At 50.7% G+C, this 144,179-nt stretch overlaps 2 protein-coding genes and 1 long non-coding RNA gene across 3 annotated transcripts in view; 1 reads left to right on the top strand and 2 right to left on the bottom strand.

Moving 5' to 3' along the window:
- The window catches only part of LOC100272553 (UDP-glucuronic acid decarboxylase 4), a 3,918-nt gene extending 3,750 nt beyond the window's left edge, over positions 1-168 (bottom strand). Inside the window, exon 1 of the mRNA NM_001147020.2 lies at positions 1-168. This exon is cut by the window's left edge and continues 518 nt beyond it. Coding sequence (NP_001140492.2) covers positions 1-91 — 91 coding nt within the window. The 5' untranslated portion in view covers positions 92-168.
- A 343-nt stretch (positions 169-511) lies between these two features.
- LOC103635520 (uncharacterized) lies at positions 512-1,546 on the top strand. Its single transcript, XM_008657951.4, has 3 exons — positions 512-818; positions 893-1,085; positions 1,170-1,546. Exons 1-3 carry the CDS (start codon positions 706-708, stop codon positions 1,464-1,466), a joined length of 603 nt encoding a protein of 200 aa, XP_008656173.2. The 5' UTR covers positions 512-705; the 3' UTR covers positions 1,467-1,546.
- Positions 1,547-1,676: 130 nt separating this feature from the next.
- LOC109941586 (uncharacterized) lies at positions 1,677-3,409 on the bottom strand. The gene is made up of 3 exons (XR_002264244.3): positions 3,323-3,409; positions 2,079-3,246; positions 1,677-2,012 (listed from the first exon to the last, which is right to left on the bottom strand). It is a non-coding gene; the product is annotated as an uncharacterized lncRNA (long non-coding RNA).
- Positions 3,410-144,179: the final 140,770 nt, after the last annotated feature.

Genomic DNA, 144,179 nt, shown 5'->3' on the forward strand with positions numbered 1-144,179 from the left:
GCGGCTTAGACGGCTTCGGGGAGTAGCCCCCGGCGCCGGCGCTGGCGGCCGTGAACGCCCCGCCGCCGCGGTAGGTGAGCTCGGACGCCATCTCCGTCGTGAATCTAGGGGGGAGGCGGGAGGGCCCTCGGCGAAACTCCCAGCGAGGGACCTGGACGCGATTCGGACAGGTCTCGCGGGGGTGGCAGCGGCAGCGGCTGGAGCAGAGAGGTATTTATGGGCGGGGGAGCGGTGGCTCGCCGGGGGAGAGATGCGGGGTCGTGGCCCTTGGATGCGGGGTGGACGGCGGGGGATCGAGTTTTCTGTGGCGCGGTGGGGGCGGGCTGGCCGAGCTCCCTGGACAGGAGTGTGATCTGGTGCGCATGGGCGGCCGCCGGGACAGGTGTGCGACCCGGAGGAGGCCGGGGGTGGGTGGCCAGTGGCCAGTTGGCCACTGCCCACGGGCTCCAACTTTTTTGCAATTTGGCCCTTTTCGGGTTTTTTTCCCACATTTATGCCTCTGGCAGTTTCATTTCAAAAAATGGACCCTTAGCTCGGCGCCGTCATCATTGGCGCCGAGCATGTGTGTGCCGGCGCCAATACTATTGGCGCTTATACGTCAGACGCCGGTGTGATCTGGATTGACGTGGCACGTACCTCGGCGCCATAGATCTTGGCGCCGAGGTAGGCGCCCGGTCAACGACGCCTACCTCGGCGCCAAGATCTATGGCGCCGAGGTACGTTCCTATAAATAGTACCCTACGTCTGGCTTGTTGCTGTGCTCATTTCAATTCTTCTAAACTAGAGATGTCTAGGCGTGGTAAATATGCTAAACAAAGGTAAGTTTTGGATTTGCCTCTTATTTTGTGAGTCTATTATATTTCTGATTGTTATAGAGTTTATGGAAATTTAGGAAGGGTCCTTTGACCGGAACTGCCTTCGACCCGCTGCCTTTGCCAAGTGGTGTTCCAGTGCCTATGTGTTTTTGTGGTGATCCTTGTAAGGTCGATAAGTCTGAAGATCATGACACCTATCGACAGAGGTATTGGATGTGTGCTAACTTTGCATTTGAGCCAACTGTTGTTCAACGTCGGATGAATTTAATGGTGAGAATAGTCTTGTAATATGTTTACATTTGTGAATGTTTTTGTAAATGTTTTTTTGCGTACTAATAATTGCACATTTTGTAGACTCCTCCACCGCTATGTGATTTTGAGCAGTGGATTGACACCGAAATATCAGAGAAAGATAAGAAGTGGCTGGAGAATCTTCAAAAGTGGGATGCAGAGGACAAAGAGAGGATGAAAAAAAGACGAGAGGAGCTTGCTGCCGAGCAACAACGTGAAGACGAAGAGAAAATGAGGCGTGTTGCTGAATGCAGGGAAGATAAGGAGAAGAAGCTTGAGCGTGCACGTCGTGCAAAGGAAGCAATGGAGGAGAACCCTGATGCATTTCGCAAAGGCAAATGGCCCCGTTGTACTCAGTAGTATTGGTGTTTTATTTGAAGTTATGTAATAATGAACTTATTATTCGGTAATATGTATTGTCGAACAATGATATTTCGTAATGAATTACCTTCAAATTGATGAAAAATTACATAAATACATAATTGATGAAAAGTAGATTTAAAGCAATTCTTGAAGGCGACTTGAAGCAATTGAAATAGATAACCAACACGCTAAAAGCAATTGATACATAAGAGTTTTCTAGTAGTGCTCCCACATTCCAAATTGAGTTGAGCCTTCCCCATAGTATCCTCCCATTGTTGGTGTCTGCTGTGGGTGCGGTGGAGACGACGGAGGACCAACATTCTTGTTGTGACAAGGGCAGCAACAATATGGATCTGGGCATACTTGCACCTGTGAAGCACCACCATTGTTTGTGTCTCTTTCTTCCTCATCATTTTTGTTGCTTACTTCTCTCTCTAGATCAAATATCCTATTCTGTAGGTAGGATATGTATTCCGCATGAGGAAAAATTGGACGAGGATCTACCCAACGAGTGAACCCACAATTCTCCTTGACCAATGAATGCTGCATAAATGTTTATAGTTAGTTCCACCATGTATTTAGAAAAAAGGACTAGAAATTAATTTGTACATATGCATAAGGACATCTGAAGAAACGCCGGCCTCCATCAATTCCACCCTCAACGAACATCTGCACCAAGCAATCCTCGCCATGCATGCACTTCGGCCAATCTTCTCTCCTATTATCGTAGGACCTAAGTCTAACCTCTTTGTTGAAATCTTTTTTACTTTGAACTGGAAAGTTAAAAACCGCCTCTTCAAAAAAATCTGGACCAAGAGGGCCATCAAAAGACATTGGAGTTAACTTCCCTCCATCCTTTCGTCTCTCATTTACCGCACCCTTGCCCCTAGAAGACCCTGAAGCCATTCTATTGCACAATGAAGCAAATGTACAAAGGATCGTGTATATATAGGCTAAAGGATAGATAGTGTAATAGATTATAAACATCAGATATGTACAAAAACTCTGAAAAGGCTATGTTCTAGTTCTGAAAAGGCTACATGTCCTACGCTATGTTCTTTTTCTGAAAAGGCTATATATACAATCCTGAAAAGGCTATTTTTACACTCTGAAAAGGCTATATAAGCACTCCTGAAAAGGCTACGAAATGGATCTGAAAAGTATAGATGCTAGTCCTAAAATTAATGCTTCTGAAAAGGCTATGTAATAGTTATGTAAAGGCTACATGACATAACCAACAATTTCACAAAATTTCGGCAGAGTTTTCTCTGTTTTTTGTCAATCCAAGACATACTCATAGATAAGCATAACATACAAGTGCATACAATTGTAAACAATTCCAAGCAAGCTCATAAAAGTCTAAACAAGTTCATTACAAGTCCATAGAATTCATACAAGTCCATTAAAATGTCATACAAGCCCGTAGAGGCCAAATGAGTCCATTACAAGTCTATATAATTCATACGTTACATAACAAGTCCATAGAGTCCAAACCAATTCAACGTCTCCTAGTCTTACCCTTGCCTAAAGCGTCGGTGCCTGGAGTGTAACGTTGTGGAGAGCGGTGTCGCCTACGATCCTGTGGTTGTAATGGCTGTGTCGAAGGAGCCCCCTCAAGCTGTGAAGGTCCTATCTCGTCGTGATCGTAGTCGAAGCCAGCACCAAGACCTGTGGAGGGCGTTGCTGTGTCGGTACACGATGGTACATGGACGTCATGTGCAACAGTAGTCCTGCAGCCACAGCGAGCAGCAGCTCCACGTAGGCGCCTAGATAAACGCTGCATGCCAAAGACATATTAGTTTACAACATATTCATAACACGCTAAAGGCTATAAACGATGCATGTGGGCTTACCTGCAAGAAGCTGCGCATGCTGCTGTCGCCCGTAGTCAAAAGTTGGCGATCAATGTCCTCTACCGACCGTCGCAATGTGTTACCCTGTACAACACAATTTGCCTGGGTGCGCCACAAGTACATGACAAGTCATTAAGGACAACCACATGCTTCCTCGACTCTTGTGACTCGCCGTCAGAAGTAGTACCAGCTTGAAGGAATACCTCATATGTCCCTGACTGTAAGTCAAAACAATCAACAGTGTGTGTGTTTGCCCTTTCCTTTGCCTTCTCTAGAAAGGTCTTAGGCTTTGGAGCCCATCTCTCTCCCTCATTCTGCAATCCAACTGCGTGGGTGTGTCTATCATTGAACCATGCCACAAGCTTGTAAAAGGTAAATGTCACTATAGCAGTGACCGGCATACCACGTATGCCCAACAATAATTTGTTGAATGACTCGGCCATGTTACTACACTGGAACTCATATCTCCATCCACCTAAGTCGTGAGCTCTCGTCCACTTCTCCAAATCCGGCATCAATCCATTCAACCAATCTCTACCTTCGGCATTTGTTGCGACTTTGAGCTTTTCTAACTTTTCTCTAAAGAACTTGTCTTCCAGCTGTCGACATGTCTCCTGGAAAAGCTCAAAGTTATCCTTGACACCATCCTTACGCAGAAGATTCTCAGCAAGGTGTCGAGTACACCACCTGTGATGCAAAGGAGGGTACCCATCGATCTGCTCACGGACCGCGTTGAGTATTCCCTGGTGCCGATCTGATATTACACCAACTTCCCGTCCTGGGCCAACCACATGTATCCGGACCAGTCGCAGGAACCAGCCCCAACTGTCTTTGTTCTCTTTCTCTACCAGAGCAAATGCTAGGGGAACTAGCTTGTTGTTTGCATCAACGGATATGGCAATTAGAAGAGTGCCCTGGTACTTGCCGAGAAGAAACGTGCCGTCAATTGAAAAGACAGGACGACAATGCCGGAAGGCATCCACACACTGGGGAAAGCACCAGAACGCACGGAAGAATATCTGTCTCCCATCAATCCATGCATTTGGTTTAGGGATGTACTCATAATGCATGCCTGGATTGACCGCCTTCATTGCATTTAAAAGAACAGGTAGCTGCTCGTACCCAGACTCCCAGTCCCCATATATCATCTTCCACGCACACTGCTTAGCCCTCCAAGCTTTACCATATGTTATCTTGTACCCATCAAACACATTCTCCACGATCCTCATGATTGTCCTAACCTTCATATTTGGTTCCGACTGCAGTATTCCCATAAGTCGCTTCCCAATGAGGGTTGATGTCAATTGGCGATGTTTCATCGTTAACTCATGTTCAGCACATGTGTGTGGCCCCACTACTTTTGTTATCTTCCACTTTGCGGTGATCTTTTGTATCCTAGCACAAACCCTCCATGAACAGTTATCCTTGTCGCATACAACCGTGTAACGACGTTTCTCGTACGAATGAAGTACTCTATACGGCCTCTTACGTAAGACTGCATAATGCTGCAACCACCTCTTCAAGGCAGTTAGGTCCTTGAAGACCCTACCCTTTTCAATCATCATGCTAGGACCGGCCTCAGGAGCGTCAAGCAGCTCATCATCCCTGCCCTCTGCATTTGCCTGATGAGAAAGACTAAGATCGCTGAACTCATGCACTCTAGGATCCCGACCGTCTGGAAAAACACGTTGCAACATCTCAATGTCACTCTCTGTGAGTTCACCAACCGGGTGATCATCATCTGAATCGGCAGCCATAGCAAAGTCATATGGCTCCTCTTCATTCCTAAACTCAGGACTGTTGGAGGCAATAAAACCATCACCGAAGCAGCCACGTGCCTCAGTCTGAGGATCAACCACAAGAGTAGGAGTCTCTCCTGCAACATGTACAAGATGATCAGTCCCACGTCAAATGGAATGAGCAAAGTGCTCATGGTCCAAAATGAAGATGTAATGCCAATAAGACTTACTGCAATTGGTTTGTGCCAAAGGGATACACGCAGCTAAATCTGTCTGCAGACCATCTCCTGGCTGACTTAATGGGATCAAATTGGGGCCAGATTGAGCATCAGGAACAGTTGGCACGTCATCGATAGCACGATCAAAATCTTCAGGGGGACGGTCTACTACAACCGGACGCACCACAACCTCCATGAGTTGCAAATGGGTCTTCATAGCCGAAGTAATATAATTATCCCAATCCAGTTGACAATCAATTGGGATGACTCGTCTTATGACATTTGGTGGATGACCGATATTAAGCACTCCGTCAACCGCAATGTCATCAGCTTGATGGAAACCTAACTTTTGTTTAGCCTTTGTAAACACATCTCTCAAGGAGGGTCTACCATCGAATAGTACCGGCACGTGTCGCATGTCAATGAACTTGGCATTTCCATACGGATCTTGTTCCACATTGCCTCCATGATACAAGCTCAAAAAATTGTCCATCTATTTGAAACACCAATTAAACATTCAATATAAACTGTGGATGGTTATTACCTAACCACAAACCACTAATTTGTACCTAAATAAGTACAAATATAACCACCACCCACTAATATACTAACCACATTATAAAATACTCATATATAATAATTGCAAATTTTGACAGCACCTCCCCTGCACGGGTAGGATAAAAAACATGCACATTTGACTCACATTCATAATATTCAATCAAATTAGCATTTATCACATTATAAAATACTCATATATAATAATTGCAAATTTTGACAGCACCTCCCCTGCACGGGGAGGATAAAAAACATGCACATTTGACTCACATTCATAATATTCAATCAAATTAGCATTTATCACAATAACTAACATTCATCACATTCAAAAAACCACAAATTATAGCAAAACAATTTAACATAATTAACACAAAATGCTTGCACAATAAACAAAAACCATATAAAATTTACCTAAACGGTCGGGGATGAACGTCGACGACGCGGGCGAGGAGCGAGCGCGACCGAGGAGCGCGCCCGGAACGGGTCGACGGCCGTGCGGCGGCGGTGGGAGGCGTCCGGCCGTGTCGGGGCGGCGGCGCGGTCAGGGCTGGCGGGGCTTCTGGGGGGCGGGCGTGGCGGGGCTGCCGGGGGGCGGGCGTGGCGTGTCCGGGCGGCGCCGGTCGGGGGAGGAGCGGCGCCGGGCGGGGCGGCGGGGGCGCTTGCGGGGCGGTGGCGTGCGGGTGTGGGCGTGGCGGCCGGTGACGGGGAGGAGCGGCGCCGGCCGGGTGTGGGCGTGGCGTCGCCGGCCGGGGAGGAGCGGCGCCGACCGGGTGCGGGCGGGGCGTCGCCGGCCGGGGAGGAGCGGCGCCGGGCGGGGACGGGCTTGGCGTCGCCGGCCGGTGGAGGAGCGGCGCCGGCCGGGGGCGGGCGGGGCGGCGGCGGCCGGTGACGGGCGGGGCGGCGCCGGCCGGTGGTGGAGCGCCGCCGGGGAGTAGCGCGGGCCGGGGAAGGAGCAGCGCCGGCGCGGGGTCTGTGCGGCGGCGGTGAGTTCAATTTTTTTTGCACAGAAGGTCGACAGAGGTTGAATACAGGGGGTCGGCGCCAAGATCTATGGCGCCGACCCCCCGGACACGTGTTGAGCCGCCGACACGGGGGTCGGCGCCGTAGATCTTGGCGCCGACCCCCTGACACGTCACTGCCAGCCAACCGCCACGTCTGACGTATAAGCGCCAATAGTATTGGCGCCGGCACATGGAAGCTCGGCGCCAATGATGACGGCGCCGAGATAAGGGTCCATTTTTTGAAATGAAACTGTCAGGGGCGTATTTGTGGGAAAAAAACCCGAAAAGGGCCAATTTGCAAAAAAGTTGGTCGTCGGCAGCTAGCCTCGTTGTTGGACATGGGCTGACGGTTCCTACGGGCTGGCAGGTGGTATCTGGTTAATTAAAAACTCGAAGTGCAAATGGGAACAACTATGGTGATACCATGACAGTAATACACGGTGGTTTGTTCGGTCGTCTCTCAATCTATATAGGCTGAGTAGAATTATATGGATTTAAATTTTAAATAATTAATTTTTTTATTTTGATAATCTCATCAAATATGTATAGAATGGAAATAACCGAACAAGGTCGTAAATGAAAGGAGGGGTATGTTACGACGATACACCAATCATACTTGATACATAGTGAGTATGACATCAACAAGGTGACTCAAAATAGTACCAAAAATTAAAATACCACATCATTTTAAGTGCTTAGGGCACTAAAAACAAATAGCGGTCTAGCAGTTATGCTCTAAATCATGTATTTTAGGTAGTAAATTACATTATTAGAAAAGAAAATATTGAGAATGATGTAGAAAATAAAGATAGTGAACTGATCTAGGTGTGGTATATTTGATCACTTTATGGTATGTCCTATATTTTTTTGATAAAAAATTGTAAAATAGGACACTATTTTAGCTATTTTGTTTTTTTATGAGTTCCACCAACTATTTAAGATATGTCATTGATTTAGGACATTGTTGAAGTGCTTTTAATGTTCGTGTGTTACGATGACACACCAATCATACTTAATAGTATAATACAATTGTGCAACGATTGAACGGCACGTGAGGGTCCCATGGCAAACCAATGTGATAGACTTCTCATAAAAAATAAATTTAAAATTAAAGTGGACAATTTCCAAAAAAATAATTACACATATGACCCATATATCATATATTAAACTACAAATACTGCACTTTATCTTAGCCAAAAGGTCAAAAAAAGAATTGTTGGGGGCTTCGTCCTCTGAAGATTCTCAAAAACATAATTTAATAATGCTTTCCAAGTATGGTTTATGGACAGGTATCTTCGGATTCATGGTAAAAGCGTACACGATGAGGAGCATGATCGTGACGAAGCTTGCCGTCGCTCCGAAGTTGTACACAAGAAAGCTTCGGCTAAATCGCAGAAAAAGGGAACCGACTTAAAAGGGAAAAGTCTATTCAATCCTCATAGATTTTTCTATAAGCCAATAGTAAATGTAAGGTGCATGATTGTAATTTCTCATGGGCTGTGTCCTGTGCCTCTAAATAGATGAACAGTACCCCGTACTGTTCACGCTGACTTGTATTCGCTCGTGCGCTACACTTGTAATCTTTTGCCTTTTATCAAGCCGAAGGTACTTTTTGTAATTCAATATTGTTCTTATCTTTCCATGATCACATAATGAAGGATGAATAATATGATATAATTATTTGTGTTATTTTTCATATGTCATATGTTTCTTCTTCTATTTTAACATTCACTGTAATCATGAAGGTGTGACCTTCATGACCTTCGTTTGAAGATCATTATATTCTAAAGGAAATAATGCTTTGAAGGACGAAGAACTTTAACCTTTAACATTTTATATTGTCTTGTTCTTAATTCATAGCATTTGAGAATAAGTCCCCAACAGGTATGAACTAAAAAGGACATCTATCTTTTTTATAGCTCGTTCAGTCGTTCGTCCTTCTTAAGCTAGTAATGTGGTACTATCTAAGAGCGTTATGCTACGTGTGGCTTTGTATTATGTTAGACTTAGAGTGTTTTCTCATGTCCCATCGAGAAGTAATAATCCATGTCACTTGACAACACACGATGATGGTAGAACCGAAACCGGTCCTTTATAAGAGTAGAGAGTATAGAAGTAGTATTTGGAAATTTTTTAAAAGAAACTATACTAAAAAATCAGAGAAACTTGCTTTATAATGATAGTTATAATAATAGAGATAGATATTTGCGAGTGACCGGATGTACTTATTACGAAATCAATAGCATTATTTACTATATTATAAGCCAAATCAAGACGTTATCGGTTATAAATATCAAATAGATGGTTTGAATGCAGATTCGTATTCGAATATCTACCAGATCTTAACAGTAATATATCTATAAGCTTATAGATAGTTCGTAGAACAAAATTATTATATATGTAAAGATTTTAAATATAGTTACATAAAACATATAGATAATGATAACTTATAAGATATCATATACATATAATAAATATTGCAATAATTAAATATATAAAAAATTGATAGAGTTGTAGGTAATTATTTATCAATAGTGTCGGGGACCATAATTATAGGTACCCCCAAGACTCCTAATCTCAGCTGGTAACCTCCATCAGCACAAAGCTCCAAAGGCCTGATGGGTGCGATTAAGTCAAAGCTCGGTCCACTCAAGGGACATGATCTCGCCTCGCCCGAGCCCAGCCTCGGCCAAGGGCAGTCGACCCCGGAGGATTTACGTCTCGCCCGAGGGCCCCCTCAAGCAACGGACACGCCTTCGGCTCGTCCGAGGCCCGGTCTTCGCCAAGAAGCAACCTCGGCCAAATCGCCAAGACGACCGACCATATCGCAGGAGCATTTAATGTAAAGATGGTCTGACACCTTATCCTGACGCGCGCCCTTTAGTCGACAGAGTCGAAGTGACCGCAGTCACTTCGCCGCTCCACTGACCGGCCTGACAAGAGGACAGCGCCGCCTGCGCCGCTCCGACTGCTGTGCCACTCGACAGAGTGAGGCTGACAGCAGCCAAGTCTAGCCTCGGGCGCCATAGGAAGCTCCGCCTCGCCCGACCCCAGGGCTCGGACTCGGCTTCGACCCCGGAAGACGACGAACTCCGCCTCGCCCGACCACAGGGCTCGGACTCGGCCTCGGCCCCAGAAGACGACGAACTCCGCCTCGCCCGACCCCAGGGCTCGGACCCAGCCCTGGCCTCAGCCGACGGTCTCCGCCTCGCCCGACCCAGGGGCTCGGACTCGACCTCGACCTTGGAAGACAGACTCGACCTCGACCTCGGAGGAGCCTCCGCCTCGCCCAACCTAGGGCTCGGACCGACCACGCCACAGGAGGGGCCATCATTACCCTACCCCCTAGCTAGCTCTGGCTACAGGGGACAAGACCGGCGTCCTATCTGGCTCGCCTCGGTAAAACAAGTAATGATGGCGCCCCGCGTGCTCTATGACGACGGCGGCTCTCAGCCCCCTTACGGAAGCAAGGAGACGTCAGCAAGGACTCGACAGCCCCGACGGCTGTCCTTCCGCAAGGCTCCAGCGCTCCTCCGACTGCCACGACATTACACGAACAGGGTGCCAAAACCTCTCCGGCTGCCACGACGGCATGTACTTAGGGCACTAGCTCCTCTCTGCTAGACACGTTAGCACACTTCTACATCTCCCATTGTACACCTGGACCCTCTCCTTACGCCTATAAAAGGAAGGTCCAGGGCCCTCTTACAGAGGGTTGGCCGCGCGGGGAGGACGGGACGGCGCGCACGTAAGCCTCTCGCTCCCTCCCACGCGGACGCTTGTAACCCCCTACTGCAAGCGCACCCGACCTGGGCGCGGGACAAACACGAAGGCCGTGGGTTTCCCCTTTTACGCCTGTCTCCCTCTGGCTTTCCCCCCTTCGCGCTCCGTCTCGCGCCGACCCATCTGGGCTGGGGCACGCGGCGACAATTTACTCGTCGGTCCAGGGACCCCTAGGGGTCGAAACGCCGACAGTTGGCGCGCCAGGTAGGGGCCTGTTGCGTGTTGACGAACAGCTTCCCGTCAAGCTCGATATGGGTAGTCTCCAGCAACCTTTCTAGCCCGGGACGGTGCTCCGTTTCGGGAGTCTTGAGTTCATGTCCCTCGACGGCAGCTACGACATGATACTCATTCCCCCGCCGCGCGACAGCGATAATGGCGACCGACAACCCGCCCGCCGAAGGCGGAACCGACGACGTCTTCCCCACGTGGCGGAAGAACAACATTCGGGTTTGTCCCGTCGCCTCCCCCGCCGACGGAGGAGGAGGCGGGGCAACCAAGGCCAAGCAGGAGGCGGCACCTCGTCGGCTGTCGAGCGAGTCGACGGCGTCGGCGCCCCAATGGGGGACACGTCGGGCATCGACTTCGCGTCTGAGACGAAGACGAGCGCTGTTTCCCCGCAACACGCCAACTCCAAGCGGACGGACGACGCCAGCACGCTCGCAAAGGACTTGCTGGGCGTCACCCTCGTACCTGAGACGACGGTGCAGTCTGCCCCTGACGTGACTTCGTCACCGCCCGTCGACCAAGAGGTGCCGACCGATTCCCATCTCGTGCCTTTTGGATTCAGCCTCGACCCACCAAGCGACTTCGCTTCGGTGGACGCTTTCACAGAGGCGAGTCCAAACCCTCCGGGGTACGGTATGCGATCACCCTGGGACCGGCTGACAGCCGTCTCGACCTATGGGCCCTCGGGTTCCGAGGAAGATGACGAGCCCGACTTTTGTTGGGATTTCTCCGGACTTGGTAACCCCAGTGCCATGCGGGACTTCATGACCGCATGCAACTACTGCCTCTCCGATTGTTCCGACGGTAGCCGCAGCTTCGGCGACGAGGACTGCGGCCCAAGTCATGAATGTTTCCACGTCGATCTAGGGGGTCCCGGCGAAAGCAACAATCTTGGTATACCGGAGAACGGTGATCCCCCTAGGCCTGCGCCTCGCGTTGACATCCTTCGGGAGCTAGCTGTGGTCCCAGTCCCTGCGGGGGGTCAGGACTCACAGCTCGAGCAAATCCGTGAGATGCAGGCCAGGCTCGACGAGGGAGCAGGAACACTTGAGCCGTTCTGCTGGGACATCGGGCAGGAATGGGCAGGCCAACCTCCGGCCGGAGAAGCGCGTCATCTACCCCAGGGCATCCAGCACCGCATCGTCGACGATGTCAGGGCAAGGCCGCCACCGGCTTCAGTGGGGTCGGCCAGAACCTGGCTGCAGCGGCAATACTTCTTCGCGCGGTGCCGGAGCCATCAACCACCGAGGGGCGGCGTATCCAGGGAGAGCTCAAGAATCTCCTGGAGGATGTCGCGGTCCGACGGGCTGAAAGCTCTGCCTCCCGAAGGCAGGGGTACCCCTCGGAACATCACGTCGCGACTTCCCGATTCATACGGGAAGCCTCGGTCCACACCGGGCGCACGCGCAACATAGCGCCTGCGGCCCCGGGTCGCCTCGGCAACGAGCACCATCACCACAACCGTCGAGCCCACCTCAACGAGAAGGTGCGCTGAGGCTACCACCCCAGGCGTGGGGGACGCTACGACAGCGGGGAAGATCGGAGTCCCTCGCCCGAACCACCCGGTCCGCAGGCTTTCAGCCGGGCTATACGACGGGCGCGCGTTCCCGACCCGGTTCCGAACCCCGACTACTATCACAAAGTACTCGGGGGAGAAGAGGCCGGAACTGTGGCTCGCGGACTACCGGCTGGCCTGCCACCTGGGTGGAACGGACGATGACAACCTCATCATCCGCAACCTCCCCCTGTTCCTCTCCGACACCGCTCGAGCCTAGCTGGAGCACCTGCCTCCGGGGCAGATCTCCAACTGGGATGACCTGGTCCAACCCTTCGCCGGCAACTTCCAGGGCACGTACGTGCGCCCTAGGAACTCCTGGGATCTCCGAAGCTGCCGCCAGCAGCCGGGAGAGTCTCTCCGGGACTACATCCGACGATTCTCGAAGCAGCGCACCGAGCTGCCCAACGTCACCGACTCGGATGTCATCGGCACGTTCCTCGCCGGCACCACCTGCCGCGACCTGTTGAGCAAGCTGGGTCGCAAGACCCCCACCAGGGCGAGCGAGCTGATGGACATCGCCACCAAGTTCGCCTCTGGCCAGGAGGCGGTTGAGGCCATCTTCCGGAAGGATAAGCAGCCCCAGGGCCGCCAGCCGGAAGATGTCCCCGAGGTGTCCACTCAGCGCGGCACCAAGAAGAAAGGCAAGAAGAAGTCGCACGCGAAACGCGACGCCGCCGACGCGGACCTTGTCGCCACCGCTGAGTACAAGAACCCTCGGAAACCTCCCGGAGGCGCCAATCTCTTTGACAAGATGCTCAAGGAGCCGTGCCCCTATCATCAGGGGCCCGTCAAGCACACCCTTGAGGAGTGCTCCATGCTTCGGTGCCACTTTCACAAGGCTGGGCCACCTGCGGAGGGTGGCAGGGCCCGCGACGACGATAAGGAGGATCACAAGGCAGGAGAGTTCCCCGAGGTCCACGACTGCTTCATGATCTACGGTGGGCGAGTGGCGAACGCCTTGGCTCGGCACCGCAAGCAAGAGCGTCGGGAGGTCTGCTCGGTAAAGGTGGCGGCGCCAGTCTACCTAGACTGGTCCGACAAGCCTATCACCTTCGACCAGGGTGACCACCCCGACCGCGTGCCGAGCCTAGGGAAATACCCGCTCGTTGTCGACCCCGTCATCGGCAACGTCAGGCTCACCAAGGTCCTCATGGACGGAGGCAGCAGCCTCAACATCATCTACGCCGAGACCCTCGGGCTCCTGTGGATCGATCTGTCCTCGGTCCGGGCAGGCGCGGCGCCTTTCCACGGGATCATCCCTGGGAAACGCGTCCAGCCCCTCGGACAACTCGATCTACCCGTCTGCTTCGGGACTCCCTCCAACTTCTGAAGGGAAACCCTCACGTTCGAGGTGGTCGGGTTCCGAGGAACCTACCACGCAGTGTTGGGGAGGCCATGCTATGCCAAGTTCATGGCCGTCCCCAACTACACCTACCTCAAGCTCAAGATGTCGAGCCCCAACGGGGTCATCACCGTCGGCCCCACGTATCGACACGCGTACGAATGCGACGTGGAGTGCGTGGAGTACACCAAGGCCCTCACCGAATCCGAGGCCTTCATCGCCGACCAGGAGAGCCTCTCCAAGGAGGCGCCAGATGTGAAGCGCCATGCCGGCAACTTCGAGCCAGCGGAGACGGTCAAATCTGTCCCTCTCGATCCCAGCAACGACACCTCCAAGCAGATCCGGATCGGCTCCGAGCTCGATCCCAAATAGGAAGTAGTGCTCGTCGACTTTCTCCGCGCAAACGCCGACGTTTTCGCGTGGAGTCCCTCGGACATGCCCGACATACCGAGGGATGTCGCCGAGCACTCGCTGGATATCCGAGCTGGAGCCCGACCCGTGAAGCAGCCTCTGCGCCGATTCGACGAAGAAAAGCGCAGAGCCATAGGCGAGGAGATCCACAAGCTAATGGCGGCAGGGTTCATCAAAGAGGTATTCCATCCCGAATGGCTTGCCAACCCTGTGCTTGTGAGAAAGAAAGGAGGGGAATGGCGGATGTGTGTAGACTACACTGGTCTAAACAAAGCATGTCCAAAAGTTCCCTACCCTCTGCCTTGCATCGATCAAATCGTGGATTCCTCTGCTGGGTGCGAAACCCTGTCTTTCCTCGATGCCTACTCAAGGTATCACCAAATCAGGATGAAAGAGTCCGACCAGCTCGTGACTTCTTTCATCACACCTTTCGGCATGTACTGCTATGTTACCATGCCGTTTGGTTTGAGGAATGCGGGTGCGACATACCAAAGGTGCATGAACCACGTGTTCGGCGAACACATTGGTCGAACAGTCGAGGCCTACGTCGATGACATCGTAGTCAAGACGAGGAAAGCCTCTAACCTCCTTTCTGACCTTGAAACGACATTCCGGTGTCTCAAGGCGAAAGGCGTAAAGCTCAATCCCGAGAAGTGCGTCTTCGGGGTCCCCCGAGGCATGCTCTTGGGGTTCATCGTCTCCGAGCGGGGCATTGCGGCCATCATCAACATGGGGCCCATCAAGGACTTGAAAGGCGTACAGAGGGTCACGGGATGCCTTGTGGCTCTGAGCCGTTTCATCTCGCGCCTCGGCGAAAGAGGCCTGCCTCTGTACCGCCTCTTAAGAAAGGCCGAGTGCTTCACTTGGACCCCTGAGGCCGAGGAAGCCCTCGGGAACTTGAAAGCGCTCCTCACGAACGCGCCCATCTTGGTGCCCCCCGCTGCCGGAGAAGCCCTCTTGATCTACGTCGCCGCTACCACTCAGGTGGTCAGCGCCGCGATCGTGGTTGAGAGACGAGAAGAGGGGCATGCATTGCCCGTCCAGAGGCCAGTCTACTTCATCAGTGAGGTACTGTCCGAGACCAAGATCCGCTACCCACAAATTCAGAAGCTGCTGTACGCGGTGATTGAAAGGGAATTAGGCTTACACCTAGTTCCTAAATAATTTTGGTGGTTGAATTGCCCAACACAAATCTTTGGACTAACTAGTTTGCTCTAGTGTATAAGTTATACAGGTGTCAAAGGTTCACACTTAGCCAATAAAAAGACCAAGTGTTGGGTTCAACAAAAATACAAAGGAGCAACCGAAGGCTCCTCTGGTCTGGCGCACCGGACTGTCCGGTGTGCCACCGGACATGTCCGGTGCACCAGAGGACTCAGGTTTCAAACTCGTCACCTTCGGGAATTTCCAGAGGCACTCGCGCTATAATTCACCGGACTGTCCGGTGTGCACCGGACATGTTCGGTGCTCCATGGAAGGACGGCCTCAGGAACTCGCCAGCCTCGGGTTTTCACTCCAGCCGCTCCGCTATAATTCACCGGACTGTCCGGTGTGCACCGGACTGTCCGGTGCATCTGCGGAGCAACGGCTACTTCAGGCGCCAACGGCTACCTGCAGCGCATTAATTGCGCGCCAGCGCGCGCAGAGGTCAGGCACGCCCATGCTGGCGCACCGGACACTCTACAGTACATGTCCGGTGCGCCATCGAACAGACAGCCCAGCCAACGGTCATGTTTGGTGGTTGGGACTATAAATACCCCAACCACCCCACCATTCATTGCATCCAAGTTCTCTACTTCCCAACTACTACAAGAGCTCTAGCATTCAATTCTAGACACACCAAAGAGATCAAATCCTCTCCATATTCCACACAACGCCCTAGTGACTAGAGAGAGAGATTTGCTTGTGTTCTTTCGAGCTCTTGCGCTTGGATTGCTTTCTTCTTTCTTGATTCTTTCTTGTGATCAAACACTCACTTGTAATTGAGGCAAGAGGCACCAATTGTGTGGTGGCCCTTGCGGGAAGTTTGATCCCCAAGTAATTTGAGAAGAGAAGCTCACTCGGTCCGAGGGACCGATTGAGAGAGGGAAGGGTTGAAAGAGACCCGGCCTTTGTGGCCTCCTCAACGGGGAGTAGGTTTGCAAGAACCGAACCTCGGTAAAACAAATCCGCGTGTCACACTCTTCATTTGCTTGCGATTTGTTTTTGCTCCCTCTCTCGCGGACTCGTTTATATTTCTAACGCTAACCCGGCTTGTAGTTGTGATTATTTTGAGAATTTCAGTTTCGCCCTATTCACCCCCCCCTCTAGGCGACTTTCAATTGGTATCAGAACTCGGTGCTTCATTAGAGCCTAACCGCTCGAAGTGATGTCGGGAGATCACGCCAAGAAGGAGATGGAGACCGGCGAAAAGCCCACTACAAGCCACGGGAGCACTTCATCGGAAGAGTCCCGCACCAAGAGGAAGGAGAAGAAGAAGAGCTCCTCCAACAAAAGGAAGGAGAAGAAATCTTCTTCGCACCACAAAGAGAAGAAGGAGAGATCTTCCTCCCACAAGCCACATCGGAGAGGGGACAAGCACAAAAGGATGAGGAAAGTGGTCTACTACGAGACCGACACTTCATCAACATCGACCTCCGACTCCGATGCGCCCTCCGTAACTTCTAAACGCCAAGAGCGTAAGAAGTTTAGTAAGATCCCCCTACATTACCCTCGCATTTCTAAAAATGCACCTTTACTTTCCGTCCCATTAGGCAAACCACCAACTTTTGATGGTGAAGATTATGCTAGGTGGAGTGATTTAATGCGATTTCATCTAACCTCACTCCACAAAAGTATATGGGATGTTGTTGAGTTTGGTGCACAGGTACCATCCGTAGGGGATAAAGACTATGATGAGGATGAGGTGGCCCAAATCGAGCACTTCAACTCTCAAGCGACAACAATACTCCTCGCCTCTTTAAGTAGAGAGGAGTATTACAAAGTTCAAGGGTTGAAGAGCGCCAAGGAGGTTTGGGATGTGCTCAAAACCGCGCACGAAGGAGATGAGCTCACCAAGATCACCAAGCGGGAAACGATCGAGGGGGAGCTCGGTCGGTTCCGGCTTCGCAAAGGGGAAGAGCCACAACACATGTACAACCGGCTCAAGACTTTGGTGAACCAAGTGCGCAACCTCGGAAGCGTCAAGTGGGACGACCACGAAATGGTTAAGGTTATTCTAAGATCTCTCATTTTCCTTAACCCCACTCAAGTTCAATTAATTCGTGGTAATCCTAGATATACTAAAATGACCCCCGAGGAAGTTATCGGGAATTTTGTAAGTTTTGAGTGCATGATCGAAGGCTCAAGGAAGATCAACGAGCTTGATGATCCATCCACATCCGAAGCTCAACCCGTCGCATTCAAGGCGACGGAGGAGAAGAAGGAGGAGGCTACACCAAGTCGACAACCTATAGACGCCTCCAAGCTCGACAATGAGGAAATGGCGCTCGTCATCAAGAGCTTCCGCCAAATCCTCAAACAAAGGAGGGGGAAAGACTACAAGCCCCGCTCCAAAAAGGTTTGCTACAAATGTGGTAAGCCCGGTCATTTTATTGCCAAATGTCCTATATCAAGTGACAGTGACCGAGGCGACGACAAGAAGGGGAGAAGAAAGGAGAAAAAGAAGTACTACAAGAAGAAGGGCGGCGATGCCCATGTTTGTCGGGAGTGGGATTCCGACGAAAGCTCAAGCGACTCCTCCGACGACGAGGACGCCGCCAACATCGCCGTCACCAAGGGACTTCTCTTCCCCAACGTCGGCCACAAGTGCCTCATGGCAAAGGACGGCAAACGGAAGAAGGTTAAATCTAACTCCTCCACTAAAGATGAGTCTTCTAGTGATGATAATAATAGTGATGAGGAGGACAATTTGCGTGTTCTCTTTGCCAATCTTAACATGGAGCAAAAAGAAAAACTAAATGAATTTATTAGTGCTATTCATGAAAAGGATGACCTTTTGGACTCCCAAGAGGATTGTCTAATTAAAGAAAACAAGAAACATGTTAAGGTTAAAAAGGCTTATGCTCTAGAAGTAGAAAAATGTGAAAAATTATCTAGTGAGCTAAGCACTTGCCGTGAGATGATTGACAACCTTAGGAATGAAAATGCTAGTTTAAATGCTAAGGTTGATTCTCATGTTTGCATTGTTTCAACTTTCAATCCTAAAAATAATAATGATGATTTGCTTGCTAGGATTGAAGAATTGAATATTTCTCTTGCTAGCCTTAGAGTAGAAAATGATAATTTGATTGCTAAGGCTAAAGATTATGATGTTTGCAAAGTTACAGTTTCCGATCTTAGAGATAAAAATGATATTCTTCATGCTAAGATTGTTGAACTTAATTCTTGCAAACCCTCTACATCTATTGTTGAGCATGTATCTATTTGTACTAGATGTAGAGATGTTGATGTTAATGTTATTCATGATCATATGGCTTTAATTAAACAACAAAATGATCATATAGCAAAACTAGATGCTAAAATTGCCGAGCACAACTTAGAAAATGAGAAATTTAAATTTGCTCGTAGCATGCTCTATAATGGGAGACGCCCTGGCATCAAGGATGGCATTGGCTTCCAAAAGGGAGACAATGTCAAACTTAGTGCCCCTCCAAAGAACTTATCCAACTTTGTTAAGGGCAAGGCTCCCATGCCTCAGGATAACGAGGGTTACATTTTGTACCCTGCCGGCTATCCTGAGAGCAAAATTAGGAGAACTCATTCTAGGAAGTCTCACTCTGGCCCTAACCATGCTTTTATGTATAAGGGTGAGACATCTAGCTCTAGGCAACCAACCCGTGCCAAGTTGCCTAGAAAGAAAACTCCTAATGCATCAAATGATCATGCTATTTCATTTAAAACTTTTGATGCTTCTTATGTGCTTACTAGCAAATCTGGCAAGGTAGTTGCCAAATTTGTTGGGGGCAAACACAAGGGGTCAAAAACTTGTGTTTGGGTACCCAAAGTTCTTGTGTCTAATGCCAAAGGACCCAAAACCGTTTGGGTACCTAAAGTCAAGAACTAAAGTTGTTTTGTAGGTTTATGCATCCGGGGGCTCAAGTTGGATACTCGACAGCGGGTGCACAAACCACATGACAGGGGAGAAGAAGATGTTCTCCTCATATGAGAAAAACCAAGATCCCCAAAGAGCGATCACATTCGGGGATGGAAATCAAGGTTTGGTCAAAGGTTTGGGTAAAATTGCTATTTCACCTGACCATTCCATTTCCAATGTTTTTCTTGTTGATTCATTAGATTACAATTTGCTTTCCGTTTCTCAATTATGTCAAATGGGCTACAACTGTCTATTCACTGATGTAGGTGTCACTGTCTTTAGAAGAAGTGATGATTCAATAGCATTTAAGGGAATGTTAGAGGGTCAGCTATACTTGGTAGATTTTGATAGAGCTGAACTCGACACCTGCTTAATTGCTAAGACTAACATGGGTTGGCTCTGGCACCGCCGACTAGCCCATGTTGGGATGAAGAATCTTCATAAGCTTCTAAAGGGAGAACATATTTTAGGATTAACAAATGTTCATTTTGAGAAAGACAGGATTTGTAGCGCATGCCAAGCTGGGAAGCAAGTTGGAACTCAACATCCACACAAGAACATCATGACGACCGACATGCCGCTTGAACTACTCCACATGGATCTATTCGGCCCGATTGCTTACATAAGCATCGGCGGGAGTAAGTATTGTCTTGTAATAGTGGATGATTATTCTCGCTTCACTTGGGTGTTCTTTTTGCAGGAAAAATCTCAAACCCAAGAAACCTTAAAGGGATTCTTGAGACGGGCTCAAAATGAGTTCGGCTTAAGGATCAAGAAAATTAGAAGCGACAACGGGACGGAGTTCAAGAACTCTCAAATTGAAGGCTTCCTTGAGGAGGAGGGCATCAAGCATGAGTTCTCTTCTCCCTACACTCCACAACAAAATGGTGTAGTGGAGAGGAAGAATCGAACTCTATTGGACATGGCAAGAACCATGCTTGATGAGTACAAGACTTCGGATCGGTTTTGGGCCGAGGCGATCAACACCGCTTGCTACGCCATCAACCGGTTGTATCTACACCGAATCCTCAAGAAGACATCCTATGAACTCCTAACCGGTAAAAAGCCAAATATTTCATATTTTAGAGTTTTTGGTAGCAAATGCTTTATTCTTGTTAAGAGAGGTAGAAAATCTAAATTTGCTCCTAAAACTGTAGAAGGCTTTTTACTAGGATATGACTCAGACACAAGGGCATATAGAGTCTTTAACAAGTCCACTAGACTAGTTGAAGTCTCTTGTGACGTTGTGTTTGATGAGACTAACGGCTCTCAAGTAGAGCAAGTTGATCTTGATGAGATAGGTGAAGAACAGGCTCCATGCATAGCACTAAGGAACATGTCCATTGGGGATGTGTGTCCTAAGGAATCCGAAGAGCCTCCACATGCACAAGATCAACCATCCTCCTCCACGCAAGCATCTCCACCAACACAAGTTGAGGATGAGACTCAAGATGTTGAACAAAAAGACCAAGAAAATGAGCCACCTCAAGATGACGGCAATGATCAAGGGGGAGATGCAAATGATGAAGACAAGGAGGATGAAGAACCAAGACCGCCACACCCAAGAGTCCACCAAGCAATCCAACGAGATCACCCCGTCGATACCATCCTCGACGACATTCATAAGGGGGTAACTACTAGATCTCGTGTTGCACATTTTTGTGAGCATTACTCGTTTGTTTCCTCTATTGAGCCAAACAGGGTAGAGGAAGCACTCCAAGATTCGGACTGGGTGGTGGCAATGCAAGAGGAGCTCAACAATTTCACTAGGAATGAGGTATGGCACTTGGTTCCACGTCCTAACCAAAATGTTGTAGGAACCAAATGGGTCTTCCACAACAAGCAAGACGAGCATGGTGTGGTGACAAGGAACAAAGCACAACTTGTGGCCAAGGGATACTCCCAAGTCGAAGGTTTGGATTTCGGTGAAACCTATGCACCCGTAGCTAGGCTTGAGTCAATTCGCATATTATTAGCCTATGCTACTTACCATGGCTTTAAGCTTTATCAAATGGACGTGAAAAGTGCCTTCCTCAATGGACCAATCAAGGAAGAGGTCTATGTTGAGCAACCTCCCGGCTTTGAAGACAGTAAGTATCCTAACCATGTCTATAAGCTCTCTAAGGCGCTTTATGGGCTCAAGCAAGCCCCAAGAGCATGGTATGAATGCCTTAGAGATTTTCTTATTGCCAATGGGTTCAAAGTCGGAAAGGCCGATCCTACACTCTTTACAAAAACTCTTAAAAATGACTTGTTTGTATGCCAAATTTATGTTGATGATATTATATTTGGGTCTACTAACGAGTCTACATGTGAAGAGTTTAGTAGGATTATGACACAGAAATTCGAGATGTCTATGATGGGGGAGTTGAAGTATTTCTTAGGATTCCAAGTGAAGCAACTCCAAGAGGGCACCTTCATTAGCCAAACCAAATACACTCAAGACATTCTAAACAAGTTTGGGATGAAGGATGCCAAGCCCATCAAGACACCCATGGGAACCAATGGGCATCTCGACCTCGACACGGGAGGTAAGTCCGTAGATCAAAAGGTATACCGGTCGATGATAGGTTCCTTACTCTATTTATGTGCTTCTCGACCGGACATTATGCTTTCCGTTTGCATGTGTGCAAGATTCCAATCCGACCCTAAGGAATCCCACCTTACGGCCGTAAAACGAATCTTGAGATATTTGGCTTATACTCCTAAGTTTGGGCTTTGGTACCCTCGGGGATCCACATTTGATTTGATTGGTTATTCGGATGCCGATTGGACGGGGTGTAAGATTAACAGGAAGAGCACATGAGGGACTTGCCAGTTCTTGGGGAGATCCTTGGTGTCTTGGGCTTCAAAGAAGCAAAATTCGGTCGCTCTTTCAACCGCTGAAGCCGAGTACATTGCCGCAGGTCATTGTTGCGCGCAATTGCTTTGGATGAGGCAAACCCTGCGGGACTACGGTTACAAATTAACCAAAGTCCCTTTGCTATGTGATAATGAGAGTGCAATTAAAATGGCCGACAATCCCGTCGAGCATAGCCGCACTAAGCACATAGCCATTCGGTATCATTTTCTTAGGGATCACCAACAAAAGGGGGATATCGAGATTTCATACATTAACACTAAAGATCAATTAGCCGATATCTTTACCAAGCCTCTTGATGAACAAACTTTTACCAAACTTAGGCATGAGCTCAATATTCTTGATTCTAGAAATTTCTTTTGCTAGTTTGCACACATAGCACACAAGTATACCTTTGATCATATCTCTTTTGTATATGCTATGACTAATGTGTTTTCAAGAGCATTTCAAACCAAGTCATAGGTATATTGAAAAGGAATTGGAGTCTTCGGCGAAGACAAAGGCTTCCACTCCACTCCACTACTCTTCCTTCGTCGTCACTCCGAGCATCTCTCCAACTTTGGTATACTCTTCATTCATTTATTTTATGACCAAAGGAGGAGAAAATACTTCGAAGGGCTCTAATAATTCCGTTTTTGGCGATTCATGCCAAAGGGGGAGAGAGTATGAGCCCAAAGCAAAAGGACCGCACCACCACCAATTTCAAAAACTTAGTGTTTTCCAAGAGTATTTATCAATTGGTATCCTATTGTGTTCAAAAGGGGGAGAAAGTAGTATTTAAAAATGATATATCAAAACCCTCTTGAACACTAAGAGGAGGATCTCCTTTAGGGGGAGTTTTTTTTGTTTAAGTCAAAGGAAAAGCATTTGAAACAGGGGGAGAAAATTTCAAATCTTGAAAATGCTTTGCAAAATCCTATTCATTTACCTTTGACCATTTGCAAAAGAACTTTGAAAAGGATTTACAAAATGTTTGCAAAAACAAAACATGTGGTGCAAGCGTGGTCCAAAATGTTAAATAAGAAAGAAACAATCCATGCATATCTTGTAAGTAGTCATATTGGCTCAATTCCAAGCAACCTTTACACTTACATTATGCAAACTAGTTCAATTATGCACCTCTATATTTGCTTTGGTTTGTGTTGGCATCAATCACCAAAAAGGGGGAGATTGAAAGGGAATTAGGCTTACACCTAGTTCCTAAATAATTTTGGTGGTTGAATTGCCCAACACAAATCTTTGGACTAACTAGTTTGCTCTAGTGTATAAGTTATACAGGTGTCAAAGGTTCACACTTAGCCAATAAAAAGACCAAGTGTTGGGTTCAACAAAAATACAAAGGAGCAACCGAAGGCTCCTCTGGTCTGGCGCACCGGACTGTCCGGTGTGCCACCGGACATGTCCGGTGCACCAGAGGACTCAGGTTTCAAACTCGTCACCTTCGGGAATTTCCAGAGGCACTCGCGCTATAATTCACCGGACTGTCCGGTGTGCACCGGACATGTCCGGTGCTCCATGGAAGGACGGCCTCAGGAACTCGCCAGCCTCGGGTTTTCACTCCAGCCGCTCCGCTATAATTCACCAGACTGTCCGGTGTGCACCGGACTGTCCGGTGCATCTGCGGAGCAACGGCTACTTCAGGCGCCAACGGCTACCTGCAGCGCATTAATTGCGCGCCAGCGCGCGCAGAGGTCAGGCACGCCCATGCTAGCGCACCGGACACTCTACAGTACATGTCCGGTGCGCCATCGAACAGACAGCCCAGCCAACGGTCATGTTTGGTGGTTGGGACTATAAATACCCCAACCACCCCACCATTCATTGCATCCAAGTTCTCTACTTCCCAACTACTACAAGAGCTCTAGCATTCAATTCTAGACACACCAAAGAGATCAAATCCTCTCCATATTCCACACAACGCCCTAGTGACTAGAGAGAGAGATTTGCTTGTGTTCTTTCGAGCTCTTGCGCTTGGATTGCTTTCTTCTTTCTTGATTCTTTCTTGTGATCAAACACTCACTTGTAATTGAGGCAAGAGGCACCAATTGTGTGGTGGCCCTTGCGGGAAGTTTGATCCCCAAGTAATTTGAGAAGAGAAGCTCACTCGGTCCGAGGGACCGATTGAGAGAGGGAAGGGTTGAAAGAGACCCGGCCTTTGTGGCCTCCTCAACGGGGAGTAGGTTTGCAAGAACCGAACCTCGGTAAAACAAATCCGCGTGTCACACTCTTCATTTGCTTGCGATTTGTTTTTGCTCCCTCTCTCACGGACTCGTTTATATTTCTAACGCTAACCCGACTTGTAGTTGTGATTATTTTGAGAATTTCAGTTTCGCCCTATTCACCCCCCCTCTAGGCGACTTTCAGTGATCCTGATGCGGCGGAAGTTACGACACTTCTTCGAGTCTCATCCGGTAACTATGGTGTCATCCTTCCCCCTGGGGGAGATCATCCAGTGCCGAGAAGCCTCGGGTAGGATTGCAAAGTGGGCAGTGGAAATCATGGGCGGGACAATCTTGTTCGCCCCTCGGAAGGCCATCAAGTCCCAAGTCTTGGCAGACTTTGTGGCTGAATGGGTCGATACCCAGCTCCCAACAGCTCTGATCCAACCGGAACTCTGGACCATGTTTTTCGACGGGTCACTGATGAAGACAGGGGCAGGCGCGGGCCTGCTCTTCATCTCGCCCCTCGGGAAGCACCTACACTACGTATGCCTCGGGATCTCGCCTCCATTTTCCAGCGTCCAACAATGTGGCCGAGTACGAGGCTCTGGTCAACGGGTTGTGCATTGCCATCGAGCTAGGGGTCCGACACCTCGACGCTCGCGGTGACTCGCAGCTCGTCATTGACCAAGTCATGAAGAACTCCCACTGCCGCGACCCGAAGATGGAAGCCTACTGCGATGAGGTTCGGCGCCTGGAGGACAAGTTCTATGGGCTCGAGCTCGACCACATCACCCGACGGTACAACGAGACTGCAGACGAGCTGGCTAAGATAGCCTCAGGGCGAACAACGGTTCCCCCAGACGTCTTCTCCCGAGACCTGCATCAACCCTCCGTAAAGACCGACGACGCGCCCGAGCCCGAGAAGGCCTCGGCTCAGCCCGAGGCACCCTCGGCTCGGCCCAAGGCACCCTCGGCCCCCGAGGGTGAGGCACTGCGCGTCGAGGAGGAGCGGAGCGGGGTCACGCCTAATCGAAACTGGCAGACCCCGTACCTGCAATATCTCCACCGAGGAGAGCTACCCCTCGACCGAGCGGAAGCTCAGCGGTTTGCGCGACGCGCCAAGTCGTTCGTCTTGCTGGGGGACGGGAAGGAGCTCTACCACCGCAGCCCCTCAGGCATCCTCCAGTGATGCATATCCATCGCCGAAGGCCAGGAGCTCTTACAAGAAATACACTCGGGGGCTTGCGGTCATCACACAGCGCCTCGAGCCCTTGTTGGAAATGCCTTCCGACAAGGTTTCTACTGGCCGACCGCGGTGGCCGACGCCACTAGAATTGTCCGCACCTGCCAAGGGTGTCAGTTCTATGCGAGGCAGACACACTTGCCCGCTCAGGCCCTGCAGACGATACCCATCACCTGGCCGTTTGCTGTGTGGGGGCTAGACCTCGTCGGCCCCTTGCAGAAGGCACCCGGGGGCTACATGCACCTGCTGGTCGCCATCGACAAATTCTCCAAGTGGATCGAGGTCCGACCCCTAAACAACATCAGGTCCGAACAGGTGGTGGCGTTCTTCACCAACATCATCCATCGCTTTGGGGTCCCAAACTCCATCATCACCGACAACGGCACCCAGTTCACCGGCAGAAAGTTCCTGGACTTCTGCGAGGATCACCACATCCGGGTGGACTGGGCCGCCGTGGCTCACCCCATGACGAATGGGCAAATAGAGCGTGCCAACGGCATGATTCTGCAAGGGCTCAAGTCGCGGATCTACAACGACCTCAACAAGTTCGGCAAGCGATGGATGAAGGAGCTCCCCTCGGTGGTCTGGAGTCTAAGGACAACGCCGAGCCGAGCCACGGGCTTCACACCGTTCTTTCTAGTCTATGGGGCCGAGGCCATCTTGCCCACAGACTTAGAATATGGTTCCCCGAGGACGAGGGCCTACGACGACCAAAGCAATCGAGCTAACCGAGAAGACTCATTGGACCACCTGGAAGAGGCTCGGGACATGGCCTTACTACACTCGGTGCGGTACCAGCAGTCCCTGCGACGCTACCACGCCCGAGGGGTTCGGTCCCGAGACCTCCAGGTGGGCGACTTGGTGCTTCGGCTGCGGCAAGACGTCTGAGGGCGACACAAGCTCACGCCTCCCTGGGAAGGGTCGTTCGTCATCGCCAAGGTTCTGAAGCCCGTGACGTACAAGCTGGCCAACAGTCAAGGCGAGGTCTACAGCAACGCCTGGAACATCCGACAGCTACGTCACTTCTACCCTTAAGATGCTTTCAAGTCGTTCGTACACCTCGTTCACACACAAAGCCTAACCATCAAGGAAGGGTCAGCCTTGCCTCGGCAAAGCTCGACCCTCCCTCGGGGGCTAGAAGGGGAACCCCCCCCCCCCCCCCCCCCCGCGTCAAAATTTTCCTCGGAAAAGATCTTTTCTGCCAGAACGTCTTTCGTGCTTTTCGACTACTTCGAAAGTGGGATCCTGAAAACGACGGAGTACACGTAAGCAGCCAAGGCTGACCGAGCCGAGGAACTCCTACGCCTCCGGGATACGGATACCTCACTCGTCACCTTCTGCGATAAGTAACTCACGCTCGGATAAGTGATTCCGCGGACCGAACAAGTCTTCACGCTCGAAAACTCTTCTGCCGAAACGATTTTTCAGGCCTTCTCGACTATATCGATAGCAGAATCCTACGGACGAGTAAGAGTACACGTAAGCGGTCAGGCCGACCGAGCCGAGGGACTCCTACACCTCCGGGATACGGATACCTCACTCATCACCTTCCGTGAAAAGTAACTCTCGCTCGGACAAACAATTCTATTACCGACAAATAAGTCCAGATACTCGAAACAAGAGGAAAAGAAACGCGGCTTTACAACACGACGACAGTATGTTTATGCCTCGGCGGCCGCAGAAAACATACGCACACTACAAGATAAACCGATCCTGCAGGCTCGGACCTCGACGGAGGGGGAGCGGCAGCACCCTCGGCGTCAACTACACCTTCGGCGAAGTCCGACCTAGCCTCGGACGGCAACACGGTTGGAGGATCTCCACTCCGAAGGGCGACATCAGCACCGCGCCCGGGCCATCGCCGCCAGGGTCTTCTCCAGGAATCCGACCCAAGCAGACGGCTCGGCCGGCCACCCCGAAGCCTCAGCCAGCTGTCCCCCGAGGACATCAGCCCGACTCGTGGCCTCGGCAACTCGACTCCGGCGTCGGTCCCGCCAGTGGACGGCCCGGCCAGGCTCCGGCCGACGAAGTCTTCTTTTCGAGCCAACTCTGCCTCTGTCCACACTGACACCGCTGCCTTCGGCTTCGGCTCATCGAAGAGCGGCCGAGGGATCATTTAACCAAGCAAGAGAAGCCTCGGGCGGCAAGGCCGACCGAGCCGAGGGACTCCTACGCCTCCGGGATACGGATACCTCACTCATCACCTTCGCACGAGGCAACTCACACTTGGTCAAGCGGTTCAGTTAGCCAACAGGCGAGTCCTAGTGCTCGAAATGAGGAAAAAACACGGCTCCGTGCCGAAAATACATACATGTTCAGGCCCTGACAGCCACAATGAACAAGACACCGGCACTCAAGGTGCCATTACAAACGGAACTCCGGTTCCGTTCCCGCGGGTATGAACAACCTCCACATCGAGGAGCCTGCGAGGCGACAAGCTTCGAGCGACCGAACAACAGCAGCGATGACCTCAGGGCGGATGCTTCTGCCATGAGGCCCACGCCCACGTCCCCACTCGAGGAGCGAGGACGAGCAGAAGGCCGTAGAGTTGAAGGTCAGTCCGCGGGCGGCACCGACTATCTCGTCGGCGGAGAAACCTCTTCCGGCTGCCGTGGCGGAAGGTGGCACCGGAAGCGGCGCCAAAGCCGCTCGGGCCGGAGAGCCGGACACGCGGCAGCTGCCAGCACCACGAACGGTGAACGCCCTTCCCCCCGATCGCTGAGGGAAGGAGCGGGCCGCTGCCCGCGCGGAGACCGACCCCAACTCGGCGCACTCCCCTCCCCAGCACTGATGATGAACATCCTTGAAGCTGAGGGAGGGGCAGAGGCCGCAGCCCGGCTTGCTTCTCCCCGCCCAGGAGCTGGTGGTCACCGCCTTGGGAGACCACCGGCGAGGGGATCCGGCCGGGCTACCTGATGAAAATCCTTGAAGCCGAACGATGGCTAAAAGGTACCAACTTCCGCGAAGTTGCGTTCCTCCAACGACAAGGCGGGAGGGCTGCGAGTGTTCCCCATCCGGGGGCTCGGAGGGTGGAAAGACGCGACGCATGAGGGGAGCGCAAAGACATGGTTGCCTTTCAAGGGGGTCACCCTCCTTTTAAAGGCAACTCTCCCCACTTGCGTCCTCAGCCATCGCAGGCTGAGTCTTCTCCAACACGCTCCAAGTTCCCCCCTACGACACGGGGGCTGGGTCCCACGCGTCATGCAAGCTGGCCCAGGGCAGAAGAAGCCAAACCGCCGCGCGCGGTGCGCGCAACTGTCCAGCGGTTACGAGCATTCCTCCACTTTCGCCCAGACCAGCGGGTGAAAGGGCGGACCGCCATGCAGGCGGCATGCAACCGCACCAAGTGGGCGCACCCTTTTGACTCCAACGCATCCAGCATGGGGGCCACAGGCCCACACGTCATGTAACCGACGCGCCAGTTGCTACGTGCAAGAAACTGCGCCGCCACTCGTGCCACTACCGTGCTTCCTCGACTGCGGAACCAGTACCGCGACTCGAGGCAACCCTACGTATGACCCAACAGTGCCAACCAGGCACGCCGGTCATGGGTCAGTCAGCCGCAGGAGAAGGCGCGACGGTCGATACGGCCAGAAATGGGCCGACAGTAATGGCGGTGGCAGGCGGGCGGAAGCAGCGGTCAAGTCGTCAGCCAAGCTCACGTCCCCTCCAGGGACAGCGAGAGAACCCTCTCCCACGGCGTGAAGACGGCGCGCCCATGTTCCGTTCCTCGAACGGCTCGCACACGCGCAACGGCCGCCCCGTGAACCACTCGTCCCGTCGCATTAACTCTGCGGCAGGACGGACGACACCTTTGGCGGGCGAAGCAGGCGACGCTTCGCTTCCGCCATAATGACCGTGTCAAAAAAGGTGCGCCACGTCATTCGATTTCGTATCCTTTTCCTCTTCCTCTTTCTCTCTCTTACAACAGGGACCGGGAAAGGGGATACCCCGAAAGGGATCCTTCTCCGCGAAGGAAACGGGCCCCGAGCCCCCCTACTGATCAGAGGTTCGAAGGCTGGCCCCTCGAAGGGGTTCAACAGCCACCTCAGAGCACTCGGGCTCCGCGCCCACTACTGGTCATAGGTTCGAAGGCCGGCCCCTCGGAAGGGTTCAACGGCCGCCTCAGGCCACTCGGGCTCCGCGCCCACTACTGATCAGAGGTTCGTAGGCTGGCCCTCGAAAGGGTTCGACAGCTGCCTCAGACGCAGAGCGAGGGATGACCCTGGGTACATTCGATACATAACCAAGGCTCGGGCTACGCTTCCGAGGTACCCTAGGACATTTCCGAGACCAACGGGAACAATTTTGTAACGGAATCCCATCAGAGGGAGGCATCGAGCCCTCAGACCTCGTCAAAAGGGAACCGGGTCCAGCAAATCACCCGCAGGTACTTTTGGAACGCGCCTCCGGGCCACTAGCCGACCCCTAACAAATGGGGCACGGGCGTCCACTCGGATTACCCGTTAGCAGCTCACTGGAGACACCATGTTTGGCGCCCTCCGAGGACAACATGGCGCTTTTCCCCCCCTCCTCCTTGCGGAAAGGCGATGCAGGGGCTTATGTAAAAAAGTCAAGTCTGTCCTTGACCGTCCTCTCGCTCCGTGCGGAGGCTCAGGGGCTGCTCTTGCAAACCCGGCTCCGGCCAAACCGTTGACAGCGTCAACATACCAGCCCGAGAACTTGGAACTCGACTGAGCACCCGGGCTACGGCCAGCTCGCATGAGGGAACAATCAGACCGGCCAAAGCATCACGAAACGCATTAAGACCTCGAAGGAGTCAAACCACTCCTCCGAGGCCTCGGGGGCTACACCCAGCGGGTGCGCTCGCGCGCACCCACCATAACAAAACGCAACCGAGAAAGGCCGGTCCCCTTGCAAAAAAGTGCGACAAAAGCCTCCAAGCGAGTATTAACACTCCCTTCGAGGCTCGGGGGCTACTGTCGGGGACCCTAATTAGGGGTACCCCCAAGACTCCTAATCTCAGCTGGTAACCCCCATTAGCACAAAGCTGCAAAGGCCTGATGTGTGCGATTAAGTCAAGGCTCGGTCCACTCAAGGGACACGATCTCGCCTCGCCCGAGCCCAGCCTCGGACAAGGGCAGCCGACCCCGGAGGATTTACGTCTCGCCCGAGGGCCCCCTCAAGCAACGGACACGCCTTCGGCTCGCCCGAGGCCCGGTCTTCGCCAAGAAGCAACCTCGGCCAAATCGCCACGACGACCGACCGTATCGCAGGAGCATTTAATGCAAAGATGGCCTGACACCTTATCCTGACGTGCGCCCTTCAGTCGATAGAGCCGAAGTGACCGCAGTCACTTCGCCGCTCCACTGACCGGCCTGACAAGAGGACAGCGCCGCCTGCGTCGCTCCGACTGCTGTGCCACTCAATAGAGTGAGACTGACAGCAGCCAAGTCCGGCCTCGGGCGCCATAGGAAGCTTCGCCTCGCCCGACCCCAGGGCTCGGACTCGGCTTCGGCCCCGGAAGACGACGAACTCCGCCTCGCCCGACCGCAGGGCTCGGACTCGGACTCGGCCCCGGAAGACGACGAACTCCGCCTCGCCCGACCCTAGGGCTCGGACTCGGCCTCGGCCCCGGAAGACGACGAACTCCGCCTCGCCTGACCCCAGGGCTCGGACCCAGCCCTGGCCTCAGCCGACGGTCTCCGCCTCGCCCGACCCAGGGGCTCGGACTCGACCTCGACCTCGGAAGACAGACTCGACCTCGACCTCGGAGGAGCCTCCGCCTCGCTCAACCTAGGGCTCGGACCGACCACGCCACAGGAGGGGCCATCATTACCCTACCCCTAGCTAGCTCTGGCTACGGGGGACAAGACCGGCGTCCTATCTGGATCGCCCCGGTAAAACAAGTAATGATGGCGCCCCGCGTGCTCCATGACGACGGCGGCTCTCAGCCCCCTTACGGAAGCAAGGAGACGTCAGCAAGGACTCGACAGCCCCGACGGCTGTCCTTCCGCAAGGCTCCAGCGCTCCTCCGACGGCCACGACAATACACGAACAGGGTGCCAAAACCTCTCCGGCTGCCACGACGGCATGTACTTAGGGCACTAGCTCCTCTCTGCTAGACACGTTAGCACACTGCTACATCTCCCATTGTACACCTGGACCCTCTCCTTACGCCTATAAAAGGAAGGTACAGGGCCCTCTTACAGAGGTTTGGCCGCGCGGGGAGGACGGGACGGCGCGCGCGTAAGCCTCTCGCTCCCTCCCACGCGGACGCTTGTAACCCCCTACTGCAAGCGCACCCGACCTGGGCGCGGGACAAACACGAAGGCCGCGGGTTTCCCCTTTTACGCCTGTCTCCCTCTGGCTTTCCCCCCTTCGCGCTCTGTCTCGCGCCGACCCATCTGGGCTGGGGCACGCGGCAACAATTTACTCGTCGGTCCAGGGACCCCCGGGGTCGAAACGCCGACAAATAGATATTTTAAAATAAATAAACACAATGTAATAAGCTTAAAATAATATGATTAGCCATATTAACATTAATTGAAATTAAGCTTTATATATCATTAGTAATAATAAAATCCATATACTATTATTAGCTATAGATGACTTTTAAATAGTTTAAACGATGCATATTATATTTTTTTGTTGTATTGAAATTGATATTGTTTATATTACTAGTTAGCCATAGAAATAAGTATTTAGATGCCTTTATGGGGGTAGTCTGTTATTAAATGATATGGATGAGATCGGAGATTTTTTAATTTTTTTAGTATGGATCTGAAAACGGATAGAAAAAATCTTAGAAAATAAATTGGGATACATTCGTTTGATATTCATTTAATATTCTTATCGGAACCTGATACTAATATTCATACTAACGTTCAAACACAAAAAAAAAATCAGATCTTTTGGATTTTCAATGTCCAGGTTATCGTAAGTAAAGAGAAAAAACTTGATGGATAAAGCGAGAGGTGTAGATTAAAGGCAGAGGTGTAGATTAAAGGCACGTTGATCCTTACCACCACACGAGTGATTTATAGAGGTCTCGACCGCAAACTGTGTAATACTTTGTCTTCTTTGTGTTGGTATACAAATTGACAATGAGATGAAGAAGATGATTACAAGCTTAAATATTAGCTGAGTATTTTGACCACCTAGCTTTCTCTTCCCTTATGGTTTTGTTCACGTCTATTTTTGCTCTCTATTTAATTATCTATTTGTTTTTTTTATAAAGCTTACATTTTATACGTAGCATTTCACTCCAACAAACTATCTATTTAGTTTGGATAGTCAGGTGGCTAGCCAAAGTTGGCTAGTGAGAGAGCCAATTTGGAGAGTCGGATAGCTTGGTGAGTCAGATAGCTAATCTGTTGAAGAGTTATTTTGCTATTAAGTAGCCACAGTTTGGTTTGACGAGTCATTTAGCTAGTCTCTTGGAGATGCTCTAAGTATTGAACCGCTAAATCTATCTGCTAAAGAATCATGAATCCCTATAATCCAAATCGCTCGACCCCATTTGTGTTGCTCTACTCCTTTGTTTTATAGCCGAAGAAATGAGAAAGTGGTACATGTCTATGAGCATTGGGCCTTGCCCGGCAGAGACTCAACTACCCCAGTGTATTATAGACTACGAGTCCTACGCAGCGCCACGCTTGAGTATATTATATCTTGTTGCAGTATTGGATATGTCTTATTATGATTGAATGTACTGGAGTCCATACCGTTAGGTACGACATAGTTGTAACTGGTGTAGCAGTTTATACTTTATAATACTTGTTGGTACGCTAACACATTCAAGCATGGTTAGAGGAACGATGTCACCTACCTAATTATGGTCTCGAGTATGCCTAATGCCTATCATGGCAATGATGTACCTTCTTGACCGTAATGTCATCTATCACATTTAATATGATGAACATGAGTCTTATCTAAACTGGTGATACCATGAGGTGGTTTGGAGTAGAGTCGCACATGATATTGGGGTCATACCTTTTAGGAAAGACCTACTCGAAGGTAGGTCTAGCCATATTTCTTAGTTTGTAGGTGCTTCCATACTTAGCCGAGTGAGGAGTCCGATTTAAATCATTTGAGTTGTTCTCTAAGTCAGTTTCATATTCATAAAAGCAACAAGTCCAAAAGAATTTTCCTCTCCCTCCTAATACTTCGATTTGATTGTCCCTCGCTATAACCTCTAACATGGTATCTAGTTTGTTTTAAAATTTGAATTTTTTATGTGTTGCTTACTCACTCCCCTCTATTCAACTACCAACATGACTATCTCTTTGCTTGATTCACACTTTTTGTGGCACTTGTGAGGCTTTGATCACTTGGGAGTGTTGCTCTAGTGTATTGGAGTTATTGCTTAGATTTTATGTATTGAATGGACTGGTTGGAGGTGTATTTATAGCCCCCAACCACCCAAATATTTGTTCGGGTCAAATCCCAAAATTTGCACTACCTGCGGGTGCATTAGACCTCCTACAGTACAGGTCTGGTGCACACCATACCTCTGCCACGCCTACTGCTTTAGTGATCGTTCTGACCTTGGTGTCAGGTGTCACGGGGCACTTGACGTAGCCATGTGTGCCATCACATCATCTAGCCATTGGAATCTAAAGCCAACCGTTGAAACCTAACGGGTCTGGTGCACACTAGAGTGGTCCAGTGCGCCAAGGACCTCTTTCTCCAAGAAATTGTATTCTCTGTGTATGTGGTCTGGTGCACAGTCCATTGCACACTGGACTAGTCTTGTGCGTGAAGCCTCTGCTGCCCAGATAAGTGTTCTCTACGTAATCACATCGGTGCACCATCGAACTAGTCCGGTGTGCCATAGACCAGCTGAACTTAAGCACTTTTGGGATTTTTTCCTTGACTAAGTTTAGATGCCTTCTGAAGCTCTTCTATGACTTAGACAAACATATCTAGAGTCTATCCAACTAGTCTAAACCATAGTTTCATATGATTTTTTGATCAATCCAACTCATTTCCTCATTCTAGCTCAAACTTAGCACCAAAAGACTAATTTTAACATCTGACCTTTCCAATCTCTCTTAGGTGCTCAATTATGTTTCTAAGGGCATTTAGAACTTATCCAAACATTTGAACTCCTCATATTTCACCTTTTCCAAGTTATGCCCTTTTTAGCTTAGTTTTGAGCTATTGGATACTTTGAATCCTTCAATTTCATTCTTATGAACCCACAACCATTACTTTAGCAAACTAGCTAGTATATAATTGAGAGCACCTAGAGGGGGTGAATAGGTCATCCTATAAAAACACAACTTCAAACCCAAACTTGGTTCAAATTAGGAGTTAGTGCAAAACTAAACCAAGTTTGGAGTGAGAAGAAGAGAGAAAGTTCTTTTCACTTGATTGCTCTTTCAAGATAAGAATTAAACGAAGAGTAATATAACAAGTGAATTTGGAGAACCTAGAAAGAGGAAGAAAAATCACAAAAAATAAACACACAAGACACAATGATTTTTCTCGTGGTTTGACGTAGCCTCAAATTCTTGCCCACTCCACGTTGTGGTGTCCCAATGGACAAGGGTTGCACTCAACCCCTCTCAAGAGATCCTATGATCAACTTGAGTGCCACATTCTTCCTTATATCAATATGGATCCCCTCGTAAGGAATCTCCACCATTTGACACAATAATCTTATCATGAACAATAAATAATACAACAATAATAATAAAGCATGATCATAATTCATATATAGCATTAATTCCAAAGCCAGGTAGAGCAATAGCAAGACTACCCAATAGTTCATTTGTCTGCAAGGTGTAGGGTAAACAAGCTATGGTAACCTATTAGGTCCCATCAAATTAAGCTAAGCATGTCACTGTGATTAATAGAACTTATTAGGTTAAAGAAAGTGATCAAGGGCACAACTTGCGTTATACTTGCGGTTCTAGGTACTTCCTATAAAAGTTGGGCTTCAGATTTCTCACGACCTCGCTTCTACACATAGCAATACATATAATCAAGCAATTAATGGATATGGTAATATTACACCAAAGATGGAAACAAACCACACATTAGTAATCTACACGTCGCTACGAGAGTGTAGGTTCAAGAATCACTAAAATCGGAGTTATGGTTAAAAAGATATGGTTTTCTCAAGTTTTAGGTGATTAAACAGTAAAACTATATTCTATGTTGTTTACTATAAATCATGTGAGAAGAATATTACAAATAATTAACTAATTCAACTTTAATCTATGTTATAACTTGTTTAAAGGTTATATTTTAGTCAGATTATAATTATAAACAGACTTACATTGATTGGAAAGGTTAATCCATAGGTTAAATAAATATCTAATTATAAAAATATGTGATATGATGATATGACAAGATAATGTTTATCAATGCGTAGTAAATATTTATATGAAGCTAACACAACTTGTACGTACTAAAACTGAGTTAAACTGAAGGAGATATACATTTTATAAGTTTCTAAGTAATTTTTTTACTATTTTTACACTATAAATGGTATCCAGGGTCTAAACTGTAAAGTCCTTATTTATATTTGCTTTACTACTGAAAATGGGTGGTGGACTGATTCATCAATTCTCGGGGGGGGGGGGGGGGGGGGCTCTTAACTCCGATCACGAATTAACGACCACGAATAAGATCCGAACCGGTACGTTGTGATAGCAATCAGATCTAGATCCAAGGGCTCACCACAGACAGGCGAACCGGTATGCCATGATTGAGTCGTAGTCGTCCATCTGCAAAACAATGGATCAGATATAACTGGTCCAAACTAGTAAGAGCCATCCAGTCCAGAACGCCCGTTCACAATCCTACGCCTGCGCTCCCATCTCCCCCTTCTGATGCCCAGTAGTGACAGCGCTGCCACACTGCACGGTGGAGCATGCCAACTGAAAGGGAAATTGGGTTAACCATTTTCTGTAATTAATTTTATTGGTTGATCGTCAACACAAACATATGGACTAACTAGTTTGTCTAGAATTCATGTATTACAGGTGCATAAGGTTCAATACAAACCAATAAAATATTCAAGTTAGGGACTCAATTTGAAACGGAGCAAAGAAAATGAGTGTGCTGAGAATTGGCGCACCGGACTGTCCGATGTGCCACCGGACAGTGTCCGGTGCACCAGGACCGTACAAGTGTCAACCAGCCACTCTTGGGAAAACGAAGGCGCGCTCCACTATAATTCACTGCACTGTCCGGTGTGCCAGCGGAGGAACGACTATCTGTGCGCAACGGTCGACTCTGACAGATGAACAGTGTCACGACAGAAGTCAGAGGAGGAAGTTAGAGAGGCACCGGACTGTTTGGTGTGGCACCGGAATGTCCGGTGTGGCACCGGAATGTTCGGTGTGGCACCGGACTGTCCGGTGCCGCAAGAGGACAAAGCTCCAACGGTCGACTCGGCTCCGAACCCTAACGGTTGGCTGACATGGCGGCGCACCGGACAGCGCACAATACCTGTCCGGTGCGCCTATCGCTAGCAGCCTTGGCCAACGGCTACAAGGTGGTTGGGGGCTATAAATACCCCCAACCACCACAACCTTTGGCATCCAAGTTTTTTAGAGATCACATTCAATACAAGAGCTAGTGCATTCACTCTAAGACATATTTCCAAAGATCAAACCCTCTCTGAGCCTAGAATTCAACTCAAACATTTAGTGACTTGTGAGAGAGTGTGTTCGTGTTCTTTTGCGCTCTTGTTTCTTGGATTGCCTTTCTTCTTTCTCATTCTTGTTCTCAAGTGACTTGTAATCAAAGCAAGAGACACCTAAGTGTGTGGTGGTCCTTGTGGGGTCTTAGTGACCCGATTGATTAAGGAGAAGGCTAACTCGGTCTAGGTGACCGTTTGAGAGAGGAAAGGATTGAAATAGACCCGGTCTTTGTGACCTCCTCAACGGGGACTAGGTTTTTTGGAACCGAACCTCGATAAAACAAATCACCATGTTCACTTGCCTTGATTCTTGGTTGATTTGTTTTCCCTCTCTTTCAGACTTGAATTTAATCCTAACGCTAACCCCCGACCTTAGTGCTTGCTTAAGTTTGTAAATTTTAGGTTTCGCCTATTCACCCCCTCCCTCTAGGCGACTTTCACCAACGACGAGCTCCGTACTCCATGGTGCCCTATTTTGCACGTGACTACACACAAAACGGATAGGAGAATATGATGGACTTGAGAGGCACTCCTTACCTCACGGGGTGGCGTTGTACCCCCTGGCTACGATAGATGGCGGCCCAACGGTGGAGGTGATGTGCCGATGAGCAATGGCCGATGGTACGACCGCTTTCGCGCCCGTAGTCCTCACCTCACGCCCTTGCTGTGCACCATACTTCCTCCATGATCGATCCCAGATGTTAGACTAGCTTCCTGGGCATGGATTGCAAGTGGTGGCTCTCCCCGCACCCGCTACTCCACTCTTCTCTTTGTTTTCTCCGGCAAGGATGCCCTCTGCACTTGATTTCTCACCATGATGGTAGGATTGGTTTGGGCACGAGGACTCAAGGCTCCATGGTTTTTATAACGGCGTGGAGGACCGAATCAGTGGGGCAGAGGGATCGCATCCCACGCGGACGATTCGTAACTGAATAAGGCCTTGTTCGTTTGTGCTGGATTGGTGGGTCGGATCGATTCCTAACCGGATTGCTTCTCTAATTTATATAAACTTTGATTAGCCGGAACGATTCCGGGTGCAATCCAACACAAACGAACAAGGCCTAACAGAATTCAGTTTGAAAGACAAATTGGAGTCTTGGTCCCACATATCAGTGAGGGCAAGGTAGTCCGGACGCGCGCGGCTGCTGACTGGTGTGCGGGCCTAACGTGTTAGCAAGTTATCCGAGAGTGCGGATGCGGCTGGAGTTTGTTGGCGTTGGCGGGGGCCCGCCCATCGGTGTCCGGTTCCAGTCGAGTTGGGTCCGCGCGGTAAAAGGGGTTTTGGGTCGGGTGACAAGGAAACGGGCTTGGCGGCTGGTGTGGCTCATACGGTTGGTGAAAGTCAGGGATCGGGCCGAACAAGGAGTAGATGGGCCAACAGAAGAGGTTTTGGCCTGAGCATGATTTTATTTTATTTTCTCTTTTTGTTTTCTATTTCTTGTCCTTATGTTTTCAAATTCTAGAGCCCAATATGATTTGATGCTAAAATTTCAAATTATATGCAACACCCAAAAATCCAACATGAGATGCATGAACGTATTTTTATTATTTTTAATTATTTATTCATTAACACTTCAGAATGAATAATCCATGAAAGAAATGATTAACTGAACTAAACCAATCAAAATATTCTTGTTATTCCTTTTCCTAGTTTTTATTTTTGGCTTAGAAGTTCAAATCTGAATTTGAATACTCAGACTTTTAATATTACCATTTAATTATTCTAGGAGAATCATTTCAAAAGCAAGAAGCTCCTATTAAAAGATAATTTAATCTAATTCTTTTGAAGACTTTTTCATAGATCCCAAAATAGAATTTTGAGATTTTACACAACAACATCGTCATTGAGGCCATGATAAAGGGGCTTCAGCTAGGTCCGTTATCGCAGTATTTTGCTAGAAAGCTACCCTAGACCTTGGACAAATTGTTGCAAAAGATGGATGAGTATATCAAAGTGGACAATGACTTTTGTCGACATCGACAAAAAAACCATGGGTACTTCAAAGCATCCAGAAGTTTTGGGAAGGACACGAGGCATGTCAGAATCATTCAGAACCCACAATAATTCGAAGAAAAACAACCTCAACCTCAAGGGTCAACTTATTCTTCCAATAGTCACATGCAAAATCCTAAGAACCTTTTCAAAGCATCATACTTTTGTTTGTTGTGGTGTTTTTGGTTTAGACTCTTTCTTCATCCTGCTAGACTAGAGAGCTTAATTTTTTTGATTTTGGGAAGTTCAACTCATTCACTTGGTTTTGGTTGGTCTGAGTGCTCTGCTATCTTTGTCATTCATCATAGAAAACATCCAACCACTTGTTGGCTCGTGGGTGAAGATTTGGGAGGCAAGTAAAAATTACCTTGCACGAAGATTTTTATTGGCTCCTATTCACCTTTCCTGTGGCCGCTTGTTTCATTCCTTCACGTTGGACCAAGTACAGATAGCTTCATTGCCAAAATTCCTCATCTTACACGAAGAAGCTAATGGTGGATAGTGGCCGGTCTTCTATGCCAATGCCCACTCAAGCGGTCAAGCCAAGCGTGCAAATTTGCTCATTGATGGCAAAATGTTACCCTAAAGACCCAATACACAAAAATGTTTCTGAAGCATTTTCTGATCTCATATATGGCTCATCGTCGGGCTAAAGGAGTTTGTTTCAAATGTGGTGATAAATTGATTCCTGCTCACAGGTGTCCAAAGGCATGTTCTCTTAATGCCATCAACGGTGAATTTGATTCTAGAGAAAGGACCTAATGATGATATGATCATCACAAGCTATTAGAGGCAATGAGTCAAACAAAATCATCAAACTTCTTGGTTATGTGGCCATGCACTAAGGAAGCTTATATGATGGTGGATTCTAGGAGCACTAATTCTTTTATCCATGATCAATTGGCAGCTTCTATTCATGGCAAGACCATATTGCCTCGTCCAATTCAAAGCAGGTTTGCTAATGGCAGTATTATTCTTTGCACTCATCAGTTGCCTCGTTGAGAATGGAGTATTCAAGGACTTCTACGGTGACCTAACTTAAATGTGTACATAGTTGTGAGTGGTTTACCGTGACAGAGAGGCAAATAACTAGCTTATAGGGACCACTTAGTCCTTTGCGTGAATCAAGGAGGGGGTAACACCAAGAGGACTAGTGGGGAGTGCTGACTCTCCAATATCTTAGAAAAACACTTATTTTACTTTGAATGTTTATATTTTGGGCAATTATATATGTGTATTTACATTACTAAAAATTGTCATGGTACTCTAGAATTGTAATTTAGTGTGTAAAACATTTGATCGACTGATGATAAAAATATTTCTAGGCACAAGGATGGAATCAGGCTTGCTAATAGGATTAGCACGTAAACAAAATTTAGAGAAGCTTAACATCTTGATCCCCTGTAGATAGTAATTAACAAATTTTCAAAATATACTCCATAGCAGTTTTCCACCCCATTATTAACTATGGAAGTTGCAGTAAATTTCATGGTCTTTCTGTAGCTATAATATCAGAACGAGACACAATCTTTAGTACCAAGCATCATTGTTCAAGAGATCAGTTCCACCGATTTTCATATGACCTCAGCTTATCATCCGAGTGTCTTGGTGACAGAATTTTGGTACACTAGCTCTTTTTATGCACTCTCAACAAGACACCTTTTGGTATACTCTATATGGCAGTGAACCTCGTCGGTTGGAACCGGCGGTATCCTCTGCAGTTGGAAATTGATGTTGGAACTGCAAGGTTTCTGATCAATAGATTACTACACTGGTAACAGCGCCGCAGTGCGGGCCCGGTCCACAAATCGCGGCACGTGCGCACGTGGACTTATTCCGGTTCGCGTAGGACGGGGCCCGGGGCTTTTTCTCCCGCTTCAATTCTTTGCGTTTGAAAAAAAAGGCGCTTTCTTTCCGTCAACGTTGGACTCCATCCTCTCCTCTCCTTCCTGAAAGCTGGATCCATCCACCGCAGCACCGCGTTGCCTCCTACCTCCCTGCACTGCACGCCTTCGCGGAAGCTGCTGCTGCTGCTGACAAAGCCCATTGGTGTTGTACGCTAGCTAACGACTGCTCTTTTGTCTTCCGTCCATCTCTCGTGCAGTACCAAATCAATACCATGCTCACGTAGTAGGACGGTAGGAGTCAACAATCTCTTTGCCTCGGTCCTCCCCTGCTCCGTTATTCTGTCCGTGTACGTACGTTGGATGGCTTCAGCAGCAGCTCATTTCCCCGCGCCTTGTCGTCTTTGGCGCAAGCAAGAGCAATGCCGCTGACCGACACGCCGTGCTGGTCTCTCCGGTCTGGACAAACAGCGCTGTGGTCTGCCTGGCCGCCTAGCAGCAAACAGTTATAAACACCCCCCCCCCCCCCCCCTTGTTGTCAATATAAAATCCACCCACATCATACTACTCAACTGTTGTTACTCTTTGCATGTGTGGTTTACTCCGCACCAGTTCTCTATATCTTCTATACCACTATATAATTCAACACCTCAAACAGTGTCAAACCCACCGAACTAACTCGCGTCCACGCTCGTAACATCCACTAAATCTACCAAATAAATTATACTCAGGCTTAATATACACATCAAAACCAACGGTTCAGATCGTTGGATAATCCATTTTCCGTATTTACCCAAACACAATAGACAATATTATTTGGATCATCATTCATCTCTCATCCCCCATCCTCCTCCTCCTCTCCCTAACCTTGTAGCCCCCCTCCTCTTTCATTCACTCGCGCCGTCGCCGCCGTCGACCTCTCCCCTCCTCGGGATCGTAGGGTTCACACGGGCTATATGTTAGCCATTCCCGAAATTCTACTTTTCCACCACCCTCTAAGAGACAGTTTGGACGATCACTTCATTTTGTAGGAATTGAAATTTACTAAACAGAGTAGGTTATTTGGTTTGGAATTCACTGTTCACTATAGCCGTTGCAGACGACCGTTGGCGTGGGTAGCCGTTGCTCCGCTTAGCACACCAGACAGTCCGGTGCTACACCGGACAGTCCGGTGAATTATAGCGGAGTGGCTCACAGAATTCCCGAAGGTGGCAAGTTTGGAGTTGATCTCCCTGGTGCACCGGACAGTCCGGTGCGCCAGACGAGGGCAGCCTTCGGTTGTCTTTTGCTCTTTTATTTGAACCCTTTTCTTGGTCTTTTTATTGGTTTGTTGTGAACCTTTGGCATCTGTAGAACTTATAATCTAGAGCGAACTAGTTAGTCCAATTATTTGTGTTGCGCAATTCAACCACCAAAATCATTTAGGAAAAGGTGTAAGCCTATTTCCCTTTCAATCTCCCCCTTTTTGGTGATTGATGCCAACACAAACCAAAGCAAATATATATAAGTGCAGAACTGAACTAGTTTGCATAATGTAAGTGCAAAGGTTACTTGGAATTAAACCAATATACATTTCATAAGATATGCATGGATGCTTTCTTCATATTTAACATTTTGGACCACGCTTGCACCACTTGTTTTATTTTTGGAAATTCTTTTCAAAGTCTTTTTGCAAATAGTCAAAGGTAAATGAATAAGATTTTGAGAAGCATTTTCAAGATTTGAAATTTTCTCCCCCTGTTTCAAATGCTTTTCCTTTGACTAAACAAAACTCCCCTCAATGAAATTCTCCTCTTAATGTTCAAGAGGGTTTTAGATATTAATTTTGAAAGGGGTTATACCAATTTGAAAATTCTATTAAAAATAAGATACCAATAGAAAAACCTTCATTTAATACAAATTTTAAAGACTACATTTTTGAAATTTGGTGGTGGTGCGGTCCTTTTGCTTAATACTTTCTCCCCCTTTGGCATGAATCGCCAAAAACGAATACTTGTGAGTGAAATATAAGCCCTTTTCAAACTTTCTCCCCCTTTGGTAAATAATATAAGAGTGAAGATTATACCAAATTGGAGAGCGGTGTGGAGCGACGGCGAAGGATGAATAATTCGATGGAGTGGAAGCCTTGTCTTCGCCGAAGACTCCATTTCCCTTTCAATCTATGACTTAGCATGAAATACACTTGAAAAACATATTAGTCATAGCAAATGAAAGAGATGATAAAGGTATATAAATGAGCTATGTGTGCAAAATGTCAATCAAAATTCCTAGAATCAAGAATATTGAGCTCATGCCTAAATTTGGTAAAAGTTTTCTCATCTAGTGGCTTGGTAAAGATATCGGCTAATTGTTCTTTGGTGTTAATATAAGCAATCTCGATATCCCCCCGCTGTTGGTGATCCCTCAAAAAGTGATACCGAATGGCTATGTGTTTAGTGCTGCTGTGCTCAACGGGATTATCCGCCATGCGGATTGCACTCTCATTATCACATAGGAGAGGAACTTTGGTTAATTTGTAACCATAGTCCCTAAGGGTTTGCCTCATCCAAAGCAATTGCGCGCAACAATGGCCTGCGGCAATATACTCGGCTTCGGCGGTAGAAAGAGCTACAGAATTTTGCTTCTTTGAAGCCCAAGACACCAGGGATCTCCCCAAGAACTAGCAAGTCCCTGATGTGCTCTTTCTATCAATTTTACTCTCTGCCCAATCAGCATCTGAATATACAATTAAGTCAAAAGTGGATCCCCTGGGGTACCAAAGACCAAACTTAGGAGTATACACTAAATATCTCAAGATTCGTTTCACGGCCCTAAGGTGAACTTCCTCAGGATCGGCTTGGAATCTTGCACACATGCATACAGAAAGCATAATATCTGGTCGAGATGCACATAAATAGAGTAAAGATCCTATCATCGATCGGTATACCTTTTGATCTACGGATTTACCTCCCGTGTCGAGGTCGAGATGCCCATTGGTTCCCATGGGTGTCTTGATGGGCTTGGCATCCTTCATCCCAAACTTGGTGAGTATGTCTTGAATGTACTTCGTTTGGCTAATGAAGGTGCCCTCTTGGAGTTGCTTCACTTGAAATCCTAAGAAATACTTCAACTCCCCCATCATTGACATCTCGAATTTTTTAACCATAATCCTACTAAACTCTTCACAAGTAGATTTGTTAGTAGACCCAAATATGATATCATCAACATAAATTTGGCATACAACAAATCATTTGTAATAGTTTTAGTAAAGAGAGTAGGATCGGCTTTTCCGACTTTGAAGCTATTAGCGATAAGAAAATCTCTTAGGCATTCATACCATGCTCTTGGGGCTTGCTTGAGCCCATAAAGCGCCTTAGAGAGCTTATACACATGGTTAGGGTACTCACTATCTTCAAAGCCGGGAGGTTGCTCAACATAGACCTCCTCCTTGATTGGTCCATTGAGGAAGGCACTCTTCACATCCATTTGATAAAGCTTGAAGCCATGGTAAGTAGCATAGGCAAGTAATATACGAATTGACTCAAGCCTAGCTACGGGTGCATAGGTTTCACCGAAATCCAAACCTTCGACTTGTGAATAACCCTTGGCCACAAGTCTGGCTTTGTTCCTTGTCACCACACCATGCTCATATTGTTTGTCGCGGAAGACCCACTTGGTTCCTACAACATTTTGGTTAGGACGTGGAACCAAATGCCATACCTCATTCCTCGTGAAGTTGTTGAGTTCCTCTTGCATCGCCAACACCCAATCTGAATCTCTTAATGCATCTTCCACCCTGTATGGCTCAATAGAAGACACAAAAGAGTAATGTTCACAAAAATGAGCAACACGAGATCGAGTGGTTACCCCCTTATGAATATCGCCGAGGATGGAGTTCACGGGGTGATCTCTTTGTATTGCTTGGTGGACTCTTGGGTGTGGCGGCCTTGGTCCATCATCATCTTCCTTGTCTTGATCATGGGCATCTCCCCCTTGATCATTGTCCCCTTCTTGAGGTGGCTCATCTTCTTGATCTTCGTTTTCATCCTCTTGAGCTTGATCCTCATCTTGAGTTGGTGGAGATGCTTGCATTGAGGAAGATGGTTGATCTTGTGCTTGTGGAGGCTCTTCGGATTCCTTAGGACACACATCCCTAATGGACATGTTCCTTAGCGCGACGCACGGAGCCTCTTCATCATCTAGCTCATCAAGATCAACTTGCTCTACTTGAGAGCCGTTAGTCTCATCAAACACAATGTCACAAGAAACTTCAACTAGTCCAGTGGACTTGTTAAAGACTCTATATGCCCTTGTGTTTGAATCATAACCAAGTGAAAAGCCTTCTACAACCTTAGGAGCAAATTTAGATTTTCTACCTCTTTTAATAAGAATAAAACATTTGCTACCAAAGACTCTAAAATATGAAACATTGGGCTTTTTACCGGTAAGGAGTTCATATGATGTCTTCTTGAGGATTCGGTGAAGGTAGAGACGGTTGATGGCGTAGCAAGCGGTGTTGATTGCTTCCGCCCAAAACCGGTCCGAAGTCTTGTACTCATCAAGCATGGTCCTCGCCATGTCAAGTAGAGTTCTATTCTTCCTCTCCACTACACCATTTTGTTGTGGCGTGTAGGGAGAAGAGAACCCATGCTTGATGCCCTCCTCCTCAAGGAAGCCTTCAATTTGTGAGTTCTTGAACTCCGTTCCGTTGTCGCTTCTAATCTTTTTTATCCTTAAGCCGAACTCATTTTGAGCCCGTCTCAAGAATCCCTTTAGGATCTCTTGGGTTTGTGATTTTTCCTGCAAAAAGAACACCCAAGTGAAGCGAGAATAATCATCCACAATAACTAGACAGTACTTACTCCCATCGATGCTTATGTAAGCTATCGGGACGAATAGGTCCATGTGGAGTAGCTCAAGCGGCCTGTCGGTTGTCATGATGTTCTTGTGTTGATGATGAACACCAACTTGCTTCCCTGCTTGACATGCGCTACAAACCCTGTCTTTCTAAAAATGAACATTTGTTAGTCCCAAAATGTGCTCTCCCTTTAGAATCTTATGAAGATTCTTCATCCCAACGTGGGCTAGTCGGCGATGCCAGAGCCAACCCATGTTAGTCTTAGCAATTAAGCAAGTGTCGAGTTCAGCTCTATTAAAATCTACTAAGTATAGCTGACCCTCTAACACTCCCTTAAATGCTACTAAATCATCACTTCTTCTAAAGACAGTAACACCTATATCTGTAAAAAGACAATTGTAGCCCATTTTACATAATTGAGAAACAGAAAGCAAGTTGTAATCTAAAGAATCTACAAGAAAAACATTGGAAATAGAATGGTCAGGTGATATAGCAATTTTACCAAGTCCTTTGACCAAACCTTGATTTCCATCCTCGAATGTGATAGCTCTTTGGGGATCATGGTTTTTCTCATAGGAGGAGAACATCCTTTTCTCCCCAGTCATGTGGTTTGTGCACCCGCTGTCAATTATCCAACTTGAGCCCCCGGATGCATAAACCTACAAAACAAATTTAGGCCTTGTTCTTAGGTACCCAAACGGTCTTGGGTCCTTTGACATTAGAAACAAGCACACAAGTGTTTGAACCCTTGTGTTTGCCCCCAACATATTTGGCAACTACTTTGCCTAATTTGTTAGTTAAAACATATGATGCATCAAAAGTCTTAAATGAAATGTTAGGTTCATTTGATGCAATAGGAGTTTTCTTTTTAGGCAATTTAGCATGGGTTGATTGCCTAGAACTAGATGCCTCACTCTTATACATAAAAGCATGATGGGAGCCAGAGTGAGACTTCCTAGAGTGAATTCTCCTCATTTTGTGCTCGGGATAATAGACAGGGTATAAAATGTAACCCTCGTTATCCTGAGCCATGGGAGCTTTGCCCTTAACAAAGTTGGACAATTTCTTGGGGGCATTAAGCTTGACATTGTCTCCCTTTTGGAAGCCAATGCCATCCTTAATGCCTGGGCGTCTCTCACTATAGAGCATGTTTCTAGCAAATTTGAATTTTTCATTTTCTAAGTCATGCTCATTGATCTTAGCACTAAGTTGAGCTATGTGATCATTTTGTTGTTTAATCAAAGCTAGGTGATCATGAATAGCATCAACATTAATGTCTCTACATCTAGTGCAAATAGTAACATGCTCAATGGTAGATGTAGAGGGTTTGCAAGTATTTAATTCAACAATCTTAGCATGTAAAATAGCATTCTCATCTCTAAGATTGGAAATGGAAACATTGCAAACATTTAAATCTTTAGCCTTAGCAATTAATTTTTCATTCTCAAAGGCTAGAGAGAGATGCATTCAATTTGTCAATCTTAGCAATTAAATTAGTATTATCATTCCTAAGGTTGACAAGAGAATCATCACTAACATTTAATTTCTCAACCTTAGCAATTAATTTATCATTTTCAAATCTAAGGTTGGAGATAGTGCCATGGCAAGTGCTTAGCTCACTAGTTAATTTTTCACATTTTTCTATCTCCTGAGCATAAGCATTTTTAACTTTAACATGCTTTTTATTCTCTTTAATAAGGAAGTCCTCTTGGCTATCCAAGAGTTCATCCTTCTCATGAATAACACTAATCAATTCATTCAATTTTTCTTTTTGTTGCATGTTTAAGTTGGCAAAAAAGGTAAGCAAATCATCCTCATCATCACTAGAGCTAGCCTCATCACTAGATGTTGTATATTTAGTGGAAGCTCTAGATTTTACCTTCTTCTTTTTGCCGTCCTTTGCCATGAGGCATTTGTGGCCGACGTTGGGGGAAGAGAAGACCCTTGTTGATGGCGATGTTTGCGGCGTCCTCGTCGGAGGAGGAGCCGGTGGAGCTCTCGTCGGAGTCCCACTCCCGGCAAACATGGGCATCGCCGCCCTTCTTCTTGTAATACTTCTTCTTCTCCTTCCTTCTCCTCTTCTTGTCGTCGCCCCTGTCACTATAACTTGATAATGGACATTTAGTAATGAAATGACTGGGCTTACCACATTTGTAGCAAACTTTCTTGGAGCGGGGCTTGTAATCTTTCCCCTTCCTTTGCTTGAGGATTTGGCGAAAGCTTTTGATGATTAAAGCCATCTCCTCATTGTCAAGCTTGGAGGCGTCGATGGGGAGCCTACTTGATGTAGACTCTTCCTTCTTCTCCTCCGTCTCTTTGAAGGCGACGGGTTGCACCTCAGGTGTGGAGGTGGCACCTCGCTCGATGATTTGTTTGGAGCCTTTGATCATTAGTTCAAAGCTCACAAACTTTCCTATCACTTCCTCGGGAGACATTAGTTGATATCTTGGATCACCACGAATTAATTGTACTTGTGTAGGGTTAAGAAAAACAAGTGATCTAAGAATAACCTTGAACATTTCATGGTCATCCCATTTGGTGCTCCCGAGGTTGCGCACTTGGTTCACCAAGGTTTTGAGCCGGTTGTACATGGCTTGTGGCTCCTCTCCTTGGTGAAGCATGAAGCGACCGAGCTCCCCCTCGATCGTTTCCCTCTTGGTGATCTTGGTCACCTCGTCTCCTTCGTGCGCGGTCTTGAGCATGTCCCAAATCTCCTTTGCACTCTTCAACCCTTGCACCTTATTATACTCCTCTCGACTTAGAGAGGCGAGGAGTATAGTAGTGGCTTGGGAGTTGAAGTGTTGGATTTGTTCGACCTCCTCCGAATCATAATCCTTGTCCCTCTTCTTTGGTACCTGTGCTCCATACTCAACAATATCCCATATGCTTTTGTGGAGTGAGGTTAGGTGATGCCTCATTTTATCACTCCACATAGAATAGTCTTCACCTTCAAACATAGGTGGTTTGCCTAATGGGATAGAAAGTAATGGAGTGCGTTTTGAAATACGAGGATAGCGAAGGGGCATCTTACTATACTTCTTGCGCTCATGGCGTTTAGAAGTGGCGGATGCCGATTCCGAGCCGGAGGTGGAGGGTGACGAAGAGTCGGTCTCGTAGTAGACCACTTTCTTCATCTTCTTCTTCTTGTCACCCTTCCGTTGGGACTTGATGGAGGAAGAGGATTCCTCCTTGTGCTTGTGGGCGGACTCCCTCGAATGTGTTCTCCCCGAGCTTGCGGACTTGTCGTCGGTCCCGATCTCCCTCATGGCGGATGCTCCCGACATCACTTCGAGCGGTTAGGCTCTAATGAAGTACTGGCTCTGATACAAATTGAAAGTCTCCTAGAGGGGGGTGAATAGGCAAATCTGAAATTTATAAACTTTAGGAACAACTACAAGCCGGGGTTAGCGTTAGAAATATATTCGAGTCCGAAAGAGAGGGTGAAAACAAATCACAAGAAAATGAGACGAATGACACGGTGATTTGTTTTATCGAGGTTCGGTTCTTGCAAACCTACTCCCCGTTGAGGTGGTCACAAAGACCGGGTCTCTTTCAACCCTTTCCCTCTCTCAAACGGTCACTTAGACCGAGTGAGCTTCCTTCCTTGATTTCTTGGGTCACTTAGACCCCGCAAGGACCACCACACGATTGGTGTCTCTTGCTTTGCTTACAAGGCTTTGAGAGTAAGAATGAGAGAAAGAAGAAAGCCAACCAAGCAACAAGAACAACAAAAGAACACAAGCCGATCTTCTCACAAGTCCTAAAAACTAGAGTTGAATTGTGGACTTTGATTTGATTGGAGGCTTTGATTTGTGTCTTGGAGTGTTGTGTATTGCTCTTGTATTGAATGAGGAGTAGTGAATGCTTGGATGCCTTGAAGAGTGGTGGTTAGGGGTATTTATAGCCCCAACCACCAAAATGGCCGTTGGGGAAGGCTGCTGTCGTATGGCGCACCGGACAGTCCGGTGTGCCACCGGACACTGTCCGGTGCGCCAGCCACATCACCCAACCGTTAGGGTTCGACCGTTGGAGCTCCTGACATGTGGGCCACCGGACAGTCCGGTGGTGCATCGGACAGGCACTGTTCACTGTCCGGTGCGCCATCTGACGCCTGCTCTGACTTTGCGCGTGCAGTCGGCACTGTACACTGTAGCCGTTGCAGACGACCGTTGGTGCGGGTAGTCGTTGCTCCGCTTGGCACACCGGACAGTCCGGTGCTACATCGGACAGTCCGGTGAATTATAGCGGAGTGGCTCCCAGAATTCCCGAAGGTGGCAAGTTTGGAGTTGATCTCCCTGGTGCACCGGACACTGTCCGGTGGCACACCGGACAGTCCGGTGCGCCAGACCAGGGCAGCCTTCGGTTGTCTTTTGCTCTTTTATTTGAACCCTTTTCTTGGTCTTTTTATTTGTTTGTTGTGAACCTTTGGCATCTGTAGAACTTATAATCTAGAGCAAACTAGTTAGTCCAATTATTTGTGTTGGGCAATTCAACCACCAAAATCATTTAGGAAAAGGTGTAAGCCTATTTCCCTTTCAGCGAGCAATGACGGCACCGCATGAGGTGAGAGGATCGAACGACATCCACAAAAGGCGCGAGGTGCGAGCGGCGACGGTCGCACGTAACATCCTCCGATCCAGCGCAGTTCGAGCGCCCCAGTGACAACGTCCTCTGATCTTGTGTCCTCGACTACGTCCTCCCGAGACTACCTCCTCCAATCCATGTTATGCCTTCGATTATTGTGTTTTATGCTTACCGCATACACTATTTACGCTAACAACTAAAGGATTTTATTCTCAAACATGGAGTTCGTACATCAGTGTACCGCATGCCATATTTTTCGTGTGCCCGTTGAAAAGGAAATCCCTTGATTTATGATGTTTGTAATTGCCATAAAAAATCAAATCACTTATGTTCGTATCTGCAAGTTTTTTACGTCTGGCATAAAATTGTCTCTAATTCCCGCGGGGTTAGTTGTTAGTTGGACCTATATTAGGTTTTTATCAATTATGCTATATGGTGTAGGTATTCATACGAATTTGTATAAGAATTTATGCTCTCCTGACTCCTGTCATCTATTTTTTTGTGCGCGTGCTGTGAAAACGAAAATATCATCCAAATTTTTGGCGCATGCAATGGAAACACCCACGATCTGTCATAATTTTTGAATCTGAATAAAAATAGGAACCACATGCATGCGACTCCCATAATTTTCGGATCTGCCATAAAAATATGATCGTGAATATAACGCACCAGAGTTATCAACGTCTTTCACATTGGCTCGGTTTTTACGCTCATAATTGAGTGGTTTTATGCTGAAAACCGAAGTTTTTTATGCTCGAACCTAAAGATGCGTCTACCAGTGTACCACATGGAAGATTTTTATGCATGCCATAAAACGGTGCCCTAATTCCCATGGGGCTGTTTGTTCAGCCCATATTACGACTTTTTGAAAGTCACCTAGAGGGGGTGAATAGGTAAAACATATAAATTATAAACTTTTAACACAAACTTCACTTGAGGTCAGCGTTAGAATAAGTAGTAATGAAATCGGAGTGTGGAAGATAGTTCTTCTTGCCATGAGTTTCTCAATCAATGAGGATAAATTTGGGAGCTAACTCAAAATGATTGCAAGCAAGAGAACTTAGAGAGAGGGGAGAGGAAGAACCAAATCACAATACAAGATTAACACAAAGACACGGACAATTTGTTTCCTAAGGTTCGGTTCCAAAAGAACCTACTCCCCATTGAAAAGCCACGTGGGTCGGATGTCTTTCAACCCTTTCTCTCTCTCTCTCAAACGGTCATTTAGACTGGCTGAGTGCTTCTTCTTAATCTTGAGGGTCACTTAGACCCCACAACGATTACCACACAATTAGGTGTCTCTTGCTAGCTTTACAAGTCACTTGAGAGTTTAGAAGGAGATGAAGAAAGCACCTGTCGGGGACCATAATTAGGGGTACCCTCAAGACGCCTAATTCTCAGCTGGTAACCCCCATCAGCATAAAGCTGCAGAGGCCTGATGGGTGCGATAAAGTCAGGGATCGGTCCATACGAGTGACTCGATCACGCTTCACCCGAGCCTAGCCTCGGACTCGGGCAGCCGACCTCGAGGGACTTCCGTCTCGCCCGAGGCCCCCCTTTTTACGGCGGACACATCTCCGGCTCGCCCGAGGCCTTGGCTTCGCTAAGAAGCAACCCTGATTAAATCGCCGCACCGACCGACCGAGTTGCAGGGGCATTTAACGCAAAGGTGGCCTGACACCTCTATCCTGACGCATGCCCCCCGGCAGAGCCGAAGTGACCGCCGTCACTCCGCTGCTCCACTGACCGGTCTGACAGAAGGACAGCGCCGCCTGCGCCACTCCGACTGCGGTGCCACTCGATAGAGTGAGTCTGACAGGCAGTCAGGCCTCGCCAGGGGCGCCATAGGGAACTCCGCTCCGCCCGACCCCAGGGCTCGGACTCGGGCTAAGACCCAGAAGACGGCGAACTCCGCTCCGCCCGACCCTAGGGCTCGGACTCGGGCTAAGACCCGGAAGACGGCGAACTCCGCTCCGCCCGACCCCAGGGCTCGGACTCGGGCTAAGACCCGGAAGACGGCGAACTCCGCTCCGCCCGACCCCAGGGCTCGAGACTCGAGCTAAGACCCGGAAGACGGCGAACTCCGCTCCGCCCGACCCCAGGGCTCGGACTCGGGCTAAGACCCGGAAGACGGCGAACTCCGCTCCGCCCGACCCCAGGGCTCGGACTCGGGCTAAGACCCGGAAGACGGCGAACTCCGCTCCGCCCGACCCCAGGGCTCGGACTCGGGCTCGGCCCCGGAAGACGACGAACTCCGCCTCGCCTGACCCCAGGGCTCGGACTCCGCCCTGGCCTCTGCCGAACGACTTCCGCCTCGCCCGACCCAGGGGCTTGGACTCGGCCTCGGCCTCGGCAACGGAAGACAGATTCGACCCCAGCTTTGGAGGAGCCCCCACGTCGCCCAGCCTCGGGCGCGGGCCCGCCACGTCAACAGGGAGCGCCATCACCACTCTACCCCGAGCCGACTTGGGCCGCAGAGAACAAGACCGGTGTCCCATCTGACCAGCTCCGCCAGATAGGCAATGATGGCGCCTCCCAAGCTCCATGACGGCGGCGACTCTCAGCTCTCTTACGGAAGCAGGTGGACGTCAGCAAGGACTCGATCGCTCCGACAGCTGTCCTTCCGCCAAGCTCCGTTGCTCCTCCGACAGCCACGACATCACGCCAGCAGGGTGCCAAGATCTCTCCGGCTGCCACATTGGCATGTACTTAGGGCGCTAGCTCTCCCTCCGCTAGACACGTAGCACTCTGCTACACCCCTCACTGTACACCTGGATCCTCTCCTTACGACTATAAAAGGAAGGACCAGGGCCTTCTTAGAGAAGGTTGGCCGCGCGGGACCGAGGACGGGACAGGCGCTCTCTTGGGGCCGCTCGCTTCCCTCACCCGCGTGGACGCTTGTAACCCCCCTACTGCAAGCGCACCCGACCTGGGCGCGGGACGAACACGAAGGCCGCGAGATTTCCACCTCTCTCACGCCCGACTCCGGCCACCTCGCCTCTCCCCCCTTCGCGCTCGCCCACGCGCTCGACCCATCTGGGCTGGGGCACGCAGCACACTCACTCGTCGGCTTAGGGACCCCCCAGTCTCGAAACGCCGACAGTTGGCGCGCCAGGTAGGGGCCTGCTGCGTGCTGACGAACAGCTTCCCGTCAAGCTCCAGATGGGCAGTCTCCAGCAACCTCTCCGGCCTGGGACGGTGCTCCGTTTCGGGAGTCTTGAGTTCATGTCCTTCGACGGCAGCTACGACATGATACTCCTTCCACCGCCGTGCGACGACGACAATGGCGGCCGACAACCCGCCCGCCGGCGGCGGAATCGACGACATCTTCCCCGCGTGGTGGAAGAACAACATTCGAGCTCGCTCCGTCCTCTCCCCCGCCAACGGAGGAGGAGGCGGGGCAACCAAGGCCAAGCGGGAGGCCGCGCTTCGTCGGCCGTTGTGCGAATCGACGCCCCCGACGCCCAGACGGAAGGCACGCCGGGCGTCGACCTCGCGTTCGAAACGAAGGCAAGCGCCGTCCCCCCGCGACACGCTGATCCCGAGCAAGAAGACGACGCCAGCGCGCTCGCGGAAAGCTTGCAGGACGTCACCCTTGTACCTGAGATGACGGCGCAACCAGCCACCGATGCGACTACGTCGCTCCGCGTCGACCAAAAGGTACTGACTAACCCCCATCTTACGTCATTTCGACTCGGCCTCAACCCGCCTAGCAACCTTGCTTTGGCGGGCGCTCTCATTGAGGCGAGTGCAACCCCACTGGGGTTTCGTATGCGGTCGCCTTGGGACCGGTTGACGGACGTCTCAACCTACGGGCCCTCTGGGTCCGAGGAAGATGACGATCCCAGCATCTGTTGGGATTTCTCTGGACTTGGCAACCCCAGTGCCATGCGGGACTTCATGACCGCATGTAACTACTGCCTCTCCGACTGTTCCGACGGAAGCCGTAGCCTTAACGACGAGAGCTGCGGCCCAAGCCGCGAATGTTTCCACATCGAGCTAGAGGATCCCTCCGAAGGCAACCATCTCGGCATGCCGGAGGACGGTGATCTTCCCAGGCCGGCGCCTCGCGCTGACATCCCGCGGGAGCTAGCTGTGGTCCCCGTTCCGGCGGGGGGTTACGACCCACAACTCGAGCAAGTCCGCGGGGCGCAGGCCAGGCTCGACGAGGGAACAGGAGCGCTTGAGCCGATCCGTCGGGACGTCGGACGGGTATGGGCGGGCCAACCCCCGGCCGGAGAAATACGTCACCTGCCCCAAGGTCTCCAGCACCGCGTCGCCAACGATGTCAGGGTCAGGCCGCCACCCGCATCCAGCGGGGTCGGCCAGAACCTGGCAGCCGCATCGATGCTCCTCCGCGCGATGCCGGAGCCGTCAACTACCGAGGGTCGGCGAATCCAGGGAGAGCTCAAGAATCTCCTGGAAGGCGCTGTGGCCCGACGGGCCGAGAGCACTGCCTCCCGAAGGCAGTGATACCCCTCGGAACCTCATGCCGCGACTTCCCGATTCATGCGGGAAGCCTCGGTCTACACCGGGCGCACACGCAACACCGCGCCTGCGGCCCCGGGCCACCTCGGCAACGAGCACCATCGACGCGACCGTCGGGCCCACCTCGACGAAAGGGTGCGCCAAGGCTACCACCCCAGACGTGGGGGGCGCTACGACAGCGGGGAGGATCGGAGTCCCTCGCCCGAACCACCCGGTCCGCAGGCCTTCAGTCGGGCCATCCGACGGGCGCCGTTCCCGACCCGGTTCCGACCCCCGACTACTATCACGAAGTACTCGGGGGAAACGAGACCGGAACTGTGGCTTGCGGACTACCGCCTGGCCTGCCAACTGGGTGGAACGGACGACGACAACCTCATCATCCGAAACCTCCCCCTGTTCCTCTCCGACACTGCTCGCGCCTGGTTGGAGCACCTGCCTCCGGGGCAGATCTTTAGCTGGGACGACTTGGTCCAAGCCTTCGCCGGCAATTTCCAGGGCACATACGTGCGCCCCGGGAATTCCTGGGACCTTCGAAGCTGCCGGCAGCAGCCGGGAGAGTCGCTCCGGGACTACATCCGGCGATTCTCGAAGCAGCGCACCGAGCTGCCTAACATCACCGACTCGGATGTCATCGGCGCGTTCCTCGCCGGCACTACCTGCCGCGACCTGGTGAGTAAGTTGGGTCGCAAGACCCCCACCAGGGCGAGCGAGCTGATGGACATCGCCACCAAGTTCGCCTCTAGCCAGGAGGCGGTCGAGGCTATCTTCCGAAAGGACAAGCAGCCCCAGGGCCGCCCATCGGAAGAGGCTCCCGAGGCGTCTACTTCACGCGGCGCCAAGAAGAAGGGCAAGAAGAAGTCGCAATCGAAACGCGACGCCGCCGACGCGGACCTTGTCGCCGCCGCCGAGTACAAGAACCCTCGGAAGCCCCCCGGAGGTGCAAACCTCTTCGACAAGATGCTCAAGGAGCCGTGCCCCTATCATCAGGGGCCCGTCAAGCACACTCTCGAGGAGTGCGTCATGCTTCGGCGCCACTTCCACAGGGCCGGGCCACCCGCGGAGGGTGGCAGGGCCCACGACGACGATAAGAAGGAAGATCACCAAGCAGGGGAATACCCCGAGGTCCGCGACTGCTTCATGATCTACGGTGGGCATGCGGCGAATGCCTCGGCTCGGCATCGCAAGCAAGAGCGCCGGGAGGTCTGCTCGGTGAAGGTGGCGGCGCCAGTCTACCTAGACTGGTCCGACAAGCCCATCACCTTCGACCAGGCTGACCACCCCGACCACGTGCCGAGCCTGGGGAAATACCCGCTCGTCGTCGACCCCGTCATCGGCAATGTCAGGCTCACCAAGGTCCTGATGGATGGAGGCAGCTGCCTCAACATCATCTACGCCGAGACCCTCAAGCTCCTGCGCGTCGATCTGTCCTCCGTCCGAGCAGGCGCTGCGCCCTTCCACGGGATCATCCCTGGGAAGCGCGTCCAGCCCCTCGGACAACTCGACCTCCCCGTCTGCTTCGGAACACCCTCCAACTTCCGAAGGGAGACTTTGACGTTCGAGGTGGTCGGGTTCCGAGGAACCTACCACGCGGTGCTGGGAAGGCCATGCTACGCGAAGTTCATGGCCGTCCCCAACTACACCTACCTGAAGCTGAAGATGTCGGGCCCCAACGGGGTCATCACCATCGGCCCCACGTACAAACACGCATTCGAATGCGACGTGGAGTGCGTGGAGTACGACGAGGCCCTCGCCGAGTCCGAGGCCCTCATCGCCGACCTGGAGAACCTCTCCAAAGAGGTGCCAGATGTGAAGCGCCATGCCGGCAACTTCGAGCCAGCGGAGATGGTTAAGGCTGTCCCACTCGACCCCAGTGGCGACGCCTCCAAGCAGATCCGGATCGGTTCCGGGCTCGACCCCAAATAGGAAGCAGTGCTCGTCGACTTTCTCCGCGCAAACGCCGACGTCTTTGCGTGGAGTCCCTCGGACATGCCCGGCATACCGAGGGATGTCGCCGAGCACTCGCTGGATATTCGGGCCGGAGCCCGACCCGTCAGGCAGCCTCTGCGCCGATTCGACGAGGAGAAGCGCAGAGGGATCGACGAAGAGATCCACAAGCTGATGGCAGCGGGGTTCATCAAAGAGGTATTCCATCCCGAATGGCTTGCCAACCCTGTGCTTGTGAGGAAGAAAGGGGGGAAATGGCGGATGTGTGTAGACTACACTGGTCTCAACAAAGCCTGTCCGAAGGTTCCCTACCCTCTGCCTCGCATCGATCAAATCGTGGATTCCACTGCTGGGTGCGAAACCCTGTCCTTCCTCGATGCCTACTCAGGGTATCACCAAATCCGAATGAAAGAGTCCGACCAGCTCGCGACTTCTTTCATCACGCCGTTCGGCATGTACTGCTATGTCACCATGCCGTTCGGTTTGAGGAATGCGGGCGCGACGTACCAGCGGTGCATGAACCATGTGTTCGGCGAACACATCGGTCGCACAGTCGAGGCCTATGTCGATGACATCGTAGTCAAGACAAGGAAGGCTTCCGACCTCCTCTCCGACCTTGAAGTGACATTCCGATGTCTCAAGGCAAAAGGAGTCAAGCTTAATCCTGAGAAGTGTGTCTTCGGGGTGCCCCGAGGCATGCTTCTGGGGTTCATCGTCTCCGAGCGTGGCATCGAAGCCAACCCGGAGAAGATCGCAGCCATCACCAGCATGGGACCCATCAAGGACTTAAAAGGCGTACAGAGGGTCATGGGATGTCTTGCTGCCCTGAGCCGCTTCATCTCACGCCTCGGCGAAAGAGGTCTGCCTCTGTACCGCCTCTTAAGGAAGGTCGAGTGTTTCGCTTGGACCCCTGAGGCCGAGGAAGCCCTCGGGAACCTGAAGGCGCTCCTTACGAAGGCGCCTGTCTTGGTGCCCCCAGCTGATGGAGAAGCCCTCTTGGTCTACGTCGCCGCAACCACTCAGGTGGTTAGCGCCGCGATTGTGGTCGAGAGGCAAGAGGAAGGGCATGCATTGCCCGTTCAGAGGCCAGTCTACTTCGTCAGCGAAGTACTGTCCGAGACCAAGATCCGCTACCCACAAGTTCAGAAGCTGCTGTATGCTGTGATCCTAACAAGACGGAAGTTACGACACTACTTCGAGTCTCATCCGGTAACTGTGGTGTCATCCTTCCCCCTGGGGGAGATCATCCAGTGCCGAGAGGCCTCGGGCAGGATCGCAAAGTGGGCGATGGAAATCATGGGTGAAACGATCTCGTTCGCCCCTCGGAAGGCCATCAAGTCCCAGGTGTTGGCGGACTTCGTGGCCGAATGGGTCGACACCCAGCTGCCGACAGCTCCGATCCAACCGGAGCTCTGGACCATGTTTTTCGACGGGTCGCTGATGAAGACGGGAGCCGGTGCGGGCCTGCTCTTCATCTCGCCCCTTGGGAAGCACCTACGCTACGTGCTCCGCCTCCATTTCCCGGCGTCCAACAATGTGGCCGAGTACGAGGCTCTGGTCAACGGGTTGCGGATCGCCATCGAGCTAGGGGTCAGGCGCCTCGACGCCTGCGGTGACTCGCAGCTCGTCATCGACCAAGTCATGAAGAACTCCCACTGCCGCGACCCGAAGATGGAGGCCTACTGCGATGAGGTTCGGTGCCTGGAAGACAAGTTCTTCGGGCTCGAGCTCAACCACATCGCTCGGCGCTACAACGAGACTGCAGACGAGCTGGCTAAAATAGCCTCGGGGCGAACGACGGTCCCCCCGGACGTCTTCTCCCGGGATCTGCATCAACCCTCCGTCAAGATCAACGACGCTCCCGAGCCCGAGGCACCCTCGGCACAACCCGAGGTACCCTCGGCCCCCGAAGGCGAGGCGCTGCACGTCGAGGAAGGGCAGAGCGGGGCCACGCCTGATCAAGATTGGCAGGCCCCGTACCTGCAATATCTCCGCCGAGGAGAGCTACCCCTCGACCAAGCCGAGGCTCGGCGGGTAGCGCGACGTGCCAAGTCGTTCGTCTTACTGGGCGATGAGGAGGAGCTCTACCACCGGAGCCCCTCAGGCGTCCTCCAGCGATGCATCTCCATCGCCGAAGGTCAGGAACTCCTGCAAGAAATACACTCGGGGGCTTGCGGCCATCATGCAGCACCCCGAGCCCTTGTCGGGAATGCTTTCCGGCAAGGCTTCTACTGGCCAACGGCGGTGGCTGACGCCACTAGAATTGTCCGCACCTGCGAAGGGTGCCAATTCTATGCGAAGCAGACCCACCTGCCCGCTCAGGCTCTGCAGACAATACCCATCACCTGGCCCTTTGCTGTATGGGGTCTGGACCTCGTCGGTCCCTTGCAGAAGGCGCCCGGGGGCTACCCGCACCTGCTGGTCGCCATCGACAAATTCTCCAAGTGGATCGAGGTCCGACCCCTGAACAGCATCAGGTCCGAGCAGGCGGTGGTGTTTTTCACCAACATCATCCATCGCTTCGGGGTCCCAAACTCCATCATCACCGACAACAGTACCCAGTTCACCGGCAAAAAATTCTTGGATTTCTGCGAAGACCACCACATCCGGGTGGACTGGGCTGCCATGGCTCATACCATGACGAATGGGCAAGTAGAGCGTGCCAACGGCATGATTCTACAAGGGCTCAAGCCCCGGATCTACAACGGCCTCAACAAGTTCGGCAAGCGATGGATGAAGGAACTCCCCTCGGTGGTCTGGAGCCTGAGGACAACGCCAAGCCGAGCCACGGGTTTCACGCCGTTCTTCCTGGTCTATGGGACCGAGGCCATCTTGCCCACTGACCTGGAATACGGCTCCCAGAGGGCGAGGGCCTACAACGAACAAAGCAACCAAGCTAGCCGAGAAGACTCACTGGACCAGCTGGAGGAGGCTCGGGACAAGGCCTTACTACACTCGGCGCGGTACCAGCAGTCCCTACGACGCTACCACGCCCGAGGGGTCCGGTCCCGAGACCTCCAGGTGGGCGATCTGGTGCTTCGGCTGTGGCAGGACGCCCGAGGGAGGCACGAGCTCACGCCCCCCTGGGAGGGGCCTTTCGTCATCGCCCAAGTCCTGAAGCCCGGAACATACAAGCTGGCCAACAATCAAGGCGAGGTCTACGGCAACGCTTGGAACATCAAACAGCTACGTCGGTTCTACCCTTAAGATGTTTTCAAGTTGTTCATATACCTCGCACCCACGCAAAAGTTTAGTCATCAAGGAAGGGTCGGCCTCGCCTCGGCAAAGCCCGACCCTCCCTCGGGGGCTAAAAGGGGGGAGACCCCCTCTGCGTCGAATTTTTCCCTCGAAAAAAGATCTCTTTTCAGCAGAATTTCTTCCGTGCTTTTTGACTACTTCGAAAAAGCGGATCCTGGAAACGACGGAGTACACGTAAGCAGCCAAGGCTGACCGAGCCGAGGGACTCCTACGCCTCCGGGATACGGATACCTCACTCATCACCTTCTGCGATAAGTAACTCGCGTTCGGATAAAGCGACTCCGTGGACCGGACAAGTCTTCACGTTCGGAAGCTCTTCTGCCAAAGTGGTCCTTCAAGCTTCCTCGACTAAGTCGGAGACAGGGCCTCATGGACGGGTGAAGGTACGCATAAGCGGCAAGGCCGACCGAGCCGAGGGACTCCTACGCCCCCGGGATACGGATACCTCACTCATCACCTTCCGCGAGAAGCAGCTCTCGCCCGCACAAACATCCCTGTTACCGACGGAAAGTCCAGAGGCTCGGAATAAGGGGAAAAGAGACGCAGCTTTGCAAGCGCAGCGAGGGTGTGTTTTCTGGCCTCAGCGGCCGCAGAAGGCGCACGCTACAAGACGATCTGATCCTGCAGGCTCAGGTCTTCACGCTGAAGGGGGCCGTAGCACCCTCGGCGTCGACGACGTCTTCAGCAAGGTCCGACCCAGCCTCGGACGGCGATGTGATCCGAGGACTTCTCCGGGAATCCGGCCCGAGCAGGCGGCTCGGCCGGCTACCCCCGGGGCCTCGGCCAACCATCTTCCAGGGGCGCTAGCCCGACCCGAGGCCTCGGCTGATCGACTCCGGCGTCGGATCCGCTGACGAAAACCCGGCTAGGCTCCGGCCAACCAGGTTCCCATTTTCGAGCCAACTCCGCCTCTGTTCGTACTGATATCGCTACCCCCAGCCTTGGCTCATCGAAGAGCGGCCGAGGGGTCTCTTTAACTAAGCTGGAGGAGCCTCAGACAACAAGGCCGATCGAGCCGAGGGATTCCTACGCCTCTGGGATACGGATACCCCACTCGTCACCTTGACACGGGGCGACTCATGCTTGGTGAAGCGGTACAGATAATAAACAGGCGAGACTTAGTGCTCGAAAATGAGGGAAAAAACACGGCTCCGTGCCGAAATTACATACATGTTCAGGCCTCGACAGCCACAATGAACAAAAACCCTGGCAATCGAAATGCCATTACAAACGGAACTCCGGTTCCCCCTCCGCAGGTACGAACGACCCCACTCCATGGGGGAAGGCCTGCGGAGCGACAGAAGACTGACGAGCGGCTCGCCGCCGCCCGTTCTAACTACGACGACAACAACCCCCGCTCCGGATCGCCGAGCCGCAGCAGTGCAGACCTCAGGGTGGGCGCTGCTGCAATCTTGCCCTCGCCCACGCCGACGCTCGAGGGGCGAGGACAAGTACGAAGAACCGGAGGCCCGGGGCGTGGATGGTGGCGATGATCCCGTCGGCGACGGGGATTTCTTGAGCCGCCTCCGCCTCAGCGCTGATGGCGGGGGCCACCAGCCCCCCCGGCAGATCCCCACTCAAATCCTCCCAGACGAGTGGGGCACCGGCCTCTGCGCGAGGGCGCCATCCCCGTGCAAAAGCAGGGCCACCCCAGAACACGAACGCCGCCCTAGCAGCGCGCGGCGTCGTGGGTGGTCCTCACGTGCGCACGGCGCGGCAGCCGCCCTCTGGCCGGAGGGGCCGCCAGGAACCCAGCCGACGACTCCGACACGCTGGGGGTGACGACGTCCGTCGTCGATCAGCCCCACGTTGTCTAAAGTCCGCGCCGCCCGCAGGGCCAGTGAGCGCCTCCTCCCCCGAACGCTGCGGGAGAAGGCGACCCGCAGGCCCGTACGGGAGGTCGAGCGCCGGCTCAGCCTGGCCCCCACCCCAGCAAGGATGATGAACATCCTTGAAGCTGAGGGTGGGACCAAGATCGCAGCCCGGCTTGCTCTTCCCCACCCAGGAACTGGCGGTCATCATCCTGGGTGACCGCCAGCGTGGGGGTGCAGCCGGGCTGGCTGATGAAAATCCTTGAAGCCGAACGATGGCTGAAAGGTACCAACTCCCACGGAGTTGTGTTCCTCCAACGAGGAGGCGGAAAGACGGTGGGTACCCCCCATCCGGGGGCTTGGAAGATGGAAAGACACGACGCGTGAGGGAGGAAGAAGACATGGTTGCCTTACGAAAGGGGTCGCCCTCCTTTTAAAAGGCAACTCTCCCTACGTGCGCCCCCAAACGCCGCGGGCTGAGTCTTCTCCAACACGCTCCAAGGCCCACCCCTGCGACTCGGGGGCTGGGTCCGACATGTCATGCAGACCGGCTCCGAGCAGAAGAAGCCAAACCGCCGCGCGTGGTGCGCACAACCGCCCAGCGGTTACAAGCGACCCCCCACTTTTGCCCAGACCAACGGGCGGAAGGGGCGGGCAGCCATGCAGGCGGCATGCAACCGCGCCAGGTGGACGCGCTTCTCCGACTTCTGACACGCCAGCCTGGAGGCCCAGGCCCACGCGTCACGCAACCAGCGCACCAGTTGCCGCATGCAAGCAGCCGCGCCACCACTTGTGCCACCGTCGCACCTCTTCGGTTGCGGAGCCTATGCCGCGACTCGAGGCGACCCAACGCACGACCCAGCGGCGCCAGCCTGGCGCGACGGTCAATGCGGCCGAAAGTGGGCCGGCAGTAATGACGGTGGCAGGCGAACGGGAGCAGCAGTCACGTCGACAGCCAGGCTCACGTCCCATCCAGGGACAGCAAGAGAGCCTCCTCCCACGGCGTGAAGACGGTGCGCCCGTGATCCGTTCCTCGAACGGCTCGCGCACGCGCAACGGCCGCCCCTCCAACCACTCGCCCCGTCTCATTAACTCCGCGGCGGGACAGGCGACGCTTCTGGCAGGAGAAGCGGACGACGCTTCGCCTTCGTCGTAATAACCGCGCCAAAAAAGGTACGCCACGTCGTTCGATTTCGTATCCTTTCCCCTTTTTCCTCTTTCTCTATCTCTTGCAACAGGGACCGGGAAAGGGGGATACCCCGAAAAGGATCCTTCCCTGTGAAGGAACCGGGCTCCGAGCCCCCCTACTGATCAGAGGTTCGAAGGCTGGCCCTCCGAAGGGTTCAACAGTCGCCTCAGATCGCGTGGGCCCGACACCCACTACTGGTCAGGGGTTCGAAGGTCGGCCCCCCGAAGGGCTCCATGGCCGCCTCAGGCTACTCGGGCTCCGCGCCCATTACTGATCAGAGGTTCGAAGGCTGGCCCCGGAAGGGTTCACAGTCGCCTCAGACGCCGAGCGAGGGATGACCAGGGGTACGTTCGATACATAACCAAGGCTCGGGCTGCGCTCCCGAGGTACCCTAGGACATTTCCAAGACCAGCGGGAGCGATCTTGTAACGGAATCCCATCGGAGGGAGGCATCGAGCCCTCGGACCCCGTCACCAGGGGACCGGGTCCGGCAGATCACCCGCAGGTACTTTTGGGCGTGCCTCTGGGCCCCTAGCCGACCCCCAACGAATGGGGCACGGACGTCCACTCGGATTACCCGCTTGCAGCTCACCGGAGACACCATGTTCGGTGCCCATCGAGGGTAACATGGCGCACTCCCCCCTCCTCCTTGCGGAAAGGCGACGTAGGGGCATATGCAAAAAGTCGAGTCTGTCCCTGATCGTCCTCTCGCCCTGTGCGGAGGCTCGGGGGCTGCTCTCGCAAACCCGGCTCCGGCCGAACCGTTGACAGTGTCAACATACCAGCCCGAGAACTTGGGCCCCGACCGTGCACCCAGGCTACGGCCAGTTCGCATGAGGGAACGACCAGACCAGCCGAAGCGTTACACAAGGCATTAAGACCTCGAAGGAGTGAAACCACTCCTCCGAGGCCTCGGGGGCTACACCCGGCGGGTGCGCTCGCGCGCACCCACCGGAATGAAATGCAACCGAGGAAGGCTGGTCCCCTTGCAAAAAAGTGCGACGAAAGCCTCCAAGCGAGTGCTAACACTCCCTTCGAGGCTCGGGGGCTACTGTCGGGGACCATAATTAGGGGTACCCTCAAGACGCCTAATTCTCAGCTGGTAACCCCCATCAGCATAAAGCTGCAGAGGCCTGATGGGTGCGATTAAGTCAGGGATCAGTCCATACGAGTGACTCGATCACGCTTCACCCGAGCCTAGCCTCGGACTCGGGCAGCCGACCTCGAGGGACTTCCGTCTCGCCCGAGGCCCCCGTTTTTACGGTGGACACATCTCCGGCTCGCCCGAGGCCTTGGCTTCGCTAAGAAGCAACCCTGATTAAATCGCCGCACCGACCGACCGAGTTGCAGGGGCATTTAACGCAAAGGTGGCCTGACACCTCTATCCCGACGCATGCCCCCCGGCAGAGCCGAAGTGACCGCCGTCACTCCGCTGCTCCACTGACTGGTCTGACAGAAGGACAGCACCGCCTGCGCCACTCCGACTGCGGTGCCACTCGACAGAGTGAGTCTGACAGGCAGTCAGGCCTCGCCAGGGGCGCCATAGGGAACTCCACTCCGCCCGACCCCAGGGCTCGGACTCGGGCTAAGACCCGGAAGACGGCGAACTCCGCTCCGCCCGACCCCAGGGCTCGGACTCGGGCTAAGACCCGGAAGACGGCGAACTCCGCTCCGCCCGACCCCAGGGCTCAGACTCAGGCTAAGACCCGGAAGACGGCGAACTCCGCTCCGCCCGACCCCAGGGCTCGGACTCGGGCTAAGACCCGGAAGACGGCGAACTCCGCTCCGCCCGACCCCAGGGCTCGGACTCGGGCTAAGACCCGGAAGACGGCGAACTCCGCTCCGCCCGACCCCAGGGCTCGGACTCGGGCTAAGACCCGGAAGACGGCGAACTCCGCTTCGCCCGACCCCAGGGCTCGGACTCGGGCTCGGCCCCGGAAGACGACGAACTCCGCCTCGCCCGACCCCAGGGCTCGGACTCCGCCCTGGCCTTTGCCGAACGACTTCCGCCTCGCCCGACCCAGGGGCTCGGACTCGGCCTCGGCAACGGAAGACAGATTCGACCCCAGCTTCGAAGGAGCCCCCACGTCGCCCGGCCTTGGGCACGGGCCCGCCACGTCAACAGGGAGCGCCATCACCACTCTACCCCGAGCCGACTCGGGCCGCAGAGAACAAGACCGGTGTCCCATCTGACCAGCTCCGCCAGATAGGCAATGATGGCGCCTCCCAAGCTCCATGACGACGGCGACTCTCAGCTCTCTTACGGAAGCAGGTGGACGTCAGCAAGGACTCGACCGCTCCGACAGCTGTCCTTCCGCCAAGCTCCGTTGCTCCTCCGACAGCCACGACATCACGCCAGCAGGGTGCCAAGATCTCTCCGGCTGTCACATTGGCATGTACTTAGGGCGCTAGCTCTCCCTCCGCTAGACACGTAGCACTCTGCTACACCCCTCACTGTACACCTGGATCCTCTCCTTACGACTATAAAAGGAAGGACCAGGGCCTTCTTAGAGAAGGTTGGCCGCGCGGGACCGAGGACGGGACAGGCGCTCTCTTGGGGCCGCTCGCTTCCCTCACCCGCGTGGACGCTTGTAACCCCCCTACTGCAAGCGCACCCGACCTGGGCGCGGGACGAACACGAAGGCCGCGGGATTTCCACCTCTCTCACGCCCGACTCCGGCCACCTCGCCTCTCCCCCCCTTCGCGCTCGCCCACGCGCTCGACCCATCTGGGCTGGGGCACGCAGCACACTCACTCGTCGGCTTAGGGACCCCCGGTCTCGAAACGCCGACAGCACCCATGTTGGTATTTAGATATGTGCATTTATTACCATGTATGTAGTTTACCATTAAGCCTAGTTTTGCTTTCGATTGTTATGCTTTTCAATTGGTATAATTCATTCATTTATCTCTTAAATTGTTATTTAGTTTCAATTGAATTGCATGCATACTAGGTATATCTTATGGTAGGAATGCTCGGTTTAAATTAGCAGTTTTTAGCAAACCTACATGGTTAAAAATATTTAGTAAAGCAGGGCACATAGCTTAATTAAACTCCTAGATAAATGATACTTGCTTGCACCTCAGTTGGCATCCTTCAACCTAAGTATCATTTTGATCAATATGTGCCAAAATTCGGATTATAGATAATTTTCTTCTACTTGACCTTAAAAGTGAAAGTGCATGTCTAATATAATTATACTATTCGAAAACTTATATGCACATTCTTACAGAGAGGTTACTCTATTTTATATTTGCTTGTTTGGTTGTTTTGTCATCAATCGCCAAAAGGGGGAGATGGTAAGGAAAATGGACCCCGACCCATTTGACTAAGTGATTTTGGTGTTTGATGATCAACATAACCGGTGAAGTAATGTGTTTCCAAATGTTTATGTTTTGTGGTTCACACGATGCAAAGTGAATTGGACTAAGGCTCTAAGGGTGCAACCCCTTAAAGAAGACTTAAAAAGACCCTAAGCAGACTTACAAATACTCAACACAAGTCCAAGACACAAGACTAAAAGAGCCTAAGCATAGAAGATAGAAGAAACAAGAATTGGGTTGTCGGTTAGTTCACCGAACCGGTCCGGTGTGCACCGAATCGGTTACGCATAGAGCCTTGCAAACCAGCTCTTAGCCAATGGGCTATCTGCATCGATCCGGTGGTGCACCAAACCAAGGTTCAACGTTTAGTAGCCAACAGTCAGCTGACGTGGCGGTATTCGGACCGGTCCGGTGGTGCACCAGACCTCTGCACTATTGCAGCCATTTAGTCAGGACAACCAACAACTAGCTGACATGGAGGTCACCGGACCGGTCCGGTGCGACGCAAACAAAGCTGCTTTCCTCCAACGACTACATTTGGATGAGGCTCTATACATACCCCCTAGTCGGCTATTTAAAGGTGTGGGAGTCCAAGCAACATACCAACTCAAATATGAGACATCTCCAAAGCTCCAAACGTCGAAGTGCTTAATAGAATCACTCGGTTGATTACTTAAGTTACAATCTTTACTATTATTAGTTTGAAATATAGGATTCGAACATAGGTTGCATAACTCCTTTTGCGGTAGAGATAGGAACACATAGATAAAATCTAGTTTGCATATTTTTGTTTAGTTTTTTTGCATATGTTTTGTTTAGGAGAATTATTTGTGGTCTAGATTAATGAGAAAAATACAAGTCTTAATTCACTCCATTTTCTTAGGCGTCCCTAGTCAATTCACACGGCAAACAATTAGCCAGGAGAGAAAAGAAAGAAACCGACATGGATAGGGATCATTTTTTTTCCTTTTTATGATGTATTAACCCCTATTAGTAAGGTCAAATTGCTAATGTATAAACAATTTGGCAACTCTTTTACTAACAATTAGCTAATTTATTAGCCAACCCGTTTGATGCCCAAGCCGTTAAAATTAGTCGGCAAACTGTTTGCCAGATGAAGCCATTAGCAATCGGGCCTACACGTAGGCAAGCTAGTAGGTATATTCTAGATATATCCGTATCTATACCATTATATAATCTATCGGTTAAAAATTGTAAAATCCACCCAACCAAATCACCCTAGCCATAACCTTCACTAAATCCACCAAATAAATTACACTCAAACTTAACAAATCATCAAAACCAACGGTTCAGGTTGGCTGATAATAAATTCTCTTACTCAAATCAAATAGATAATATTATTTCGATCATTTCTCATTCATCATCCCCATGATCCCGTAGCCTAGCCTCCCCTGTCCATGCCGCCTCCTCCTCACTTGCACCACCACCGCTATCTTCGATCCCTTCTATCTTGTTCTTAGGATTGTAGCGTTAGCACGCAGCCTATATACTAGTAAGTATTGATCTCACGCAAGGTGCATAACGAGGTTTGTTGAGTGATGATTGAACCGGGTAAATTAGTGTGCGAGCCAATCACGCTGCACACCTAGACCTAGCTGCCAGTAATTGCGGAAAAAAGTTAGTAATTTGGTAAGGAAGTCTCGATCGGATCAAGCATCATGCACGCAACCACATTCAATATAGAATTAACAGGTTGGGTAGAATGAAACAGCTAGCTGTATATGTCGAAGTTGAATGCTTTAATTTCCAGCTCCATCTAATAAAGCAACGAAAGCCAGCAGGCAAAGAAAGACGACAGGAGACTAGCTAGTATTCTTTTATCTGTTGCACCTATACACGAACCTTTTTTATACGATATATTCATACGTGTGAACTTTTACTTTAATTTGTGCGTGAATTGCGGGGAAACACATGCCAAGTCGTTTTCCAGTCCCCCCTTTACAGCTCGTATGATGAGAGGAGTCACTTGCACCTCTAAAGGCAACCACAATGGCATCATGTCCGCTCTCTATAAAGAGTCCATGTCAGATCTATGAACCTGTAGAAATCCTATACGTAGAATCCGAGGTGGTACAGAGAGAGTATGTAATTAATAAAAAACAATTATAAATATCTATATCGATACACTATTGCAAAGATTCACTATAGTACGGTATGCAGATGACAAGTATGTTGTTGTAGAGAGTGTGTTATTTACACCATTGTAGTTGCCCCTCTGTCGGGGACCATAATTAGGGGTACCCCCAAGACTCCTAGTCTCAGCTGGTAACCCCCATCAACACAAAGCTGCAAAGGCCTGATGGGCGCAATTCAGGTCAAGGCTCCGTCCACTCAAGGGACACGATCTCGCCTCGCCCGAGCCCAGCCTCGGGCAAAGATAGCCGACCCAGAAGGATTCACGTCACGCCCGAGAGTCTCCTCAAGCAACGGGCGCACCTTCGACTCGCCCGAGGCCCAGCTCGGGCAGGCTTCGCGGAGAAGCAACCTTGGCCAGATCGCCACGCCAACCGACCGTATCGCAGGAGCATTCAATGCAAGGATCGTCTGACACCTTATCCTGACGCGCGCTTCTCAGTCGGCAGGGCCGAAGTGACCGCAGTCACTTCGCCGCTCCACTGACCGACCTGACAGGAAAACAGCGCCGCATGCCCTGCTCCGACTGATGTGCCACCCGCCAGGGTGAGGCTGACAGCAGCCAAGTCCAGCCTCGGGCGCCATAGGAAGCTCCGCCTCGCCCGACCCCAGGGCTCGGACTCAACCTCGACTTCGGAAGACGGTCTCCGCCTCGCCCGACCCCAGGGCTCGGACTCAACCTCGACTTCTGAAGACGGTCTCCGCCTCGCCCGACCCCAGGGCTCGGACTCAACCTCGACTTCGGAAGACGGTCTCCGTCTCGCCCGACCCCAGGGCTCGGACTCAGCCTCGACCTCGGAGGAGTCACCGCCTCGCCTGACCTCGAACTCGGACCGACCACGTCACAGGGGGCCATCATTACCCTACCCCTAGCTAGCTCAGGCTACGGGGAACAAGACCAGCGTCCCATCTGGCTCGCCCCGGTAAAACAAGTAATGATGGCACCCCGCGTGCTCCATGACGACGGCGGTTCTCAGCCCCTTACGGAAGCAAGGAGACGTCAGCAAAGATCCGACAGCCCCGACAGCTGTGCTTCCACAGGGCTCAAGCACTCCTCCGACGGCCGCGACATCACATGAACAGGGCAGCAACACCTCTCCAACAGCCACGTCGGCATGTACATAGGACTCTGGCTTCCCTCTGCTAGACACGTTAGCACATTGCTACACCCCCCCATTGTACACCTGGGCCTTCTCCTTACATCTATAAAAGGAAGGTCCAGGGCCCTCGTACGAGAAGGTGGTCGCGCGGGAGGACGGGCTGACGCACAGGCTCTCTCTCTCTCCCTCGCGAACGCTTGTAACCCCCTACTGCAAGCGCATCCTCCCTGGGCGCAGGACAACACGAGGCCGCGATTCCCCTTATTGTTTCCCCCTTGCGTTCCGTCTCGCGCCGACCCATCTGGGCTGGGACACGCAGCGACAATTTACTCGTCGGTCCAGGGACCCCCCCGGGGTCGAAACGCCGACAGTTGGCGCGCCAGGTAGGGGCCTGCTGCGTGTTGACGAACAGCTTCCCGTCAAGCTCCAGATGGGTAGTCTCCAGCAACCTCTCCAGCCCGGGACGCTGCTCCGTTTCGGGAGTCTGGAGTTCATGTCCCTCGACGGCAGCTACGACATGATACTCCTTCCTCCGCCGCGCGGCAACGACAATGGCGGCCGTCAGCCCGCCCGCCGGCGGCAGAATCGACGACGTCTTCCCCACGTGGCGGAAGAGCAACATCCGGGTCTGTCCCGTCACCATCCTCGCCGACGGAGGAGGAGGCGGGGCAGCCATGGCCAAGCAGGAGGCGCATCTCGTCAGCTGTCGAGCGAGTCGACGGCGCCGGCGCCCCAGCGGGGGACACGTCGGGCGTTGACCTCGCGTCTGAGACGAAGACGAGCGTTGTTTCCCCGCAACACGCCAACCCCAAGCAGACGGATGACGCCAGCACGCTCGCGAAGGGCTTGCTGGGCGTTAGCCTCGTACCTGAGATAACGGTGCAGTCTGTTCCTGACGCGACTTCGTCACCATCCGTCGATCAAGAGGTACCGTCTGTTTCCCATCCTGTGCCTTTTAGATTCAGCTTCGACCCACCTAGCGATCCCGCTTCGGTGGATGCTTTTATAAAGGCATATCCAAACCTTCCGGGGTACCATATGTGGTCAACCTGGGACCGACTGACGGCCGTCTCGACCTACGGGCCCCCGGGTTCCGAGGAAGATGACGAGCCCGACTCTGGTTGGGATTTCTCCAGGCTCGATGACCCCAGTGCCATGCGGGACTTCATGACCGCATGTGACTACTGCCTCTTTGATTGCTCCGATGATGGCCACAGCCTTGACGACGAGGACTGTGGCCCAAGTCGCGAATGTTTCCACGTTGATCTAGGGGGTCTCGACGAAGGCAACCACCATGGTATGCCGGAGGACGGCGATCCCCCTAGGCATGTGCCTCGCGTTGACATCCTTCAGGAGCTAGCTGTGGTCCTAGTCCCTGCGGGGGGTCAGGACGCACAACTCGAGCAAATCTGCGAGATGCAGGCCAGGCTCGACGAGGAAGCAGGACAACTTGTGCAGCTCTGGCAAAATATCGGGCAGGAGTGGGCAGGCCGAGCACCGGCCGGAGAAGCGCGTCATCTGGCCCAGGACGTCCAGCACCGCATCGCCGACGATGCCAGGGCAAGGCTGCCCCCGACTTCCAGTGGGGTCGGCCAGAACCTGGCAGCAGCAACAATACTACTCCGAGCGATGCCGGAACCATCCACCACCGAGGGGCGGCATATCTAGGGAGAGCTCAGGAATCTCCTGGAAGATGCCGCGGTCCGACGGGCCGAAAGCTTTGGCTCCCAAAGGCAGGGGTACCCCCCGGAGCATCGCGCCGCGACTTCCCGATTCATGCGGGAAGCCTCAGTCCACACCGGGCGCACGCGGGACACAGCACATGCGGCCCCGGGACGCCTCGGCAACGAGCACTACCGCCGCGACCGTCGAGCCCACCTCGATGAGAAGGTGCGCCAAGGCTACCACCCCAGGCGTGGGGGACGCTACGATAGCGGGGAGGATCGGAGCCCCTCGCCCGAACCACCCGGTCCGCAAGCTTTCAGCCGGGCCATACGACGGGCGCCGTTCCCGACCCGGTTCCGAACCCCGACTACGATCACCAAGTACTCGGGGGAAACAAGGCCAGAACTGTGGCTCGCGGACTACCGGCTGGCCTGCCAGCTGGGTGGAATGGACGATGACAACCTCATCATCTGCAACCTCCCCCTGTTCCTCTCCGACGCCGCCCGAGCCTGGCTGGAGCATCTGCCTCCTGCGCAGATCTCCAACTGGGACGACCTGGTCAAAGCCTTCGCCGGCAACTTCCAGGGCACATACGTGCGCCCTGGGAACTCTTGGGATCTCCGAAGCTGCCGCTAGCAGCCGGGAGAATCCCTGCGGGACTACATCCGGTGATTTTCGAAGCAGCGCACCGAGCTGCCCAACATCACCGACTCAGACGTCATCGGCGCGTTCCTCGCTGGCACCACTTGCCGCGACCTGGTGAGCAAGCTGGGTTGCAAGACACCCACCAGGGCGAGCGAGCTGATGGACATCGCCACCATGTTCGCCTCTGGTCAGGAGGCGGTGAGGCCTTCTTCCGGAAGGACAAGCAGCCTTAGGGGCGCCAGCCGGAAGACGTCCCCAAGGCGTCCGCTCAGCGTGGCGCGAGGAAGAAGGGCAAGAAGAAGTCGCAAGCGAAACGTGACGCCGCCGACGCAGACCTTGTCGCCGCCGCCGAGCACAGAAACCCTCGGAAGCCTCCCGGAGGTGCCAACCTGTTCGACAAGATGCTTAAGGAGTCGTGCCCCTATCATCAGGGTCCCGTCAAGCACACCCTTGAGGAGTGTGTCAAGCTTCGGCGCTACTTCCACACGGCCGGGCCCCCGGCGGAAGGTGGCAGAGCTCACAACAACGACAAGAAGGAGGATCACAAGGCAGAGGAGTTCCCCGAGGTCCACGACTGCTTCATGATCTACGGTGGGCAAGTGGCGAACGCCTCTGCTCGGCACCGCAAGCAAGAGCGCCGGGAGGTCTGCTCGATGAAGGTGGCGGCGCTAGTCTACCTAGACTGGTCCGACAAGCCCATCACCTTCGACCAGGGCGACTACCCCGACCGCGTGCCGAGCTCGGGGAAGTACCCGCTCGTTGTCGACCCCGTCATCGGCAACGTCAGGCTTACCAAGGTCCTCATGGACGGAGGCAGCAGCCTCAACATCATCTACGCCGAGACCCTCAGGCTCCTGCAGATCGATCTGTCCTCGATCCGGGCCGGCGCGGCACCCTTTCACGGGATCATCCCCGGGAAACGCGTCCAACCCCTTGGGCAACTCGATCTGCCCGTCTGCTTCGGGACTCCCTCCAACTTCCGAAAGGGAACCCTCACGTTCGAGGTGGTCGGTTTCCGAGGAACCTACCACGCAATGCTGGGGAGACTATGCTACGCCAAGTTCATGGCCATCCCCAACTACACCTACCTCAAGATCAAGATGTCGGGCCCCCAACGAGGTCATCACCGTCGGCTCCACGTACCGACACGCGTACAAATGCGAGGTGGAGTGTGTGGAGTACGCCGAGGCCCTCGCCGAATCCGAGGCCCTCATCGCCGACCTAGAGAGCCTCTTCAAGGAGGTGCCAGACGCGAAGCGCCACGCCGGCAACTTCGAGCCAGCTGAGGCGGTTAAGTCCGTCCCTCTCGACCCCAGCAACGACGCCACCAAGCAGATCCGGATCGGCTCTGAGCTCGACCCCAAATAGGAAGCAGTGCTCGTCGACTTTCTCCGCGCGAATGCTGAGGTTTTTGCGTGGAGTACCTTGGACATGCCTGGCATACCGAGGGATGTCGCCGAGCACTCGCTGGATATCCGAACTGGAGCCCGACCCGTGAAGCAGCCTCTACGCCGATTCGACGAAGAAAAGCGCAGAGCCATAGGCGAGGAGATCCACAAGCTGATGGCTGCAGGGTTCATCAAAGAGGTGCTACATACCAAAGGTGCATGAACCACGTGTTCGGAGAGCACATTGGTCGAACGATCGAGGCTTACGTCGATGACATCGTAGTCAAGACGAGGAAAGCCTCCGACCTCCTCTCCGACCTTGAAACGACATTCAAGTGTCTCAAGGCGAAAGGCGTAAAACTCAATCCCGAGAAGTGTGTCTTCGGAGTCCCCCGAGGCATGCTCCTGGGGTTCATCGTCTCCGAGCGGGGCATCGAGGCCAACCCGGAGAAAATCGCGGCCATCACCAACATGGGGCCTATCAAGGACTTGAAAGGAGTACAGAGGGTCATGGGATGCCTTGCGGCTCTGAGCCGTTTCATCTCGCGCCTTGGCGAAAGAGGCCTACCTCTGTACCGCCTCTTAAGGAAGACCGAGCGCTTCACTTGGACCCCCGAGGCCCAGGAAGCCCTCGGGAACCTAAAGGCGCTCCTTACAAGCGCGCCCATCTTGGTGCCCCTCGCTGCCGGAGAAGCCCTCTTGATCTACGTCGCCGCTACCACTCAGGTGGTCAACACCGCGATCGTGGTCGAGAGACGAGAAGAGGGGCACGCATTGCCCGTCCAGAGGCCGGTCTACTTTATCAGTGAGGTACTGTCCAAGACCAAAATACGCTACCCGCAAATTCAGAAGGTACTGTACGTGGTAATTCTGACGCGGCGAAAGTTGCGACACTACTTCGAGTCTCATCCGGTGACTGTGGTGTCATCCTTCCCCCTGGGAGAGATCATCCAGTGCCGAGAGGCCTCGGGTAGGATTGCAAAGTGGGCGGTGGAGATCATGGGCGAGACAATCTCGTTCGCTCCTCGGAAGGCCATCAAGTCCCAAGTCTTGGCGGACTTTATGGCTGAATGGCGTGTTGTGCCTCCATTTCCCGGCGTCCAACAACGTGGCTGAGTACGAGGCTCTGGTTAACGGGTTGCGCATCGCCATCGAGCTAGGGGTCCGGTGCCTCGACGCTCGTGGCGACTCGCAGCTTGTCATCGACCAAGTCATGAAGAACTCCCGCTGCCGTGACCCGAAGATGGAAGCCTACTGCGACGAGGTTCGGCGCCTGGAGGACAAGTTCTACGGGCTCGAGCTCGACCACATCGCTCGACGATACAACGAGACTGCGGACGAGCTGGCTAAGATAGCCTCGGGGCGGACAACGGTTCCTCCGGACGTCTTCTCCCGAGACCTACATCAACCCTCAGTCAAGACTGACGACACGCCCGAGCCCGAGAAGGTCTCGGCCCTGCCCGAGGCACCCTCGGCTCAGCCCGAGGCACCCTCGGCCCCCGAGGGTGAGGCACTGCGCGTCGAGGAAGAGCGGAATGGGGTCCCGCCTAATCGAAACTGGCAGACCCCATACCTGCAATATCTCCACCAAGGAGAGCTACCCCTCGACAGAGCCGAAGCTCGGCGACTGGCGCGGCGCGCCAAGTCGTTCGTCTTGCTGGGTGACGGAAAGGAGCTCTACCACCGCAGCCCCTCAGGCATCCTCCAGCGATGCATATCCATCGCCGAAGGTCAGGAGCTATTACAAGAAATACACTCGGGGGCTTGCGGTCATCACGCAGCGCCTCGAGCCCTTGTTGGAAACGCCTTCCGACAGGGTTTCTACTGGCCAACCGCGGTGGCCGATGCCACTAGGATTGTACGCACCTGCCAAGGGTGTCAATTCTACGCAAGGCAGACGCACCTGCCCGCTCAGGATCTGCAAACAATACCCATCACCTGGCCATTTGCTGTGTGGGGTCTGGACCTCGTCGGTCCCTTGCAGAAGGCACCAGGGGGCTACACGCACCTGCTGGTCGCCATCGACAAATTCTCCAAGTGGATCGAGGTCAGACCCCTAAACAGCATCAGGTCCGAACAGACGGTGGCGTTCTTCACCAACATCATCCATCGCTTCGGGGTCCCAAACTCCATCCTCACCGACAACGGCACCCAGTTCGCTGGCAGAAAGTTCCTGGACTTCTGCGAGGACCACCACATCCGGGTGGACTGGGCCGTCGTAGCTCACCCCATGACGAATGGGCAGGTAGAGCGTGCCAATGGCATGATTCTGCAAGTACTCAAGCCAAGGATCTACAACAACCTCAACAAATTCGGCAGGCGATGGATGAAGGAACTCCCCTCGGTGGTCTGGAGTCTGAGAACGACGCCAAGACGAGCCACGGGCTTCACGCCGTTCTTTCTAGTCTATGGGGCTGAGGCCATCTTACCCACAGACTTAGAATACGGTTCCCCGAGGACAAGGACGTACGACGACCGAAGCAACCAGTCCAGCCGAGAAGACTCACTGGACCAGCTGGAAGAGGCTCGGGGCATGGCCTTACTATACTCGGCAAGGTATCAGCAGTCCCTGCGACGCTACCACGCCCGAGGGGTTCAGTCCTGAGACATCTAGGTGGGGGACTTGGTGCTTCGGCTACGGCAAGACGCCCGAGGGCGCCACAAGCTCACGCCTCCCTGGGAAGGGCCATTCATCATCGCCAAGATTTTGAAGCCCAGAATATACAAGCTGGCCAACAGTCAAGGCGAGGTCTACAACAACGCTTGGAACATCCGACAGCTACGTCGCTTCTACCCTTAAGATGTTTTCAAGTCGTTCATACACCTCGTTTACATACACAAATAAAGTCTAACCATCAAGGAAGGGTCAGCCTTGCCTCGGCAAATCCCGACCCTCCCTCGGGGGCTAGAAGGGGGGAACCCCCTCTGCGTCAAAATTTTCCTCGGAAAAAGTCTTCCACCAAAACGACTTTCGTGTTTTCCGGCTATATCAGTAACAGAACCCCAAGAAGCGAATAAGAGTGCATGTAAACGGAAAGGCCGACCGAGCCGAGGGACTCCTACGCCTCTAGGATACGGATACCTCACTCATCACCTACCGCAAAAAATAACTCTTACTTGGGTAAGCGATCCTGCTACTGACGAACAAGTCCGGATACACGAAACAGGAGGAAAAGAGACACAACTTTATATCACGACGACAAAGTGTTCAGGCCTCGGCGGCCGCGAAAGACACATACATATTCAAAATAAACTGCTCTGGCAGAATCAGGCATCGCCCGGGGGAGGAGCTGCACCCTCGGCTTCGTTTCCACCCTCGGCGAGATCCGCCCCGTCCTCGGACGGCGGCGCAAGCGGAAGGATCTCCGCCTCGAAAGTGGACGCCAACACCACGCTTGGGCCCGCGGCGGCCGCATCAAGCCTCTGAACTTCGGCCAGGGCAGCTTCATCTTCGTCGGGAAGGCAGTACCCCTCGCTGACCCGCTCCAGATCCACATCGTAGTGGGAAGCGAGCACGGCGAAGGCCCCCCTAACGCCGTGACGCAGCGCCTCGCGGAGTCTGCCGCGCGCGTGGTCACCCAAGGCCTGCAGGTGACTCTGGGGGAGCTCCCCGAGGGGACGTCGTCAAGACCAAAGATCTGGCAGAAGGCCGAGACAGCCTCGGACATGGCCACGCGGTCGGCCTCCTTCTGCTCAGCCGCCTGGGCAAGTGCCTTGGCAGACTCGTTGAGGGCAGACTCGAGCTCTGCAAACAGCCAAAGCAGAAGTCTTCAAACACGAGTTGAAGAATGAAGCTGAATCAAAATCTCAAAACAGCCAAGACATACCTTCGGCCCGGGCACACTGCTCCGAGGCTGCGGCTTAGGCGGACTGAGCAGACCCGACGGCCACGGCCAAGTCCGCCGCAAGGGCTCCGGCCCGAGCAGACGCCTCGGCTAGCTGGCCTCAAAGGGCCTTAGCCCGGCTTTCAGCCTCGGCGGCCCAGCCCCGAGATTGGTCCCGCTCACCGATGACCTAGCCAAGCTTCAACTGCCGCCGCTGCGCCTCTACGCGCGCCGCCGCTACCTCTGCCCCCAGCTCGTCACAGAGCAACCGAAGGTCCGCCGCCTCGGCGCTCCATTGGGAGAGGCGCTCGGTAGCCTCGGCAAGCGTGGTCCTCAGGAACCGCAGCGAACCCCAGACGTCGGCCTCGCGGCGGATGAACGACGACTTGGCGGTGCTCAGATCCGTCAGATCCTGAGGAAGGGAAGCGGGACGTCACAAAGAATGCCTTGATCACATGAAAGGTATGCCTGACATCCTTACCTGGAGGATCCTGGGAATGTCCCTGGAAAGGACCTCCAGGGTCGACCGAAGCGACCCCACCGTTGCCTCGGCACACTCACGAAGCTCGTCCCAAGCCTGCTCCTCTCGCTCATCGTCAAGAACAAAGAGGGGTTTTGAGGCACCACGGGTCCAGAACCGGAGCCTCTCCCCACGCCGTTCATTGGGACCTCGCCGCGCGAGGATGAGGTCGCCGTTCCCCAGGACGGGCCGCGGTTCTGCGCCCCCCTCCTCCAAGGCGTCGGCACCCCCTGCGGTCGGCGCATCAAGTACCTCCTCGACTAAGGGGGCAGGCCTCTGATCACCGGCCTCGGGTAGCGGTGCCTCAGCCATCTCAGCATCGGCAGCGACGGATGGCCCCACGGGCAGAACGGCAACAGCCTCGGCCGAGGCTGGTGCCGGCGTCGGCAACACGTCAGGTGGTGTGAAGGTCGCGGCCGCGCCAGTAGTCTCCCCCGGCACGACGGCCGCCTCAGCAGAGGGGTCAGCCTAAGGAGCCCACCCCACGGCAACTCGTGCCGCCTGAGCCCCCCGCTTTGGGGCATCTTGTGAGGAGGTCAGCCGGCCGGCGAGGCCCAGTGCGGCACTGGCTGCAGAAGCCGACGCCGTCTTGAGGACCTTCCGGGGAGCCAGACCGGTCGAGCCGTGCCTCCGTTTGCTGGGAGGAAAAGGAAAGGCAGGATCAGGACATACGAAGAAGGAACCGGCACAGAGGCATCCTCAGATACTTACCCACTCCGGGCCACGACCAATCGTGCCTGCGGGGAGGCCCCTTGAGCCTCGGTCCCCGCGGGCACCACCAAGGTTTGCCCCACTGCCGACTTTGGCACCATCCCTGCCTCGGGCGCCCGGGGCGCCGAAGGGACGGTCCGCCCAGGCGCAGACACGACGACCTGAGGATCAGCCTTCTGTGCTGCCGGCACAGGCAACGACTCTTCAGGGACAGGAGGGTCGGCCTGACTCCCCGGGTTCACCTCAACCACCTCGGCCAAGGGGTCAAGTACCCCCTTGGCCTGCCCCTGTTCTTCAGACTGGGACCCTGATGCCCCGGCCCTGGATACTGACGGCGCCAGCCCACTCGGGGGCTGGCTCGACGACCCCGGGCCCAGCCGCAGATCTGGGCTGAGGCCGAGGCGGGCCGCCATGTCGTCGTCCTCGTCGTCATCGTCATCGTCGTCGTCATCGTCGTCAGGCGTCTCCGGTGACGGCTCCCTCGGGAGCCCGTCCCTCTCCTGCCGCTGACGACGCTTCTCCAAGGCATCCCGAGCCCGCGTCCGCTCACGGGCCCGAGCCTTCTTTGCGTCCTTCTTCTCCTTCCTCTTCTCCGCAGCAACCCTCCGCGCGGCTCGGTCCACCGTGTCCTCCGGGACCGGTGGCAGGGAAGGCTTGTGAAACCCCACCTCCTGGAGACGGACGAAAAGTCTCGGCTGTGAGAACTAAGGGCAATCTGACACAAGAAGGAAGAAGGAGCAGACACTCACCAGGGACATACACCCGCGCTCGGGACGCATCGGGAGCTGGGTAAGGGCGCCGGCGTCTAGCCTCCCTACCGTGCCAGCTACCCGCCTGTGGAGGTCATCGGCGGGGAGGGGGACCGAGGACATCTGCGAACCCTCCAAGTCGACCCCCAGCGTCATCTCCGAAAGCAGCAGCCGCCGCTCCGTCAAGGGGAGCACCCTCCGGCGATGGATGGCGGTGACCACCCCCGTGGCGGTAAGCCCTCCATCTCGCAGCTCCTGGAAGGCCTCCAGAAGGGGCTGGAGATTCTTCTGTCTGTCGTGCGGCACCCCATAGCGCCAGTTGCTACCGGCGGTGGTCACCACTCGTTGAGAAAACGATGGGAGCCTCCCATCGTCGTTCCGAAAGTAAAACCATCGGCGCTGCCACCCCTTGTTTGAAGACACAAGGATGGCGGGGATGTACTTTTGCGCACGCGCCTCCCTCAACTGGAGGATGCAGCCACCGGCCCGCACCGCCATGCGAACTCTCCTTTCCCCCGTCGTCAAGGCAAAAGGCTCCGCGGAGAAGAGATTGGTCCACAGATCCCAGTGGGGGTCAATCCCCAAAAACCCTTCGCAAACCGCCGCAAAGATGGCTGCTTGCGCGATGGAGTTGGGGTTGAGATTGTGCAGCTCCACCCCGTAGAAATGCATAATCGCCCGCATGAAACGACTTGCTGGCACTCCGAACCCCCGCTCGTGGAAAGAGACGAAACTCAGCACATACCCCGGCGGCGGGGACAGGGCGGCTCCGCTCGGGGGAGCAATCCACTCCGGCTGCGGGTCACTGGAGAGGGGACGAAGCAAGCCATCGGCAACAAGGGCCTCCAGATCGTCCGCCGAGACGGTGGAGAAAGGCCACGGGTCGCGCGGCGGAACGACGGTTACCCGATCGGCCATCACCAAGCGAAGGAGGTGGCGGCGGAGTGGACAAGGTGCGCGGTTTTCTTTCTCTGGCTATTCCCTCAGGTTGCGGAAACCTAAGCGGGAGGCGAGCAGCAGAGTAAAGAACCACCACCGGTCCCTCTTCCGAATATATAAAGGCCCGGGCAAGACCTGTTCAACACTCCGCCCGAACCCGCCACGAAATCCAAAACTCGAAGGCGAAACGACCGTTCCTCGAACGACTCGCACAACGGCTGCCCCGCAAAACACTCGTCCCATCGCATTAACTCTGCGGCAGGGCATGCGACACCTTTGGCAGGCGAAGCAGGCGACGCTTCACCTCCGCCATGATGACCGCGTCAAAAAAAGGTACGCCACGTCGTCCAATTTCATATCCCTTTTTCTCTTCCCCTTTCTCTCTCTTGCTACAGGGACCGGGAAAGGGGATACTCCGAAAGGGATCCTTCTCCGCGAAGGAAGCGGGCCCCGAGCCCCCCTACTGATCAGAGGTTCGAAGGCTGGCCCCTCGGAAGGGTTCGACAGCCGCCTCAGAGCACTCGGGCTCCGCGCCCACTACTGGTCAGAGGTTCGAAGGCTGGCCCCTTGGAAGGGTTCGTCAGCCGCCTCAGGCCACTCGGGCTCCGCGCCCACTACTGATCAGGGGTTCGAAGGCTGGCCCCCCGAAGGGTTCGACAGCCGCCTCAGAACACGCAGACCGAGGGATGACTCTGGGTACATCCGATACATGGCCGAGGCTTGGGCTACGCTCCCGAGGTACCCTAGGACATTTCCGAGACCAGCAGGAGCAATTCTGTAACGGAATCCCATCAGAGGGAGGCATCGAGCCCTCGGACCCTATCAAACGGGACCGGGTCTGGCAAATCACCTGCAGGTACTTTTGGAGCGCGCCTCTGGGCCACTAGCCGACCCTTATCGAACGGGGCACGGGCGTCCACTCGGATCACCCGTTAGCAACTCACTAGAGACACCATGTTTGGCGCCCTCCGAGGGCAACATGGTGCTTTCCCCCCTCCTCCTTGCGGAAAGGCGACGAAGGGGCGTATGATAAAAGTCGAGTCAGTCCTAGACCGTCCTCTCACTCTGTGCGGAGGCTCGGGGGCTACTCTCGCAAACTCGGCTCCGGCCAAACCGTTGACAGCGTCAACATACCAGCCCGAGAACTTGGAACCTGACTATGCACCCGGGCAACGACCAGTTCGCATGAGGGAACAACCAGACCGGCCGAGGCATCACGAAACGCGCTAAGACCTCGGAGGAGTCAAACCACTCCTCCGAGGCCTCGGGGGCTACACCCGGCGGGTGCGCTCGCGCGTACCCACCGGAACAAAATGCAACCGAGAGACGCCGGTCCCCTTGCAAAAAAGTGCGACAAAAGCCTCCAAGCGAGTACCAACACTCTCTTCGAGGCTCGGGGGCTACTATCGGGGACCATAATTAGGGGTACCCCCAAGACTCCTAATCTCAGCTGGTGTCGGCGTTTCGAGACCGGGGGGTCCCTGGACCGACGAGTAAACTGTCGCCGCATGCCCCAGCCCAGATGGGTCGGCGCGAGACGGAGCGCGAAGGGGGAAGGCAGCCGGAGGGAGACGGGCGTGAGAGGTGGAAATCCTGCGGCCTTCGTGTTTGTCCCGCGCCCAGGTCGGGTGCGCTTGCAGTAGGGGGTTACAAGCGTCCACGCGGGAGGGAGCGAGCGGCCTCACGCGAGCGCCTGTCCCGTCCTTTCCCAGCGCGGCCAACCCTCTGTAAGAGGGCCCTAGTCCTTCCTTTTATTGGACGCCGGTCTTGTTCCCCGTAGCCTGAGTCAGCTTGGCGTAGGGTAATGATGGCGCCTCCTATTGACGTGGTCGGTACATGCCCTGGGTTGGGAGATGTGGAGGCTCCTCCGAGGTCGAGGTCGAGTCTGTCTTCCGAGGCCGAGGTCGAGTCCGAGCCCCTGGGTCGGGCGAGGCGGAGACCGTCGGCTGAGGCCAGGGCTGAGTCCGAGCCCTCGGGTCGGGCGAAGTAGAGTTCGTCGTCTTCCGGGGCTGAGCCCGAGTCCGAGCCCTGGGGTCGGGCGAAGCGGAGTTCGTCGTCTTCCGAGGCTGAGCCCGAGTCCGAGCCCTAGGGTTGGGCGGAGCAAAGTTCGTCGTCTTCAGGGGCTGAGCCCGAGTCCGAGCCCTGGGGTCGGGCGGAGCGGAGTTCGTCGTCTTCCGGGGCTGAGCTCGAGTCCAAGCCCTGGGTTGGGCGGAGCGGAGTTTCCCATGGCGCCTAGGGCCGGACTTGGCTGCTGTCGGCCTCACTCTGTCGAGTGGCACAGCAGTCGGAGCGGCACAGGCGGCGCTGTCCTCTTGTCAGACCGGTCAGTGGAGCGGTGAAGTGACTGCGATCACTTCGGCTCTGTCGACCGGAGGGCGCGCGTCACGATAAAGGTGTCAGGTCACCTTTGCATTAAATGCTCCTGCGATTTGGTCGGTTGGCGTGGCGATTTGGCCTAGGTTGCTTCTTGGCGAAGACTGGGCCTCGGGCGAGCCGAAGGTGTGTCCGTTGCTGGAGGGGGGCCTCGGGCGAGACGTAGATCCTCCAGGGTCGGTTGCCCTTGCCCGAGGCTGGGCTCGGGCGAGGCGTGATCGTGTCCCTCGAATGGACCGATCCTTGACTTAGTCGCACCCATCAGGCCTTTGCAGCTTTGTGCTGATGGGGGTTACCAGCTGAGAATTAGGAGTCTTGAGGGTACACCTAATTATGGTCCCCGACAGTAGCCCCCGAGCCTCGAAGGGAGTGTTAATACTCGCTTGGAGGCTTATGTCGCACTTTTTTGCAAGGGGACCAGCCTTTCTCGGTTGCGTTTTGTTCCAGCGGGTGCGCGCGAGCGCACCCGCCGGGTGTAGCCCCCGAGGCCTCGGAGGGGTGGTTTGACTCCTCCGAGGTCTTAATGCCTCGCGCAATGCTTCGGCTGGTCTGGTCGTTTCCCTCATGCGAGCTGGCCGTAGCCCGGGTGCACGGTCGGGTCCCAAGTTCTCGGGCTGGTATGTTGACGCTGTCAACGGACTGGCCGGAGCCGGGTTCGCGAGAGCAGCCCCCGAGCCTCTGCACAGGGCGAGAGGACGGTCAAGGACAGACTCGACTTTTTTACATATGCCCCTGCGTCGCCTTTCCGCAAGGAGGAGGGGGGGAAAGCGCCATGTTGCCCTCGGAGGGCGCCGAACATGGTGTCTCCGGTGAGCTGCTGGCGGGTAATCCGAGTGGACGCCCGTGCCCCATTTGTTAGGGGTCGGCTAGAGGCCCGGAGGCGCGCTCAAAAGTACCTGCGGGTGATCTGCCGGACCCGGTCCCCTGTCGACGGGGTCCGAGGGCTCGATGCCTCCCTCTGATGGGATTCCGTTACAAGATCGTTCCCGCTGGTCTCGGAAATGTCCTAGGGTACCTCGGGAGCGTAGCCCGAGCCTTGGTTATGTATTGAATGTACCCAGGGTCATCCCTCGCTCTATGTCTAAGGCGGCTGTGAACCCTTCGAGGGCCAGCCTACGAACCCCTGATCAGTAGTGGGCGCGGAGCCCGAGTGGCCTGAGGCGGCCGTTGAACCCTTCCGAGGGGCCGGCCTTCGAACCTCTGACCAGTAGTGGGTGTGGAGCCCACGCGCTCTGAGGCGGCTGTTAAACCCCTCTGAGGGGCCAGCCTTTGAACCTCTGATCAGTAGGGAGGCTCGGGCCTGTTTCCTTCACGGAGAAGGATCCGTTTCGGAGTATCCCCCTTTCCCGGTCCCTGTTGTAAGAGAGAGAAAGAGGAAAAGGAAAAGGATACAAAATCGAATGACGTGGCGTACCTTTTTTGACGCGGTCATTATGGCGAAGGCGAAGCGTCGCTTGCTTCTCCTGCCAGAGGCGCCGCCTGTCCCGCCGCGGAGTTAATGCGACGGGGCGAGCGGTTCGCGGTGCGGCCATTGCGCGTGCGCGAGCCGTTCGAGGAACGGAACACGGGCGCGCCTTCTTCACGCCGTGAGGGAGGGTTCTCTCGCTGTCCCTGGATGGGACGTGAGCTTGGCTGACGACGTGACCGCTGCTCCTGCCCGCCTGCCACCGTCATTACTGTCGGCCCATTTTTGGCCGCATTGACCGTCGCGCCTGGCTGGCACTGCTGGGTCGTACGCAGGGTTGCCTCGAGTCGCGGTACTGGTTCCGTAGTCGAGGAGGCATGGTAGTGGTGCGAGTGGCGGTGCAGTTGCTCGCACGTAGCAACCGGCGCACCGGTTGCATGATGCGTGGGCCCGAGCCTCCATGCTGAGTGCGTTGGAAGTCAGAGGGGCGCGCCCACTTGGCGCGGTTGCATGCCGCCTGCACGGCTGTCCGCCCTTTCACCCACTGGTCTAGGCGAAAGTGGAGGAATGCTTGTAACCGCTGGGCGGTTACATGCACCGCGCGCGGCGGTTTGGCTTCTTCTAGCTTGGGCCAGCTTGCATGACGCATGGGACCCAGCCCCCGCACCATAGGGGGAGGACCTTGGAGCGTGTTGGAGAAGACTCAGCCCACGACGGCTGGGGACGCAAGTAGGGAGAGTCGCCTTTAAAAGGAGGGTGACCCCCTTGAAAGGTGACCATGTCTTCGCGCTCCCTTATGCACCGTGTCTTTCCACCTTCCGAGCCCCCGGATGGGGGACACCCGCAATCCTTCCGCCTTGTCGTTGGAGGAACGCAACTTCGTGGAAGTTGGTACCTTTCAGCCATCGTTCGGCTTCAAGGATTTTCATCAGTCAGCCCGGCTGCATCCCCTCGCCGGTGGTCACCCAAGACGGTGACCACCAGCCCCTGGGTGGGGAGAAGCAAGCCGGGCTGCGATCTTGGTCCCACCCTCAGCTTCAAGGATGTTCATCATCCTCGCTGGGGCGGAGGTCGGGCTGAGCCGGAGCTCTACCTCCCGCGCGGGTTCGTGGGTCAGCCTCTCCTTCAGCGTTCGAGGGAGAGGGCGCTCACTGGCCCTGCGAGAGGGGCGGACTTCGACAACGCGGGGCTGGTCGACGGCGGGCGTCGTCAGCTTCAGCGCGTTGGGCTCGCCGACTTGGCTCCCTGTGCCCCCTCCTGCCGCGAGGGCGGTTGTCGCGCCGCGCGCACGGGAGGACCGCCCATGACGTCACGCGCTGCTGGGGCGGCGTTCGTGTTCTGGGGCTGTCCTGCCTTTGCACCGGTACGGCGCCTCCGCGCGGGGGTCGGTGCTCCACTCGTCCGGGAGGATCCGAGTGGGGATCTGCCGAGGGGCTGACGGCCCCTGTCGTCGGTGCCGGGGCGGAGGCGGCTTGAGAAGTCCCCGTCGCCGACGGGATCACCGCCACCATCCCCGCTCCAGGCCTCCGGCTCTTTGTACTTGTCCTCGCCCCTCGAGTGCCGGCGTGGGCGAGGGCAAGGTTGCAACGGCATCCGCCCTGAGGCCATCGCTGCTGCAGTTCGGCCACCCGGAGCGGGGGTCGTTGTTGCTGCTGCCGGAGCAGGCAACGGCGAGCCACCCGTCGGTCTTCTGTTGCTCCGCAGGCCCCCCAATCGTGTGGGGTTGTTCGTACCTGCGGAGGTGGAACCGGAGTTCCGTTTGTAACAGCACCTTGAATGCCGGTCTTTTGTTCATTGTGGCTGTCGGGGCCTGAACATGTATGTATTTTTGGCACGGAGCCGTTTTTTTCCTCATTTTCGAGCACTAAGACTCACCTGTTGGTTATCTGAACCGCTTCACCAAGCATGAGTCGCCCCGTGCAAAGGCGACGAGTGAGGTATCCGTGTCCCGGAGGCGTAGGAGTCCCTCGGCTCGGTCGGCCTTGCTGTCCGAGGCTTCTCTTGCTTAGTTAAAGAAACCCCTCAGCCGCTCTTCGATGAGCCAAAGCCGGGGGTAGCGGTGTCAACACGGACAGAGGCAGAGTTGGCTCGAAAAGAAGACTTGGCCGGCCAGAGCCTGGCCGGGTCGTCCACTGGCGGGACCGACGCTGGAACTGAGTTGCCGAGGCCTCGGGCCGGGCTGATGTCTTCGGGGGACAGCTGGCTGAGGCCTCGGGGTGACTGGCTGAGCCGTCTGCTCGAACCAGATTCCTGGAGAAGACCCTGGCGGCGATGGCCCGGGCATGGTGCTGATGTCGTCCTTCAAAGCGGAGATTCTCCGACTGCTTCGCCGTCCGAGGCTAGGTCAGACCTCGCCGAAGGTGTAGTTGACGCCGAGGGTGCTGCTCCCTTCAACTGTCAAGATCCGAGCCTACAGGATCGGATTATCTTGTAGTGTGTATGTTTTCTACGGCCGCCGAGGCCCAAACACACCATCGTCGCGTTGTAAAGCTGCACTTCTTTTCCTCTTGTTTCGAGTATCTGGACTTTTTCATTGGTAACAGAATTGTCTGTGCGAGCGAGAGTTGCTTTTCACGGAAGGCGATGAGTGAGGTATCCGTATCCCGGAGGAGTAGGAATCCCTCGGCTCGGTCGGCCCTGCCGCTTACGCGTACTCTTGCCCGTCCATAGGGTTCTGTCACCGACGCAGTCGAGAAGGCCCGAAGAATCGCTTCGGCAGAGGAGCTTTCGAGCGTGAAGACTTGTTCGGTCCTCGGAATCACTTATCCGAACGCGAGTTACTTATCGCAGAAGGTGATGAGTGAGGTATCCGTATCCCGGAGGCGTAGGAGTCCCTCGGCTCGGTCAGCCTTGGCTGCTTACGTGTACTCCGTCGTTTTCAGGATCCACTTTCGAAGTGGTCAAAAAGCACGAAAGACATTCTGGCAGAAAAGGATCTTTTTTTCGAGGAAAATTTCGACGCAGAGGGGGTTCCCCCCTTATAGCCCCCGAGGGAGGGTCGGGCTTTGCCGAGGCAAGACTGACCCTTCCTTGACGACTAAACTTTGCGTGGGAACGAGGTATACGAACAACTTGAAAGCATCTTAAGGGTAGAAGCGACGTAGCTGTTGGATGTTCCAAGCGTTGCTGTAGACCTCGCCTTGACTGTTGGCCAGCTTGTACGTTCCGGGCTTCAGAACTTTGGCGATGACGAACGGCCCTTCCCAGGGAGGCGTGAGCTTGTGCCGCCCTCGGGCGTCTTGTCGCGGCCGAAGCACCAGGTCGCCCATCTGGAGGTCTCGGGACCGGACCCCTCGAGCGTGGTAGCGTCGCAGGGACTGCTGGTACCGCGCCGAGTGTAGTAAGGCCATGTCCCGAGCCTCTTCCAGCTGGTCCAGCGAGTCTTCTCGATTAGCTTGATTGCTTTGGTCGGCGTAGGCCCTCGTCCTCGGGGAACCGTATTCTAAGTCTGTGGGCAGGATGGCCTCGGCCCCATAGACTAGAAAGAACGGCGTGAAGCCCGTGGCTCGGATCGGCGTTGTCCTCAGACTCCAGACCACCGAGGGGAGTTCCTTCATTTATCGCTTGTCGAACTTGTTGAGGTCGTTGTAGATCTGAGGCTTGAGTCCTTGTAGAATCATGTCGTTGGCGCGCTCTACTTGCCCATTCGTCATGGGGTGAGCCACAGCGGCCCAGTCCACCCGGATGTGGTGATCCTCGCAGAAGTCCAGGAACTTTCTGCCGGTGAACTGGGTGCCGTCGTCAGTGATGATGGAGTTCGGGACCCCAAAGCGATGGATGATGTTGGTGAAGAACGCCACCGCCTGTTCGGACCTGATGCTGTTTAGGGGTCAGACCTCGATCCACTTGGAGAATTTGTTGATGGCGACCAACAGGTGCGTGTAGTCCCCAGGTGCCTTCTGCAAGGGGCCGACGAGGTCCAGACCCCACACAGCAAAAGGCCAGGTGATGGGTATCGTCTGCAGGGCCTGAGCGGGCAGGTGGGTCTGCCTTGCGTAGAACTGACACCCTTCGCAGGTGCGGACAATTCTAGTGGCGTCGGCCACCGCCGTCGGCCAGTAGAAACCTTGTCAGAAGGCGTTTCCAACAAGGGCTCGAGGTGCTGCGTGATGGCCGCAAGCCCCTGAGTGTATCTCTTATCGGAGCTCCTGGCCTTCGGCGATGGAAATGCATCGCTGGAGGATGCCTGAGGGGCTGCGGTGGTAGAGCTCCTTCCCATCTCCCAGCAAGACGAACGACTTGGCGCGCCGCGCCAACCGCCGAGCTTCGGCTCGGTCGAGGGGTAGCTCTCCTCGGTGGAGATATTGCAGGTACGAGGTCTGCCAGTTTCGATTAGGCGTGACCCCGCTTCGCTCCTCCTCGATGCGTAGTGCCTCACCCTCGGGGGCTGAGGGTACCTCGGGCAGAGCTGAGGGTGCCTCGGGCCGAGTCGAGGGTACCTCGGACTGTGCCGAAGGTACCTCGGACTGAGCCAAGGGTACCTTGGACTGAGCCGAGGGTGCCTCGGGTTGGGCCGAGGGTGCCTCGGACTGAGCCGAGGGCACCTCTGGCTCGGCCGAGGCCTTCTCGGGCTCGGGCGTGTCGTCGGTCTTGACGGAGGGTTGATGCAGGTCTTGGGAGAAGACGTCCGGCGGGACCGTCGTTCGCCCCGAGGCTATTTTAGCCAGCTCGTCCGTAGTCTCGTTGTAGCGTCGGGCGATGTGGTTGAGCTCGAGCACGTAGAACTTGTCTTCCAGGCGCCGAACCTCATCGCAGTAGGCTTCCATCTTCGGGTCGCGGTAGTGGGAGTTCTTCATGACTTGGTCGATGACGAGCTGTGAGTCACCGCGAGCGTCGAGGCGTCGGACCCCTAGCTCGATGGCGATGCGCAAACCGTTGACCAGAGCCTCATACTCAGCCACATTGTTGGACGCCGGGAAGTGGAGGCGTAGCACGTAGCGTAGGTGCTTTCCGAGGGGCGAGATGAAGAGCAGGCCCGCGCCTGCTCCTGTCTTCATCAGTGACCCATCGAAGAACATGGTCTAGAGTTCCGGTTGGATCGGAGCTGTTGGGAGCTGGGTGTCGACCCATTCAGCCACGAAGTCCGCCAAGACCTGGGACTTGATGGCCTTCCGAGGGGCGAACGAGATCGTTTCGCCCATGATTTCCACCGCCCACTTTGCAATTCTACCCGAGGCCTCTCGGCACTGGATGATCTCCCCCAGGGGGAAGGATGACACCACAGTTACCGGATGAGACTCAAAGTAGTGTCGCAACTTCCGCCGTGTCAGAATCACTGCGTATAGCAGCTTCTGAACTTGTGGGTAGCGGATCTTGGTTTCGGATAGTACTTCGCTGATGAAGTAGACTGGCCTCTGGACGGGCAATGCATGCCCCTCTTCTCGTCTCTCAACCACAATCGCGGCGCTAACCACCTGAGTGGTCGCGGCGACGTAGATCAAGAGGGCTTCTCCGGCAGCGGGAGGCACCAAGATGGGCGCGTTCGTGAGGAGCGCCTTCAGGTTCCCGAGGGCTTCCTCGGCCTCAGGGGTCCAAGTGAAGCACTCCGCCTTCCTTAAGAGGCGTAAAGAGGCAGGCCTCTTTCGCCGAGGCGCGAGATGAAGCGGCTCAGGGCCGCAAGGCATCCCATGACTCTTTGTACGCCTTTCAAGTCCTTGATGGGCCCCATGCTGGTGATGGCCGCGATCTTCTCCGGGTTGGCCTCGATGCCCCGCTCGGAGATGATGAACCCCAAGAGCATGCCTCGGGGAACCCCGAAGACACACTTCTCGGGATTAAGCTTCACGCCTTTCGCCTTGAGACATCGGAATGTCACTTCAAGGTCGAAAAGGAGGTCGGAGGCTTTCCTCGTCTTGACTACGATGTCATCGACGTAGGCCTCGACCGTCCGGCCAATGTGTTCGCCGAACACATGGTTCATGCACCGTTGGTACGTCGCACCCGCATTCCTCAAGCCGAACGACATGGTGACATAGCAGTACATACCGAAGGGTGTGATGAAAGAAGTCGCGAGCTGGTCGGACTCTTTCATCCTGATTTGGTGATACCCTGAGTAGGCATCGAGGAAAGACAGGGTTTCGCACCCAGCAGTGGAATCCACGATTTGGTCGATGCGAGGCAGAGGGTAGGGAACCTTCGGACATGCTTTGTTTAGACCAGTGTAGTCTACACACATCCGCCATTTCCCTCCTTTCTTTCTCACAAGCACAGGGTTGGCAAGCCATTCGGGATGGAATACCTCTTTGATGAACCCCGCCGCCATTAGCTTGTGGACCTCCTCGCCTATGGCTCTGCGCTTTTCTTCGTCGAATCGGCGCAGAGGCTGCTTCATGGGTCGGGCTGCAGCTCGGATATCTAGCGAGTGCTCGGCGACATCCCTCGGTATGCCGGGCATGTCCGAGGGACTCCACGCGAAAATGTCGGCGTTCGCGCGGAGAAAGTCAACGAGCACTGCTTCCTATTTGGGATCGAGCTCGGAGCCGATCCGGATCTGCTTGGAGGCATCGCTGCTGGGGTCGAGGGGGACGGACTTAACCGTCTCCGCTGGCTCGAAGTTGCCGGCGTTGCGCTTCACGTCTGGCACCTCCTTAGAGAGGCTCTCCAGGTCGGCGATGAGGGCCTCGGATTCGGCGAGGGCCTCGGCGTACTCCACGCACTCCACGTCGCATTCGAACGCGTGTCGGTACGTGGGGCCGATGGTGATGACCCCGTTGGGGCCCGGCATCTTGAGCTTGAGGTAGGTGTAGTTGGGGACGGCCATGAACTTCGCGTAGCATGGCCTCCCCAGTACTGCGTGGTAGGTTCCTCGGAACCCGACCACCTCGAATGTGAGGGTCTCCCTTCGGAAGTTGGAGGGCGTCCCAAAGTAGACGGGAAGATCGAGTTGTCCGAGGGGTTGGACGCGCTTCCCGGGGATGATCCCGTGGAAAGGCGCAGCGCCTGCCCGGACCGAGGACAGGTCAACACGCAGGAGCCCGAGGGTCTCGGCGTAGATGATGTTGAGGCTGCTGCCTCCGTCCATGAGGACCTCGGTGAGCCTGACGTCGCCGATGACGGGGTCAACAACGAGTGGGTATTTCCCCGGGCTCGGCACGCGGTCGGGGTGGTCGGCTTGGTCGAAGGTGATGGGCTTGTCGGACCAGTCTAGGTAGACTGGCGCCGCCACCTTTACCGAATAGACCTCCCGACGCTCTTGCTTGCGGTGCCGAGCCGAGGCGTTCGTCGCTTGCCCACCGTAGATCATGAAGCAGTCGCGGACCTTGGGGAACTCTCCTGCCTGGTGGTCTTCCTTCTTGTCGTCGTCGCGAGCCCTGCCACCCTCCGCGGGTGCCCCGACCCTATGGAAGTGGCGCCGAAGCATGGCGCACTCCTCAAGGGTGTGCTTAACAGGCCCCTGATGATAGGGGCACGACTCCTTGAGCATCTTGTCGAAGAGGTTGGCACCTCCGGGGGGTTTCCGAGGGTTCTTGTACTCGGCGGCGGCGACAAGGTCCGCGTCGGCGGCGTCGCGTTTCGCTTGCGACTTCTTCTTGCCTTTCTTCTTGGCGTCGCGCTGAGTTGATGCCTCAGGGGTGTAATGCCTAAATTTGTAACTCATATGAAGAGAGAGTATTTCCTTTATCTATATGTGTGTACCATCTTTAGTTAATATCACATGTGAATAAACACCATCAAAAGGGGGATTGAATAACCAATAACATCTAAATAAACCATGCATCATGCTGAGTTTTACTTGATTGTGCATTTGTGGCTAATAAAATAAAGGTATTGTTAATATATTAATGGACACATGGATTTAAATTCTATTTTTGGAAAGCAAAATTTTAAAGAAATGTGGAGAAGGGGGGAAAAGCATTAGCCATCACCAAATAAAATTTCTTAAAAATAAATTAATTTACCTCATGTCATATTCAAAGTGGGATATGTAATTTAGAGACAAGTTTGTCACAGAAATCAAATTTAAATTCAAGTTGGAGTTTGAATTGGGAAAGGGAGAAAAGAAAATAAAATAGAAAAGAATAAACATGCCTAATTGGGCCTCGAGCAGCCAATTCGGCCCACTACACGCCTACACCCCGCCAGCCCAGTGTTGCCTCCGCCGGACTCACTTGCGCGCGGGACCCAACTGTCAGTCGCGGGCCGCTATTCCCTCCTGCGCTCGCTTTCTTCCCGCTGTCTATGACCGGTGGGGCCTACCTGAGTCGTCAACAACCTCCCGATCAGGGCGCAGCTCGTGCGGACCTGCTCGGATCCTCCCCCGCGAATTGCGCCGATGACCGAAACCAACCGTGGGGATTAAAACCCCAATCGGCCCCGCCTCCTCCTCAACTACTCCGCACCGCACCTCCTCCTCTATTCCATCACCTAGCACCGACCCGAGCCTCACCGCTGTTCCCTGGCAGCGCCGCAACACCGATTCGCCGTCGCTGCCGAGGACTCGTTTCTACACCGCCGCTCCAGGACTCGTGAGGGGCCTGGACGGATCACCGTGGTGCGTGGGTTGCTGCTGCGGTGAAATCGCGTCAGCGGAGACAGGGAACTCCGGTGAATTCTTCGCCGTAGTTGAAGGACCACCGCGGGACCGCACTCTGCCGCCGACCGACCCCCTTGGGCACGCCATCACCGGTGAGTCTCGGTTACCCATATTCGCCATCATCTGCCGTACGTGTTGCTCTGCTCAATCGGAATTTGGGGTGTCGGTGGCGCACGGTCACTGTTGGCGGCAATGGCTCCGCCGTAGGAGCAGAGCGCCGTCGTGTGTGATCTGCGGAGGAGAAGATGCATCCATGGCCGTTGATTTACTGCCGAACGGTTCTGATTAGATCAGTGATACCCCCTTTGTTCGGGCCGTCGATCTCAAATTGGACGATAGGCGCTTACCTCTGTATTCATTAAATGGTGACCGTTGATCTTAGATCGTGTGGACCCCATGGCGTACCGGTTCGCATAAGCACTGATCTAATCTGGAGCGTAGGCCCTTGATCGGACGGTTGAAAACACACGTTAGTTTATAAGTGCGAGATCTAATCCACACCGCCCGCGCGTGATCCAACGGCTGGGATCCGACGATACCCCTTCGCGGGTATGCTTTATAAAAGAAACCCTAGGTTTTCTCGGATTCAATGCGCCGTCCTTACCAGGGGCGCTCAGAGTCTTGAGAATACTTACACGTAGGCCCCTGAACTTACCAGAAAATGAGCGCGGTCCACAGATTAGGAAAACCAGGGAAATAAAATTAGAAAACAGATTTTTGTTATTAAATTAATTGCAGAAACTTATTTAATTTGTAGAAAATTCATATAAACTCCAAATTTGACCATTCCAGTTTCTAAATGTTCATAATATTATTGTCTACCCATTTGTACCACTGTTTTGGCATGAAAAGCACATTAGAATTATTCTAGTACTTAATCTTGTATTAAGCACATAAAACATTAGAAAATCCATAACTTAAAATCTATAACTCCAAATTTAATGATTCCAGTTCCTGTGATCATATTTTAATGTCTAGTTTATTACTGTATATTCCATTTGCATGTTTAATGTGATGTTAATTTATGCTATACTATGTATGTATTGTGTTGATGCGAGTAGACGAGCAAGCCACTGTGGAATCTGAGGTTCAGCAAGTAGAGATAGCTGAGCAGGAGCTCGTTGAAGGCAAGATGTGCCCTTGATCACTTCTTTTACCCATTCATGTTCTTATTAATCATAATGATCTGCATAGGTTAATTTTGACGGGACCCAATAGGATACCCTAGATTTTGACTATCTTTATACCTTGCTTCACCACTGGTTTTACTACTAAGTTTTTGGGTAGTACATGCTATTGCTTTATGTGGATTTGGGTATAGAGATATTCATCACTCATTTTTACACTTGTTATTATCTGTTCATTATTTTATGTTCATGATAAGATCATTATGTTAATGGGAACATGGAGAACCACCCGGGAAAACAGTGCTACCACAAGGGTTTAATGGGACGCCCTTGGCTGATTAACTAGGAAAGCTAGTGGAGGGCTACCTTACCCGAAAGGGGCAAGGGCAGTAGGGGAGTGGTCAGTGTAGGGAGGTCCTTGGTTGATTTTGCTGCGATGACGGTCAGGCAAGAACCCTGGACTAGAGCTTCCTATAAACTGTAGCGGGTAGTCTAAAGCTAGTGGAACTTTGTAAAGGCCTCGTAGTGGTACCCTGCCTCGCTTCCTTGGTAGAGGTGTATGGAGTCTGATCAACTCCGTGGCAAATGGGTAACACGACTTGTGGGTAAAGATGCGCAACCTCTGCAGAGTGTAAAACTGGTATACTAGCCGTGCTCACGGTCATGAGCAGCTCGGACACTCACATGATTAAATTATGGAACCTAAACTCAATTTGTCATATGCATTGCATCGCAGGTGAGGTTGTTACTTTTGTTCTACTACTTAATTGGGCTGGTATTTACCTATACTTAGTAATTGCTAATAAAATTTTGACCAACTTTAAAAGCAATGCTCAGCTCCAACCATCCTCTTTGGTAAGCCTTACACTTCACGTGAGCTCCCACCTTTGGCGAGTTCATGCACATTATTCCCCACAACTTGTTGAGCGATGAACGTATGTGAGCTCACTCTTGCTGTCTCACACCCCCCCACAGGTCAAGAACAGGTACCGCAGGATGAGGCGCATGGAGGATGCTGTTCGTGAGTGGTCTAGGCTGTCGTCTCCCAGTCAACTTTGGGTTGCTGGACCGCTGTCTCCATATAATGTAAATATTTATTTATTTTGTATAAAACTCCTGCTATGTAGTAAAGATGTGACATTCGATCCTGTGCCATGATTCATCATATGTGTGAGACTTGGTCCCAGCACACCTGGTGATTATGTTCGTGCCCGGGTCTTGGTGCCCCGAAACCTGGGTGTGACAGAAGTGGTATCAGAGGAATGTTGACTGTAGGACGAAACCTAGATAGAACTGGACAACCATTCTTTACTTACCCTTGCTACTCTGATTCTTTTCTAAACTTTTCTTAATCTTTTCTCATCTATTTCCGCTTTACTCTGATTACTCTTACCTTTTCTTTTCTAAAGACAAATGTGGATTTCACACTTCGAAATCCTGTACCTAAAGTGACTTTAGGAATAGGAGACCTACTCTTAGGAACAAAAACAAAACTATTTTTATAGATGTTTATACGCTTGAGTGCTTGTTCTTATGATACTTGTCTAATTTGGATCTTTGATTGAGTGTGATGGTTTGTGGAGTAATGTCCACAATTGCATCTGCATATACACCTAGACACAAGGGAAAATATTTGCAAAATAGACAACACAGAATATTCCCTATTAAAAAAATGGATCTATTAAACTAGATATATTTATAAGATAAACTAGATCATCTACGAAAATCCCCCACTAGAATATATCCATCTTATCTTAAAAGATACTCTCCAACTTTAATAGATTCATCTTAACTTAAAAGATTATCTCTGATCTTAATAGATGAATCTTATCTTGAAGGATTCATCTTATCCTAACCACTTTACTTATCCCATCTTAATAGATCTAACTGACCTCAAAGGATTCTACCTTATCCTTATGGATTTATCTTGCCCTAATTATCATATTGATCCCACTCTAGAATAACAACCATGATCTAATCCAAATTTGAGTTACTTAAATAAGTTAGATAATGTTGGCGAAAAAAATTAGGCCCTATCTAATCTATTATGATTTAACCTTGTGGGTGATTCTTAATGCTGGTACAAAGGATAAAACCGTACTCCTAATTCACTTAAGCCTAAGTTAGTGCCATAGATCAACTCAGCCATACACTCCCAATAAGTTACATAATCCATCTATGTAAACCTAAAAAAAAAGTCCTATCCATAGACCCTAGCCATCTTAACTACAGCTCCCTAGCTCAGATGGAGATACCAAGATTGGAGACCGAAGATGATCAACCTCATCAAGAAAGTATAAGCACCAACTCAAGTCTCCAAGGATCAAGCGGGATCACCAAGATGAGTCAAGATCCACAATCTAGGATGGAGTCCTTCCTTACCTTACCCAAACCTATCCATGCTTTGGATACATCTTTTATCCTACATAATAAAGTAGCTATATATATACCCATGCTTTCCTAATCACATGATAATTTGTGATATTAAAAAAACAAATCTTTTGGTATTAAAACCAACTAGAAACTAAAGCATAGACTACAAACCAAGCTTGTTGGATCCCTTTTCTACTAATCTCGAGGACGAGATTAATTTTAAGGGGGGTAGGATTTGTAATGCCTAAATTTGTAACTCATATGAAGAGAGAGTATTTCCTTTATCTATATGTGTGTACCATCTTTAGTTAATATCACATGTGAATAAACACCATCAAAAGGGGGATTGAATAACCAATAACATCTAAATAAACCATGCATCATGCTGAGTTTTACTTGATTGTGCATTTGTGGCTAATAAAATAAAGGTATTGTTAATATATTAATGGACACATGGATTTAAATTCTATTTTTGGAAAGCAAAATTTTAAAGAAATGTGGAGAAGGGGGGAAAAGCATTAGCCATCACCAAATAAAATTTCTTAAAAATAAATTAATTTACCTCATGTCATATTCAAAGTGGGATATGTAATTTAGAGACAAGTTTGTCACAGAAATCAAATTTAAATTCAAGTTGGAGTTTGAATTGGGAAAGGGAGAAAAGAAAATAAAATAGAAAAGAATAAACATGCCTAATTGGGCCTGGAGCAGCCAATTCGGCCCACTACACGCCTACACCCCGCCAGCCCAGTGTTGCCTCCGCCGGACTCACTTGCGCGCGGGACCCAACTGTCAGTCGCGGGCCGCTATTCCCTCCTGCGCTCGCTTTCTTCCCGCTGTCTATGACCGGTGGGGCCTACCTGAGTCGTCAACAACCTCCCGATCAGGGCGCAGCTCGTGCGGACCTGCTTAGATCCTCCCCCGCGAATTGCGCCGATGACCGAAACCAACCGTGGGGATTAAAACCCCAATCGGCCCCGCCTCCTCCTCAACTACTCTGCGCCGCACCTCCTCCTCTATTCCATCACCTAGCACCGACCCGAGCCTCACCGCTGTTCCCTGGCAGCGCCGCAACACCGATTCGCCGTCGCTGCCGAGGACTCGTTTCTACACCGCCGCTCCGGGACTCGTGAGGGGCCTGGACGGATCACCGTGGTGCGTGGGTTGCTGCTGCGGTGAAATCGCGTCAGCGGAGACAGGGAACTCCGGTGAATTCTTTGCCGTAGTTGAAGGACCACCGCGGGACCGCACTCTGCCGCCGACCGACCCCCTTGGGCACGCCATCACTGGTGAGTCTCGGTTACCCATATTCGCCATCATCTGCCGTACGTGTTGCTTTGCTCAATCGGAATTTGGGGTGTCGGTGGCGCACGGTCACTGTTGGCGGCAATGGCTCCGCCGTAGGGGCAGAGCGCCGCCGTGTGTGATCTACGGAGGAGAAGATGCATCCATGGCTGTTGATTTACTCCCGAACAGTTCTGATTAGATCAGTGATACCCCCTTCGTTCGGGCCGTCGATCTCAAATCGGACGATAGGCGCTTACCTCTGTATTCATTAAATGGTGACCGTTGATCTTAGATCGTGTGGATCCCATGGCGTACCGGTTCGCATAAGCACTGATCTAATCTGGAGCGTAGGCCCTTGATCGGACGGTTGAAAACACACGTTAGTTTATAAGTGCGAGATCTAATCCACACCGCCCGCGCGTGATCCAACGGCTGGGATCCGACGATACCCCTTCGCGGGTATGCTTTATAAAAGAAACCCTAGGTTTTCTCGGATTCAATGCGCCGTCCTTACCAGGGGCGCTCAGAGTCTTGAGAATACTTACACGTAGGCCCCTGAACTTACCAGAAAATGAGCGCGGTCCACAGATTAGGAAAACCAGAGAAATAAAATTAGAAAACAGATTTTTGTTATTAAATTAATTGCAGAAACTTATTTAATTTGTAGAAAATTCATATAAACTCCAAATTTGACCATTCCAGTTTCTCATTTGTACCCATTTGTAAATTCCAGTTCATAATATTATTGTCTACCCATTTGTACCACTGTTTTGGCATGAAAAGCACATTAGAATTATTCTAGTACTTAATCTTGTATTAAGCACATAAAACATTAGAAAATCCATAACTTAAAATCTATAACTCCAAATTTAATGATTCCAGTTCCTGTGATCATATTTTAATGTCTAGTTTATTACTGTATATTCCATTTGCATGTTTGATGTGATGTTAATTTATGCTATACTATGTATGTATTGTGTTGATGCGAGTAGACGAGCAAGCCACTGTGGAATCTGAGGTTCAGCAAGTAGAGATAGCTGAGCAGGAGCTCGTTGAAGGCAAGATGTGCCCTTGATCACTTCTTTTACCCATTCATGTTCTTATTAATCATAATGATCTGCATAGGTTAATTTTGACGGGACCCAATAGGATACCCTAGATTTTGACTATCTTTATACCTTGCTTCACCACTGGTTTTACTACTAAGTTTTTGGGTAGTACATGCTATTGCTTTATGTGGATTTGGGTATAGAGATATTCATCACTCATTTTTACACTTGTTATTATCTGTTCATTATTTTATGTTCATGATAAGATCATTATGTTAATGGGAACATGGAGAACCACCCGAGAAAACAGTGCTACCACAAGGGTTTAATGGGACGCCCTTGGCTGATTAACTAGGAAAGCTAGTGGAGGGCTACCTTACCCGAAAGGGGCAAGGGCAGTAGGGGAGTGGTCAGTGTAGGGAGGTCCTTGGTTGATTTTGCTGCGATGGCGGTCAGGCAAGAACCCTGCACTGGAGCTTCCTATAAACTGTAGCGGGTAGTCTAAAGATAGTGGAACTTTGTAAAGGCCTCGTAGTGGTACCCTGCCTCGCTTCCTTGGTAGAGGTGTATGGAGTCTGATCAACTCCGTGGCAAATGGGTAACACGACTTGTGGGTAAAGATGCGCAACCTCTGCAGAGTGTAAAACTGGTATACTAGCCGTGCTCACGGTCATGAGCAGCTCGGACACTCACATGATTAAATTATGGAACCTAAACTCAATTTGTCATATGCATTGCATCGCAGGTGAGGTTGTTACTTTTGTTCTACTACTTAATTGGGCTGGTATTTACCTATACTTAGTAATTGCTAATAAAATTTTGACCAACTTTAAAAGCAATGCTCAGCTCCAACCATCCTCTTTGGTAAGCCTTACACTTCACGTGAGCTCCCACCTTTGGCGAGTTCATGCACATTATTCCCCACAACTTGTTGAGCGATGAACGTATGTGAGCTCACTCTTGCTGTCTCACACCCCCCCACAGGTCAAGAACAGGTACCGCAGGATGAGGCGCATGGAGGATGTTGTTCGTGAGTGGTCTAGGCCATCGTCTCCAAGTCAACTTTGGGTTGCTGGACGGCTGTCTCCATATAATGTAAATATTTATTTATTTTGTATAAAACTCCTGCTATGTAGTAAAGATGTGACATTCGATCCTGTGCCATGATTCATCATATGTGTGAGACTTGGTCCCAGCACACCTGGTGATTATGTTCGTGCCCGGGTCTTGGTGCCCCGAAACCCGGGTGTGACAAGGGGCATCCTCCGGTGGGCGGCCCTGGGGCTGCTTGTCCTTTCGGAAGATAGCCTCAACCGCCTCCTGGCCAGAGGCGAACTTGGTGGCGATGTCCATCAGCTCGCTCGCCCTGGTGGGGGTCTTGCGACCCAGCTTGCTCACCAGGTCGCGGCAGGTGGTGCCGGCGAGGAACACGCCGATGACATCTGAATCGGTGATGTTGGGCAGCTCGGTGCGCTGCTTCGAGAATCGCCGGATGTAGTCCCGGAGAGACTCTCTCGGCTGCTGTCGGCAGCTTCGGAGGTCCCAGGAGTTTCCAGGGCGCACGTACGTGCCCTGGAAATTGCCAGTGAAGGCTTGGACCAGGTCGTCCCAGTTGGAGATCTGCCCCGGAGGCAGGTGCTCCAACCAGGCGCGAGCGGTGTCGGAGAGGAACAGGGGGAGGTTGCGGATGATGAGGTTGTCATCGTCCGTTCCGCCCAGTTGGCAAGCCAGCCGGTAGTCCGCGAGCCACAGTTCCGGTCTCGTCTCCCCCGAGTACTTTGTGATAGTAGTCGGGGTTCGGAACCGGGTCGGGAACGGCGCCCGTCGTATGGCGCGGCTGAAAGCCTGCGGACCGGGTGGTTCGGGTGAGGGACTCCAATCCTCCCCGCTGTCGTAGCGTCCCCCACGCCTGGGGTGGTAGCCTCGGCGCACCCTCTCGTCGAGGTGGGCCCGACGGTTGCGGTGATGGTGCTCGTTGCCGAGGCGACCCGGGGCCGCAGGCGCTGTGTTGCGCGTGCGCCCGGTGTGGACCGAGGCTTCCCGCATGAATCGGGAAGTCGCGGCGCGATGTTCCGAGGGGTACCCCTGCCTTCGCGAGGCGGAGCTTTCGGCCCGTCGGACCGCGGCGTCCTCCAGGAGATTCTTGAGCTCTCCCTAGATTCGTCGCCCCTCGGTGGTTGATGGCTCCGGCATCGCGTGGAGAAGCATTGCCGCTGCAGCCAGGTTCTGGCCGACTCCACTGGAAGTGGGTGGCGGCCTCACCCTGACATCATCGGCGATGCGGTGCTGGAAACCCTGGGGGAGATGACGTACTTCTCTGGCCGGAGGTTGGCCCGCCCATTCCTGCCCGACGTCCCGGCGGATCGGCTCAAGTGTTCCTGCTCCCTCGTCGAGCCTGGCCTGCACCCCGCGGATTTGCTCGAGCTGTGGGTCATGACCCCCCGCCGGAACGAGGACCACAGCTAGCTCCTGTAGGATGTCAACGCGAGGCACCGGCCTAGGGAGATCACCGTTCTCCGGCATACCAAGATGGTTGCCTTCGAAGGGACCCCCTAGATCGACGTGGAAACATTCACGACTTGGGCCGCAGTCCTCGTCGTCGAGGGTGCGGCTACCGTCAGAACAGTCGGAAAGGCAGTAGTCGCATGCGGTCATGAAGTCCCGCACGGCACTGGGGTTACCAAGTCCGGAGAAGTCCCAACAGAAGTCAGGCTCGTCATCTTCCTCGGACCCCGAGGGCCCGTAGGTCGAGACATCCGTCAGCCGGTCCTAGGGCGACCGCACACGATACCCAAGAGGGTTTGGACTCGCCTCTACGAGAGCGTCCGCCAAAGCGAAGTCGCTTGGCGGATCGAGGCTGAATCCAAAAGGCGTGAGATGGGAATCGGTGGGTACCTCTTGGTCGACGGGCGGTGATGAAGTCACGTTAGGGACTGACTGCACCGTCGTCTCAGGTACGAGGGTGACGCCCAGCAAGTCCTTCGCGAGCGTGCTGGCGTCGTCCGTTTGCTTGGGATTGGCGTGTCGCGGGGAGACGGCGCTCGTCTTCGTCTCAGACGCGAGGTCGAGGCCCGACGTGCCCCCAGTTGGGGCGTCGGCGCCGTCCACTCGCTCGACAGCCGACGAGGTGCCGCCTCCTGCTTGGCCTTGGTTGCCCCGCCTCCTCCTCCATCGGCGGGGGAGGGGACGGGGTGAGCTCGAACGTTGTTCTTCCACCATGCGGGGAAGACGTCGTCGATTCCGCCGCTAGCGGGCGGGCTGTCGGCCGCCATTGTCGCTGTCGCACGGTGGGGGAAGGAGTATCATGTCGTAGCTGCCGTCGAGGGACATGAACTCAAGACTCCCGAAACGGAGCACCGTCCCGGGCTGGAAAGGTTGCTGGAGACTGCCCATCTGGAGCTTGACGGGTAGCTGTTCGTCAACACGCAGCAGGCCCCTACCTGGCGCGCCAACTGTCGGCGTTTCGAGACCGGGGGGTCCCTAGACCGACGAGTAAACTGTCGCCGCGTGCCGCAGCCCAGATGGGTCGGCGCGAGACAGAGCGCGAAGGGGGGAAGGCAGCCGGAGGGAGACGGGCGTGAGAGGTGGAAATCCCGCGGCCTTCGTGTTTGTCCCGCGCCCAGGTCGGGTGCGCTTGCAGTAGGTGGTTACACGCGTCCACGCGGGAGGGAGCGAGCGGCCTCACGCGAGCGCCTGTCCCGTCCTTTCCCCGCGCGGCCAACCCTCTGTAAGAGGGCCCTAGTCCTTCCTTTTATAGGCGCAAGGAGAGGATCCAGGTGTACAGTGAGGGGTGTAGCAGTGTGCTAACGTGTCTAGCGGAAGAGAGCTAGCGCCCTAAGTACATGCCATCGTGGCAGCCGAAGAGGTTTTGGCACCCAGTTCGTGTGGTGTCGTGGCCGTCGGAGGAGCGCTGGAGCCTGGCAGAAGGACAGCTGTCGGGGCTGTCGAGTCCTTGCTGACGTCCTCTTGCTTCCGTAAGGGGGCTGAGAGCCGCCGTCGTCATAGAGCGTGCGGGGCGCCATCATTACTTGTCTGGCGGAGCGAGCCAGATGGGACGCCGGTCTTGTTCCCCGTAGCCTGAGACAGCTTGGGGTAGGGTAATGATGGCGCCTCCTGTTGACGTGGTCGGTCCGTGCCCTGGGTTGGGAGATGTGGAGGCTCCTCCGAGGTCGAGTCCGAGCCCTTGGGTCGGGTGAGGCAGAGACCGTCGGTTGAGGCCAGGGCTGAGTCCGAGCCCTGGGGTCGGGCGAAGCGGAGTTCGTCGTCTTCCGGGGCTGTGCCCGAGTCCGAGCCCTGGGGTCGGGCGAAGCGGAGTTCGTCGTCTTCAGGGGCTGAGCCCGAGTCCGAGCCCTGGGGTCGGGCGGAGCGGAGTTCGTCGTCTTCCGGGGCTGAGCCCGAGTCCGAGCCTTGGGTCGGGCGGAGCGGAGTTTCCCATGGCGCCTAGGGCCGGACTTGGCTGCCGTCAGCCTCACTCTGTCGAGTGGCACAGCAGTCGGAGCGCCGCAGGCGGCGCTGTCCTCTTGTCAGACCGGTCAATGGAGCGGCGAAGTGACTGCGGTCACTTCGGCTCTGTCGACCGGAGGGCGCGCGTTAGGATAAAGGTGTCAGGCCACCTTTGCATTAAATGCTCCTGCGATTTGGTCGGTTGGCGTGGCGATTTGGCCTAGGTTGCTTCTTGGCGAAGACTGGGCCTCGGGCGAGCCGAAGGTGTGTCCGTTGCTGGAGGGGGGCCTCGGGCGAGACGTAGATCCTCCGGGGTCGGTTGCCCTTGCCCGAGGCTGGGCTCGGGCGAGGCGTGATCGTGTCCCTCGAATGGACCGATCCTTGACTTAGTCGCACCCATCAGGCCTTTGCAGCTTTGTGCTGATGGGGGTTACCAGCTGAGAATTATGAGTCTTGAGGGTACCCCTAATTATGGTCCCCGACAGCTGGTAACCCCCATCAGCACAAAGCTGCAAAGGCCTGATGGCCGCAATTCAGGTCAAGGCTCCGTCCACTCAAGGGACACGATCTCGCCTCGCCGGAGCCCAGCCTCGGGCAAAGATAGCCGACCCAGGAGGATTCACGTCTCGCCCGAGGGTCTCCTCAAGCAACGGGCGCACCTTCGACTCGCCTGAGGCCCAGCTCGGGCAGGCTTCACGGAGAAGCAACCTTGGCTAGATCGCCATGCCAACCGACCGTATCGTAGGAGCATTCAATGCAAGGATCGTCTGACACCTTATCCTGACGCGCGCTCCTCAGTCGGCAGGGCCGAAGTGACCGCAGTCACTTCGCCGCTCCACTGACCGACCTGACAGGAAAACAGCGTCGCCTGCCCTGCTCCGACTACTGTGCCACCCGCCAGGGTGAGGCTGACAGCAGCCAAGTCCAGCCTCGGGCGCCATAGGAAGCTCTGCCTCGCCCGACCCCAGGGCTCGGACTCAACCTCGACTTCGGAAGACGGTCTCCGCCTCGCCCGACCCCAGGGCTCGGACTCAACCTAGACTTCGGAAGACGATCTCCGCCTCGCCCGACCCTAGGGCTCGGACTCCACCTTGACTTCGGAAGATGGTCTCCGCCTCGCCCGACCCCAAGGCTCGAACTCAACCTCGACTTCGGAAGACGGTCTCCGCCTCGCCCGACCCCAGGGCTCGGACTCAGCCTCGACCTCGGAGGAGTCACCGCCTCGCCCGACCTCGGGCTCGGACCGACCATGTCACAGGGGGGGCCATCATTACCCTACCTCTAGCTAGCTCAGGCTACGGGAAACAAGACCGGCGTCCCATCTGGCTCGCCCCGGTAAAACAAGTAATGATGGCACCCCGCGTGCTCCATGACGACGGCGGTTCTCAGCCCCTTACGGAAGCAAGGCGACGTCAACAAGGATCCGTTGGCCCCGACAGCTGTGCTTCCACAGGGCTCAAGCACTCCTCCGACGGCCGCGACATCACATGAACAGGACAGCAACACCTCTCCAACAGCCACGTCGACATGTACATAGGACTCTGGCTTCCCTCTGCTAGACACGTTAGCACATTGCTACACCCCCCATTGTACACCTGGGCCTTCTCCTTACATCTATAAAAGGAAGGTCCAGGGCCCTCGTACGAGAAGGTGGCCGCGCGGGAGGACGGGCTGACGCACAGGCTCCCTCTCTCTCCCTCGCAAACGCTTGTAACCTCTACTGCAAGCGCATCCGCCCTGGGCGCAGGACAACACGAGGCCGCGATTCCCCTTATTGTTTCCCCCTTGTGTTCCGTCTCGCGCCGACCCATTTGGACTGAGACACACAGCGACAATTTACTCGTCGGTCCAGGGACCCCCCGGGGTCGAAACGTCGACACCCTCAGGGCATGTACAACCCACATAAATAACATGTATGTTAAGAAGTATCTAGGGGGTAGGTGCAAACAATCACAAGAGACGTATCTTAGCGAAGGACTATCTACAACACGGTTCTTTGTATCTAAGATATGATTCCACCCATACAACCCACATAAATGAGTTGTATCTTGAGGGGTTCTTAGTTTAGATATATTGGGTTGTATGAACGAGTTTCTTAGGTGTGTATAGTGTTTGGAGAACCGCAACATAGTATCTAGGCAACAAGACTGGCATGGGCATCTCGTGTCACCACGTGGACCCTTGTTAGCACTACAAATTAACCGCTAAAAACAGCATTAGGATGTGTTTAGAACCTCTAAAGGTAATAGCTAGACATCTAATAAATTGTTAGCTCAATTAAAGTTTGCTAATAAACTGATTGTTAGGGGGGTTGAAATTTCACAAGTAAATTTTAGTATCTAACTATTAGCTCTAGATGTTTCAAATAGGGCGGTAGGCCTAAAAGGATTTGCTAATAAATCAACTAATTACTATCCAAAAAAAGGATTGCTTATATTTCTCTATTACTAAAAAAAAGAGCACGTACGTACTTCCTCCTTCCACACAAGCACGTACGTGATTCTCGCTTTTTAAGTAGTCAAACGATGCGAATGATCAAAATCGTATAGAAAGAAAAAAACTACGGCTGATATTTAGTTATGACACGAAATGAATACCACGAACGAAATTAGTTATGAATATATTTAGGGCTTGTTCGGTTAGCTCTCAATCCATGTGGATTGAGTAGGATTGGATGGGTTTGAATCCCAAACAAGTCAAATCTCTTCTCAATTTTTTCCAATCCCATCCAATCCATGTGTATTGGGAATAACCGAACAAGCCCTTACGTGGGAAAAAAATAAATGTTAATAGCATCTACTGTAGACGAGTATTGTGCCAGCGGTAGTGTTAGCAGGGGCAGGTCGACTCGATCGCTAGCACACCGACAGTTGATACATCTTCTCGGATCTGCCATCGTTAGTTTAATTAATCCATGTATGCGGACACGCAGTAGTACTAGTAAGCGTGTAATAAAGCACCTGCCGCGGCACATGCCAGGCGTGGGGGGATCGATCCAAGTAGTCGGTGCCAAACCAGGCCTCTGGCCACCACACACACAACCGTTTCAGTTTCGGTTTCAGCCGGGACACAGTAGTACAGTACCCACCCATCGTCGTTGTCCCCATCAGTTTGGTTTGGTGAGCGTCGTGCTCCTACTGTTCGGTTGCCGATAGCGCAGTCTTTGACTTGTGAACACGCACCCCCCTCCCCCTGCACGCCACACGGACTGGCCCAAGGGAAGCCGGCCGGGACGGGACAAGAGAGCTGTCAGCTTCAGCTGTAACAGTAGCCGGAGAAAGTTCGTGCGTGCGTGCTTCTTCCATGTTATTAGGCGGTAAGGTTAGGCCGCCTCTCGTGTATGGCACAGCATACAGGCTCTATTTGTTTGGTCATTTTTCAGCTGCGGGCCACCGTAAGCTATTACGGACCGCTAAACGGTTCCAGCTTTTTAGCCCGTTTCTATAAGAATCGTTTTTGGTAAAAACCAAAACTAACATGAATATAAAATTAGTCGACTTATCATGATAGTAGGAAACCGTCGCTTTCTATATCCTGAACTCTTTGAATCACTTCATCTTCCCCGCACATAATCCCCACGATATTTAGATTTTTCTCACAGCCAGATTTTCTTCACATCTAGATTCTCAAAAAAACTGGTCAGAAAAAAGTTGAATCAAACATGCCCATAGGGCCTCGTGTATACACATACTACAACGTGCCAAACGGGGTTCGGGCTAAAAAAAGAAAAAAAAGAGCATTTAGGCTTTATTGTGCCAACCCGAAGTATAAAACAGTGGCCCTGTTCGGCTCTAAACCACGCCGTATCTTTGTTGGACCGTACCGATTCACGCCTGATCCATATATAATGACCACATAAAATCAAAATATTACAGCCACATAAAGTTCATAGCTTACTAAATCAAAGATATCAAACAATCCTAGCATTGTTTGACCACGTAAAGTTCAAATATCACAACAGTATAAAGTCCTTAGCTTACGAAATTAAAGAAATTAAATAACATGGACTTCGTTGGATCGTGCAGGCCTAAGCCCGGTCCATCTGTGCGGGCCTAAGCCATGTCAGGAGCCTAACGGGCCAAACTTGAGGTCCAGCCCAGGCCGTCTTCGAGGGATGCTAACTCGGTCTACATTATCGGACCGTACTTATGTTTATGTTTTTGGATTAAAACGGCACTGAACAGGCTGAAAGTCGTGCGCAGTATATCTGCCCTGAGGCGCGGGGGCGTATCACTCACCAACCCACAACCAGCCAGAGTCGGTCACACACACAGGAAAAGGAAAGGAAACCGACTCGCCGTGAATGCATTGGAAAGTATCGAACGGCACGGCAGCAGGAATTAGCAATCAGCACATGACGCATGTTGCACGACAGACAGGCAGCCCAGATCCGACTTGCGTGCGTGGCCCTGCTACTAACACGCACGTTGCTTTGGTCAAAGCACTGGCCATCACAGCCAGCTCATGCTGGTGCTCTATCCTTTCTAACTGTCTGTCTCTTCGCCGTCCGTGTTCAGACGGACTCACCGCTCAGGCCTTGTTCGTTTCTGTCGGATTGGTGGGTCGGAACGATTCCTGACCGGATTCCTTCTCTAATTTATATAAACTTTGATTAGCTGGAACGATTCCGAGTGCAATCCGACGGAAACGAACAAGGCCTCACGGAGTGGAGTTTCCAGTCGTTTTTTTTCTTCGTCTGAATCTGGCTGGCCCAGTCTCGTCGAGGCAGACCCCGCACTGGCGTGGCACGGTTGCGGGTGGCAAACTACCGTGCTCGCATCGCAAAGTGCTCGGCCAAATGCGTTGACGGGCCTCGGCTCAGGTTTGTGCCGTCCCTTGAAGCTTATCGTCTTCAATTTGTTTACTAGATATATGTCCGTGCGTTGCGACGGTACACAGTCACAAATACGATACTTTTGAAGGTATCTTCTTCTTTGTTCAGTAGGCACAACCATCATTCTTAGATCATGTAGCCATGGCGAAAACACTTTGCTCGCCATTTTCCTGTGCGAGCACAAGCCCACAAATAAAAAAGTCACGTCTCCAACGCCTTCACCGCCAGCTTTTTCTACGCACGGGTGCCAAAGACGGAGCCAGAATTACAACATAGGGAGACAAAAAAATACCAAAATTATAATGTAAAATATCGTATGATATATATTATTATACTAATTTTTATATAGCATAAATAATAAGCTAATAAAAGGAATTTGCATCACATAATTATATAGTAATATCATTTATAACAGTTACTTGAAGTGGGTTCTAACATGTGAACCAGGTAAGGATAACAAATAGAACATGAAATGATCTTGTATTTTCAACAGCCCAGGCATGTAACATGAGGAAAAAAGATGCAAGAACATACCTAATGAAAGTACTATCCACCGTAATCAATGACTGTCATAAGAATAATATATACCAAATATAAAGATCTGGAAATATAGTTGTTCCCATAAGAAAACGAAACAAATATAAAGATATTTTCATAACTGAAAACATGAATAAGTTTAAGCGACATAGAATAAGGGAAAGATAGAAAAAGATGAGTACTTCTGAGCTTCTTTAAAGGAAGTTGCAAGTGCAGCAGGTACCCCACTTTCTGATGATGTGATCAGATCATGACAGCTACACTCGACCACATGCAGATCAAGATGGTTAGCAACATGCCTAACCACTGTGCGCTTTCCACATCCTACAAAGCGATCGTTTTTTATGGTCGAGTTCTGTTCAAGGTTGAGTAGTATGGCAATACACATTTCATGAAGTCATAGTTGAAGTGCACTAACCTGGCGGGCCATATAGAATGTGGAAAACTTGATGTTTGGTAAAATATCCGAAGGACTAAATGCTGATGCAATGACAGATGCTAAATGCTCCACTACTTCACTGTGCAAAGGTACTGAATTACCAGAAGAAGAGAAAAAGGAATAAGGGGGGATTACAGCAGAAGCAGCTCCACCAAGTACAAGGGCTGTTTCATTGCAATTAACATGAAGTATAGGTTCATCTAATGGTTCCATGCCAGTCACCTAACAATTAATTAAAATATCAACAAACAAGCAGCAATCCATAAAATAGTTACAATTATGAGCAAATGCAGTTAGATATGAGCTATAAGTTCAATTGCCTCTAAAGAACTTATGGACTAAAGTAATTTTAAGTATGAAACATAGGTATACCTTAAAGTAGATCATATTACGGGGATTCAGTTTATTACCCTGCTTATTGCATGCCAGGCAGCAGCTTGACACACACTTCTACCTGTTTTGTATACCAAAAACATCTCCTCTTGCTAGGAACCTATCAAACTTAAAGTACTCGTTCAAAGCTTGATCTACCATGTCTTGGTACTCACTTCCTCCAAAGGATGGATTTATCTTTAAATAAGCAAGCACACCACAATCAGGAATCCTCACAACAGAAACTCATAAATGCAACGCATATTTAGGCACTTGAGGGCATGGAAGAAGGTCTAAGTGAAGAGAAAGATCACTTCCAGAACTGGCAGTTGCATCAATCTCTTCAGCTCTTGAAAGGCTGCCCTTCTCTTTGAATAAGAAGTTTAAGGCAAGAAACATGCAATCCCAAGTTGAATGCCAAAAGTGGGCTAACATAACCAACATCTTCATCCATGGATGTAAAACCAGTAGCAGCGTGCGACAAGGTAAGAAGCCCATTGCATGACCAGAAGGAGAGGCAGAGACCACTTGGTCAGTATGTTCTGAGCAGGACTTGTCAAAGGACGGGTTACCAAACAATACTGCTTTGACAATCCTCCTTGTCAGTATTCTTGACAAGCACCTGCAGATCAGTAGTTGCATATCATATTTCACTAAAATGAACAGAACAGAATCCCACACAGTACCCATTTACCCATCTAAGCACTGCTGTTATATTGAAGCCTAAATTATGAATGCTAACTAATTCACTAAATTGGTGCATGTAATGAGGTTTATTATAGCAAAACAAACTCAATAATAAGTAGGGTGTAGCTGACCCAATAATTAGGGATCTCGGTCAGTCCTGAAGCTGAAGGCCATCAGCCGCCGTCGGCTACCCATACCGACGACCACTGATCCTGGCGCGCATCAGAAGATAATCGCTGGTCATCTACACCACTGACAGAGGCACCAACCAGCTGGTCAGTCACTATGAGATAATTAATCAGAGATGAACTTGCTAAGGCCATTTTTGTTTACCCAGGGCGCTCGTGTTCATGGTCCATGGCTACGGCAACGACATCAGCTGGACGTTCCAGTCCACGGCGGTCTTCCTTGCGCGGTCCGGGTTTGCCTGCTTCACGGCCGACCTCCCGGGCCACCACCGCTCCCACGGCCTCAGTGCCTTCGTGCTCGACCTCGACACCGATGTCCCGGGTTTGCCTGTGGCTCCACCTCCCGTTTCTCCAGCTGCGCGAGTGCCCTCTCGGCCTTGCGGTAGTCCCACACCACCCTCCGGCCCTTCCACTGCGTGCTCTTCCTCGCCCTTAGCTCTGCTGCCATCTCCTCCTGCTGCCTACGCTCCCGCTTCGACACCTCCCGAGGCTTCTCCACCGGCGCCCGCGCCGGCGTCGGAGCCAACACAGGCTCCTCCGCCCCGAGCCCCGCCCGCGAGCGGCGGATCTCGATGCCGACCGGTTCGGCGCCGGCGCCGGCGCGGGAGTCGGGATCGTACCCCTCGGGGCGGTGGTCGTCTTGGAGCTCGGCCATGGCAGTGGGGTAGGTGGGGGATGGGGTTTTCGCTGGCGCGGGCGGCCTTTGAGGGATTGGGGGAAGCGACGGACAGCGGGTCGTGCGGCGGCTGCAGCCGTTGCGGGCGTGCGGGATTCGCCGGCGCGGGCGTTGCGGGAGTGGTGGTTTCACGACGCGGGCGTGCGGGAGCGGTTGTTTCGCGGCGCGGGTGTGCAGGAGCGGTGGTTTTGCGGCGGCGTCTGGGGTCGCGTGGGTGCGCGGCGGACGGTGGGGCGTGCGGCCGTTGCGGGGCGGGAGATAAGGAGCGGAGGCAGTCTACACTGCCTCCTTAATAGTTAGTAGAGATTATGCATGTCATGTCATAATCGTACCCTGTCCTCCTCTGGAATATAGATGATGAAATGGACCGGATCAGACGTACCGGCCCAACGCTGGTCCTGTAAATCGTGCCTAAGCCTGACCTGACCCGATGGTGAATAGGGTAGTGCCAGCTCGACAATATATCTGTGCTGGGCTTAGGCTGTGATTCAGGCACGTCGTGTCGGCCTGGCACGGCCCGATTAAACGGCAAGCACGACCGGCCCATTCACGGTACCCTCGCGCACCCTAGACCTTGTGTCCTCGTGCCCACACACATGACCTAGACCCGTCCCCTCCCCTACCCTCGTCTCCCTCGCGGCCTCGCCCCATCGCCTGTTCCCCTCCCTCACCCAGATCTCCTCGACGAGGCACAGAGGCGCCCAACTCCGTCGACGTCTGTAACACCACAAAAGCCATAAACTAAAAATAATGAATTTAGTTATTATGATAATTAGGATAATAATTTTTTAAGTGTTTAATTCTTTATTTGCATTTTGATCAATTTTCTTTGTATGCGCATGATTGATGATCAGATGTTTTGTAGCAATTTTTTTAAAAGAAAATCCTAGTAATTAATATAATAATTTAATAATATAATAGTTATTAGTCTAAAAACAAGTATTTTATTTATAAATAATTTTGGTGAATTTTTATGGAATTTTTGAGCTCTTTAAAAATTCATTTCGCTATTTAAAAAAAAGAAAAAAAACTAAACTAAACCTAATCTAACCGGCCCACTAGGGGCCCATGCATCCACTAACCCTAGCCGCGCGCCTGCTCTCTCACGCGCTGAAGCCAGCCGCCGCCGCCCCCTGCTGTGCTTCTTCTCTCCCCTATCTCTCTTCTCTCTCTTCTCTCCCATGCTCTCTCTGCTCTCCCTCGCACGCGCCAGCAAGCCAAGCAGCTCGTCGAGCCCCAGCACCTCGCGCACGGACGCGACCCTGCCCTGCGCCCTGCGCCGACCGAGCCGCCCAGCACCGACCGAGCAGTGGCCGAACGCCAGGCCGCGACGACGCCACGTCCAAGCTCCAGCCCGACCGCGCCTGCTGTGCTACGACCGTGCCACCCAGCCCGACGTCCGCGCCCGCCGCGACCCCGACCCCGCGACACCGAGCACCCGACCGGACGACACCCTGTACCCGCACAACCGTTCGCCTGCGCGTCGTTAATGGAGCTTCACAGTGACCGTTTCTCTCTTTCCCTTTACTCTCCCATAAAATCTCCCTCCATCGATGGCCCTTGAAGACCGTCGGCGCCATTAACGACATTTGAAGACAGCCGACGCTCCATGCAGTCCCTCTCCCTGGCCGACCCTCCATCTACCTCCCTCTCCCCTATAAATCTGACGCTCTCTCCTCTCTTCCTCCCCTACCCGAGCTCGCCCCTCTCTCTAGCTCTCCTCCCTTGCCATCGTCGCCGGAGTTCGCCGGAGCCACGCACCCGCCATCCGAAGATCGAACCCCTGCTCTTCTCCACCCGGCCGAAACCCCGTCGAACTCTCTCCGTCACACGTACGAACCCAAGGTTGAAGACGACCCAAAATATTTTATAAATTACTTTTGATTTAATTCATGAATTGTATATTTAGTTCGTTGTACTATGAACACGTGTGATCCACAATTCATGTATATGTGCGTTATGGAATTTTTGGTAGAGATTTGTGATTATTGGCGCACCGTGATAATTCATGTTAATCGATGCGTTGATTTTTGGATTAGAGAATTATGACGAGAATTTAGTAGTCACACGTTGGTGATAAAAACAATAGATAGGAATTTTTGTAGTTAAATTTGGTCACAAGGAACTTTAGAAACTATTTGGAGAATTATGGTCATAGGTGCATTTTAATGGATTTAGAAAAATGGTATATAACTCATGTCATATGAATAATATAGGATTCTTAGATGATTTATCACTAGGTTATTTTATTAACATTTTCTTTTTATAAAGAAAGGAGAAAATATCACTAGTAGAATGGAAAGTAGATTTCTACTAGCCAAATAAACATGTTCGCAAATATAACACCTAAATTTTTAGAGTTAGTAAAGTACTAGTTTATGTCAAAATAACCTCGCTTGTGTTATAAAAAGTTCAATTGATAATTTATAGGGATTTTTAGAATGTTAAATTCATTTTTTCTATACTCAATAGTTCGAGTTAGAAATAAAAAAGATAAAAGCTATTAATTTATTTATTAGTGTTAAAGACGATAACTATTATTGATGATGTTAAAATATATTAATACTAATTAAAACTGTATTTATTGCACCCACTCATAAATTCATCATTTAGGACTCACAATAATAGCTATAATTGAATTAATAAGTATTTACGCGTTTAGGACGTATTTAAAGTGTGATAAGTGCGATATGTTAATGTGCATGTAATGGTGTATGTTTATGTAATGGTGCGTGTTTATTTATTGGTGTATGTTTTATTTCTGTATGTGCGATGTGCGACTCTATTAGAAGCCGACTGTGTGGTAGATGATTCGAATACGTTCGAAGACGAACCACAGGACACGTTTGAGCAAGGCAAGTGGATTCTCCCTCTGCATATTCTTTTTGTACCCACTCATTGCATATAATAATGTTTACTTTTGATATACTGCATAATTTGATGGGTTTACCTAATTAAGGATTTCCTAGATTTACCAATTGTATTCCTTGTTTACCCTAGGAAATTATTAATCTTTGCAAATTTGTGCTACCGCTCAACTTAATGATTTTAATGTCACTCATTAATTGATATTAATGTTCCAAAATTGAAATTGGCAATTATGACATTAACCCGATGGTTAAAACGACATTATTTCAAATTAATTGGAACATGGAGTGACCACCCAGGATAACAGTGCAACCACGAGTGCTATCATGGCTCTGGCTTTGGTAATTAGCTTTATATGCTTAGTGCCTGGCAACCTTACCTGAAATATGGGCAAGAGGGAGAGCGGTAGGTGCTGGCAGCCCACGTTAACATGGGGACGTATTCGTGTCTAAGGTACCTCACCTTGGGGGCCACCACCATCGTCTTTAGAAACCTTAGCGGGTTGCTTCGTATTAAGTGTATTTTGTGAAAGCCTCATAATGGATCCCTAGCCATTCACCTCGGCAGTGTTTAAGGGTCCGATCAACCCGGGCTAGATGGGATACATGGCTTGTGGGTAAAGTTGTACCACCTCTGCAGAGTGTAAAACTGATATATCAGCCGTGCTCCCGGTTATGAGCGACCTGGACTCCTCACATGATAATTGAACTTGAAGATGGAAATAAACTGAGATCCGATGATCTGCCAATTGTTCGCTTAAGTGGTTTCACTTAAGTGTTTTTGTTATATTCATATTCCTTTGTTTAAATGGGATACTTGAGATTCACACTGATTAGTAAGACAGGTGTTGTTAATAAAATGTTGACCAACTAAAATGCCTACTGCTCAACCTTAGCCTCACCTTGTTATACCTGCATTAATTTTTCCCCCACTTGCTGAGCCCAGACCATAAGTGAGCCCACCCTTGCTAATATTTTGATCAGAGGGTGATGCTGGAAACTTTGATGGAGATTTTGACGACGAGGAATTCTAAGTCTAACGATGCGCCAGTCATCTTCCTGTGGGAGATTGCCCCTGTTATTTAAATTCCGCTTTACTTTGATGTGATACTTGTTAAAGATACAATGTTTCAGATGATGTAATAAAGTATTCTACTCTCTTTACGCCTTTATTGCATTGTCTTTTGATATATTACACTTGTGACATCAACATATGTGTGGAAATGGATCCTGGCACACATATGCTATGCGCTCGGTTCTACCCCCTGGAACCGGGTGTGATAGAAGTGGTATCAAAGCTATGCTGACCCTAGGTCGTTAGACTAGTTAGAAATGGAAAGCCTAGTTAGTCTTTCAAAAACTTAATTTATCTCAAAACTCAACTCCTTTATATTCAACTCTTCTAGTCTGATTTTCTCTCATCTATCGGAAGATTGCTATCAGAAGAACTGCTTACAAAAGTATTACTTATGTTGCTCAAGATCGGCCAGCACCCTCTACCCCACCTTTGGATGATGAAGAAGAAACATCTTTCTCTACCTTATCCTCATTCTTTTGGAAGGCTTTGTTATGGAACCCCTGAGTCTATCACCATACTCCTTTAGGTTGATAGGATAGTTTATTGAAATAAGCTAGATGCAGTAGACGATAAAACAGTGTTATACTATAATAATAACAACATGGTGATGATGATGTTTGATATGTTTGAGTTGGATTTTTGTTTGAGTGCAATGGTCTGATGGCCATAAGAGCATTAAAAAAACATAAACTTAAGAAATTCCCCTCTAGAATCTTTTCTACTCCCCACTTCTCTAAGAATTTCAATCTCTGACCAATCAGATGGTGAACGCACGTCAAGGACCCAACAACAACTGGAACCAGCGTGGTCAACAGATGCCACCACCACCACCACCGAATCCCAACATGGAGCAGTTCATCGCCGCCCAGATGCAGATTCTGCAAGGAATCACTGCGGCTGTTCAACAAATTCAGCAGAACCAGCAGAATCAGCAACATCAGCAGCAACAGCAGTATGCACCCCCCGGCCAGAGATAAGCACTGGGATTTCATGAGTCATCACCCGCCGACATTTTCTCATGCGGTTGATCCTCTGGATGCCGATGACTGGCTCAAAGTCATTGGAAAGAAGCTGGACATCACCTAGTGCAACGACCGGGAAAAGGTCTTGTATGCCTCGGGAAGACTCGAGGGAGCTACGTCCGATTGGTGGGATGCCTTCATAGTGGCACACCCCAACGTGGATACTATAACTTGGCAGGAGTTCCAAGCGAACTTCCGCGCTCACCATATTCCCTTGGGAATTATGAAGCTGAAGAAGAAGGAGTTCCTTTCCCTTACTCAAGGGAATATGTCTGTCAGTGAGTATCGTGATCGCTTCACTCAGCTTTCACGCTATGCCCCTGAAGAAGTGGATACAGATGAGAAGCGCCAAGAGCGTTTCCTAGAAGGACTGATTGGACCTCTGAACTATCAACTTCAGAGCCATACATTCCCTAATATCCAGACACTGCTGAACAAGGCAATTGGCCTTGAAAGTAAAAGAAAGGAATTATCTGACCATAAGAGGAAGTTTCAAGGTCAGTCTAGCAGGAACACCCGCCCGAACAACGCTCAAGGTTCGCAGTTCCGCTCTGGAAATTAGGGTGGAAACAATTATCAAGTGCAACGCTCTGGACAGCAAGGCCAGAGAAATAATCAGAGTCAGAACCAACCAAGGAGCAACTCTCAGACCAACCAGAGGTTTGGTGGGAGTTCACAGAACTGTCAATGTGGCGCCAGTAACACGCAGGCCAGAAGCAACGCACCAGTCCAACCCAATGGCTGTTTCAAGTGCGGTGAGCTGGGCCACTATGCTAACAACTGCCCAAAGCGCAACCAACAGACACCCCAGAAAAGCAATAACCAGAGAAATGACCAGAACACCCCCGCTCGTGGATCTGCACAAAACAAGACTCCGCAGAACTAGAGCAGAGGAAGGGTCAATCACGTCACCGCAGAATCAGTGCCTGAGGATGCCGACATAGTGTATGGTATGTTCCTCGTTAACTCCATACCTGCATCAGTTTTATTTGACTCTGGAGCATCGCATTCGTTTATAACTGAGTCATTTGTGGAAAAACACAATATACCTAGGTATCCTCTTAAGAAGATGTTACATATTAGTTCACCGGAAGGTGACATGAAGGCCACACACTCATGCCCCCATGTTAATCTCAAGATTCAAGGAATAGATTTTTCAGTCAACCCAGTGGTCCTAGGATCCAACGGTATTGATGTGATTCTTGGATGCAATTGGTTGAAAAGTTGTGATGGAGTGATACAGTGTGCCAATGGAACAATTATGTTGACAAGTCCTCAAGGTGAAAGAATCCAAGTTAACATAGACAAGTCAACAGATGAAAAAGGGAAAACAGTGATCAATCACTTAGAAGAAAAGCCCTTGGAAAATATCAAAGTAGTGTGCGAATACCCAGACGTATTTCCGGAGGAATTACCAGGTATGCCACCTGACCGTGATATAGAGTTTTCTATTGAATTATTACCCGGAACCGCACCTATCTCGAAAAGACCATATAGAATGGATGTCAAAGATTTAGTAGAACTGAAGAAACAAATAGAAGAATTACTAGAAAAAGGTTTTATTCGCCCAAGTTCATCCCCTTGGGGAGCCCCAATGCTATTTGTGAACAAAAAGGATGGTTCGAGGAGAATGTGCGTTGATTATAGAAGTTTGAATGAAGTAACCATCAAGAATAAATACCCACTACCTCGGATTGAAGATTTATTTGACCAGATGAAGGGAGCTAAGATATTCTCGAAGATAGATCTGAGATTGGGATATCACCAGTTAAAGATTCGAGTAGAATATGTATCAAAGACAGCCTTCACGACAAGATATGGATTATATGAGTTTTTGGTCATGTCGTTTGGACTGACTAATGCACCAGCATACTTTATGAACTTGATGAATAAAGTATTCATGGAATATCTGGATTAGTTTGTGGTCGTATTCATTGATGACATACTGATATACTCTCCGAATGAAGAAACGCATGAAGATCATCTAAGGCTAGTCCTACAAAAGCTTCGTGACAACCAATTGTACGCAAAGTTCTCGAAGTGTGATTTTTAGTTGAAGGAAGTTGCTTTCCTAGGACATATCGTTACCGACGGTGGAATTAAAGTGGACCCAGGAAAGATAAGTGAGATACTGGATTGGAAGCAACCAAAGGATGCGTCCAAAATCAGAAGTTTTCTTGGATTGGCAGGATACTATAGAAGATTTATTGAAGGTTTTTCCAAGTTAGTGAAACCTCTTACCTCTCCGCTGGAGAAAGGTAAAGAGTTCAAATGGGATGAAGCTTGCCAGAATTGTTTTGAAGAACTTAAGAAAAGGTTAACCACTGCACCAATATTGGTAATGCCAGACATCCACAAGGGATTTGATGTGTATTGCGATGCATCACACCTTGGACTTGGATGTGTGCTAATGCAAGAAGGAAAAGTGATAGCTTATGCTTCAAGGGAGTTGAGGAAGCATGAGAAGAATTATCCTACGCATGATTTGGAACTAGCTGCCGTAGTGCATGCTTTGAAGATTTGGAGGCACTATATGATTGGAAACAAGTGCAAAATCTTCACGATCACAAAAGCTTGAAATATATATTTCACTCAGAAAGAACTCAACCTCAAACAGAGAAGATGGCTTGAGTTGATTAAGGACTATGATTTGGAAATACAATATCACCCCGAAAAAGCTAATGTAGTAGCTGATGCTTTGAGCCGTAAGGGTCAAGTGAACAACATCACTACTCATTTGATGTCACAAGAATTGTGCTGGGAAATGGAACAACTCAACCTTGGTATGCTCAATAATGTAGAAGCAGCAGTTATGAAAGTTGAATCTACTTTGAAAGAAGAGATTCGTAAAGGACAAGAGTCCGATGAGAAAATTAAGGAAATTAAAACTTTGATTGGGATGGGTAAAGCCCCAGATTTCACGGAAGATGAACAAGGCACAGTATGGTTTAAGAAGAGAATCTGTGTACCAAAAATAGAACACCTGCGCCAACTTATTTTGAGAGAAGCTCATGATTCAGCTTACTCTATTCACCCTGGAAGTACAAAGATGTACCAGGATCTTAAGGAAAAGTATTGGTGGTACGGATTGAAAAGAGATGTTGCTACTCATGTTGCATTATGTGACGTGTGTCAGCGAGTTAAAGCCGAACACCAAAGACCAGCACGATTACTACAACCTCTCAAGGTACCGGAATGGAAATGGGAAGAAATCAGTATGGATTTTGTTGGGACCATGCTTCGTCGCCGAAGGTCCTGCAGGGAGAAACAGCTTCGGCAAAAGCTATCTATACGTGATGCCGAAGCTACCACTCATGAAGCTTCGGTGTTATAGCGTATCCGAAGATGAAGGATCGAACCGACTTAAAGATGGAATGACCTTTTAGTCCATAAGGGCCTAAGTCATTGTTGTAAACTTTTATAAGGGGTATGATTGTAATTCCTTACAGGCCGTGTCCTGTGCCTATAAATAGTGAACAGTATTTCTTTACTGTTCACGCAATCCTGTAACTGCTAACGCATTACTCTGGAATTATTGTTCTTTGTCAAGGCAAAGGTATAAATGTAACTCAATTTATATTGTAAAACGAGTAAAATGATCTTATCTAACCTTAATATTCTTTAACGTTTTATACTTTATATTTTATTTCGCACTATTTTGCTTCTGATTACGAAGGTAAGACCTCCGTAATTTATCATCTATGACCTTCGTCCGAAGCTCATTAAATCCTCAGAGAAATAATGCTTCAGCGGACGAAGAGCTTTGACATTTAACTTTTTATGTTGCCTTGTTCTTAATTCATAGCATTTGAGAACAAGTCCCCAACATTGGCGCCCACCTCCGGTGAACTCACTTCCACTTTTGAGCTGATGGCTTCGCTCAAGAACCAGGCTGGAACTGCTTCGGCTCCGAAGCTAATTCTCCCGATAACAGGCGGTTCATGCTCAGAGCCGACCAACAAGAAACAGAAGGAGGCACAGAGAAGAGTACAACATGTAGGGGTACAAGGACCCTTCATCAAGTCAAGATGGTCTCACATCCCAATTACCTTCTCTCAAGAGGATCTTCAGCTCAAGGATTACCCACACAATGATGCTATGGTTATCTCTTGTGTGATCAAAGGATTTCTGGTTCACAATGTTTTGGTTGATACAGGCAGTGCGACTGATATCATATTTGCCAAAGCCTTCAGACAGATGCAAGAGCCCGAAGACAAGATCCATGATGCCACACATCCCCTTTGCGGCTTCGGAGGAAGGTAGATTATAGCACTCGACAAAATCACAATGCCAGTAACCTTCGAATTTATCAACAACACAAGGACTGAACAAGTTGTGCTTGATATTGTTGACATGGAATACCCTTAGAATGCAATTATTAGTCGTGGTACTCTCAATGCCTTCGAAGCAATTCTTCATCCAGCATATCTTTGCATGAAGATACATTCGGACCAGGGGCCCATTGCTATTCATGGAAGTCAGGAAGCCGCCAGAAGGGCCGAAGGAAACTGGACAGACTCAAAAGCAATCCATAACATAGATGGAGCTGAAGCTTGTGAACAATACAAGTTCATAAGGGAGAAAGCTGCTTCGGCCGATCAGCCGAAGCCCATGCTCTTATGCGATGACATAGCAGAGCAGAAGGTACTATTGGGATCTCAACTGTCCGAAGAACAGGAGAAAACCTTGATAAGGTTTTTGTTCAACAACAAAGATGTTTTTGCATGGTCAGCTAATGATCTTTGCGGAGTCAACAGGGATGTTATTGAGCACTCGCTCAATGTTGATCCATCTTTCAGACCTAGAAAGCAGAGGCTTCGGAAGATGTCTGACGATAAGGCCGAAGGTGCTCGGAATGAAGTGAAAAGACTCCTCAGTGCCGGAGTTATCAGAGAGGTAAAATACCCAGAATGGCTGGCTAACACTGTTATGGTAAAAAGGCCAATGGTAAATAGAGGATGTGTATTGATTTTACTGATCTCAACAAGGCCTGTCCGAAGGACGAGTTTCCATTGCCAAGGATAGATTCTCTAGTTGATGCAGCATCTTCATCAGAGCTTATGAGTTTGCTGGATTGTTATTCAGGCTATCATCAAATTTGGATGAAGAAGGAGGATGAGCCAAAAACCAGCTTCATAACCCCTAGTGGAACATATTGTTACCTTTGGATGCCTGAGGGGCTCAAGAATGCTGGAGGAAGCTTCAGCAGAATGACAGCGAAGGTTCTTCATTCTCAGATAGGCATAAATGTACTAACTTATGTTGATGATACCATTGTAAAAGCACAAGGCAAGAAAATCACATTGCTGATCTGCAGGAGACCTTCGCCAATTTTAGACAGGCCGGTTTAAAGTTGAATCCAGAAAAATGTGTCTTCGGAGTAAAGAAAGGGAAATTTCTTGGCTGCCTAGTTTCAACAAAAGGGATTGAGGCTAATCCAAATAAAATCGAAGCTATCCTTCGAATGGAACCACCAAGTACAAAGAAGGGGGCTCAAAGATTGACAGGAAGACTGGCATCTCTCAACAGATTCATATCTAGATCAGCAGAGAGAAATTTACGATTCTTCGAAGTGCTAAAGTCAGCCGAAGTTTTTCAATGGGGACCAGTCCAGTAGAGAGCCTTCGAAGAGCTGAAGCAATATTTGATAGACCTAACAACACTAACTCCACCAACGCTAGGGGCTCCTCTGTTGTTATATGTGGCAGCTTCGCACTCAGCGGTAAGTGCAGCACTTGTCCAAGAGAAGCTTGAAGGCCAAGTCAAAAAGCAAGCCCCAATATACTTTGTATCCGAAGTTCTTAGTTTATCAAAGAAAAATTATACAGAGTTGGAGAATGTGCTATATGCTGTTTTGATGGCCTCCAGGAATCTTCGGCACTATTTTCAAGCATACAATATAATTGTTCCTTCTTCACAACCATTGAAGGATATTATGAGAAATAGAGAAGCTACTGGAAGGGTTGGAAAATGGGCTGCGGAACTCAATGAATTTTGTATTGATTATGTGCATAGATCTTCGATTCAGTCCCAAGCGTTGGCAGACTTCATTGCTGACTGGACGCCAGGGGCTCAGGAAGAAGAAACGAGTAAAGATGCCGAGATTTGGACAATATTTTGTGATGGTTCTTGGGGAACCTTCGGAGCAGGAGCAGCTGCTGTGTTGGTCGCACCTTCCAAAGTTAAAACTTGCTACGCAACAAGACTTGATTTCAGTTGCACAAATAACATTGCTGAGTACGAAGCTTTGCTCTTGGGTCTTCGGAAATTAAAGGCAATGGGAATTAGAAGGGCGGTTCTTAAAACCGATTCCCAGGTTATTTCTGGTCATATTGACAAGAGTTATAAAGCAAGAGATCCGAAGCTTGAAAAGTATTTAGACACGGTCCGAAGGATTGAGGCTTCCTTTGAGGGGTTTTCTATCAAAAATATTCCTCGAGGAGAAAATGAACATGCTGATTTGGTAGCCAAGTCAGCAGCACAAGGGCTGCCCTTACCTTCGGAAGTATTTTTCGAAACAATAAAAGCACCTTTGGTTGAGCTTCTTGAAAGAGCAGTCCTCAACATATCTCCTGTCTATGGTAAAGACTGGAGAACTGAGATCATCTCTTTCCTTCAGGGTAACTTTCTTTCAGATGACGAAGCTTATAATAAGAGGATAGAGGCAAGAGCTCGACCATATGTTATAATAGAAGGGGAGCTATACAAGCGTGGGGTCTGTTCTCCATTACTCAAATGTTTATCCAGAGCCGAAGGTATAGAATTGATGAAGGAAATACACGCAGGCCTGTGTGGATCTCATATTGGATCTAGGCCTTTGCTGGGAAAAGTTTTTCGCCAAGGATTTTATTGGCCAAAGGCAGCTTCGGATGCAGCGGAATTAGTCCAAAAGTGCGAAGGTTGTCAGAAATGTGCAAGAGATCAAAAACAACCTTCATCTTTAACCCAGTTAATACAACCCACTTGGCCATTGCAAAGGTGGGGTCTTGATTTATTAGGTCCATTACCACCAGCACAAGGGAACTTAAGATATGTTGTAGTGGCAGTGGAATATTTTTCTAAATGGATTGAGGCAAAGCCTTTAGCCACAATAACTTCGGTTACTATTCAAAAGTTTTTCTGGCAAAATATTGTTTGTCGCTTCGGAGTGCCGAAGGCTATTACTGTGGATAATGGGACGCAATTTGATTCCGAAGCTTTCAGAGAATTTTGTGATCAAATTGGCACGAGGATCCATTTTGCATCAGTTCGGCATCCGGAGTCAAATGGACTTGTTGAAAGGGCTAATGGCATTATAATGACAGGAATAATGAAGTTAATCTTCAATCAGCCTAGGGGAAAGTGGCCAGACGAATTAATCAAAGTGGTGTGGAGCCACAACACAACAATATCGAGATCAACAAGTTTTACACCATTCAAATTATTGTTTGGTGACGAAGCAATAACTCCAGAAGAAGCAAAAGCAGGATCAATAAGAATAGTAGCTTCGGCAGAAGACGAAGCTGAAGCTGATTACTCTGTGGAAAAAGATGCTATAGAGGGGATCAGGCTTCAAGCTGTGGAAAACATCAACAAATACCAAGCTGAAACAATAAAATGGCGTGATAGAAAGGTTCGGCTAAAGAACATTGAACCAGGACATTTGGTGCTTCGAAGAGTAGCCAACCCAGAGACAGTAGGCAAGTTACAGCTGAAGTGGGAAGGACCCTTTCTAGTAGTATCTTCGTCAAGACCCGGTTCCTATAGATTGAAGGATATGGACGGCAACGACATTCCTAGATCATGGAATGCGGACGAGCTTCGGCGATATTATGTTTAGCTTGATGTAATTTTTTCTATTCTTTCTTGTGGCACCCTTTTCCTTTCCAAAGGGGGAGAAAGGTTTTTAATGGGGCCACAACATGTAATTTTTCTTTTTCTTATTTCAAGAGCGATATCCCCCAAAGATGTAAATATAAAAGCTGAGAATGCACCATCGAGTGCAAAGGAAAAAAGAAAAGAAAACAGGAAGAAGCTCCTAAGGGAGGCTTGCAGCGAAAAATAAACGCTGGTTCCGCCGAAAGTAAAAGGCGAAGAAGCTCCTAAGGGAGGCTTGCAGCGAAAAATAAATGCTGGTTCCGCCGAAAGTAAAAGGCGAAGAAGCTCCTAAGGGAGGCTTACAGCGAAAAGTCAGCGCTGATACACCAAAAAGTAAACGGTGAAGCCGAAAAATAAACGGCAAAAAGATTTGAGTCATTCCTAAGGGAATGAAGGCTATAATTATGGTTTCGAATATGCATTCGGATATTCATTTGCACGATACATTACATCACGACATTTGCATTCATAAACATTCATTTAGACATATATAGGATCATTATCATCATATCATACAGAAAAGACAGATGCTTCGGCTATGAGGAAAAAACTTCGGAGAAAGAGGAAATTTTTTTGCTTCGTCGTGTACGAAAAGAAGGGAAGGTGTTTTTCGCCTTCGGCTCAAAAATAAAATTTCGTCCACAGCAAAGCAGATTGTACACGGATAAAGGGGAAAAGATATATTACAAGGTATGCACAAATTTACATAAGTTTTTCTACAATTATATTACAAAGATTTCTTCAGAATTTTTTGCAGAAAAGTCTTTTGCAGCAACTGTTAAGCTTCAGCTCGTCATTCTTCAGCTTCATCATCCTGTACATATTAAAACGGAATGAGAAAGGTGCAAAATTCAAGAAGAAGGTAAAAGTAACAAGTATAAGTTTCTCACTAGTTTAAGGTGGCTCCGAGCTTCGTCACCAGCCATTTTTCGCCCGCCGTTTATCCAAATCTGGGTCATAAACCTGTTTCCTATGCTTCGGGCTAGGCCTGGGATGTCAACCAAATCTGCCGGTGACAAGCTGAAGTTTGGCCTATTTACAATCTTCCTGTGCGTACAGCCAGCCTTCAGAAAAACGGTAGCTGTGCCTCGAGAAGCTAGCAGAGCGCAGAAATCAGCATGCCCAGCAATAACTTCGTCAAGTGCATCAACTTCGCCCTCAATGTATTCCAAGGTGCTTGGCAGGTTTTCAGCTGAAGGTGTAAACTTATAAGAGCTGGCTCCAATTGAGTGAAACACATCCTTCAGCCGCTGCACGCATCGGCTGCCGAAATCTAAGTATTTCTCCTGAAGCTCCTTCCATGATTTTTGCAAATTTGAATTCTTCTCGATTTCGGTCTTGAGACTTGATTTGAGATTCTTCTTTTCCTGCTCAGATTTTTCTGATTTTATAAGTAATTCATTGTTTAATTTGTTATTTTCGGCTTGGGCTTCAGCCAGTGAACCTTCCATAGAATGAATGACGAAGTCTTTCTTTTCCATGGCAGCTTCGTGATCTTTGACTTTGGTTTCAAGGTCTTGAATGACGAAGTCCTTTTCCTTCAGAGCAGCTTCGTAATTTCTGACTTTGTTTTCTAGATCTTTGATGGTAGCTTCGTTTTTCTCATCTTCAAGATCTTATTGCATTCTCAGCACTTTATTTAGAAGTATATTCTGCCAAAACAACCTTCGTTAGAAAACATATTAATTCAAAAAAAACAATCAAAAGTTGAGTTTTACCTTGAAATTAGCATAGAGCAAGCTAATGGCGATATGCTGCCGCTGGTACCTGCAGAGGTCCGCTTCTATCTTTGGCAGGCCAACGCTTTTTGAGAAGGTCCTAACAACCTTGGCCTCAGTTCGGTTCCGAAGGCATCTTAGCTTCCCTTCATTAACTCCACCAAATAGCAGAGACCCTGGTTTGTATCCACATGATATAGCATATTTCTTTAGCTTTTCTTTTTCAGCGTCTGTTAACTCTTGTCCAAGTATATCTTGAAAATTAAAATTTTCTTCTTGCAAAGTGTCTTCAATCTGCTCTTTCCTTTTTCAGTTGTCATGTTCACCGCAACCGCAGCAGCTTCTTCTTCAGCCATTCTCAGAAGTATATTGTCAATATCGCCAAGTGTGGTTTCTAGATTAGGATCTTTGGTGATCCCGGTTTCGGTTCCGGCGATTTTGGCTTCAGTGGTTGCTCCGGTAGCTTCGGCTCCGGTGGCTTCGGTTCCGGTGGTTTCGGCTCCGGTGGCTGTGGTCTCGGGAGTGACAATTTTTGACGCCGACGTCGGTGGCGGTGTCTGATGAATGACATCGGCCACTTGGATAATTCTTCGTTTTTTCGGCTTTGCGGGACTTTCTGTTGCCGAAGCTTCTTTGTCCTTCTGAAAAAACTTCGTCAGTTCTGGCGCCAGCGGACTTAGCCTGGTAGGCAAAGGTTCAGTCATTACCTTCAGAATCTCTTCCACTTCGGCAGCAGAAGGTGTTGCAGGAGCTTCCTCCTCTCGGGTCGACGTCTTTGGTTTTGGGGATGCAGCTTTCCTTTTCTTCGGAGTAGCTGTCTTCGGCTCAGGGCTCAGTTTTTCAGAAATTTTCTTGTCCTTTTTAGCCAATTTGGTGCCTTCTTTGTCAAGAGCACTGACAATCCTCTTTCTCTTCGGGCCTTCGGCATCTCCGCCCAGTTGCTCGTAATCAGGGTAATCAAAATTCAAGGCATCTAGCACCCGATTCAATCTTCGTTTTGGACGTGTGCCGAAGGCTGCAGTCATTAATTGATCTTCTTTCTTAGAGTAATTGCCGAGGATCTCGTTGCACATAATTTCAATTGTGTTCAGCCACTCTTGGCAGGGTGCTTTAAAATGTTTCTTAAACTTGTAGTGATAAGGCAATCGAACAAGTTCTCCCTTTTTCTTTTCTCCCACTAGCTTCGGCATTTCCCTCTCCCTCAGTGTTGGGAACACCTTAAAAGCCAAAAATTCCTGCACTAGGTCTCTAGTGCCAATATGATCTGAAATCACTCGAAATTCAGCCAAAGCAATCTGGCTCGGGCTCCCCCTTATCATGTTGCATCGGGGTCTCGTCTCTCCGAAGGTTAGCTCTAGCGGACTCTGGACCAATTTATCTTCATCTTTATCAACTTTAACATAAAACCATTCAGACTTCCATCCGGCTGGCCATTTGCTTCGGTAGCTTATCACTGGAAACTTCGTAGTCTTGCGATAAGCAAAGTTGTAGCAGCCAAAATTCTCATGCAGACCATCTCCTCTGGCTTTAGTCTGGTAGTGTAATTCATGAACTCGGCAGAAACCTTCACCGAACGGTTCCACCCCCTAGCTGCGAAGGGCCCAAATATAAACGCTTAATCTAACGATAGCATTAGGGGTCAGCTGATGAAGGTAAACCCCAAACTTCTTCAAAACATCGGCAATCATCCCATTCAAAGGAAATCTTAATCCTGCTTTAAAGAAGCTTTTGAACACTACCACCTCATTCTTTTCCAGCTTCGGAGTAACTTCCTCTCCGCCAAAACGAACCAGCTCCTTTTTTGCTTCACTAAAATTGCCCAGCTTCACCATTTTGGGAAGATCAGCTTCAGAGATGGTGGACTTTCCAAAGTCCAAATGACTAGGTTTACTTGGCATCCCGCAGCTGTACTCATCCTCGGAACCAGCTTCTTCAACATCAGCTCATGTTGCTTCGGCAGCATGTGTGTCCTCTGATGAAACCAGCCTAGAACGCCTCATTGCTTCGGAAATCGGAACAGTTTCAGCGGCTTCGGTCTCATCTCCATCACATTCAACCCTAGCAGTGGAGCGTACTCTGGCCATTTGATTTTAAATTTCTTGAAAATTCCTTGGAAATTAATAACCTTTTTCTGAAGCTCTTCTCGTGACGAAGCAGAATCCAAAAGTCAAAGCTTCGGCTATGGTTAAATTTTTGGCAGCAAAACAGTGCAATAGCAATGAATGCTGTGGTAATTTCACACCTACCTGTCTGTTTATATAATGCTGCAGGTAAGAAGGTGAATCGTCAAGATTTTTACACCGGACAAACAGTCGCTCGCACCCACTGAACGGTGGCCGCAAAAACCGAGAAAGTGAACCTGCATGGTGGGACCGCTCCGCGCTCGAAAACTGTATCGTTTCTCGGCAACGAGCTCAGGGAAGGTGTTTTTCGGACCTTCGGCTTCCCGAAGCCTAAGAGACTTTTTTCACGGATCAAGCTCATTACGAAAAACGATCTAGCACCGCGAAGGGGCTACTGTTGGGACCATGCTTCGTCGCCGAAGGTCCTGCAGGGAGAAACAGCTTCGGCAAAAGCTGTCTATACGTGATGCCGAAGCTACCACTCATGAAGCTTCGATGTTATAGCGTATCCGAAGATGAAGGATCAAACCGACTTAAAGATGGAATGACCTTTTAGTCCATAAGGGCCTAAGTCATTGTTGTAAACTTTTATAAGGGGTATGATTGTAATTCCTTACAGGCTGTGTCCTGTGCCTATAAATAGTGAACAATATTCCTTTACTGTTCACGCAATCCTGTAACTGCTAACGCATTACTCTGGAATTATTGTTCTTTGTCAAGGCAAAGGTATAAATGTAACTCAATTTATATTGTAAAACGAGTAAAATGATCTTATCTATCCTTAATATTCTTTAACGTTTTATACTTTATATTTTATTTCGCACTATTTTGCTTCTGATTACGAAGGTAAGACCTCCATAATTTATCATCTATGACCTTCGTCCGAAGCTCATTAAATCCTCAGGGAAATAATGCTTCAGCGGACGAAGAGCTTTGACATTTAACTTTTTATGTTGCCTTGTTCTTAATTCATAGCATTTGAGAACAAGTCCCCAACAGATTTCATAGTTGGACTACCCCGTACTCGGGATGGCTATGATTCAATATGGGTCATAGTAGACAGGTTAACTAAAGTGGCACACTTTATACCTGTGAAGACAACTTACTCAGGAGCCCAGTTAGCAGAGTTATACATGTCGAGGATTGTTTGTCTGCATGGAGTACCGAAGAAGATCGTATCAGATCGAGGAACCCAATTTACCTCGTGCTTTTGGAAAAGACTTCATGAGTCCATGGATACCAAGCTAAATTTTAGTTCAGCTTATCATCCGCAAACAGATGGGCAAACGGAAAGAACAAACCAAGTGTTGGAAGATATGCTAAGAGCTTGCGCTCTAAAGCATGGTAGAAGCTGGGATAAAAGTTTGCCTTATGCAGAATTCTCGTATAACAACAGTTATCAGGCAAGTCTAAAAATGGCACCATTTGAAGCACTTTATGGACGAAAGTGTAGAACACCGCTTTATTGGAATCAGACTGGAGAAAGTCAAGTATTTGGTCCAGAAATTCTCCAAGAGGCGGAAAAGCAAGTGCAGATTATTAGAGAAAATTTGAAGACAGCACAGTCAAGACAGAAAAGCTTTGCTGATAATAGAAGAAGAGAGTTGATTTTCGAAGTAGGAGACTTCGTCTACCTTAAAGTTTCACCGATCAGAGGAATGAAAAGGTTTAAAGTTAAGGGAAAATTATCTCCTCGCTATATCGGCCCATTCAAGATTTTGGAAAGAAAAGGTGAAGTAACCTATCAGTCACAGCTACCCGATAGTTTGTCGGATGTGCATGACGTATTTCACGTATCACAACTTAAGAAGTGCTTAAGAGTATCGGAAGAATAGTTACCCATGGAAGAACTGAATGTCAATGAGGATTTGACTTATTCGGAGTACCCGGTCAGAATTCTGGAAACATCTCGCAGAATTACACAGAGTAAAGTTATTAACATGTGTAAGGTTCAGTGGAGTCATCATTCGGAAGATGAGGCCACTTGGGAAAGAGAAGGTGAACTCAGAGCAGAATTCCCCCAGTTATTCTCGGAAGTTTCTTAATCTCGAGGATGAGATTCTTTTAAGAGGGGTAGGTTTGTAACACCATAAAAGCCATCAGCTAAAAATAATGAATTTAGTTATTATGGTAATTAGGATAATAATTTTTTTAAGTGTTTAATTCTTTATTTGCATTTTGATCAATTTTCTTTGTATGTGACTGATTGATGATCAGATGTTTTGTAGCAATTCTTTTTAAAACAAAATCCTAGTAATTAATATAATAATTTAATAATATAATAGTTATTAGTCTAAAAACAAGTATTTTATTTATAAATAATTTTGGTAAATTTTTATGGAATTTTTGAGCTCTTTAAAAATTCATTTCGCTATTAAAAAAAAGAAAAAAACTAAACTAAACCTAATCTAACCGGCCCACTAGGGGCCCATCCATCCACTAACCCTAGCCGCGCGCCTGCTCTCTCACGCGCTGAAGCCAGCCGCCGCCGTCCCCTGCTGTGCTTCTTCTCTCCCCTATCTCTCTTCTCTCTCTTCTCTCCCTCCCATGCTCTCTCTGCTCTCCCTCGCACGCGCCAGCAAGCCAAGCAGCTCGCCGAGCCCCAGCACCTCGCACGGACGCGACCCTGCCCTGCGCCCTGCGCCGACCGAGCCGCCCAGCACCGACCGAGCAGTGGCCGAACGCCAGGACGCGATGACGCCGCGTCCAAGCTCCAGCCCGACCACGCTTGCTGTGCTATGACCGTGCCACCCAGCTCGACGTCCGCGCCCGCCGCGACCCCGACCCCGCGACACCGAGCACCCGACCGGACGACACCCTGTACCCGCGCAACCGTTCGCCTCCGCGTCATTAATGGAGCTTCACAGTGACCGTTTCTCTCTTTCCCTTTACTCTCCCATAAAATCTCCCTCCATCGATGGCCCTTGAAGACCGTCGACGCCATTAACGGCATTTTGAAGACAGCCGACGCTCCATGCAGTCCCTCTCCCTGGCCGACCCTCCATCTACCTTCGTCTCTCCTATAAATCTGACGCTCTCTCCTCTCTTCCTCCCCTACCCGAGCTCGCCCCTCTCTCTAGCTCTCCTCGCTTGCCACGTTGCCAGAGTTCGCCGAAGCCATGCACCCGCCATCCGAAGATCGAACCCCTGCTCTTCTCCACCCGGCCGAAACCCCGTCGAACTCTCCCCATCACACGTGCGAACCCAAGGTTGAAGAAGACCCAAAATATTTTATAAATTACTTTTGATTTAATTCATGAATTGTATATTTAGTTCGTTGTAATATGAACATGTTTGATCCGCAATTCATGTATATGTGCGTTATAGAATTTTTGGTAGAGATTTGCGATTATTGGCGCACCATGATAATTCATGTTAATCGATGCGTTGATTTTTGGATTAGAGAATTATGACGAGAATTTAGTAGTCACACGTTGGTGATAAAAACAATAGATAGGAATTTTTGTAGTTAAATTTGGTCACAAGGAACTTTAGAAACTATTTGGAGAATTATGGTCATAGGTGTATTTTAATGGATTTAGAAAAATGGTATATAACTCATGTCATATGAATAATATAGGATTTTTAGATGATATATAACTAGGTTATTTTATTAACATTTTCTTTTTATAAAGAAAGGATAAAATATCACTAGTAGAATGGAAAGTAGATTTCTACTAGCCAAATAAACATGTTCGCAAATATAACACCTAAATTTTTAGAGTTAGTAAAGTACTAGTTTATGTCAAAATAACCTCGCTTGTGTTATAAAAAGTTCAATTGATAATTTATAGGGGTTTTTAGAATGTTAAATTCATTTTTGCTATACTCAATAATTCGAGTTAGAAATAAAAAGGATAAAAGCTATTAATTTATTTATTAGTGTTAAAGACTATAACTATTATTGATGATGTTAAAATATATTAATACTAATTAAAATTGTATTTATTGCACCCACTCTTAAATTCATCATTTAGGATTCACAATAATAGCTATAATTGAATTAATAAGTATTTACGCGTTTAGGATGTATTTAAAGTGTGATAAGTGCGATATGTTAATGCGCATGTAATGGTGTATGTTTATGTAATGGTGCTTGTTTATTTATTGGTGTATGTTTTATTTCTGTATGTGCGATGTGCGACTCTATTAGAAGCCGACTGTGTGGTAGAGGATTCGAATACGTTCGAAAACGAACCACAGGACACGTTTGAGCAAGGCAAGTGGATTCTCCCTCAGTCCCTCTGCATATTATTTTTGTACCCACTCATTGCATATAATAATGTTTACTTTTGATATACTGCATAATTTGATGGGTTTACCTAATTAAGGATTTCCTAGATTTACCAACTGTATTCCTTGTTTTCCCTGAGAAATTATTAAGCTTTGCAAATTTGTGCTACCGCTCAACTTAATGATTTTAATGTCACTCATTAATTGGTATTAATGTTCCAAAATTGATATTGGCAATTATGACATTAACCCGATGGTTAAAACGACATTATTTCAAATTAATTTGAACATGGAGTGACCACCCAGGATAAAAGTGCAACCACGAGTGCTATCATGGCTCTGGCTTTGGTAATTAGCTTTATATGCTTAGTGCCTGGCAACCTTACCTGAAATCTAGGCAAGAGGGGGAGCGGTAGGTGCTGGCAGCCCACGTTAACATGTGGACGTATTCTTGTCTAAGGTACCTCACCTAGGGGGCCACCACCATCGTCTTTAGAAACCTTAGCGGGTTGCTTCGTATTAAGTGTATTTTGTGAAAGCCTCATAATGGATCCCTAGCCATTCACCTCGGCAGTGTTTAAGGGTCCGATCAACCCGGGCTAGATGGGATACATGGCTTGTGGGTAAAGTTGTACCACCTCTGCAGAGTGTAAAACTGATATATCAGCCGTGCTCCCGGTTATGAGCGACCTGGACTCCTCACATGATAATTGAACTTGAAGATGGAAATAAACTGAGATCCGATGAACTGCCAATTGTTCGCTTAAGTGGTTTCACTTAAGTGTTTTTGTTATATTCATATTCCTTTGTTTAAATGGGATACTTGGGATTCACACTGATTAGTAAGACAAGTGTTGTTAATAAAATGTTGACCAACTAAAATGCCTACTGCTCAACCTTAGCCTCACCTTGTTATACCTGCATTAAATTTTCCCCCACTTGCTGAGCCCCGACCATAAGTGAGCTCACCCTTGCTAATATTTTTATCAGAGGGTGATGCTGGAATCTTTGATGGAGATTTTGACGACGAGGAATTCTAAGTCTAACGATGCGCCGGTCATCTTCCTATGGGAGATTGCCCCTGTTAGTTAAATTCCGCTTGACTTTGATGTGATACTTGTTAAAGATACAATGTTTCAGATGATGTAATAAAGTATTCTACTCTCTTTACGCCTTTATTGCATTGTCTTTTGATATATTACACTTGTGACGTCAACATATGTGTGGAAATGGATCCTGGCACACATATGCTATGCGCTCGGTTCTACCCCCTAGAACCGGGTGTGACAACGTTGAGGCGTCGGTCGTCGACCGCTGTGCTTCCTGGATCCTCCGTCCTTGGCACGTTGTCAGCATCCTGGCTCATTCGTGCTCAGTCGACCTCGCCTACCGCTGGTGGACTGGATCTGTTCGGTGCTTCCCCCTCCTCTTCTATAGACTCTGGTGTACTAGACCCGCGGATATGCCTCTCCTCTGTCCTCTCCATCTCTGGTGACTGGTGGACTGGTTCTCCTCTCCTTCGTCTCTAGATCTGATCTGGTAAGGTAAATCTCTCCACCTCTCCATTCTCTGATGGACTGGGTCACAGCCGGCTGCCTGTTTGGCCATCTATATCGTGTGTTTGTGCTCATAGTCTCTCTGTTCTTCTATCCGGCTTTGTATCCCTGGATCTACCATCGTCGGTGCATTGGTGTCCCCTCCGTCGTTGGATCTACTCTGTCCTGATCCACGTTGTTCTTGGTAATCACCGATGGAACTAGTGCTCTGGCCTTCGGCCAAGGTATGATTTACAAACCCTAAACCATAATCCCTTGTCTTTACCATACCACTGTCACCGCCTAATCTCCTCTGTCCTGATCTACTTGCAGATCGTGGCCATGAGGGATCAGGTGCCGGCGATAGAGCGTCGGTATGATCCGACCTCCATTAATCATGAACTAGTGTTGATGGGTCAAATCCTAGATGACGTGGATGACGTGCATGATGGTCTAGAGGATCTCTTTGGTTCCACTACCCCTACCCCTACCATCAACCTTGGCGATGACAATGTCGTTGTCGAGGGTGAGGCTCTCCTAGATGGCAGTGGTGTTGCTACTGCTACTGCCTCCACTACGACAAGCACGGGTAGGAAGAGGAAATGCACATCCAATGTCTGGGAGGACATGGATAAGATTTTCGCCACTGAAAATGGTGTGCAGGTAAGAGTAGGAGCTAGATGACATTTCTGCAAGAAATAACTTGCTGCTCGTTCTACCATTGGCACTGGCCATTTGGCTCGGCACAGGGAAAAATGTGAATGACTCCATGGCCAAACTGGGAACCAATCCATGCTTAGATATAATGTTGATGGTCGTGTTTTTCGTTGGGAATATAGTGTTGAAGTTGCTCGTGTTCAGTTATGTTGTTTGATTGCTAGGTTGGACCTTCCATTATGCTTTGCTGATTGTGACGCATTTGATGAATATATTAAAACTGCCCATAATCCTAGACATTGCAATGTTTCTAGACAAACTACAACTAGAGATATGGAAAAGTACTTTAAAGAAAGACATGTTATATTTGCTGAAAAATTGAAATCTGTTACTTCTGTTGCTTTAACTTCTGATATTTGGAGTGGCAATGGTCAAGAAGATTTTTTTATCTGTTGTTGCACATTTTGTTAACTCTAATTGGCAGTTCGAAAAAATATTCTTGCTATGCGTCTCATTGATTGTTCCCACTCTAGCAACAACATTGCAGAGAGGATTTATGCTGTTGTTAATGAATATGAATTGATTGAAAATGTTTTTGCCATTACCTTGGATAATGCATTTGCTAACACTAGGGAAATGGACCACCTTACACCTTTGCTATCTGCTTATGTTGGTCCTTTGTTATTGCATCAACGATGTGCATGTCATATCATTAACGTTGCTGTGCATGCCACATTTGTGGAAATGAAACCTTTTCTTGAAGATTTTAGAACTGCCATATCTATTTTGAACTCATCCAACCAAAGAATTGTTGCACACAAAAGTTTTTGTGTTGCTATGGGAGTAAGATCTCGTAAGTTTGGTTTATACATGGAAGTGAGATGGAGCTCTGTCTATCTTATGCTCAAACATCTCATACTTTACAAGAGCACACGCTCTGTGTTTATTCAGACCCACTATCACCCTAGAGAAGAGGGTGCTACACTTTTAACTGAAGCACATTGGTATGTTGCTGAAAAAATATTGGAGTTCCTTGAAAGGTTCTATGATTCTACTGTTGTGATGTCTGGTGTGTACTATCCTACATCACCTTTAATGTTGCACCACATTCTTTATATTAATAAGCACATGAACATGTATGAGAATGATAACTTTCTTAGACATATAGTTGTCCCAATGAAAGACAAATTCTTAAAATACTAGGGTACAATTCCTTTGCTATATGCATTTGCATTTATACTTGAACCTAGAGCTAAAATGAGAGGTTTCAACAATGTGCTTGCATTGATGTCTCAACTTACTCATTCTAATTACTCTAGTTATCTAACTTCTATGAGGGCTGACTTATCTGATTTATTTAATAAATATGATGACAAATTTGGTTATGTGAGGTTGTAGAGGACTTCAAATGCTGCCCCTGGTTAAGGTAAGAGCAAATATGTTTGGGATTTGGTGTAGATGACATTGGTAGTAGTTCTTCAATGGCACTTGTTGCTGGTCTAGATGCCTTTGGTGCCAGTGCCAGTTCTTCCATGGCTCATAAACTCTCAAGTCGAACATCTGCTAGTGCTTTGTTTCATGCAACAATCACTCCTGGTATTTCTGGTTCTGAACTAGCTGCTTATCTAGATATTGACACTTTTCAGAAGTTTGATGATGACTTCAATCTCCTAGATTGGTGGCATGATCATAAACTCACTTATCCAATGCTTTCAATCTTAGCTAAAGATATCATTTCAGTTCTTGTCTCTACTATGAGTTCAGAATCAACATTTAGTCTTGCAGGTAGGGCCATTGAAGAGCGGCGTCGTTGACTTGGCTCAGGAATGGTGGAGATGCTTTCCTTGCTAAAGGACTAGGAGGCAGTAGATGCAAGAATGCAGCACACAACAAAAGATAAAACCCTGGAAGAGTTCTTCAAAGATTTATTGAAAGGGAAATAGGCTTACACCTTTTCCTAATTGATTTTGGTGGTTGAATTTGTGGCGGAACTGCCCGAATTATTCCAACTTAAGTGCCTAAGTCCCGCCTCAAAGGCTAGACCACACTTAAATGGGAATAACCCGTCAATCCCTCGGATCTAGTCCGACGAGGCCACTGACAGGATCAAGTACCACAATCTCACTCGATGGTGAGTCACAGAGCAAATACAATAAAGCATAAAACCATACATTAAGGAGTATTAAATTATTACATCATCATCGGAGTTTTAGCAAAAGTAGTCATCATTGTTCGAAGTGCAGCGGAATAAAACTAACGATAATTAAACAGAGAGATGGGGAAGCCTGTCCCATCACTCCTCATGCTCCTCCTCAGCCGAGGCGGGGTCCCACTCGACAGTCCAACCCGGTGGCAAGATGGACGGCGAAGTCACTCCAGCAACCATATCCTCCAGAGAACCTATAAAAAATTATGCCACAAGCAAGACTGAGTATACTAATACTCAGCTAGACTTACCCGGTGTGAGGAGTCTACTCCTCTACCTCTAGACATGCAGCTGTTTGGCTGTGGGTTTTGGTTGCCAAAAGTACTAGCTGAGTTTATAAATCAAGTTTTAGTTTTGTCAAGTTTAAGTGTGACTCTCTTGAGGCTAAAAGTGTACTATCTACTCATACATGGTATCAAACATATTTAGCAATCAACATCTAGTGTCAACTCATTACATTTTCACTTGTTACTCAATGCAGTACAATGGATCAAGCAGTCTCATTAGCTGCGAGAAGCAGACGATTCGAATCGAGTTTTTATCCTTGCAAGGTAAACCTAAACACACGACATGTAGGGGCACTCCGTCCCCACACATATCAACCGTCCCCATCGATTCCCTGGCAACAGAAAGGGGCTCACCGCCTTGGCGTACAATGCCTCACTGACCCCGACTGTCGTCGTGCAGTGACCGCACTTGTACCCACCATAACCGGAATGGGAGACCACGTCTCAGGTCGCATGAGGAGGGCAATCTGCGGGCAGGTTCACTCAGGTACTAGGCTTACCGATTTACCATATTTCTCGGTATGTGTTTAGTACGTTCAAACGCTTGACACAGGTATCCGCACGTTAATCCTTATTCAAATTTCCCATCTCGTAGACAACCAATCCCCATGGATTGTTGTCCATAGACCAGCATCATTATGATATGAAAGGTACAACCAATTCCGGACCTCGCGCGAGTGCTAGAAAAATCACTCGACTTCTACCGAGATCCTAGTTAATAAAGCAGCTACTCGACCTAGCATACTAGTATTCATCTCAATAGGATTCCTGAGATCATGCAACTAGGGTTTCAAACAAATCCTACACTTAAGTGCACATTCAATCCTACAATCATTAAGTGTATTAAAATACCATAAATAACAGGTTATGCATAAAACCGGGGCTTGCCTTCCAAAGCTGTGGCAGGCAGATCCTCTGGTGCAGGCTCTGGTGCTGGATCCGGGGCTACCTCCTGAGCAGCTCCTTGCTCCGGCACGAGGACGTACTCTCCGTCAGCGAGGTTGCAGTCTATCGAATGCAATGAATATGTATGTCATGATTATGCAGGATTTAACAACATTATGCTAAAGGAAGAAAAACTAAGTTAGTTAGTAACTTAGGGTTTCTTGGTCATACGTGGCTTTTAGTGGTTTATGCTTATCACTCTAGGTTTAGGTTTTGTTAAGGATAAGCATAGTGGATTTGTATTTCCCTTATATATTTCAGTGGACAATTTACAAAGGGTTTTAGGGTGACACTAATTTCCATCATTCATTTTCCCATTCTTTATTTTCTATTTATGAGATCTAGTGTGGGTTTGAACTACAACAGTGATTTCAAAATTTTCAAAAATCTTGTAAAAATTACAGTGGGTGAATATTGGGCTCTGAAGTCTGTCCTAAAATTTTGAGGTAAAAAACAAACAGAACATGCCCTGGACAAAAATAACAAAAGTTGGGGCAGAGGGGTTACTTTGCACTACAACCCTTATCTAGGTGTGGGTTTTGTACTAAGGGTTATTTTTGCTAGTATATATGGGTCATAACATGCTTCTGTGCCAAAAATCACAGAGGGTTACTTAGTGGATTTTTAGTTATGATTTTCTAAGATTTAATGCCAAAAAGACACTTATAACTAACTTACTAATTGAAAAATGTCAAACAACAGAACTTTTATTTTTCCTAGGTTCTTCTTAGCAAAAGAATAGTCATTCCTAAGGTAGGGGTGTTTTCTTCTTAGGATTATTTTCTAAGGACTTTTTACTATTTTTCATGAATAATTGAGAGTGTAATTTCTTTCCACTGGACTATGGGTTAATAGATTTTTCTTGTGAACTACATGACTTAGGCATGCTAGGAAAAATATGGTTGCCCTCTGGTTTCCATTTTTAATCCCTTTTCTTAATTTTCCTAAGTTTGAGCATAAACAAGCTTTAGTGAACAAACCCTCCTTAACCTTGTACACTGGAGTGTTTACTAATTTTAAACAGTGTTACTACTTAGTTAGTGTCTCCACTATTTTTCTTAACCCTGGTCTAACAATATTTCTATTTTTCATCCTAATATTAAGTTTTTGCAGTTTTCTTATTTAATTCAAAACTCTAGAAAATAATACAGGAACTATGGGGTTTACTATTTTTATCTGATAGTTCATATTTCCCAATGTCTAGCAAAATTGGTTTGACAATTTTTGGATGATTATTCATCAAGTTATGCATTTATCAAGTTCTCTGCAATATTTAAAAGAAAAATAATCTCGAAAATGGAAAAGAATACAGGTTTGCGCTGAGGCCCCTGGGTTTTCTCTCCCTCTTCTCTCACAAAACAGTCCTCGATCTACTATTGGCATGGGTCACTGACATTGCACAAAATCCCCTGGACCTAGCTGAAATCTAACCCGCGCTCCCTGGCTAGCTTAACAGTACCCGCGACATAGATTACGTCGGCGAGGCTTACCGGCGGCAGTAGAGCTCCGGCGGGGTGGTCAGTGACGTCGGGGAGGTCACGATGGTCACGTCGGTGTGCGGGTCGGCGTCGGAGGTGGTCGGAGCTACCCTGGCCACGAGCACAGGCGGCGGGGGTCGTCGGCGGCTCCTGTTTTGGCCAAACCATGACGGTATAGTTCAATTAAAGTGCACGAGGAGCTCCACGGGGTGATGTAGAGGCTATCTGTGCATTGAATCGGAAAATGGCGCAGAGACTTACCCGGTCCACGTGCGCCGGCGAGGTTTTGAACTCTGGCGAGCACGATTGCGCTATTCCGGTGGCGTGGGTCCTCGGTTCAAGCTCGTGCAAGCTTCACGGCCTCCCAAGGGAGCTATCCGAGGGCTTGGATCGAGCGGAGGAGGGTGGGAAAGGGGTTGGCCACGGGGGTTGACCTCGGGCGGCTCTGGCGGGTCGCGGAGAGGTCGCCGGAGCTATGGGCGAGCTCGGGGGAGTTAGGCGTGGTACGGAGGAGGCAACGGGGAAGACAGCCGGGCTCTGGGATAGGCTTTATAGCCGTGGCGTGGGCGTGGTCACGGGTGGCCGCGGGCGCGCGGGGGTTCGCGCACAGGCGTGCTCTGAGCGCGCCCCCGAGTGTCAGCCCGCGTCGAACACGTGGGAGCTTGCTTCTGCCATGGTTCAACGGCGGATTTGAGCACGTTAGCGTGCGTATCTTGGCAAAACCACTGTGTACGGTCTCTTCCCTGCTCCATATCCTACCTTTTTGCTGTGAGTTCCAAGCCAAGATACGGTCGGGGTAGGGAGATAGAGGGGTGAGAAGTTGCCTATGTCATAGCTGTCCAAACCGGGACAAAAGCTATGCCAAGTCGTGTCAAACGTCAAGGGCTCGGTCTCAACTTTTTCCAGGGGGTGCCTTAGGTGGTATGCCACATTTTTGGTATAGAACTTAGGTGGTTTTGGTGCCATCTACAAGGTGAACACGGTGGATCTTTAGATTAGGTGTAGATTTTGACTTAGAGAGAATTAGAGAGCTCTAGCTCTTTCTCTACTTAAGGAATGAATTTGGGGTTTCTTAAGGGGTATTTTTGCAATGTTTCCTCTCCATATTTGTTGATTAATATGTCACTTAACTTTAGCCAAAGGTTAGGTCATGATTTGCACATTTGCTTAATCTCTCCCCCCCTTCAACCATGGTTTTAGGAGATAGGGGTTCAAGAGGGGTCTAGGGTTTACTCCCCTCTTGTCCAAGGTGATAAGTGCACAAAAGCTTGGGTAATGCCCTAGGTTGTTCACATTTCTTGGTTAACACATGGTCTCCAAGATTCTTATGCTCTTCTCCTTAAGTTTCTTCCACATGTGATCACAGTCATCAGTGCATAGATGTGCCATAGCCATGGTAACACTTGGGGTGTTACAACCCTCCCCCCTTAAAGGAATCTCGCCCCGAGATTTTAGGTAGAGTCCTCTTGAGGGGTGCCGAGAAAGTGCGTTGGTGTGTTGTTCCTTCTTATATTCAAGTTTCACTAGTAAACTGCTCTTCGAATGTCATTCTCTTTGCGACTTCAGAAGGAAGTCCTTTTTAAGTCAAAACCACAACTTATACTACCCTTATCATCTAAGTTTTTCTTATATTTGTATTCAAAGGGCAGGTGGGGGTGGGGTTTTGGGTCACGTACAGACTCTTTGGGGCAGAAAGTCGGGGAAGCGAGAGCGTAGAAAATCCTCAGTCTCCCACGTAGCTTCTTCTATTGAATGGTGACTCCACTGAACCTTATACATTCTGATCGACCTTGCCCGCGTTGACCTCTCTTTCTGATCCAATACCTTGACGGGGTACTCTTGATAGGACAAGTCTGGTTCTATCTCAATGTCTGGCTTAGGTAGCACTTCAGTGGGTAGGCGGACACATTTCCGTAGCTGAGATACATGAAACACATTGTGAACTGCTGACATGTGGGGTGGCAACTCCAATTGATAGGCTACGGGTCCACAATTTGCTTTGATCTCACAGGGTCCAATGTAGCGAGGAGCTAACTTGCCCTTGATTCCAAATCTCTGGACACCCTTGGTGGGTGATACCTTAAGATAAACATGATCTCCCACTTCAAACTGTAGAGGCTTCCTTCTCTTGTCGTGATAGCTCTTTTGTCTGGCCTGAGCAGCTTCTAAGTTCTTCGTAATAACTCTGACCTTTTCCTCTGCTTCAAGTACCAAGTCTGGTCCAAATATTTCTCTCTCTCCTGCTTGAGACCAATTCAGCGGGGTTCTGCATCTTCTCCCATATAAGGCTTCAAAAGGTGCCATCTTCAAACTGGACTGATAGCTGTTATTATAGGAGAATTCCGCCAAGGAAAGACACTTGTCCCAATTTTTTCCATAGTGTAGCACACATGCCCTCAACATGTCTTCGAGGATTTGATTTACTCTTTCTGTCCGGCCATCTGTTTGAGGATGGTATGCTGAGCTTCGTATTACCTGGGTCCCAAGTGATTCTTATAGCTGCTCCCAAAAGCGTGCCACAAACAGTGCTCCTCTGTCAGATACAATGGTCTTTGGAATACCATGCAAACGCACTATTTGATCAACATAGATTTCTGCATATTTCTCTGTCTTTTGGGTGGTATGCACTGGTAAGAAATGAGCGGTCTTGGTCAATCTGTCCACAATGACCCAAATGGAATCATGGTACCGGGAGGTATTGGGCAATCCCACGATAAAATCCATACAGATGTCCTCCCATTTTCAAGATGGTATGGGGAGGGGTTGCAAAGGGCCTACTGCCTTCAAATGACTGGCTTTGATTCTCTGATAGGTGTCACATTCGGATATGTACTTAGCAATTTCCCTTTTCATTCTGGTCCACCAGTATAAGGATCTGAGATCGTGATACATCTTGTTACTACCGGGGTGCATGGAGAATTTTGAAAGGTGAGCTTCATCCAATATCTTCTTTCTGAGCTCAGGGTCCTTGGGAACAACCATTCGATCTCCAAACCATAAGATTCCTCTGCTGTCCTGCTGGAAGCATTTGTATTTTTCTGCTTTCTGCTTGATCATTTCCTTGATAACCTGAACACCCTTGTTTTCAATCTGTGCCCTGACTATTTGCTCTTGTAATGTGGGCTCTACCGAGATATAATTTAAATCACCTGAAGAAACCACTTCCAAGTTCAACTTGCACAACTCATCACACAGGGTGGTAACTCTTGCATCCATGCTCATACAATTGCACTGGGCCTTTCTGCTCAAGGCATCTGCCACAACATTGGCTTTGCCAGGGTGGTAATGCACCTCCAAATCATAGTCCTTGATTAGCTCTAACCATCTCCTTTGCCTCATGTTAAGATCTGCCTAAGTGAAAATGTATTTGAGATTCTTATTATCAGTGTAAATGTTACAGTGAGCTCCCATCAAGTAATGTCTCCATATCTTGAGAGCATGAACCACGGCTGCTAACTCCAGATCATGTGTAGGGTAGTTTTGCTCATGGGGTCTGAGTGCTCGGGAGGCATAAGCAATCACTTTGTTATCTTGCATTAAGACGCATCCCAATCCAGTACCGGAAGCATCGCAATACACTTCAAAGGGCTTGGTGTTGTCAGGTTGAGCTAGCACTGGGGCTGTTGTCAAGTGCTGCCTTAGTGTATGAAAGGCATCCTCACACTTCTGGCTCCAATCTTATTTGACTCCCTTCTTCAATAATTCAGTCATTGGCTTGGCAATTCTGGAGAAATCCGGAATAAATCGTCGATAATACCCTGCCAATCCCAGAAAACTCCGAATCTGCCTCACTGTAGTCGGGGGTTTCCAATCCATTACCTCTTGTACCTTCTCAGGATCAACTAATATCCCATCCTGAGAAATTGTGTGACCCAAGAATTTAATTTCCCTTAGCTAGAATTCACATTTAGACAATTTGGCATACAACTGATGGTCACGCAGCCTCTGAAGTACAGTATGCAAATGTTTAGTGTGCTCGGCTTCATTCTTGGAATAAACCAGAATATCATCAATGAAAATGACCACGAGTTTGTCCAGCTCTGGCATGAATACTGAGTTCATCAGGTACATAAAATAAGCCGGGGCATTGGTCAGCCCAAAAGACATCACCAAAAACTCATAAAGCTCGTATCTGGTAGAGAAGGCCGTCTTGGGAATATCACTGGCACGGATCTTGATCTAATGGTAGCCCGAGCGAAGGTCTATCTTGGAGAACACTTTGGCTCCCACCAACTGATCAAACAAAACATCAATGCGGGGCAGTGGGTATTTGTTCTTGATGGTCACCGCATTGAGAGGGATGTAATCGACACACATTCTCAGACTTTCATCCTTCTTCTTTACAAACAAGGTTGGGCATCCCCAAGGTGAAGTACTTGGGCGAATGAACCCCTTGTCCAACAACTCTTGCAGTTGCTTTTTCAGTTCTGCCAATTCCGCGGGAGGCATCCTATAAGGTCTCTTGGAGATAGGAGCGGTTCCGGGTTGCAATTCGATTGCGAACTCAATATCTATATCAGGTGGCATCCCGGGCAATTCATCCGGAAAAACATATGGGTAGTCACGGACCACTTGGATCCTTTCCACTGGTGACTCTACCATAGTGAAGGCACAAGAATGGGTACAACCCTGATCAGGCAAATATAAAGTAGTCTCGCCGTAAGCAGGGGAGTGAATCTCAATGGCCCTTGCTGCAATATCCAATACTGCCTGATGCCTGGATAACCAATCAGTTCCCAATATAATATCCATGCTATCCAATCCTAAGATGAGAAGGGTGGTTCTAATCACAAGACTACCCAATTTTATAGGCACTTGCCTGTTGATTTGGTAGGTGGCAACCCTGCCTCCTGGTGTCGAAATTGTAATACCCCCATCAGTGTGGTGAAAAGGTAATTGGCACTTGGCACTAAATTTGGCACTGATAAAACTGTGTGATGCACCAGAATAAAAAAGAACAATAGCAGGATAATTCAAAACTAAAAAGATACCAGTCATGACGGGTGCTCCCTCTGAAATATCAGCCATGGTAGTGAAGTTTAGCCTGCCTTGCCTCACTTGCACCTTCTGTCTCTTGCCTTGATTCTGATTAACATTCTGCCCCTGCCTCTGCTGGTTTCTGGGGCAATTCTTGGCATAATGTCCGGTGTTGCCACAACTGAAACACCTGTTGTCATTGGCCTGACGATGTTGCTGCTGCTGTTGATTGTTCCTCTGAGCGGGAAACTGGGTGTGGTTGGGTGCCTGCTGCTGCTGTGGTCGGATCACCCATCTCCCTTGCTGCTGCTGAGGTCCCCTGTTCTGAGTGTCAGACACAATCCTGAAGCGCTGTGGCTGAGCTGAAGGTCCTGCCACAGGGGTCTTCCTCTTCTTCTCTGCCTGACGAGCTATGATACAGTCCTCCTGAGAAATGGCCATGTTGACTAACTCATTATAGCTGTTGGCCCTGACGGTGTTGAGACGGTCACGGAGCTTAGTGCTGAGCCCCCTCCTGAACCTGTCCCTCTTCTTCTCGTCCGTGTCTGCATGATACCCGGCATACTGGCACAGGTCATTAAAGGCCTGAGCATACTGTAGCACTGTCCGGTTCCCTTGAGTGAGTGCCAGAAACTCGTTGAGCTTTCAGTCCATGATGCCTGCTGGTATATGGTGCCTCCTGAAAGCTGACTTGAATTCTCTCCATTCCACCTCTCGGTCCTCTGGCTGCATAGCAAGAAAATGGTCCCACCAGGTCCTTGCGGGTCCGCGAA

Source organism: Zea mays, chromosome 8 (assembly GCF_902167145.1).
Source record: "Zea mays cultivar B73 chromosome 8, Zm-B73-REFERENCE-NAM-5.0, whole genome shotgun sequence".
NCBI lineage: Eukaryota > Viridiplantae > Streptophyta > Magnoliopsida > Poales > Poaceae > Zea > Zea mays.

Coding starts and splice junctions, on each gene's coding strand:
- LOC103635520 (XM_008657951.4), top strand. CDS start 706: ATGGCGCCGAGGTACGTTCCTATAAATAGTACCCTACGTCTGGCTTGT. Junction 819..892: donor GGTAAATATGCTAAACAAAG/GTAAGTTTTGGA, acceptor ATGGAAATTTAG/GAAGGGTCCTTTGACCGGAA. Junction 1,086..1,169: donor AACGTCGGATGAATTTAATG/GTGAGAATAGTC, acceptor CACATTTTGTAG/ACTCCTCCACCGCTATGTGA.